Here is a 144,179-nt window from a genome sequence, read left to right as displayed (position 1 = left end):
TTGTTTAATACAGCAGCTTGTGAAGCTTTTTCCAAACTGATTGCCAGCCTAGTTCCGTATTAAATGTTCTATTCCATTTAATTTCAAGTTTTGAACTAGTACATTTATTGAAATTTTTTTTGTAATGTTTTTAAATGAATTTTTTCTTTCCATATCATATAGTTTGTTATTCTGGATTTTTATGTGCTTCAAATTTGTTGGATTACTAGTGGCTTATACTTCTTAGTTCGTTAATCCAATCAGTAGGGATTGATTTCTTTATAAGATTGTATTCGCATATTCAGTTACGTATATCTATTAGTTTATCAAATATTATTTAATTACTATAAAAGGTTTCCGTTTCGATTTTCCCAACATCTTTTATTTTGGCGATATGACGCTTGGTAAATAAAAGGAAGTGCAAAGGTTTCCCTTTCCATTTTATATTGCTGTAACGAAATATATTCTCTTAAAGAATGCTATTTTTTTAACGTTCGGTCATTTCACTATAAAGTTCACACCATGTAGTAACTGCCTTCCCGTAAAAATTTGACATATACTTAATATGAATCCCTTTAGAACTTTACAGGTACATATAAAATATTCAATATCACATATTTTTGTATTTGGCAACCTTGTATTCTATAAATAAATTTTATATGTTTGCTTTTTATGAAACCTTCCAAACTGATCATTTTGATCCCCCTAAGCTTTCATCTAGATTACATAATTTTCTGTCGACAAGGCTCACTATAAAACCCAAACAAAATCCCAGAAAAATGAGTTTATTTCTTTTTCACACTTATTAGATATACCCCTCATCTCAACCTCGTACCCCAAAATAGGTACTAATTGTTTTTTTCTAATCAATACTTTACCTCTGTAAGTTAAATATCCAAACGTGAATTCAGTTTTTTATCTTGCCAATTATGGAATCCCATATTTTACTGTTATCAATGTTATAACCATGGTGCACCCCCATATTTTTCCAATACACCCCCCTCCCCCACTTCAAAAATAACTTAGATATGCCAAATACGCTGCCCAAGGATGCTACATGTTTATCTAGTTTGTTGGCTTAAAAGAGGGACGAAAGATACCAGAGGGACGAAAGATACCAGAGGGACAGTCAAACTCATAGATCGAAAACAAACTGACAACGTCATGGCCAAAAATAAAAAGACAAACAGACAAATAATAGTACAGATGACACAACATAGAAAACTAAAGACTAAGCAACACGAACCCCACCAAAAACTGGGGGTGATCTCAGGTGCTCCGCAAAACCTATAAATAGACTTATTAAGAAAGGATATAGTTACGATACTGTTGTCAGGTCATTAAAGATTGCATATTTTGGCGTTAATATTGATTCACTTATAGGGTCTTTGCATCGGCACTAAACACATTTATTTAAAAACCAGTTGTTGGCATGACACGGGTTATGTTCTTCTCATATATGTTATGATGGTATGATACTAAACCCCTAACGGGAAGGATTGTGCCTGATGTTCATATGATGAAGACATAATCTTTCAATCAGTTTAATTGAAGTCTGGAGCTGGCATGTCAGTTAACTGCTAGTAGTCTGTTGTTATTTATGTATTATTGTCATTTTGTTTATTTTCTTTGGTTACATCTTCTGACATCAGACTCGGACTTCTCTTGAACTGAATTTTAATGTGCGTATTGTTATGCGTTTACTTTTCTACATTGGCTAGAGGTATAGGGGGAGGGTTGAGATCTCATTAACATGTTTAACCCCGCCGCATTTTTGTGCCTGTCCCAAGTCAGGAGCCTCTAGCCTTTGTTAGTCTTGTATTATTTTAAATTTTAGTTTCTTGTGTACAATTTGGAGTTTAGTATGGCGTTCATTATCACTGAACTAGTATATATATTTGTTTAGGGGCCAGCTGAAGGACGCCTCCGGGTGCGGGAATTTCTCGCTGCATTGAAGACCTGTTGGTGACCTTCTGCTGTTGTCTGTTCTATGGTCGGGTTGTTGTCTCTTTGACACATTCCCCATTTCCATTCTCAATTTTATTCAATTAAAAAAACTGTAAAATTTGCTAAAAGCTGACATTTAATTTCTGTTCGGAAAATTTTAAGATAGACCAATACCTACATGTACCGACCATAATATAGATCAACACCTACCGACCATAATATAGATCAACACCTACCAACCATAATATAGATCAACACCTACCGACCATAATATACCGGTAATTTTCATATTACCGACATTTGACTCCGGACTATATAATTTTTCGACAGGTTACTTATTCTGTGGTAGAACATCCTGGTACTCAGTCAACTAAGAGCAACCGAAAGAAAAATTCAAACATATGATAGGTGCAATTTGGGGGGAAAGGTTAATGTTTTCCGATGATTTTATCGTTATAAATAAGAAGATGTGGTATGAGTGCAATGAGACAACTCTCAATCCAAGTTACAGTGTATTATAAAAGTTAACAAGTATAAGCCAAAGTATGGCCTTCAACACGGAGCCTTGGCTACAAATCCGAAAGTTCCTTATCAAATGGCAAAATCAAAAATCTAAAACACATAAAACAATTGGAAAACAACTGTCATATTCCTGATTTGGTACAGGCATTTCCTTATGTAGAAAATGGTGGATTAATTAGATATACGAAGATGTGGTATGAGTGCCAATGAGACAACTCTCCAAGTCACAATTTGTAAAAGTAAACCATTATAGGTCAAAGTACGGCCTTCAACACGGAGCTTTGGCGCACACCGAACAACAAGCTATAAAGGGCCCCAAAATGAAAAGACTAAGTGCAAAACAATTTAAACAGGAAAACCAACGGTCTAATCTATATCAAAAACGAGAAACCTATGAACCACACCAACAAACGACAACCACTGAACAACAGGCTCCTGACTTCGGACAGGTGCATAAAAATGCAGTTGGTTTAAACATTTTAACAGGCGCAAATCTTCACCCTAACCTGAGACAGTAGTGTAACATTACAACATAAAAAGACACACTATAAAATATCAATTGAAATGGCTTAACTCGATCAAAAAGACATTTAAACAAAAACAAGTCAACATACACCGAACGAATAAGTTTGATCTATGACATAATATAAATACAATATAAAAATGTAGGTGCCTATATAACATAGACGTTACAGGTAGTAATAAAAAAGATTTAGGAAGAGTGTCAATAAGACAACTCTTACCTGGGACAAAATGGCGTTTAATAAAACAACGTACACAGGTAAATTTGAATATAATAATTTGTTGTAAGGAGTATGGAATTACAGAAGTGATACTAAATACTTGTGGTACATATTGAAAATAGTGAGACGAAATATGACACAAAATACGTAAACATTAAATAACAGAAATGTATTACAAATTGTGTCAACAGGTCAAATTAACACGAACGTACGATTTGAGAGTACTCGCAGTTACTAAAAGCTAGTTAAAAGCCAAAAACAATTAACAATAAAAAATCATGCATCAAGGACTAAAATCAATTAAAACACATCCCAGGGATTTAGTATTTTAACGCCATGGACAGTCAAAGAAGACAAAACTTGTGCAATGCCAAAATAAAAGTATCGACAGGTACATGTTTTGTAGTAGGATCGTTAGGATTTAGCCTTATGATAAATATGTATCATGTTATTTATAGATAAAGCAATCTCTAAATAGAAAATTAAAATATAAAACAGTTAATTTTCCACCAAAATTGTACCGATGGTAAGCTTGAATTTACTTCTTTAACTTGCTCTTACTTGACCGAGTACCATGATGTCCTACCGCAGAGTAGGTTACCTGTCAAATAAATATAAAATCCTGAGTAAAAAGTCGGTAATATGAAAATAGTGTAATCAGTGTTCTATTTTACCTGTACCAGCTATAATTCTTATCAGGTGGCAACAGAATATGGGCTTTTTACAGAATATATGCTATGAATTATTAATCACTGTTAAGTTTAATAACATTTGTTTATGCAGTTTTAAAGGGAAATATTTTAGACGGACAATGGAACAAAATTATGACAATGACGAACGCCGAGTGTTTGTATAACCCCATAAAGCTCTTAAGAGCCAGGTGAGTTTAAAGAAAAGATCTTTGAATCATGAACAGAAAGATTTGTTTTACATTTTGTCATCAGCATTACAAAAATGGATTTTTGCTAGGCATTTTCCACGATATCAGAATGTCTACTTAGGACTACGGTGACGATATTGACCACTTACCCCTAGTTGTTAACCTATATACATGCCTGGGAAAACAGCCTTAGTAATTATTTTGAATTATTTAAAGTTTCATGAACACTAAATATACACACAAAAAATATCTATGATGTTTTAATTCAGAACAGGAGACAACGTGACTGATGATTAACTGAAATACACAGGAGTAAAATCATGTCAGTAAATTATTTCTGTTCCTTAAAGAAATTTGACATTCTAATTGAAAGAAAGAATTACATCTTAGTTACAAAATTTCTGAATTTTGTCACAAGGGATCAAAACATTGACGATGGCTAGGCAGTTTCAAAATATATGAGAATGGCTACTTAAGTGTTTGGTGACGATTTTTACCCCTAACATTTCAATAAGGTTCTATATAACAGTTCATATTATACCCAAATATGTATGGTTGCTATGTACTTTTATATCAAGTAAGGGTCGTTGCTTAGAACTTTTGACATGACCTTGACCTCTGGCATTTACCCTTGTTACCAAATAAAAGCAATAATCGTTCTGAACATTTTTTTCTATTCAAGGTATGGGTATATTTGTAACCATTTCTGACAAATCTAATAAAAAAAGACTCAAGGTCAAAGGTAAGTGTCATCAATAAGCTTTGTCATTTGGATCAATCAAAGGTTCCTTCAGCAACCACCCTAGCAACCTGAATCCCAAACCTTTATTTATAAATTATTACTAGGGAACAGTGTTAGTTTACATTGATAATTTCACTGTAAATAGGTGTTGATGCAAAATTGTGTAAATAGTTCATGCAAAATGCCTATAACTTGCCTTCTTGAATACAACGAAAACTCCCTTATTTCAATCAGTGTTGCCACCTCTCTTTTTCATTAGAATTATGTTTTATCTTTCATCTAACTAATTAAATATTATATTTAAATGAACAAATGCTACAATATTCATCATAATTGAAATGTCTGCATGATAACTGCCTGAAAATGGTAATTTTCCTACCTCAAAAAATGCAATTTGGAGCCAAAATTCAAGGAGACCCGTAACCATGGCAACGGGGACATAAACAATTTTTTTTGTCAATACATTTCCTATATGTTTGTCTATAGCTACCAACGAACAAAATTTCAAAAAAATCTGAGACTATGCGTGCCGCAACTTGGTTGGTGGCTACAGATAATTGCAATAAAAAAAAAGGATTTATTGGTTAAATATTGTTATTCAAACAGCATCATAAAGAGTGTATATCCTTGTCTATGGTTTCACGGGGAAAAACCGTCGTCGTCTGAATCTTATAGCGTTATATGTCCACTTTTGATAAAAATATAAGTGCAATCTTCTATCTCCCTATAAAACTATAGAACGAGATATCTACACCCTACGAGTTTTTGTAAGAACTACACTGTTCTATCTCCACACTCCCATTGGATTATCCATCTAGTTAGTTCAGAGAAAAATATTTATAAAGTGTTGTATTTCCTATATTTGTCAGGTAGTTTAGAAAATTGTTATTAAAATTATCGTTGGAGTACTATGCTTAAATTAATTGCACCTTCACAAAAACCATGGTCTTTCTCCAATAGAAATATAGGGATAAATTTCTAAAACAACATTGTTTGTAGTGAATTGCTCTATCTCCAGAAAAGGGGATGCTTTATCTATCTAAGTTGCTTGTCTATTAAAAAAAACAATTAATCAAATAGTTACTATTCATGTATGTAAATTCGATTCCTTTATAACTTTTTATGTCTCAGTCAAATATTTATTATATTTCTCTTTTTAACATTAATTTAAGTTTTTACCACTATTACCAAATGGATTAGAGGATAATTGGCAAAAATAATAAAGAATAGAGAAAAATGGACAAACAAAATAAACAATAGAGAATAATGGGCTGTTAAAATATAAAGAATATATTAACTGCAAAAATGAAAGGATTAGGTCAAATTATACTGATTACAGAAAAGAAAAATGTCCAGAATACAGTTATCAAGTAATTACAGAATAGCCATTATTTTAAAAGAAAAATAATAATGAGCGAAAAAATCAAAGAATACAGAAATGAAGGACCCTCCATGTATACCTTCTTATAAGAATCACACGACGACGTTCTTTTATTTCTAGGTAAATTTTTCTATAAGGACATTATGATCACTTATTCCATTTTTTTCAAAAATCTTGATTTGAAATTTGATATCTTTGATAAATCTCTCTGTCTTTTTAAATCAAAATAAAAACTATAGATAAATCATTAAAAAGTAAATTGTTGTTCATAGATTGTAAAAATGAAAATCATTTTCCTTAAATTTTGTGCGTCCGAAGCGCTTTTCTTGATTTTCCTTCATCAGTTAAAAAAATTAAAGCCAATGCTGAATACGTAAGACACTTTATGCCCAAAAAGGGGCATAAAAAGAACAGCAAAATATATCTAATATAACAATTAGAAGATGTGGTATGGTTGCCAATGATCAACGTTCAACCAATATTTAAATAAAATACTCGGAGTAGTAAGTTCATTTGAAAAATATTTTATATCAGACTTGGACCTGAAATGAAATACTGGACGCCATTAGTTCGTAGGAAGACATTTCTTTTATCAGACATACACCTAAAATATTAAATCGGAGCAGCTAGTTAGTTGGAATAATTATTCTTCTATCAAACCTACAGGTTTCGTGGGTCACAGCGAACCACGAATTTAAAAATTCAACGAAGAATAATTCCTTTTTTTTTTTTTTGTTAATCAAACCAAGGAGGTTATATGATCTCCTAAATCAAAACGTAGGAAGACATTTCTTTTATCAGACATAGACCTAAAATAAAATATTAAATCGGAGCAGCTAGGTTTTTGGAAGAATTATTCTTCTATCAAACCTACATTTAGCCCGAAAATGAAATACACGAAGCTATTAGTATAGTCAGAATTTATTTTATCAGACATAGACCTTAAATCATAGACCTTAAATGAAATACTTCGAGTGTTAAGTCGTTGGAAGAAATTTCTCTCTCTCACACTAGGACCTTAAATGAAATACTTGACACAGTGAGTTCGATGGAAGAAATTTCTTAGACCTGAAATGATATACTGAACGTATTGTAGTTATTTCATCGAAGAACTTTCTTCTAACAGACCTACACCTGAAAAGAAATACTGGACGCAATTAGTTCGTTGGAAGAAATTTCTTCTTTCAGACATAGACCTACTATATAATATTTGTGACAGTTAGCTCGTTGGAAGAAATTTATTCTATCAGACATAAACCTAAAAATAAATACTGGATGCAGTTAGTTCGTGACAAGAAATTTCTTCTTTCAAACTAAGATCTTAAATGAATACTTGTGGTAGTAAGTTCGTTACAAGAAATTTCTTTTTTCAGACTTAGACCTAAAATGCATACTTGTGGCAGTTAGTTCGTTGGGAGAAATTTCTTCTTTCAGACTTAGACCTAAAATGAAATAGTTTTGGCAGTTAGTTCATTGGAAAAAATTTCTTCTTTCAGACTTAGACCGAAAATGAAATAGTTGTGGCAGTTAGTTTGTTGGAAGAAATTTCTTCTATCAGACCTAGACCTAAAATGAAATATTTTTAGCAGTTCGTTCGTTGGAAGAAACTTTTCTCTCCGACTTAGACCTAAAATGAAATACTTGAGGAAGTTAGTTTGCTGGAAGAAATTTCTTCTATTAGATCTTCACTAAATATTTTAAGCAGCAGTTAATTCATTATAAGAAATTTATCTTAGCTCACTAACACTTAGATTTGAATGAAATACATGTAGCTACATACAGTTTATAAAAAGAACTGCAGATACATGTAGTCAACATCAAACAATCAATACCCTGTAGATTGCTAGTAACTGAGCCGGTGCTGATGTAACACTGCTACCTTGGCATTTAAAATGATTTAGGGAGTCCCCTACAACTGTTTTTGAGCTTCCATTTTTAAAATCACAGGGCGAGGTGACGTGGATTCGTCTCCTTGGGTGATAACTACTCCTTGACCTTGTTATCCTTCAAATGTAAGTCAGGGATATGACAGTTGTTTTTCACTCTTTCCTGACAAAACTTATTTATCATGTCGGTATTGCTAAAGAACTAAAAATTCTAACCTGTGCACTTTTTTGTGGAAGCACGTGTCATCACGAATGGAAAATTTCATTTTTATATAAAGGTAAATTTTTGAATGACGCGCCATTATTGTTAGCTAATCAAACTAACGGATTCTCGTAAAACATACATGTAATGTAATTATATGGATAATGTTAACCTTTGTTGACTTCATACCCGTGTCCCAATGATTTTCGTCTACCATGTGACTAACACGTAACTAGCACGTGAAGTAATGTACAGTTTAAAATTTGAGTTACGAGTAGAAGTCATGGGTGCACTGCAACTCTTAAATGAAAAAAGATGGCAAATTATTGAGATGAGAAATGTTAGTATGTCACTAAGACAGATTGCTAGGCAGATGGGACATCACCACACAATCATCGGTCGTCGTGTATGAAATCATTAACTCACGAATGCTGTTAAATAAGACAAATGGCTGGGATACCCCGACAAACATCTGCTCGACATGATGCTGATTTAGGAAGACTGATAAGACGAACCCCGTTCTCAAACAGTACTTTGTTGAAAAGTCAGTGGTTGCACTGTCGTGCACGGTCTAGCAAAACGCTGTGAAATCGTCTGAAAGAAGTTGGATAATGATCCAGAAGAGCAATTAGGAGACCTTTGCTTACTAACAGACACAGGGTCACCCTTTTGATATGGTTCCAAGCCCGTCGTCGCTGGAACTAGGTGCCATGAAGAAAATTATACTTATCAGACGATAGCCGCTTTCTGTTGCATGTTACAAATGAACGAGTTCGGGTATGGTAACAACCTATTACTGCATAAGCAGAAAAGAACATACTGGAGAGAGTTACTTTCGATGGAGGGTCTGTAATGGTATGGGGGTGCGTGTCATATGCCTGCAAGCTTAATATCATAACGGAAGTAGACATCCTTAACTATCAAAGGTACCAGCTGTACTGTCTCAATCCCCTGCAGACACAAACAATATTTTTGGATGACAACGAAAGACCTCATTGTGTCCATGCAGGGATTGACTACTTACACCAGGAAGTCATTACTGACTATTTCATAGCCTACCATGAACCCATATATGTAACCCATTGAGCATATCTGGGTCATAATTGGTCGTTTTGTACACGAGAGAGTACCACCAGTTCAGAATCTCGCTTAATTAACACAAGCTTTGCATCAGGAACGCCAAATTCAACGTTTGATCCAAGGAATGGGAAGACGGGTGGCATCAGTGGTTTAGTGCAAACGATGGTTACCCTCGGCATTGAATATCATCATGTTTATCTTAACCGCTGGCACATATTGTCACATGCCAAACAAAACTAATTGTGCTTTTGAACTTTTTTTTAACCTTGCCAATCTTTAGAAACATTGAAAATTAAATTCAATATTTTTTCTCAACCTTTTTATTCTATTAATGCCAGCGGTCTTTTCAGCAACAACATGAACTTTTTTGGCCATAGATAATAATATATGTTAATAAATATTTGTTTGGTAGAAACATCAAGGTGGTGCGATATTTTTTCCACGTGTATACATTAGAAAATTGAAATTAGTGTGTTCGCGGTAGGTCTTTTGACAACTCACTGTCTTGACATTGACAGTACTTATAAATTATGAATTGTTTTTTTTCGATCTGATGATGGAAGGTTTGACATTTGTTTTCTTTTTGATACTCTGTAATAAGTAATATAAAAATATGGAGATGTGGTATGATTGCCAATGAAACAACTATCTACTAAAGTTCAAATGAAGTAGTTGTAAGCAATTATAGGCAGCAGTGTATAATATGATAAACCAAATAAGAGTATTTTTATGTATTCTCAAAAAGAATCTTCTAACTAGTTTGAAATGGATAATGGTATACCATTAACAGCACGTTACAAACGAAATAAATGTGCTACTTCCATTTTACCTCAATGCGTCCTGTCAAATTAGAAAATTGTTCATTGAAATACTTAACAATTAAATGTTTAAGTTTGAAAATGGGTATAAATATAGTTTTGCATACCTAACTCAAGTTTTGTTGATACATTTCCTCATTGATTCTTCTTTCATTCAAAACAAGCGCGCTCAAAAACGAACTTCCCTTAATACGTCACGTGCTATATCTTACGCTGAAATTTTTGAAACACACGAAAAGGTTCAATTGGCACGCATCGTGTTCAAGACCAGAACACTTTTTCAATAGCATCGATTTCATTAGTATTAATGTATTTACATTGGTTAAATAAATATCGAATATAAGTCGTTCTGAAAAAGATATATATCAAATATCGATCATTTCCAATCTTCTAAATGCGCTCCTGTGACCTGTCTCAAGTCTTATTTTTCCCAACTATAATTTGCTTATGTAGATACAGCTAAAATACCTTTCTCGTCAATTTATGATAATAAACATCTTTATTCAGCGTCTGTGTGAGTCTAAAGATATGAAATATTATTTCATTTCCCATTACAGTATTAGAAAAGTCAAGTGTTCAATTTCAGAATACTGTTTTATACATGTGCGTTAAAAGACTGAATACCACGTATTATATTTTTTTAAACGTTGGCATCCAATATTGCGTTTAGAATTGTAAAGTGTCTGGACGCGTCAGGCATCCGCAAAATTTACAGTGATATATTTTATCCTTCTCCAAGTACCAACATTTTTAATTTGGAAGGAGCAGTTTCTGCCCGCGCGTCTGTAAAACAGAAAACAGCTAACAGTTTGAATGGAAACAAGATATTTCAGGATAACAGGCACTTATACTGTGATATTTCACAAATTAAACAAATTTTTAACTTCGTAGAAGCTGTTTATGCCCGCGCTATCATAAAACGGAAAACCGCCAACAGTTTGCATGGAAACAAGGTATTTTAGGATAACGTGCATCTATTATGTGAAAACACGAAAATTATTTAATTCCCGATAAAAAGAGGTCCAATTGAACAAATTAGTAACACAGCCCTTAAAAGTGAATGACCGTATTTCATATGGGGGTGCGTGTTGCATTTTTTGTCACCAATTTAGAATTTAATTAAACCAGCTTCGTTTGTCCGGTGCCAGTTAATTAGACAGATGTGTGTATTTTTGGAACACCCGTTAATTAGACAGATGTGTGTATTTGTGAAACACCTGTGAATCAGTTGCTATTAACAGAAACTCGTTCAATTTTACATTGAGAAAAAGTGTCCGATAGGACAAATTAGATCTATTAATTGTTTTTGTCGGATATTTAACTAACAATTATAATAGTTCAAATAAAAGTGGAGTTTCTTCAAATAAAATGCAGGGTAATCAAGAAAAAATTCTATCCGTAGCAATTGGTAGTTAAACACATATAAACAACATTGTCTTCATCTCAAATAGAATCACCATCAAATGCGATGATGAAGTAAAGCTACTTGGATTGTCCATCGATTGTAAGCTGGACTTTAAGCAACACATATTAACCAACAAAGCATTTCATCATGTCAAACCTAAGTTACTACCCACTAACATGGCACTTTTGTAGCGAATGCTAAAAATAAAAAAAATTAAAAACTACAAGAACGAGTACAGATCCATTTACAATCACTATAACATCACATACGAAAAATTTCTTTGAACAATCTAAACTTCCAACATTTAAAATCAGACACACGAGAACAATGGCATTAGAAACCTACAAAATTGTGACAATAACCAGTCCTGAGTTCTTACAAAAGATACTAAACTTTAAAGATTCATTATATAATTTAAGATATAGGCTAACAGTTGATTTACCACGACCATGAACTACAAGTAATGGCATGAAGAGCTCTAGCTTTAAGGCAGCAAAGTTGTGGAACTCCCTATCTAACAATGCCAGGAGCCTCTCAACTTTAGGACAGATTAAAAATTTTATTTCAACATGGTGTTCTTCATTATAAAAACAGATTTCCCCACCGAATTTCGTGCAATACGATATTTCTTTAGTCTCCGCAGTGGAATTCTAAATATTTGAAACGTTCTGCAAGCCTTGCATTTGTAAATTTTAAAAATTCAACACTCTCTCGAGTGAAGATATATTGTAGCACAATCGATATTGTGGTAGAATCGATTATTAATGATTATGGTGACGATGATTATACATTAATAACTCCTACTTTACCATGATAACGAAGATTATATTGTGATAACGACTACATGTGTATTACAATTAATACGACGATATAGCCACGATTACGACAATGTAGCCACGATAACGACGATTTAATTTTGATTACGACAATTTGACTTTGATAACGACCATATAACCATGATCACAACGATATTACCTTGCTAACCACGATATTATCTCGAAAAAAATAATACTTCCTCGATAAGAACGATATAAATTCAACGATATCGAAACTGTTATGAAATTGTTGTTCACCGTATTAATGACAATGTAACCTCAAAACGACATTATAATACCGTCCAGGTACTATTGTTGTTGTCATATATGCATGTTAATATCATCGTTATATATATATCGTCAAGGTAATATTATCGTTTACATGGTAGAAAAAGAGAGGCGGAAGATACCAAAGTGATATTCAAACTCTAAAGTAGATGACAAACTGACAACGCCATAGAATCGTCACTATCATGAATATATCGACGTTATCATGAATATATCGACGTTATCATAGGGATGTCCTTGTTTACATGGTAAAATATTTGTAATCATGAACAGTTCATAAATAATCATGAAGATTATACCATGTTAACGAGGACATTATCACAATAACATTGATATGTGAATTTATCGGCAATTTGTACATTTTCCCTTTGATCTTACTACCTAATATTTTTAAAATCATGACAGGACTTAAAACTCGAAAATATTAGGCAATGACATCATGTATCAGTGTAGCAACGTCACGTGCTCAATTCCATCCACCGAACAACTATCCAAACGTTTTGTACGCGTAAAAGTAGTTTGTTTTACTTTCTATTTCATTTACTGTAATATCAGAAATTATTGCGATGTTTTTATTATAGCGCAAAATGCGACAGGGTTATAATCGCAATAATTTAACTCGCATTTTGAAATTTTTTGTATGAATTAAACAGGATTTTTCTCAATATCGCAAAAATTAAAATCGCATTTTAGTCTAAAATGACAAAATCGCAATAATAAATGCACGCAATAATTTCTGAATTTACAGTACTTTATAGTCTCAACAAACAAAAAACATACAGCTAAGACAAATTGCCGATCAAAAGAATAATGGCATTTTATTTTTTGATACCGACTTAATCAACTCGAATATCAGCTCGCACTAACGGGCTCGCTTGATATTCTTGAAGATAATGTCAGTATCAAACACAAAAATGCCATTATTCTATATATTACCTCGATAAGGACAATTTCATCCTGAGAAAACATTGTAAAGAGCATAGTATTATATTGAGATTAGATCGTATAAACAACCTGCGATGTTTTGTATTTTTTAATTTACGTTAAAATGTCAACCACGAAGTTTTATTATACACCTTTACTAAGTTAGTCGCATGCAAAGTGGTTGTTGTTGACTTTTGTTGTTTTTTTTCAGATTTTTATTTAGTGATATAAATGTCTATATTTTATTTATAGAACTATCAACATCGCGCCTTCTATATCTTGACGTTTATATGCTAGATTTGGGGTGAGAGAACTTGTCTTTGACGTCAGAATGCTAAATTTATGAGGTGTCTTTTATTGTGTGTAAGACCAACTTAGTGGAAACGTCAACAGCAAAAGTGGAATAAATTACAAATAAGCAATCGGGAAAAGACAGAAGAAAACAACAGCAAAAAATAAAAATTGACAAAACAAAGATAAAAATAGAAAGACAAAGTAATAAAAATAAAAAGACAGACGAAATCATACAAACTGGAAAGGCAGAAAAAAAACGACGAGAAATGTAAAAAAACCAAAAAATCCATGCAAAATTTAAAGACAAACAAATCCATGAAAAATAGAAAATACCGACATGTCTATTAAAATAGAGAGACTATTGTTGCCACATATTGATAAACGTTTGGTTATTATTGAAGACTGTATTGTGTTAAACTCTATATATAGCTACATGTATGTGTGTTAAACTCAATATACAGCTACATACTATTGTGTTAAACTTATTTTTCCCTACAAAAACACTTTAATGCAGCTTTTCTTCAACTTAACAAAGTCGCAGTGCTCACTCCTTCTGGCAAAATCGAAAATTTCACGGCGTAGATAGAGAAATTCGTTCTGTGATATACTCCAATAACCGCTGTCAAGGTCTGATAAAGAACCTAATGTCTTTTGTTCTTTGTTTTTTAAGGGGTTGTTTTCTTTACGGTAAATACCACACATCTTATTTTATTAATACGTGTTTTTTATTTCAATTGCATATAAATCTAGTACATAGTTCATATAGATTCTAACATTCGTTGCCCGACCGATCATATAAGAATGATACAAATTGTCTAATGTTTTCAACAAAGACAAATCATAAATCCTGCAACAGAATAAAAAAAGGACACCTTAAGTCTAAAGACATCAAGGGATCAGCTTTGTCCTTATTTTGGTAAAATGTTTATATCGTTAAAACAATAGTCCAAAGGAACTGGTTTAGTAGACCATGGAAAGCACGTGTTTAAATTCAATTTTGAGCATGCAAGTGATAAAGAATTAATATAATCTGTATTACTTAGAAGCTTAAAAAGTAAAATCACTAAAATACTGAACTCCGAGGAAAATTCAAAAAGGAAAGTCCCTAATCAAATGGCAAAATCAAAATCTCAAAAGCCCAAACGAATGGATAAAGTATATTTATGAACATAATTGAAGAACACGGAGATCAAAACTGAACATCATCTGATTAAAGAACAGAAGAACAAAATTGAACATCATCTGATAAAAAAACACAGGGAACAAAACTGAACATTATCTGATAAAAAACAAAGAACATAGGACATCATCTGATAAAAGAACTCAGAGAACAAAACTGAACATCATCTGAAAATAAATATTTTGTTAAAAGCACAAAAATAACAGATTTAGATAAGTCAGTCCCATGCATAGTGGTTGTTGTTGAATTCGGTTTTGGTCTTTTTTCCCGATTTTCGTTACAATTGAATATCTTTAGAATTTTATTTATAGACTTATCAACATTGCGTCTTGTGTTTTTTTACGTCTATATACTACGGTTTGGGGTGAAAAAAAACTGGTAGTTGACGTCACGATGCTAATTTAATAAGGTGTCTTGCATCGCTTGTAAGATCAACTTAGTGGAAATGTCAACAGAAAAGTGAGCCTATGAGCATTCAAGTGATACAGAACTAAAATCATATGTTTTCCTAAGAAGCTATAAATATATTCATGAAAATGAGTGATGAAAAGGACTTTCCATAACGACATGCGCACGCATGCGTTTTCTTGTTGTGAGACATGTAATTATAAGTATATTCAAATAAGAAAATAACTTCTTGGTTGCCGAAAAGCTGTTGATTAAAAAAAACAGCTTGTGTCTACAAGTGTGACTTATCTCCGTTCTCCCTTCTATTCTAATAACTATAAAGTCAACAAATAAAACAGGTAGGCATATTACTCTTGCATTTATTTCACACCAACGCAATTTTCTAAAAGTCCAACAATCTATTCTAAAATTCACTGTATCATATATTCAAAAAGTGTTGAACAACATTTTTTATGATCATCTGATAAAAGAATACAAATAATATAGAACATCATCTGATAAAAGAACACAAATAACAAAGAACATCATCGGATAATAGAACACAAAGAACATAGAACATCATCTAATGAAAGACGGCACAGACACAAATCAGTCCCATGCATAGTGGTTGTTATTGACATTTGGTTTTGTTTTTTCCAGATTTTCGTAACAATAGAATATGTCTAGATTAGTATTTATAGAACTGTCATCATTGCGCCTTTTGTACTTTGACGTCTATTTACTAGGATTTGGGGTGAGAAAACTAGTCGTTCACGTCACGATGCTAATTTCATAAGGTGTTTTTTATGGTGTTAGATCGACTTAGTGGAAACGTCAATAGAAAAAAGGGCTCAAATATAAACAATAAATCGAGAAAAGACCATAAACAGATACAAATAAACAAAACAATGAAAATAACCTGAAAATATAAAAAGACAAAGCAATGAAAATAGAAGGACTGACAAAATAATAAAAAATGGAAAGACAGAAGAAAAACGACGAGAATGTAAAGAAACAGAAAAATTCATACAAAATTAAAAGACAAACAAAACCATGAAAAAAATAAAGTACTGACATATCTGTTAGAATAGAGAGTCTACTGTATCCACTTATTTATAAACGTTTGTCAATTATTGAAGACTGCGTTGTGTTAATTTCTATATATAGCTGTATACATGCTAGTGTGTTAAACTCTATATATAGCTGTTTAGAAGCTATTGTTTTAAACTCTATATATAGCTTTTATCCTGTAATTTACACCCGTCACTTTACGGTTTAGTTGTTTAAATCCAAACAGCTGTTTCTGATTTTTCAAAGAAATCGACGGAGTATAAACGCGGACCACAATGAGGACCCCAAAACGAGCTGTTACTCAAAACGAAATATTCACATTACCGTTTGGTCAATATGGAAGTGGATTAGCAGGATACTTTATTTGTACTAGCGACAAATAAAGCATAAATGTATACGTATTGGTGCACCTGTTATTTGGACAATAGTTGGCTGATTGCAGGATAAATACAGCTTCATGTTATCTTGTTGACTTAACATGTAATCTTATCGAGTTTCTTATATATGCTTTTTTCTTTTACGAAAAAAAAAATCATTGCAAGTGGTCTTCAACTCAACAATGCCAAAGTGCTCCCTCCTTTGAGTGGAATCGGAAAACTCACGGCGTAGAAAGAGAATACAGTAGATTCTGAAATACCCCTACGCTTTAAAATGACTGTAAAGGTTTTATTAGGAATTTATTTATACTTTTGTCCATGTCTTTTTGAAGGATTATTAGTTAAAACATATTTAATTTCCTAAATTAAAGCAAAATGAAATATTGAACACAGTTAGTTCGTTGATAGATTTTTTTTCTATCAGACATAGACATAAAATAAAATACTTGTGGCGGTTAGTTTAATTTCTTATATGATACTTATAAGAATTGTCATTTCTATCCTTCAATACATGCATGAATATTATCAAACCAGGTTTAACTCAATGTAAATGGCTCAATCATTATCAGTATTTTCCATTATCCACTGCCTGTAGATTACTAGTAATTGAGCCGGTGCTGATAAAACACTGCAATTTAGGCATTTAAAATGATGTGAGTCGCCTGAAACTGTTTTTGAGCTATCATTATTAAAATCACAGGGCGAGGTTACGTGGATCCGTCTCCTTGGGTTATAACTACTCCTTGACCTTGTCATCCATCAAATGTAAGTCAAGAATATGCCTGTTGTTTTTCATTCGTTCTGTTGGTTGATAACGTTTGATTTTTGTTTTTTATGGACATCCCCTTTTTGAATTTACCTTGGAGTTCGTTTTTTGTTTTACTTTTTTCTGAATTTTCATATAAACTGTGTATGAATAAACAATTTATTTATCATGTCGATACTAATAAAGAATTAAAAATTCTAATTTCGTTTTTTGCAATTCCATTTGAATTGTAAGAATTAATACAGTTTTTTTTTTAAATCAGTTCCATATTTCAGAATTTGTTAGAGGTGTATTTTTATTGTTTGATTGTTAAAGAGTGGAACATTTTCAAGTATGAAGCGTACAGTACTTGCAACCTTAGGCGTTACTGTTTTAGCGATCAATCAGCGGTCATCGATCAGTCACCGATCAGTCAAGTTCGCGTCAAACTCACGTCACCAATCCGTCAGACTTATAGTAATAGTATTTGACTGATCGGACGGATCGGACGGATAGGACCGATCGACCTTTCTGACGGATTGAACTCCACTACGTCACATGATAAACTAATACAAATTACGAAATCTTAGTTTCGTTTCATTTAATTAAAATGGCGACATGGAAAATACGAAACATTCAAGTGCAAATGATCAACATCTTTTTTTTATTAATTATTTAGCACAGTTTTAAGAATTTAAAAAAAAGAAATATACATATAAAACAAAATTTAAATATTACTATTAAAGAATGGCCATTTTCGTTTTAATTTAGGTTATTTTTTTTCAAACCCGGACATTTCTAAAACGATGTTGATCGCGATTTTCAGTGATTTTATTATTTTCCGGAAATGCTCTTGAAAAAAAAATAAAATTATCATTTATTGCAAATTTCGATGTATTATTTTTAAATATTTTTAAGTTGTTTATCCTTAGAATCTTAAAATTCTTTAAACAAACTTATCTCGAGGCCATTAAAATAACAAATCACAAATAAAAATAAAAATGCTGGAAATTCTCTTAAAAATAAAAAAATATTGGTAATTTTAAACAACAAGAACAACATTATAGTATATTTTTTCTGATAGTCTTTTAACTTAATAAAAAATAATCAATCCTAAGCTACAAACCACAAAAATCCAATTAAAAATTACTTATCTAAAGGTATTTATTAAAACTGATAGCAACTGCATTGCACTATTTCTGATATAAAAGAAGAAATATTTGTATTTTTATGCAATGCGAATATTAAATTTAGTATCTGATCCCTTAAATTCAACATATTTTATGAAATGCAACAAATCCTGATGTACAAAAAGTACTGAAATCAAATAATAATTCATTATTTCTATCAAAATGAAGATATTATTGCATTCATTTTTAACACCAACAAAAGTTTCAGCCTTATTCTACTTACAATATTAAAATTCTTATAAAATAAAATAATCTTGAAGCCTTTCAAATAACTAGTTACAAATAACATTGCATTATTTTTTAACAAAACAAGAGAAACTGGTTTAATCAATGCGAACAACATTTAAGGATATTTTCTATGGTCTTCTTTTACTTTTATGAAAAACAACCAATACTAAACTATGAAAAGTACAAACATCTAATGACAGCCAATAATTTCCATTCAAATACAAAAATTATTGCATTCTTGTTCAACAAAAACAAAAGTATATGCATATTTATCCTTCATTTATTCACATTTTATTAAAAAATACTTATATAAAGGTATTTATAATGACTGATAGCAATTGACGTTGCATTATTTCTGATATAAAAGAAGAAATATTTGTATTTTTAAGCAATGCTTACATTACATTTAGAATCTTTTCCCTTAAATTCAACATATTTTATGAAATACAACAAATCCTGAACCATAAAAAGTACAAAAAGCCATAGGCGTTCGATAATTTCCATTAAAAATGAGAAATTATTGAATTCTTATTTAAAAAAAACCAAAAGATTATGTATAAGTATCCTGAAATTATTCATATCTTATATAAAAGTACTTATCTGAATGCATTACTTATGACTGATTGCAATTGACGTTGAATTATTTCTGATATAAAAGAAGAAATATTTGCATTTTTAAGAAACACTAACACAAATTTAGTATTTTTTCCCTTAAATTCAGCATATTTTATGAAAAACAACCAATCCTGATGTACAAAAAGAACCAAAATCAAATGACGGTTCATAATTTCTATCAAAATAAAGATATTATTGCATTCTTATCTAACAAAAACAAAAGTTTATGCATATTTATCCTTCAATGATTCACATTTTATACAAAATTACTTATCTAAAGGCATTTATAATGACTGATTGCAATTGGCGTTGCATTTTTTCTGATATGAAAGAAGAAATATTTGCATTTTCAAGCAAAGTGAACAAAAATTTAGTATCTTTTCCTTGAAATTCAGCATATTTTATGAAAATCAACCAATCCTGATGTAAAAAAAGTACCTTAATCAAATGACGGTTCACAATTTCTGTCAAAATAAAGAAATTATTTAATTTTTATTGAACACAAAACAAAAGTTTAAGTAAAATTCTCCTTACATTATCAAAATTCTTGCAAAAAAAATCTTATTGGAGAACTTTGAAATAAACAGTTACAAATAACATTGCATTATTTTTTATCAAAAGAAGAATAATTGGTAATTTTAAACAATGCGAACAACATTTTAGTATATTTTCTCAGATATTAATTTGATTTTATAAAAAACAACCAATCCTGAACCACAAAAAGTACAAAAAACCATAGGCCTTCCAATAATTTCCATTAAAAAAGAGAAATTATTGAATTCTTATCTAACAAAAACAAAAGTTTATGCATATTTATCCTTCAATTATTCATATCTTATATAAAAGTACTTATCTGAATGCATTACTTATGACTGATTGCAATTAACGTAGAATTATTTCCGATATGAAAGAAGAAATATTTGCATATTTAAGCAATGCGAACAAAAATTTAGTATCTTTTCCCTGAAATTCAGCATATTTTATGAAAAACAACCAATCCTGATGTACAAAAAGAACCAAAATCAAATGACGGTTTATAATTTCTATCAAAAAAAAGATATTATTGCATTCTTATCTAACAAAAACAAAAGTTTATGCATATTTATCCTTCAATGATTCACATTTTATACAAAATTACTTATCTTAAGGCATTTATAATGACTGATTGCAATTGACGTTGCATTTTTTCTGATATAAAAGAAGAAATATTTGCATTTTCAAACAAAGTGAACAAAAATTTAGTATCTTTTCCTTGAAATTCAGCATATTTTATGAAAATCAACCAATCCTGATGTAAAAAAAGTACCTAAATCAAATGACGGTTCACAATTTCTGTCAAAATAAAGAAATTATTTAATTTTTATTGAACACAAAACAAAAGTTTAAGTAAAATTCTCCTTACATTATCAAAATTCTTGCAAAAAAAATCTTATTGGAGAACTTTGAAATAAACAGTTACAAATAACATTGCATTATTTTTTATCAAAAGAAGAATAATTGGTAATTTTAAACAATGCGAACAACATTTTAGTATATTTTCTCAGATATTAATTTGATTTTATAAAAAACAACCAATCCTGAACCACAAAAAGTACAAAAAACCATAGGCCTTCCAATAATTTCCATTAAAAAAGAGAAATTATTGAATTCTTATCTAACAAAAACAAAAGTTTATGCATATTTATCCTTCAATTATTCATATCTTATATAAAAGTACTTATCTGAATGCATTACTTATGACTGATTGCAATTAACGTAGAATTATTTCCGATATGAAAGAAGAAATATTTGCATATTTAAGCAATGCGAACAAAAATTTAGTATCTTTTCCCTGAAATTCAGCATATTTTATGAAAAACAACCAATCCTGATGTACAAAAAGAACCAAAATCAAATGACGGTTTATAATTTCTATCAAAAAAAAGATATTATTGCATTCTTATCTAACAAAAACAAAAGTTTATGCATATTTATCCTTCAATGATTCACATTTTATACAAAATTACTTATCTTAAGGCATTTATAATGACTGATTGCAATTGACGTTGCATTTTTTCTGATATAAAAGAAGAAATATTTGCATTTTCAAACAAAGTGAACAAAAATTTAGTATCTTTTCCTTGAAATTCAGCATATTTTATGAAAATCAACCAATCCTGATGTAAAAAAAGTACCTAAATCAAATGACGGTTCACAATTTCTGTCAAAATAAAGAAATTATTTAATTTTTATTGAACACAAAACAAAAGTTTAAGTAAAATTCTCCTTACATTATCAAAATTCTTACAAAAAAAATCTTATTGGAGAACTTTGAAATAAACAGTTACAAATAACATTGCATTATTTTTTATCAAAAGAAAAATAATTGGTAATTTTAAACAATGCGAACAACATTTTAGTATATTTTCTCAGATATTAATTTGATTTTATAAAAAACAACCAATCCTGAACCACAAAAAGTACAAAAAACCATAGGCCTTCCAATAATTTCCATTAAAAAAAAGAAATTATTGAATTCTTATCTAACAAAAACAAAAGTTTATGTATATTTATCCTTAAATTATTCATATCTTATACAAAAGTACTTATCTGAATGCATTAACTATGACTGATTGCAATTAAAGTTGCATTATTTCTGATATAAAAGAAGAAATATTTGCATATTTAAGCAACGCGAACAAAAATTTAGTATCTTTTCCCTGAAATTGAGCATATTTTATGAAAAACAACCAATCCTGATGTACAAAATGTACCAAAATCAAATGACGGTTCATAATTTTTTTCAAAATAAAGAAATTATTTAATTTGTATTAAACACAAAACAAAAGTTTAAGTAAAATTCTCCTTACATTATCAAAATTCTTACAAAAAAAATCTGTTTGGAGAACTTTGAAATAACTAGTTACAAATAAAATTGGATTATTTTTTATCAAAAGAAGAAAAATTGGTAATTTTAAACAATGCAAACAAGATTTTAGTATCTTTTCCCATATATTATTTTGATTTTATAAAAAACAACCAATCCTGAACCATAAAAAGTACAAAAAACCATAGGCGTTCCAATAATTTCCATTAAAAAGGAGAAATTATTGAATTCTTATTTAATACAAACAAAAGTGTATGTATATTTATCCTAAAATTATTCATATCTTATACAAAATTAATTATCTATATGCATTTAGTATGACAGATTGCAATTGACGTGCATTATTTCTGATATAAAAGAAGAAATATTTGCATTTTAAGCAACTCGAACAAAAATTTAGTATCTTTTTCCTGAAATTCAACATATTTTATGAAAAACGACCAATCCTGATGTACAAAATGTACAAAATAATGAAATGATTGCATCTTCAATCAACACTAATTAAAGTTTAAGTATTTTAATACTTATTTTTTTTAAATTCTATCAAAGAAACTTTTAAATAACTAATCAGAAATAACATTGCATTATATGTTATAAGAAGAAGAAATATTGGTAGTCTAGAACAAAAATTAAAACAACACTCTAAATTAATTAATCCAAACAAAGCTGTATGTATCTTTACTGTTCTACTATTTATATTTTCATCATCTAACGACAACCAATAGAGTACTTATTTAAAATGATAACATTTTATCGCTTTTTAGTGGTACATAATTAACGAGTAAAGGTGTCTTCGTAGAGGTCCGCGATTATTGACTGTAAATACTGCGGAGTTCGTTTTACATAAGAATTTTAATTATATACGTATCCGTCCGATCCGTGCATACAATTAATTTACTGATCGATCGCTGACCGTTGTCACGGTAACTCTCACATAGCCTATTTGACGTATCTGACGGATTCAATGGGTCATCGATCACCGATCATTCATCGATCAGTCAAACATCCGTCACCGATCATTCACCGATCAGTCAAGTTTCACGTCAAACAGTAACGCCTAAGGTTGCAAGTACTGTATATGTTTGCTGCAAGTCCTAAAGACCTGTTACAACACAACGTGTACGAATTTTTATCATTGATCTGTTTACGGGAAAATCCACCATTTGAATATCAAAATAATTCCCTGAATTAAATGTGAAGGTATCATAGGTTCTGCTTAAACATTTTTCTAATTCATTTCCACAAGTGTTTGAGAAGATACATATTTTATTGAAAAAAAAAATGCATTTTATGCATTACAAAAATCCAAAAATGGTTAAAAGTCAAAGGACACTCGTGAAATTCTAAAAACTTTCATAATGCTGGATAAGTAGCCATCTCTAAGGTTACAGGACCTGCACATTTTTTTCTTCGTGCACTATAAAAGTAGCAAATGCTTACATTACAATATGAAGCACAAAAAGTAGCACATTTGCTGAAATGATTTTCACTCTGCATTTAGAAGTTAAGAATGCGAAAGCTATCAATACCATATACATTAGAAATTGATATTAGTTTGTTCACGGTAGGTCTTTGATAACTCATGGTCCTGACATTGACATTACTTATATATCATAATTTTTATCTGATAATGGAAGGTTTGCTATTTGTTTTCGTTTCGGTAATAAGTCGTCTTAAAATAAGATGATGTGGTATAATTGCCAATGAGACAACTATCTACCTATGAAGTAGATGTATGCAATTATAGGCTTCCGTGTATATAATTGCACAATAAAATTATGTTTATGTATTCTCACAAAGTGCCTGTTAATTTTTTTAAAATGAATTATGACATACTAGTAACAGCACGTTACAAACGAACTAAATCTACTATCATTTACTTCAATATGTGCTGTCAAATTAGAAAATTGTTCATTGCAATTCGTAAAAATGAAATGTATAAGTTTGTAATTTGTTATAAATTTGATAGTTATGCATTCATAGATCAGGTTTTGCTGATACTTTTCTTCAGTGACGTTTCTTTTAAAATAAGCGCGCTCAAACGAACTTCCCTTAATATGCCACCTGCTATAATTTAAAGCTGAAATTTTTGGATCACATGGCGTTCAGGGAAATAGATCAATGGTGATCGCATCGTGTTCGAGACCAGATCGCTTTGTCAATAGCAACAATTTCATTAGTATTGACGTGTTTACATTAATTAATACATTAATCCAAAGAACGTCAGTCGTTTAGAAAAAAGAAATATCAAATATCGATCATTTCCAATCTTCTAAATACGCTCCTGTGACATGTCTCAGTGTTCATTTTTTCCAACTATAATTTGCTTATATAGATACAACTTAAATACTTCCCTCGTTAATTTATGATAATAAACATCTTGGTAGATCGTCTGTGTTAGTCTAAAGCTATTGAATATTATTTCATTCCCCATTACACATGTTACAGTATTAGAACAGTCAATTGTTCAAATTCAGAATACTGCTTTTAAACATGGGCGTTTAAAGACTGAACACTACGTATTACATTTTTTTAAACGCTGGCATTCAATAAGGACCACCGAACATGTTACGTTTTAAATTGTAACGCGTCCCGTGGCGTCAGCGTCCGCAAAATTTACAGTGATATATACGTTATCCTTCTCTGAGTACCAAAATGTTTACCTTGGTAGGAGCAGTTTCTGCCTGCGCGTCTGTAAGACAGAAAACAGCCAACAGTTTGAATGGAAACAAGATATTTCAGGATAATAGGCACCTATACTGTGATATTTCACAAATAACAGAAATTTTGACCTTGGTAGAAAAGAAGAGGGACAAAAGATACCAGAGGAACAGTCAAACTCACAGATCGAAAACAAACTGACAACGCCATGGCCAAAAATAAAAAGACAACCAGACAAATAATAGTACAGATGACACAACATAGAAAACTAAATACTAATTAACACGAACCCCACCTGAAGCTGTTTCTGCCCGCGCGACCATAAAACGGAAAACATCCAACAGTTTGTAGGGAAACAATGTATTTCAGGATAACGTGCATCTATTATGTGAAAACGCTAAAATTGTTTTGATTCACGATATGAAGGAGTCAAATTGAACAAATTAGTAACACAGCTCTTAAAAGTGAATGACCGAATTTTATATCCATAATTTTAGAATTTAATTAAACAAGCTTCGTTTGGCCGGTGGTAGTTAATTAGCCAGATGTGTGTATTTGTGGAACACCCGTTAATTGGACAGATGTGTGAATTTGTAAAACACCGGTGAATCAGTTGTTATTAACAGAAACACGTTCAATTTTACATTGAGAAAAAGTGACCGACAGGACAAATTAGATTTGTTAATTGTTTTTGTTGGATATTAAACTTACAAGCGTTACAGTTCAAATAAAATTGGAGTTACTTCAAATAAAAAGTAGGCATATCTAGAAAAAAATCAAGCCATAGCAATTGGTAGTTAAACAAATAAATACAACATTGTCTTCACCTCAAATACACCTTATCGCTATTCCCGGCTGACCCGGCCGCTTGAACTTTTGACGTCAACAACAATCACTTTTCCATTGTGGCGTCAGATATTTTGTTTTATGACGTCAAAATTTTACGGGAACCTGTGTGATATCCAGTAATGGCGGACAAATAGCGATAAGGTGTATAGAAGCACCATCAAATGCGATTATGAGGTAAAGCTTCTTGGAATGACCATCGATTTTAAGCTGGACTTTAACCAACACATATCAAACATCTGTAAAAATAAAATATTTCATCATGTCAAACCTAAGTTACTCCCTACTAACATGACACTTTTGTAGAGAACGCAACACATAAAAAATTTGAAAAACTACAAGAACGAGTGCTCATATTCATTTACAATGACTATAACATTACATACGAAAAATTCTTTGAACAATCTAAACTTCTAACATTTAAAATCAGACGCACGAGAACCATGTCATTAGAAACCAACCAAATTGTGAAAAAATCCAGTCCTGAGTTCTTACACAATATGTTAAACTTTAAATATCATTCATATAATTTAAGATATAGACTCACAGTTGATTTACTACGACCAAGAACAACAAGTCATGGCAAAAAAGTTATAGTTTTAAGGCAGCAAAGTTGTGGAACTCCCTATCTAACAATGCACGGAGCCTCTCAACTTTTGGACAAAAATGTTATTTCAACATGTTGTTCTTCAGAGTGCTGCTTCCTTAGATGGTGTAGACAATAACTTTGCTGTCCCACAACTGACGTCTTCTAGCCTACAGTGTTCTGTTAATTGTTTGTTCTTTGTTGAATTTTCCTCTGTATTTTTGTTATTTTACTTTGTATTATTTTATAGTGTTTTTGTCTCTTTGCAAGCTATTTAAAATGTGTTTTAGCTTGCTTGCTTTGATTTATGTTTGTTGCTCAGTTATCATATTATGCATGTGTTTTATTTATCTATATGTGTGCTGATCATTCTGTTCAATATGCTTATACTAGTAATTGTTATTTGTTTTCTAAATATCAAGTTGAATAGGAACTATATAGAGCTCATGTTTACTAAGGCTGAAATGGCAATTATGCAATTTTAAATTTCTGGCGAAAATATATACTGTTCTGTCCGTTTTTAATACGAATTCACGTGGAATAACTGTTTGTTATTGATAAAATAAATCATTCGTCACCACTACATTGACAAAACGATATAAAATTGATAGCGACCGACGACCGACGAAAATAATCTAAATAACACCTATATCACCTTTATTACGACGATTTTGCTAGAATTACGACACTTTGTTTAATTCTTTGTCCATTTATTATTTTCTCGATCGGTTGATTGTTTGTTTTATGATCAACGTGCGATTTGTTTGATCTTCGTTCTTTGTTGCTCAATATTTTATTATGAAGTCATTTAGTCTTGCTTACTTCGGAACTTATGGCCTCATGGAAAAAAGCATCCATGCCTGGTAACGTCACATAAAAAATTGAACATTGAAAAAGACAGATAAGAATCCCAGCATAAAGTCTAAAAATCATTAAAAAAAAAGATTGCCCCACCGCATTTAATGCAATACGATATTTCTGTGGTCACTGTCAACGTATATTTGTTCCGCTTAACAGAAGTTCCACTGGAAACTTTGTTATAAACAATGTCATAATATCTATTCCTGTTGGAACAAATATTCTATACAATTTATTCCTTTAGGAACATATACTGTAATATTTATTTCTGTGGAAATAATATTCCAGAATATTTTTTCCTTTTGGAACTTATATTATGAAGGAACTTCTATTCCGTGACATCGTCACAGTTGAATTCTAAATATTTGAAACCCTCTGCAAGCCTTGAATTTGTAAATTTTAAATATTCAACACTCTCTCGAGTAAAGAAATATCGTAACACACTCGATGTAGTGGTGGAATCGATTATAAATGATTATAGTGACGATGATAATACATTGATAACGACTACTAAACCATGATAACGACGATTATGTCGTGATGACGACTATAGTACAATCAATACGTCGATATAGCCACGATAACGACAATGTAGCCACAATAACGACGATTTAAGTTTGATAACGACAATTTGACTTTGATAACGACCATATAACCATGATCACAACGATATTACCTTGATAACCACGATATTATCTCGAAAAAGACAGTATTTCCTCGATAAGAACGATATAAATTCAACGATATCGAAATTATTATAAAATCGTCGTTCACCGTATCAATGACAATGTAACCTCAAAACGGCATTATAATATCGTAAAGGTAATACTGTTGTTGTCATACATGTATAGTAATACCATCGTTAACATGGTAGAAAAGGAGAGGCAGAAGATACCAAAGTGATATTCAAACTCTAAATTCGATGACAAATGAGGGACGAAAGATACCAGAGGGACAGTCAAACTCACAGATCGAAAAACAAACTGACAACGCCATGGCAAAAAATAAAAAGACAAACAGACAAATAATAGTACAGATGACACAACATAGAAAACAAAAGACTAAGCAACACGAACTCCACCAAAAACTGGGGGTGATCTCAGATGCTCCGGAAGGGTAAGCATATCCTGCTCCACATGTGGCACATGTTATTACAAATCCGGTAAATAGTCCAACTAGGTAGGTGACATTTGGAAAAGGGAAGGGTATTGTAGTTACGACATAAGGAACATATCCTATATCATTTGTGAAATGGTTATTCCAAACTGACAACGCCATGGAATCGTCACTATCATGAACATATCGACGTTGTCATAGGGATGTCCTTGGTACATGGTAAAATATTTGTAATCATGAACATTTCATAAATAATTATGAAGCTTATACCATGTTAACGAGGACATTATCACAATAACATTTATCGGCAATTTGTACATTTTCCCTTTGATCTTACTACCTAATATTTTTAAAATCATGACAGGACTTAAAACTCGAAAATATTAGGCAATGACATCATGTATCAGTGCAGCAACGTCACGTGCTCAATTCCATCCACCGAACAACTATCCAAACGTTTTGTACGCGTAAAAGTAGTTTGTTTTACTTTCTATTTCATTTACTTTATAGTCTCAACAAACAAAAAACATACAGCTAAGACAAATTGCCGATCAAAAGAATAATGGCATTTTATTTTTTGATACCGACTTTATCAACTCGAATATCAGCTCGCCCTAACGGGCTCGCTTGATATTCTTGAAGATAATGTCAGTATCAAACACAAAAATGCCATTATTCTATATATTACCTCGATAAGGACAATTTCATCCTGAGAAAACATTGTAAAGAGCATAGTATTATATTGAGATTAGATCGTATAAACAACCTGCGATGTTTTGTTTTTTTAATTTACGTTAAAATGTCAACCACGAAGTTTTATTATACACTTTAGTCAGTCGCATGCAAAGTGGTTGTTGTTGACTTTTGTTGTTTTTTTTCAGATTTTTATTTAGTGATATAAATGTCTATATTTTATTTATAGAACTATCAACATCGCGCCTTCTATATCTTGACGTTTATATGCTAGATTTGGGGTGAGAGGACTTGTCTTTGACGTCAGAATGCTAAATTTATGAGGTGTCTTTTATTGTGTGTAAGACCAACTTAGTGGAAACGTCAACAGCAAAAGTGGAATAAATTACTAATAAGCAATCGGGAAAAGACAGAACAAAACAACAGCAAAAAATAAAAATTGACAAAACAAAGAAAAAATAGAAAGACAAAGAAATAAAAATAAAAAGACAGACGAAATCATACAAATTGGAAAGGCAGAAAAAAACGACGAGAAATGTAAAAAAAACCAAAAAATCCATGCAAAATTTAAAGACAAACAAATCCATGAAAAATAGAAAATACCGACATATCTATTAAAAAAGAGAGACTATTGTTGCCACATATGGATAAACGTTTGGTTATTATTGAAGACTGTATTGTGTTAAACTCTATACATAGCTACATGTATGTGTGTTTAACTCTATATATAGCTACATGTATGTGTGTTAAACTCAATATACAGCTACATGCTATTGTGTTAAACTCTTTATATAGCTTTATGCTATATTGCTGACTTATGTTGAAATCTCATTGAGTTTCTAATGTATTTTTCAATGCAGCTTTTCTTCAACTTAACAAAGTCTAAGTGTTCACTCCTTCTAGCAAAATCGAAAATTGCACGGAGTAAACAGAGAAAATCGTACTCTCTGATATACTCCAATAACCGCTGTAAAGGTCTGATAAAGAACCTAATGTCTTTTGGTCTTTGTTTTAAGGGGTTGTTGTCTTAACTGTAAATACCACACATCTGATTTGATTAATACGTGTTCATTTTTTCAATCAATTGCATATACATCTAGTACATAGTTCATATAGATTCTACCATGCGTTTCTCGACCGAGCATATAAGAATGATATAAATTGACTAAGAAGCTTAAAATATATATTTATAAACATAAAAGATGAAGATGACTTTTCATAAATGCGCTTTCTTGTTGTGAGACTGGTACTTGTTACAATACAATATCTTTAGAATTTTATTTATAAATTTATCAACAGTGCGCCTTGTGTTCTTTGACGTCTATATACTAGGGTTTAGGGTGAATAAAACTGGTAGTTGACGTCATGATTCTAATTTTATAAGGTGTCTTTTATTGCTTGTAAGATCAACTTAGTGGAAACGTCAACAAATAAGTGAGCCTATGAGTATTCAAGTGATACAGAACTAAAATCATATGTATTCCTCAGAAGCTTTAAAGACATTTATGAAAATGAGTGATGAAAAGGACTTTCCATAACAACATACGCACGCATGTGTTTTCTTGTTGTGAGACATGTAAATATAATCAAAGAAGACAATAACTTCTTGGTTGCCGAAAAGCTGTTGATTAAAAAAACAGTTTGTGTCTACAAGTGTGACAAATCTCCTTTCTCCCTTCTTTTCTAGTAATTATAAAGTCAACAAATGAAACAGGTACACTTATCACTCTTGAATTTATTTCACACCAACGCAATTTTCTAAAAGTCCACCAATCTTTTCTAAAATTCACAGCATCATATATTCAAATAGTGTTGTACAACATTTTTTATGATCATCTGTTAAAGAATACAAAGAACATGAACATCATCTGATAAAAGACCACAAATAACAAAGAACATCATCTGATAATAGAACACAAAGAACATAGAACATCATTTGATAAAAGAACGCACAGACAAAGATCAGTCGCATGCATAGTGGTTGTTATTGACATTTGTTATGTTTTACCAGATTTTCGTCACAATTGAATATGTTTAGATTTATGTTTATAGATTTATCAACATCACGCCTACTGTTCTGTGACGTCTATATGCAAGGATTTGGGGTTAGAGAACTAGTCGTTCACGTCACGATGCTAATTTCATAAGGTGTTTTTTATGGTGTTAGATCGACTCAGTGGAAACTTCAACAGAAAATAGGGCTCATATATAAACAATAGATCGAGAAAAGACCATCAAAAAATAAAAATAGACAAAACAACGAAAATAACCTGAAAAAATAAAAAGACAAAGCAATGAAAATAGTAATACAGACAAAATAATAAAAAAAAATGGAAAGGCAGAAGAAAAACGACGAGAATGTAAAAAGACATAAAAATTCATACAAAATTAAAATACAAACAAAACTATGAAAAAAATAAAATATCCATCTATTAGAATATAGAGTATACTGTAGCTAATTATTTATAAACGTGTGTCGAATATTGAAGACCGTATTGCGTTAAACTCTATATATATAGCTGTATACATGATCGTGTTAAACTCTATATATAGCTCATGCTGTACGCATACTATTTTGTTAAACTCTACATACAATATATGTACATTGTCGGAAAATATAACTTTATTTGTACGAGCTTAAGAAACAGGTCAAAAACGAGGCTCGCCGAGCTTTTCTCCTGTTTCGTAGCGAGTACAAATAAGTTCTATATTTTCCAAAAATGTACATAACTTTGTATTTTTTTTTATCCTGTAATTTACACCCGGCACTTTACGGTTTAGTTGTTTAAATCCAAACAGCTATCTCTTAATTTTCAAGGAAATCGACGGAGTTAAAACGCGGACAGCAATGAGGACCCCAAAACGAGCTGTTACCCAAAAAGAAATATTCACATTACCGTTTGCCAAAGGAGTATGGCCACGAAGTGCCGATATTGGCCCTGTGAGGTGACAAAAAATAAAAGAGAAATAAGGTGGATCCTTTAAACTAAAACATATCTACGTATATCGTTATTTGTTATTATAGTATAAAATCATATTTTTGTGACGTCATTAATGTGACGTAATACCCGGAATCAAACCGGAACGCTCAAAATGTCTAAATTCTTAAAGAATTTCACAATTCCTGGTTAAATTTCGCATTGGCCACAGGCCTCGACCAAAGTAATTTTACTCTTATTTTGATTGTTTGACACTTTGACTCAGTTTGCAACAATATTTAGCGTGGTCGAGGCCTGTGGCCACATCGAAAATTTAACTTTTGTTAACAAGCAAATCCTGATTCAACGCCGCCATTTCCGAGGTACGATAGATTCTGTGACGAAATAACTGTACCAAGAACTTGTACAAATGCTATAAATAGAATTAATTCTATAATTTATTATTTTCTTATTGATAACAAACAAAAAAGAAGAAAATGGAATAACAAGTCTTTGTTTTTAGCGAAGCTTCGTTAAACGCCGATCCGACGAGGATTTTAAACACGGATAGATACGTCCTCATAACTGTTTTTATTAGAAAACAAGACAAATTGGTGGAAATAAAAATTGTGAATTTGCAAATTATTTTAAAGTTCATTTCCACGTTATTTTGTAATAATTAGCCCGGTCTGTGCTATGCAAACAAAAATATGACAGTTTTAAATTAGAGCCGTAGTTTTTTTCCGTAAAATTCTACATCCAACAGATCGATATGGGTGTCAACATAAAAAAAATAATACAAATTTCCTTTTAGATACACGCATTTTGTTTTTTTAAAGACGAAATCGTTGAAATGTAACCTCCGCGGAATGTAATCTCATGTTGACGCTTTGATGAAGTGCTTTCTTTCACGTCCGCATTTTCTATCATGTATGGCATGCCAAGTTAACATTTTAAATAATTACTACGGATGGTGTAAATACATTACAGAACTATGTACCATTACATACATAGAAAATAGTAGGACATAAGAAAAAACCACGTGAGAATTTTGATATCATATTACACAGTGGTTAAATAAGCTTTACAATATTTCTTTAATTAAAATAGAAATTACGACGCCATGAGAGGGCATGGTGTATACTGTCCGTGACATTCAACCAGAACAAATATTTGTTTTCAATGAAAACTGAAATAAAGATGAAACAAAACTATCCGACACAATCATATAGCTTGGGTACAGTAACTTCAAATAAATATCTGATATTCACGCGGGATAGCGTGCATAATTGGTCAGAATGCATACAAGCAGCAATTGTTTATTTTGTCCCTTTTGGTGGTCTCTATTAAATTTGAGTGAGACTATGTTACAAGCGACCAACAAAAATGGCTGCATACTATGAATAAATTATCTATGAGATATCTTTATATTTCTGATTTTTTCGTTTTTTGTGGTGGCCCGAGGTTCGTGTTAAATCTGTAGTTACCTGTTTTTATATTTTTTTATTGCTGTTTTATTTTTTTGTCGCCTCTATATGTTCATGGTGTTGTCATTGTTTTTATGATTCTTTATTGCCCCCCCCCCCCTTTTTGGAGAATTTTCTCTAATGTTCAATGACAACACAATGTCATGCAATTTCTTGTTTCCTGTTTGAAATAGATTCTCTAAATTGCTCTCCGTCATAAATATGCATGAAGTATTTGCCAATGGACGTTCGTCAAACAACTATCAATCATATCTCCTCTACAGTACAATAATGACTTTAAACATAATTAAATAAATGATTAAAGATTTTATGATTTCACTTTTTGGGAAAAAAAAAAAAAGAATATTGAATATCAAAGAAACACACCATTTTACTACATGAGTTGTTTGTCTCATGATGATGGGTGACTGTTTGACGTCCATCGGCAAGTTAGATGCATATTCCGGACGAGAACATGTTAATTTGCGCACATTGCCTCTAAACTCTGGTATCTAGGATATACAAGACATAATCTGAACATCACACATGGGAATCCAGAATTGAGGAGCTTCTTTTGAAGATGTAGCATTTATCCCACATGCCATGGACGAAAGTGACAGTGAGCAGAGTGTAGTTGAAGAAAATAATATTAATTTTATCATTGTTAGGTAGCTGTCACATTGACGTTTATCTCAGTATTCCTCTTGCTCATCTTTTTGAAACCTATTTGTTTATATCGTACTTTTTGCAACTAAGCAAACTTTTGAAAACTCTTAAATCATTTTTACAGGTTAATATAACATATCCATAAGAAATAGTTCACATTTCATTTCACTTTAAAGAAAACAAACATTGTGGAGAGTTGTCTCATTGGCAATCATACCATATCTCCTTTTTATATATAGACGAAAATAATTGATCTTGTATATTAATTATAGTTATAGATAATACATTACTTGAATGAACGCAGCTTACATACACTTATATCGTTACAATCAACGCCAAATTAAAAAAACTGATATTCATGGATTTCTATTAGTTTTAAAATGAATCTATGCACGTCATTCGGTATCTGGTTGAAAGTTGTCTTCTTTGCAATAATATCACATGTTCTTTTTTTCATACGGATTGAGGCATGAATCTGTTTAATTTGACCAAATGATAATAAAAATAATAACAAAGTACACTTGAACTTTTTTCGAGATAAGAATGATAGTTGTATGTGGAATACCGGAACACTTTAACCACGAGCAAGACTAGTTAAGATTACAAGATAAAAGCTAATTAAGAATAAATTGACAATTGTGAAAATCTTAAAAAAGAATTTCAGTTTAAAACTTAAAGGGGCATTAGCTGTCAAATTCATGTTCACCGATTTGACACAAATTCTCATATTCGACTTATAACATATTTAAACGTATATCCAAATTAAAAAAAGTATAAAATTAACAATTTACGATGCATAGACTCGATAGTATGTATCAGCATTTCGTGTGTATTTTAGTCTAGACGTCATCTAATTAACCACCGAGGCGACCTTCTGAAGACTGCCGACGGTCATCTTACCCGATATAAACATAAACAAAGATATAAATAGATAGCAAACACGTGCAATTGGATTTTTCTAGGTCTGTTTGATTTGATATTATAGGTTAAATCAATATGTTAATAATCGTTTTTACCTGTATAAGAATGAGTTTGTGTAGATCGAATCAGTCAACCAAAGGGTTTACCCTTGTTTCACTTCTAATGTTGACATTCTTTTTCTTTTAATACCTGAACACGCCTAGTTCATGCGTAACCAGTCTCTAGCTAAGGGGTTCAATTGAACTTCCCATGAATACGGATTTAATGAGGTCGAATTATCCACTTGCAAGTGAATAATTCATTAGCGATGTTTCTTTGCTTATTTTGACAAAACTGAACCAAACTGGCTGCTAAAAGCGAAATATTATTTCACTATTTCACTTTCATTAATGATTGAAAATCTTTTTTTTTTCTATATCTCGTAGCTAATGCCCCTTTAACGAGAACACGAATCACAAAATAATAAAAGTATTTGTTCTTTTAAAACGTAATTGATAGAAACATGCAAAAGTCTGATAGATTTAATTTAATATAGCTAAATCACTAAATGAAATCGTCCACAATGCACAACTGAGAATGAGTATTCTGTCAATTTTTGAGTTTTTTAAACTAGGCAGTGGCTATTTGCCGCCGCCGGCAAAATAGAAAGTTTGCTATTTTGTCGTCTTTGATTAAAATACATTAATTAAAACAAGCAAAATAGCATATTTCGATAGCAATGACTATTTTGCCGCCGCCGGCAATATAGTGAATTTGTTAGTTTGCCGGTTCTTTGTAAAGAGTGAATTTTATTATTTACTTGTGAACAATACTACGAAAATGTGCATTTTCAACATAAAAGAATCAAATTATTATTCGACATATAGTTGAATTAGATAAATGTCACAATATTTGAGATACATATAATCGTTTAAAAACATTTATGAGTCCAAGTGAAAATATGAATTTGTAAAAGAGTTGGCAAAATAGCATATTTTCAATTTTGGCGGCGCCGGCAAAATAGCCACTGCCTTTAAACTATTACTTTGTCTAGTAAAAAAGTTCTGGGAAATTATAAAAAGGATTCATTGAACCATTTCAAAGAATTATATTTCAATTTTTACAGATGACTACATATTTCATGCGCTTTAGGTACAATTAGAGATAGCAGTACTATGTAATGTGGTCAGTGACGTATGAAGGGCAGTATTATATGAAACTATTGTTCATTCAAGTGTTTAATTCTGAATGTTGCTTTGATAGTAAGCATGTAATCCTCCGCAATGAGAATGATGTTTATGAGTGCACGTGTGGTTCTGGTGTCTGATGACATTTGTACAATTATAATGTGTTCTATGAATATTGAAGTACATGTAATGCTACATGTATGTACTGTCTATACACAATGTTTATCTTTATCTGTGTTTTCATCTTTTACTTCTTTACTAGAAAATAAACTTTTTTGTGTTTAAGTGAATCACGGTTTTCTTTCCATATACAAATAAGATGATGTGGTGTGATCAACTATCCTCATACTTTTTTACGACTGTACTTCGCTCGCTAAGATATTTTACAGCTTTCAATCTAAATTCCTTCTGCCCAATAAAAGGCATTCATTGCTTATGTTTTAAAATCCTTTATGACTTTTAATTTAATCTATGCTATAGAATTATGTGTGTTTACATAGTCTCTGCAATTTCAATTTCGTGAATATCATTACAGAAAACGAGTATTCGGGCCACTTATACAAAATTTAATTGAAGCGCTTATGTGCAGCTTAAACCTTAATATTAGTAAGTTTCTGTTAATAGAGTTAAAAAAAAAGATATATGGACGAGATTCAAGAAATATTTTGTAAAATGATTATAAAGTTACTAGAACGTTAATGAAAACAATTTCAACGTTACGCGCAAATGGCTAAAATACCACTGTACCTAGGTCTTTTCTGACGCCCTGGAAAATTATACAAGCACAGTTACAAGTCTAATGGTTATCGTTTTATGAACTACACTAGTTAGTGATCCTTCTGCAGTAATTTCGTCAATTTCCGAGACAGGGCCGTTTTTAACCCTTCGTGGCCCTACTCCTTTGGTCGCGGAGTAACAGGAAACTTTATTTGTACTAGTGCAAATAAAGCATGAATTTATTTGTGTACCTGTTATTTGTACAATAGTTGGTTGATTGCAAGGTAGGTACATCTACCTGTAATCTTGTTGACTTAACGTGTAATCTTGTCGAGTTTCTGGTATATGTTTTTTCTCCTACAAAAAGAAATTAAGTTCTTGCAGCTTGTCTTCAACAACTCCTAACTTCTTCGAGCAAAATCGAAACGCTCCCCCCGGCGTAGAAATAGAAAACGGTTGACTCTTAAATACCCCACAAGAACGACTGTAAGGTCTTGTAAGGTACATAAATGTACTTTTGGTATTTGTCTTTTGAATGGGTTGTTATCTTGATGGTGAATACCACATATCTTATTTTATTAGTACGAGTAGTTTTACTTAATTAATTGCATAATAATATAGTAACTGGTTTATGTAAATCCTGCTATTCACTTAAATAATGATACAAATTTTCAAAAGTTTTGAACAAAGACAAATCATCAAATCCTGCAACAGAATCAGTATACGGCACCTTCAGTCTACTGACAGCAACGGATCTACTTTATCCTTATTTTACTTAACAATAACAACATTTTCATAAAATTTACGCTCTCTAAACGCTATAAACCCTTGCAACAACTCTTTGAGGGGTCCGTAGGTGACCTGTTGAAAGGCTAAAATTGTGTCCCTATCTAATATAACCTCATTTTCCAGTTGTATTCCGAATTGCCCTTCCAACGATCCGGTCGACCTCTATTTCAAGACCTATCTAATATTTTTATTGTTTATTTGTCCTGAACTAACATGGAATATTGGCCACTGGACATAAGGCAAACAACAATCAATCAATACCTATCATTAAATAAAATGTAAATATCATTAATACAATTTCTGGTTAAGTATATCGTGGAAAGCATGTGTTTAAATTCACATTTAATGGCTGGCCCAATTTTCACTAGATTGAAATCGAGCATAGATTTAACTGTAGAAATAGTTACCGACTTTTTTTAACATTCAAGTGATACAGAATAAGAATAATATGTATTCCTAAGAAGCTTAAAGTATCTCTATAAATATTAAGATGATGAAAATGACTTTTCAGAGCAACATACGCACGCATGCGCTTTTTTTGTTGTGAGACAGGTAAATATACTCAAAGAAGACAATACATACTTGTTTGCCGAAAAGCTGTCGATTATAAAAAAAAACAGCCTGTTTCCACAAGTGTGACAATTCTCTTTTCTCTCTACTATTTATTCTAAAATTTATAAAGTCAACAAATGAAATAGATAGGAACCATTACTCTTGAGTTATTTCACACCATTGCCATTTTCTAAAAGCACATCAATCTTTTCAAAAATTCATAATACCATAGATTCAAATATTCAGTACTTAAATGTTTGAACATCTTTTTTGATGATCATCTGATAAAAGAACACAAAGAACATAGGACATCATCTGATAAAAGAACACAGAGAACAAAACTGAACATCATCTGATAAAAGATGATGATGATGATGATGATGATGATAGATAGATAGCTGCTAAACGTCCAGCGGCAAATTAATATGCATAACCAGGACGAGAACACGTTAATTTAATATGAATATTTACCCTGCTTTGTACTAGACCCACACGGTGACTGTGATAAAAGAACGCAGAGAACAAAACTGAACATCATCTGATAAAAGAACGCAGAGAGCAAAACTGAACATCATCTGATAAAAGAACGCAGAGAACAAAACTGAACATCATCTGATAAAAGAACGCAGAGAACAAAACTGAACATCATCTGATAAAAGAACGCAGAGAACAAAACTGAACATCATCTGATGAGAACAAAACTGAACATCATCTGATAAAAGAACGCAGAGAACAAAACTGAACATCATCTGATAAAAGAACACAGAGAACAAAACTGAACATCATCTGATAAAAAGAACACAAATAACAAAGACATCATCTGACAAACGAATACAAAGAATAAAAACATTTTTTTATAAAAAAATAAGTATTAACAAAATTACCGAACTCTAAGGTAAATTAAAAGAGGGGAAATCCATTATATAAAATACAACAAAGAAAAAGAACATCATCTGCTAAAACAATCATAAAGAATAAAAACACCATTAATTTTTATAAACACATAAAACAAATAACATCATTTGATAAAAAAAAATTATCAACAAAAATACCAAACTCCGAGGTAAATTAAACAACAGGGAATTCCATAATATGAAATACCACAAAGAACAAAGAACATCAACTGATAAACAACAAAATGAATAAAAACATCATATGATAAAAAGAACACATAGAACCGAACCATCATCTGATGAAAGAACATAGACCAAAAACACCATCTACTGATAGAACACAAAGAACAAAGAACATCATCTGATTATAGAACACAAAGAACACCATATGATAATAGAACAATATGAACAAAGAACATCATCTGATAAAAAAAACACACATAGAAACATTCTGATAAAAGAACACAGACAGAAAAATATTCTGATAAAAGCACAAAAATAACAGAGAACATGATCTGAGGTCACCCTTGAAATTTTCTCATTTACTTTAAATAAGTCAGTCGCATGCATAGTGGTTGTTGTTGACATTTGGTGTTTTCTGATTTTCGTTTGAATATGTCTAGATTTTTATTTACAGACTTATCAACATCGCGCCTTCTGTACTTTGACGTCTATATACTAATAATCTTATTTTGGATGCAACACGTCTTCTGATTGACTGAAAGTGTTTTGTCTATCAGCTCATAGACATAATTTTGCCATGTGACCGCGACGTCATCAACGTTTTTATCATTATTTACTCCTTTTTAGAATTAAATTATAAGGAATGGCTGAAATATTTCTTTCTGTCTATTCAAAATAATATAAAAAATGAGGTGCACGCTTTAAAATAACACGCTACGCGATTTATTCAGTGTGCACCACATTTTTTATGTTATTTCTTCATAGACAGAAAAATATTACAGTCATTCCTTAATGATTAGGGGTGAGAAAATTGGTCGTTGACGTCACGATGCTAATTTTAAAAGGTGTCTTTTATTGTGTGTGAAATCATTTTAGTGGAAACGTCAACAAAATAGTGATAAACTCTGTATGTAGCTGATGTTATTGTGTTAAGCTCTATATACAGCTACATGCTATTGTGTTAAGCTCTATATGCAGCTACATGATATTGTGTTAAGCTCTATATGCAGCTACATGATATTGTGTTAAGCTCTATATACAGTTACATGATATTGTGTTAAGCTCTATATACAGCTACATGCTATTGTGTTAAGCTTTATATACAGCTACATGCTATTGTGTTAAGCTTTATATACAGCTACATGCTATTGTGTTAAGCTTTATATACAGCTACATGCTATTGTGTTAAGCTTTATATACAGCTACATGCTATCGTGCTGACTCAACGTGTAATCTTAGATTAGCACACAAATAACAAAGAACATGATCTGAGGTCACTCTTGAAGTTTTCTCATTTACATTCAATAAGTCAGTCGCATGCATAGTGGATGTTGTTGACATTTGGTTTTGTTATTTTTCTTCAGATTTTCAACATACGCACGCACGCATGCGCTTTCCTGTTGTGAGACAGGTAAATATACTTAAAGAAGACAATAAATACTTGTTTGCCGAAAAGCTGCTTTCTACTTTATATTCTAATAATTATGTAGGCAACAAATAAGGTAGAGCCAATTCCTCTTGAATTTATTTCACCCCAATGCAATTTTCTAAATTTCAATCGATCTTTTCTAAAATTCAAAGTATCATAGATTCAAATATTCTGTACTTTAAGTTCTGAACAACATTTTTGAAAATCATTTGATGAAACAACACAAAAAACAAATACCATCATCTGATAAAAGAACACAAAGAACATAAAAATAATCTGATAAAAAAGCACACAGAAAAAACTGAACATCATCTGATAAAAAAGACAAAGAACATAGAATATCATCTGATAAAGGAACACACAGAATATAAAAAACATCGTCCGATGTTAGAACATTAAGAGCATAGAATATCATCTGATGATAGAACGCACAGAACAACTAACATCGTCTGATAATAGAACACAAATAGCAAAGAGCAACATCTGGTAAAGAACACACAGAACGTCATCCGATAAAAGAACACAAAGACCAACAAAAATCATCTAATAATAGAACACAAAGAACAAAATTATATATTGAAAGAACATAGAGGACAAAACAAAACTGAACATAAACAGATAAAGCAAACAAAGATCTTAGGACACCATCTGATGATAGAACACAGAGAACAAATAACATCGTCTGATAATTGAACTAAACGAAGAAAGATTATCGTAAAAAACCACAAAAGCAAACAAATATCATCTGATAAAAGAACACAGAGAACAAAACTGAACATCATCTGATAAAAGATAAGAAAGAATATAGGACATCATCTAATAAAAGAACACAGAGAACAATCATGTCATGATAAAACACAAAAACAAAGAACATAGTCTGATAATTGAACAAAAAAGACGAAGATCACCATTAGATAAAAGAACACAAAGAACCAAATATATTGTCTGATAAAGAACACAGAGAGAAAACATTCTGATAAATGAACACAAATATGAAACAGCATGCTCTGGTGATAAAACTCAAAGAACAAAAATATCATATCATAAAAGAACACAAAGAACACAGACCATTATCTGATTATAGACCACAAAGAACAAACAAAATCATCTGAAAAAGAACACAAATAACTAAGTGCATCATTTGAAAACAAAACAAATAACAATGAACATCATCTGATTAAAACAACAAGTTCAAAAAACACCATCTGATAAACGAACGCAAAGAACAAAAATTTCGCCGGATAAAAGAACACATAGAACAAAAAATATCCTCTGATGAAAAACACAAAGAACAAACACATTATCTTAAATTAAAGAACATAAACATTAAAAACAAAGAACATCATCTGATAAAAGTACAAAGTACATCATCTGACAATAGAGCATTGAGAACAACAAATGTCAAATGATTGTGAAATACAAAACAACAAAGATATGGTCCGTTAAAAAAATACAAAGAGCAAACACATCATCTGAAAAAAGAATGTACATTTTTAGAACAAAGAACATCGTCTTATGATAAAACAAAAAGAAGAAAATAAAACATCCTTTGATAAAAGAACACAAATTTCAAAGAGCATTATCTAATAAAAGAACACAATGAACACAGAACATCATCTGAAAAAAACCATCAGAGAATAACAAATACTATTTTATAATATAACACAATAACAAAAACATCTGAAAAAGGACCATAGAGAACAAAACGAAACATCATCTGCTAAAACATAACATCATTAATTTTGATGATGGAATACAAAGAACAAATAACAGCCTATGATAAAAGAACACAGATAACAAAGAAAATCAATTTTGTTCATCTGATAAAACAACACAAAGAACAAATAACTTTGTCTGATCAAAGAACACATCGGTGAAAATCCATCATCGCAAAAAACTCTGGAACTCATTTCTATAATACGGCGCGAATCAGATGTGGATACTAAAAAAATATAAAGATCCCTTAGATAAAAATAAGAAGATGTGGTATAAGTGCCAATGAGACAACTCTCCATCCAAGTGACAATGTATAAAAAGTTAACAATTATAGTTCAGGGTATGGCCTTCAACACGGAGCATTGGCTCACACCGAAAGCAAGCTATAAATTTACCCTTTACACAAGTATTCCCCATCCCAAACTAACAGACAAATTGAAAGAATTGGTCCTGCTTTGTTTCATAAAAATGACTGGCCAACGAAGATACAAGAATCTTGTCTTAGGGAGGCAAAATCGTAGTTTGTAAAAGTTCACTCTGATTCAACAAAATATTCTCTGAAACTTACATTATCAAGATGCTTGATTGCTTGCTTGACAAAACATTTGTTACGTTTGAAGGGCGTGTTTTTCAACAAACAATCGACATTCCCATGAGAACCAACTGTGTTCTTCTTCTTGCTGACTTGTCCGTTAATTCATATGAGGCCGACTTCATACAGGAGCTTCTAAGGAAAAATGAAAAGATGCTAGCAGTATCCTTTAACTCCATTTTCCGCTATATTGATGATGTCCTCTCAATAAATGATTCAAAATTTGTGACTATGTTGAACGCAGCTATCACATTGATCTTGAAATAAAGGACACAACAGATACAGTTAATTCTGCCTCATATCTTGACTTACATCTAGAAATTGACAATGATGGTCGGTCGAGGACAAAACTTTACGACAAAAGAGATGAAGATCTTCCCATATGTGAATTTTCAATTTCTATGTAGCAAAATTCCAGCTGCACCTGCATATAGAGAATAAACGATGATCTTTCAGTTGAAACGATATTGCATTTTCTATCATGATTTCCTTAATAGAGGGTTGCTGCTCACAAGGAGGCCATTAATTAAACCAAGAAATCAAAGTTGTGAAGTTGAAATCATCTCTTCGAAAATTTAACGGACAACATCACGTGTTTCACAGATGACGACGGATATGTTCTAATTGTCGTACCACATTCCCGTCCTCTTTTTCCTCGAATGTGACCTACCGAATTTGTCTTATGCTGGGTTTGTACTTACATGAGAAACACAATGGGTGCCACATGTGGAGCAGGATAACTTACCCTTCCGGAGCACCTGAGATTATCCCTAGTTTTGTTTAAAGGGGGTTCGTGTTGCTTTTGCTTTAGTTTTCAGTGTTATTCTTTGTGCTTTTTAATTTTGCAATGTCTGTGTTGTTTATACCGGTAACAGTTTTGTCTATTCATTGTCATGCAAAACACGGTTTATTTCAAATTTTTACAGTCGGTCAAGTGTGAGGGTTAGAACATTTACTTGGCGGATGGTTTATCAATTTGGCAATGTCTTACGGTTAGATAAGAGTCAATTACCAATCCGATATTGCGTGATGTCTATAAATAATAAACGTATTTTGTAGGAGTAACATGATGGGCGTCGCATGTGGAGCCTCTCTTTCAATTAACAGGTTTCTGAAATTCTTAGCTGAGTTGAAACATCATTGATACAGTCCTTTGCTGTTCACAAAAATTCTAAACCATTCGAGCCACTAATTTTGTCTCCCTCTAGTCAAAGATTGCTTTTATTTTTTGGGTTTTTTTTCACTGTCTGTTAACTTCGTAATTCATTTAGCTTACCAATTGTTTCGATTCGAGCTCTGCTGGGTTAAAAGTGCGTCTGGTGTAATAAATATTTGATTATCGGCCTGGTATCTTTGACGATTGTTTTTTTATTGTTGACTTACTCCACACGTTTTGGTAGGCATACTGATTAAAAGTTTTAGCAACATGTAGTTTAATTTAAAAACTTAAAATAAAAAATTTCAAAGTTGCAGAATGATGTATCTTTCTTTTTTTTTTTTTTTTTGTTGTTGCACCTTTTGATTTATTTTTCAATAATTTATTTATTGTTAAATTTGGAAGTGAATTTTATTTTTGAAATATGAAATTAAAAGAATTTGTTGCTAAGTATTTTTTACTCGGTATATTTTTGTCATTTGAACTTGTGCACGGATTAAAATATTGCAAGAATTTGGTGTAAGATTTTATTTGTATACTTACTTTTTCAACAAATAGTTTCAATATATAAGTAAGAAGATGTGGTATAATTGCCTATGAGACAACTATACACCAGAGACATGATAAGATAAATGTAAGAAACTATATGTCATCGTACGGCCTTCAAATGAAGAATTATTCAAGGCCCAGAATGACAAAATGTTAGACAATTCAAACGAGAAAACAAAACAACGACCTGATTTATCTACAAAACAATAATTGAAAAACAAATATGAAAGACAGGGACCAAGGACAATCACTGAACCACAGGCTCCTAACCAGCTACAGGCATATATAGATACTAAAGTGGCAGGTTCAATATGTTCAACCCTCCCCAAACAGGTGGGAGAGTTGAACCTTTAATATAAGACATATAAGGATTGCAATCCCCTTTATTTTAAAGTTGATTTACTCTGCGTTGTCATCGTTTTGGGAAAAAATGTATCAACATAATATATAATATTACTAACATTTATTGTTATACCGCGTTTGAAAAAACCACTGATAGATAATCAGATTAATGAGTAACAAATATTATTATTATACCTCAGTATGTTTTTTCTATATAAAAAAGAATGAAATATTTGTGCAATTTCATTCCACAGACTATTTGCCAGTCAATAGTTTCAAAGACTATTACCCCGGTTAATAGTTTTATCAACATATTTCCCGGATTTTTTCATACTAATTTTTCATTGGACAACAATGACGTCATTGATTATTATGCTTTGATTTGAGCGCTTGGCAACGCGTTCAATTCTGAAATATCGTAAACGTTATAATCTGTATGTGTCTGTCGTTGTAATTTCAAATTTACATGTATATTACTTACCAGAAGCAATTAAAATAGAAAAAGAAAAACTACACATTTTAAGATCTAAAACAAAACAAAGGTATAGTATGGGACTGTCGTCGTTTTCATAATCTGTGATTGCTTTGGTATACGGTAATATATGTTAGCTAGCATTTATTATATGCACAGGAATTATTACACAAGGATTTCCGGTCTTGATTACAGTAAATAAGATATTTACAAATACCACACTGGCAAAAGGAACCAAATAGTTCATCTTGTGCATGTTAAAGTGACTATTTGGGTGTTTTTTCAAAGTGGTGTATGTAAACTTTTTAGAAAGATTTTTTGTTCGGTATAATAAAACACTTAATGGCTGGTTATGAGTGTAATAGCAAGTTTGTTGTCCCTTTGATACTAACTATTGCCCTCGGCTTCGCCTCGAGCAATAGTTGGTACCTCAGGGACAACAAACTTGCTATTACCCTCATAACCAGTCAATAGGTGTATATTATTATTATACCTCAGTATGTTTTTTCTATATAAAAAAGAATGAAATATTTGTGCTATTTCATTCCACAGACTATTTGCCAGTCAATAGTTTCAAAGACTATTACCCCGGTTAATAGTTTTATCAACATATTTCCCGGATTTTTTCATACTAATTTTTCATTGGACAACAATGACGTCATTGACTATTATGCTTTGATTTGAGCGCTTGGCAACGCGTTCAATTCTGAAATATCGTAAACGTTATAATCTGTATGTGTCCGTCGTCGTAATTTCAAATTTACATGTATATTACTTACCAGAGGCAATTAAAATAGAAAAAGAAAAACTACATATTTAAGATCTAAAACAAAACAAATGTATGGTATGGGACTGTCTTCGTCTTCATAATGTGTGATTGCTTTGGTATACGGTAATATATTTTAGCTAGCATTTATTATATGCACGGGAATTATTACACAAGGATTCCCGGTCTTGATTACAGTAAATAAGATATTTACAAATACCACACTGGCAAAAGGAACCAAATAGTTCATCTTGTGCATGTTTAAATGACTATTTGGGTGTTTTTTCAAAATGGTGTATGTAAACTTTTTAGAAAATTGTTTTGTTCGGTATAATAAAACAATTAATGACTGGTTATGAGTGTAATAGCAAGTTTGTTGTCCCTTTGATACTAACTATTGCCCTCGGCTTCGCCTCGAGCAAAAGTTGGTACCTCAGGGACAACAAACTTGCTATTACCCTCATAACCAGTCAATAGGTGTATATTATTATTATACCTCAGTATGTTTTTTCTATATAAAAAAGAATGAAATATTTGTGCTATTTCATTCCACAGACTATTTGCCAGTCAATAGTTTCAAAGACTATTACCCCGATTAATAGTTTTATCAACATATTTCCCGGATTTGTTCATACTAATTTTTCATTGGACAACAATGACGTCATTGACTATTATGCTTTGATTTGAGCGCTTGGCAACGCGTTCAATTCTGAAATATCGTAAACGTTATAATCTGTATGTGTCCGTCGTCGTAATTTCAAATTTACATGTATATTACTTACCAGAGGCAATTAAAATAGAAAAAGAAAAACTACATATCTAAGATCTAAAACAAAACAAATGTATGGTATGGGACTGTCTTCGTCTTCATAATGTGTGATTGCTTTGGTATACGGTAATATATTTTAGCTAGCATTTATTATATGCACGGGAATTATTACACAAGGATTCCCGGTCTTGATTACAGTAAATAAGATATTTACAAATACCACACTGGCAAAAGGAACCAAATAGTTCATCTTGTGCATGTTTACATGACTATTTGGGTGTTTTTTCAAAATGGTGTATGTAAACTTTTTAGAAAATTGTTTTGTTCGGTATAATAAAACACTTAATGACTGGTTATGAGTGTAATAGCAAGTTTGTTGTCCCTTTGATACTAACTATTGCCCTCGGCTTCGCCTCGAGCAAAAGTTGGTACCTCAGGGACAACAAACTTGCTATTACCCTCATAACCAGTCAATAGGTGTATAATATTATTGGGCACTCAATCTCAAAGATTAGATTTTAATTTTGCTTTTTTTCAGAGAGGGCGGAGAAAATACAAATGCACGTGTCTGTAATTTGAAATTATATAATGATCTTTCATTAGTATCTTTAAACATGTCAATTCAAAATCATGCAGTTGTTAAGAGTACATTCTACATCTGAATGGTGCAACGTATTTCGATTAAATTTTCATTTAATAGCACGAAAATTGCAACAGATAACAATTGAAAGAATGAAAATGAATATCTTTTTTTAATCTATAATATACGAGGGTCTTGGTGGGGGTCCTTCAATTCTGTACTCTTTATTTTTTCAGCCATATTTCTCTGTTTTCATAAATTTTACACAGTTGTCTCTCGTGGTCAAGTGGTCTAAGTAGTCTTACAACTCTATATCTAGCCAGTCAACACTGAGGTTATGAGTTCGAATCCCGCACGTGGCAGTTGCGCTCGACTCCAATCTTAATTGACTAGGATTGTCAGTTTTCCTTTCGAAGGTTTGTGGTGCCCTCAAGGCACTCCGGGGACTCCGGGAACTCCCTCTTTCTCTATCAATAAAAATTGACCGCCCCGAAATAGAACAATTGTGTTGAGAGTGGTGTTAAACAACAATCAATCAAACAAACACCTATTCTTTATATTTTAGCACCCAATTTTTGATCCATTTTTCACTAATATTAGCCCATTATTCTCTTTTCTGTAAAGCCCATCTATACCATTGTATATTTGAAAGGCAGTTGCTATTTGTCCGGCTAACCAAATTAACGTTCATTTTTGTATCACTTTCTTATCATACTCCGTTTAAATAATACCTCTTCATGTTGGAAATAGACAATAATGACAACAATAAGAGGAACATCTTTTCAAAGGGATTGATTGGTACTGGCCGTTCTATTCAAGTTTTATGCTCAAAATGATTTTTTGGTCTTATGATACCGTATATCCCACATATTCTATTATTCATATTTATTGGGCGATATTTTGGTCCCTTTTTTCATAAAATCTCGGTCTTGAACGATGTTGAGGTCTCCTGTTATCACATGATTATAGAGATCAGAACTATTATACTTCAATGCTTCACAGTCTTATGTTGAAGGAGCATTGTTTTTTATAAACGTTTCTGATATAACTGACGTACTATAATAAAAAAAAATAACAACTTCTATACTTGTTGTTTTATACATGCAAGAAATCATAGGTGGCTTGGAGTTATCAAAATATGAAATATTGGACGTTAGAGTCATTCGAGTCAATACATCTGTTAATATATATTTTTTCTAGAAAAATGCCGTTTATGATCTTTAGGTTTGCCAATCGTGACGAGGGAACAGTCTATAGTGACAAAAAGCTGTAATGAAACGTGTACTCTCATATATTGGACTGAAAAATGATATTTTATCACACTCGTTATAAATAAAATATTGAGGAAGTTTCAGACATGTTCCCTTGTCCTATGATATAGTCATTTATATATAGGGTATACGCTGTGTGTAGTCGATTAATCCAAGTCAGTTCACAAATTACGAAAATTTTCCAATGTTTATGTGATTGTCCTGGTTGTTTCTAGACGGTTTCAAGTGGTTGGAATTTTATTAGTTGTAATTGGTTTTGGTAGCTTCGAGCACTCTTATATCGGTGCTTCGTGTCTTTTTTATGGTAGTTGTTTTTTAGTCCTTCATACCCAGATCTACTGAGTTGAGCCATTTACAACCGACTTTTACAGTTTTTTCTAAGTGTATACTGTGCTTGTTTCACCATTGTCCCCAGGTTACAACACTGAAGCGTTAAGCGCTCGCCAACATTTTAACCCCACCTCATTCTTTATATACCTGTAGTTCAGTGGTTTTCGTTGGTTCATGTCTGTCAAATTCGTTTTCCGTAAAATGTTTTGTTATAAACTAGGCCGTTAGTTGTCTCGATTGAATTTGTTCACATTTTGTCAGTTCTGGGTCTTTTATAACTGACTATACGGTGGTTTTGCTCATTATTGAAGGTCGTTGGGCAGCCTATAAATTGATTACATCCATGTCATTTGAGTTCTACTGGATATCAGTCTCATTTCAATCATACCACATCTCCTTGTATTTTGTAATTAGATACAATCAAGCTTCATTAAAATAATTTTATTTTTAAAGTCACAGTTATATGGCAGTTATAAAAAATAACAAAAATTGGCACTAAATTGTCATCGTGAATGAAAAGAAACGAAAAAGAAAGTATTGTAACAGTATAACCATGTAGACCATCTAAATGTGGAGAATGATAGACTACAGCTACACTCGTCTAAGCTTGGCCGATTCCGTTCCATACGAGAGTGGCGGATTCACTCGTTGATTACCGATTGACTACAGCTCATGTTGATTTTGTCATTTCCATGTCGTAAGTAAGTAAGCAAGTAGTAAGTAAATAAGTGAATTTATTTAGAGTCGGCACATATGTACAATCAAGAATAAACTTGAGCTTAACAAAGCTCGTACAACCGACTTTATACTAGACATCGCAATACAACAAGGTTTCAATAAGACAAGTACACATAAGTATAACAATGTTCGCATATGTAATTTTAAATAAGATAAAACACACATAAGCATCAGATTAAGGATGTTCGCTACTCTGTTTCAAAATAACAAGCTTTTTGAAAGACTATAATAAATTGATAGTATATACATAAAGGAACTTAAAAAGCAGATACAAAGTAAGGGTCCATGTACTTGTTTTCGAGATGTAAGTCATTGAAAATTTGGCGGGAAATGATTCTCTCTAGATTTTTCATACATTTAACATTGGCACCTTTTATCTTTCAAAAACTATGAAAAACAAGGATTTTTTAAGATTTTGAAATATGGCTTTTTAAACATTTTGTAATGATATTATGAAAAGAAAAGTAGGGGTTAGTGGGCAAACTTATTTAATGGCACTACATGGATAAAACCAGAGGATTCCGAATATCTGGCAAAAATTCTGAAACAAGAGAAGCGAACATCCTTTAGTTAAATTAAAAACAAAATAAGGGTCAGAAGCACTTTTAAAATGTCACACAAGCACATACAACACATGCGCTTTGGGAATGGACCCCTGTTATCTAAATATTGTTTCTTTAAATATTCTGTAATATTTCAACGTATTTTCACTTATTTAATGTGTCCTGCTCTTTTCCATACGGCTATTATACAGTAACAGTAGTTAATAAATTATAATAATAGAAAAAGGAGGGTCCATTTCCTAAAGCGTCTGTGAACTTACAATAGGCTGTTGTACAACGTAGATGGTGTAAGGTTCAATTTAATAGTTGTCTTTAAACATACACAATAAAATAATATAAACAAAAATAAACAAAAAGTTGGCTGTTTCGTCGACTTACATCTACTCCAAAATGGAATCCAGAAATTCTCTCGAGTCCCAAGTACGGTATACAGTTGGAATGTTCATCATACTTGCAATGCTATCTCTTCTGGTCCACGAAAAACTCCTTCGACGAGGACTTGCGAGATTTTCACATTCCATATAAAATTCCGGATATTGTCCGTTCAGATCCCGAACGTTAGATTTGGCACCACGTGATTTTAAAAGCTGTATTATACTGGTATCACCACATATACATGCATAATGCATAGCAGTTCTCCTCGATTTGTCGACAGCATTTATTTTTGCCCCGTTATCCAGGAGACAAATCAAAAGCTTCTTCTTTTTATGCCGTTGATCTTCATCCACGATGCTATCACAGACGGCCATTAGCGGTGTTATTCCAGAAGAAAGCTTTGTATTTATTTTAACACCTCCTTCAATAAGAATTGAAGCTAGTTTGAATTTTTTTCTCGCAATGGCGGCGAATAATTTGTCTGTAACGAGCTGGTTACCTGCAGGAGCTTGTTCAGTCATTACTATTTCAGTTGCAATATCCTCTAAATGGATATGCGAAGAACTACGAGGTTGAGAATGAAAATCCAGGATTTCGATTTATATGTTGCTAGTTCTATTTTGTTCTCTTGTAGAAAATCCCTCCTTCTAAGGAACACTTCGCAGTTTGTCTTCTAATTGTATTTTGATTTCTTGCTCTAACAGTCTTTTCTTTTATAGAAGTTTATCAGTATCTTTTATATCCAATCAACAAATGGGAAATTTTCTTACCAATTAAGTCTTAAACAAAGGTGTTTGCTAAACTACCACTTTCGAATAAGGAGTGTTAATAGTTTTCCACAAAAGGTAATGGGCTGTTCTATTTACGTAGGTTTAGTTTTAACGAGATCAATGTCATAATTTGCGTCAAAATTTATTCAAATGGACTTGCAAATAGAATTTATATGGATTTTTTTTATCAAAGATATAATTTAAAGGTTAAATTTCTAATTTTTGTCATAACAAAACTGATAATTATACTACGATCGAGGAACGGTGGGTGAACTTTCGTTTAGAATTTGAAAACATATCTGGTGGATATACAGATGGAGAGTAAAAGAAATTCAGAGGAAATTGTGAAAAATTATAAGATAAATAAAAAAAATCACGTATTAGTGTTATATTTACGTTTGCAGAAACATTATAAAAAAATTATAGATAGTGCTACCCCACATTAGACTAAAATCTACATTTCTACCATTTATATCTTCTTCGGGAGCAGATTTTTCGGGAGCATGTTTGCTTTCAAATAGCTAAGATTTGAGAAATGAAATATAGAAAGTGATATAAAAGATAAATTGATTGTTTCACCCCAACTCTGCCGTCCACGTCAGACTTAACATTAATTCATAACTCCTCAAAAACTGAATATTATATAATGCCTTAGCCGTATTTGAAACAACTTTCAGGTATTTTCGGTTTTTAAAGTTTTAAAGCTCTTTGACTTCGTATTTGAGCACCACTGATGAATCGTGCGTCTTGCATACCTAATTAACCTGGTATCTTTGATCAGTTTTTGATCATTTGACTCAACCCCGGATTTTAGTGATCAGAGGTTGTGTTTTTCATTCTTTGGTTTTTTGTGTAATGTTTTGTTATTGTTGTTTGTTGTATTGGACTTGTGGTTTTCGAATGTCCCCTTGGTATCTTATCTCTCGTTTTGACAGAATTCCAAAATTGAAAGTATTTTTCTGCAGGATATGAAGTTGACATCTGCTGTATCAGTTTTTGATCTACGAGAATTTAAGGGTTTCCTATACCAAGACATGGAATTAGCCATTTCTTCTTATACAAATTTTTTAATCCTCATCTCTTTGAACACGGTCTGACAAATTTAATTAAACCTACAGATTCTTCTAAAGGGCACGATGTTGCTCACCTGATGTTTTAAATTTTAATCTGAGTGACATTTTTGTTTGCCCATATTAAAACATGGACATAGCCAATTATGCTTATATTATATGAGACGGAAGGCGACACACTTGTTCCTTGAATTTATAGAATTACTATAGCATTTCATTAGAACTAGTACTTCTTATACTATTTGAAATATGAAAAGAGAAGAACATTAAGACTGCTCACATAAAATGACGTCTTTACACTAAATCCTTCGGAGGTGTACTGATTGACATTTTTGTCCGGAAAATATCATAGTTTATTTATTATTTGTAATTGGGCTTTGAACAAGTATTTAATAAAGTCGAGCACTCTTAAATCGGTACTCTGTGTCCTTTGTCTTTTGTCTTTTTGTCTTTTTATTTTTTGGGCTTTGTTCCGACTTGATGAGCCAAAACTTTTCCAACTGAATTTTACAGTTCTTATTGTAAGTTGTAACACCACTGTCACAGGTAAGGGGAGGGTTGAGCACTGAAAACATGTTTAAACCTACCACACGTGCCTGCCTGTCAGGAATATGTAAACCAATGATAGTCGTTCGTTGCTGTCTGAAGTATTTGTTTTTGTTGTTCGGAACCTGAAATCCAGTGCTTGTTGTTGGTTCCTATTTGCCATATTTCTTTCTTTCTTTCGGAACCTGTGATTCAATTATTGTTGTCGTAGGTTGCTGTCCGGCATATTAGTTTTTCGATCATTGTTGTAGTATCAACCAGGCCATTGGTTTTCTGATTTGAATTGTTTTTTCATTTTGTCGTACTAGTACTTGGGCCTTACTTACCAGTATGGGTTTTATCTATTTTGAAGGCCGTACGGTTAGCTGTAAATGTTCAAAACCTCGTTCTTCTGTCTTTATGGATAGTTGTCACAATAGCAATCAAACTTCATCTTAAAGAGAACAGGAAACGTTGCTGTTTTCAAAGGAAATTAGGACAAAGCGAAATAATTGATGTAAATTTACTTACAATAAGCTGTAACACAGTCTCTAAGTCAATTTGAAAGCAAGTGTTGTATACATGACGTTGTGGATGGGGGTTTACAGAACAGAGAATAATGGGCAAAAAATATAAAGAATAAGAAAAATGGAGCAAAAAAAATAAAGACTAGAGAATAATGAAGTGCTAAATAATGAGGAATAGAGAATAATGGGCAAAAAATATACAGAATAGAGAAAAATGGCCTAAAAATTAAGGACCCCCCATCCAGACCCTCGTACATCCATTTATTTTCATACAAAATGTCTGCTTTGGTTGTGTATTTATTTTGAACTGCCAGTGGTATTAGTTTTGGTTTTGGTTTTTATGTTGGTATAGATTGTGGATTAGTTGTATCGACCCTCGCATTTTTATCTATGAGGTTCTGGATTGGGGTTGCTTTATTTCTGTATTCTTTAATGTTTTAAGTCATTTTTCTCTTTTATTGCCCATTATTCTCTATTTTTTATATTGTTTACCCAGTATTCTCTATTATTTTTTTGCCTACTTTTCTCTCTTCTTTTTTTTGTGCCTATTCTATTCTGTAAACCCCGTCCACACCCTCATCTTGGGGTCAATACAGCTCACTAGGTCAAATAAAGAACCAGTCAGTGTTATATTTTTTATTTGGACTGCTCCTTAAAAAATAATAAACAAAATTAAAGTGGTAAAAACCGATGACGCAAGACCAATAGAAAAGTAACTCTTCTAATGAAAAAGTCGAGATTATGAATAGTAAAAACAATGCCGTTGACAATACTGAATAAAAGTTTTTTCTAAACAACAATCGTACACTTTAAGAAAATATTTAATTGTTAATTATATAATAGTTATTGAAGAACTGGTCATTATCATGATGTATGGACTGCCCACAGTACAGTGGTATTGACTAAAACTACGGCTCAGTCATTATCGCTGTCGCAGTCAATACCACTGTCCTACGGGTAGTCCATGTATCACGATAATGACCAGTTCTTCAATAACTATTATGTTTATTTCATTGAGGAACCATGTTTTTAAAAATTCTCATAAATTCAAATTGTTCAAAGCAAACTCGAGTTATTGTACAATTTTTATAAGAAAGAGTGAAGACCAGTCATAGTGATAACTATAAATCACTGCCATTCATTTAAGTACAATTTTTCAGTAAATGAATACAAAATAAAGTTTTTCTATAACTTTATAATTCTTGTTGCTGAGTAGTTTGTCTCTATCAGCATCGGAAAGTACGGCATAACGGTCATTTGAGTTGTCTGTAGCAGACGTGCCATCCAGTTAAGCCATGTTCCAAACGTCTGAATCGCGATTGCCTTTTACTAAAGGGACATCACTCTAAACAGAGAAACCACGCCCCACTGGTAATTATCATGTAAAAGTCCGTTAACGACCTGTTTTCTGGTCCGTTTTTTCTTTTAAAGACCGATGGATTTTTTTTCTAAAGAATAAAGAATGTCATGTGGCCCCTTGTTATCCAATAAGAGAAACTAATTCTTAACCGATATGAAATAAAATATGTTATTAGAAATACATATGCAAATGATGATGTTTGTTTTTATTATTTATGGAGATTATAGCCTTAGAAGCTTATGATACTGACATTTGAAAAAAAAATGTTATTCTTTGCTGCATATTTCTTTCAAATGTTTAAAAAAAATAATGTACATACAAAATTTAAAGCTCTTTCAAGTCACCAATTTTAGGATTGTTCCACATAGACCTTTAGCATATTACAATTTCCCAAAAATATACATATTGTTTATATCTAAGTTTTCGAGTACGACAGTCTGCTCTTGTCAAGTGAACTTTCAATATAGAACTATTATCTTTTCGTGAATATAACGACTTAAAAGTTAGGTCTGTGCAGGTTTAAAAATTAAGATACATATCTTTACAAAGTAAGTAATCTGTTAGAAGACTTTTACTAATTTTTTTTTACAATTTTAAGAATAGGTTGACTCGATTTTTTGTACATGTATGTGCGGTCTTCTCGATGTATTTGCATTCAATGTTCACATCGGGCTACGGTTTGTTTGAATTTGATTGTATTTTAGTAACTTAATTTCAAAAGTGTTAATCTTTGGTGCATATCAATCGATTCTTTTGGTATTTGTTTCCGGAACTTCTCGGATCTAGCTGTCAGTGCATACATATACGGATGATTGGCATGTTCCATAAGAGGTATAGAGCCAGTAGAAAAATAAATTGAATTTGGTACTCCATGAAATTATTCGCATAGCAACATTTTTTAACCTATTTTTCACAACAAAAAACAATCTCCTATAGCCTGTTGCAATCGTCGTTTGGTATTTTACGAGAGAAATGTTACGAGAACGTTTTCTTGTGAATTAACAATTAATAAGCAAAAACAAGACAAACATTGAAAACGTTTTCAATGTTTGCAAGGGAGGCAATATTTTGACATTGTGTTATTGACGTCATATGTATTGATATATATTTTAAAACACCAGCAATATAAACAATATAATGTTAAGGATAAAGTTCAACGAAATAAGTGAGAAAGTTCAGGATCACAAATAGAGACACAAAGATGTCATCATTCTCTTCGAATGTTGCAGACGATGATTCACGAATAAAAAAAACCATATATAGGTTTATTTTTGTTTGTTTTTGTATTTGTTTGTCAAAAATAAAATTCAAAAAAGATATTTTGTGTGCTATTTTCTATGCAACCATTGCCTGAAAAGAATAAGAAAATTCAGCAAAATTAAGTGTAAATTTACCAAAGGGAGATAACAAAGCAGAATTATATTTACCAAAGTTGAACATATATCGATGCAAGTTTGTTGTGTTTGGTAAGGTACACGTTTTTTTGCTATTTATAGATAGGTCTGTTTGATTTGGTTATATAAAGTATGCGAGTAGAATTTCATGCACGGGTGGTTTGATAGTAGTTAAAGTCATTCGAGTCATTGCAGTCAAGTGTTCCACAGGCTTTTTTCGAATTCTTACAATTTGGTACATTCAACCTAGTATGGAAAAATCCGAAAGTGAAGAGACTATTCCAAATACCCGTAGAGAACAGCAACAAACAGCCAAAGAAGTTGTTGAATCAATCTTATGCCTTTTCAAGGACTATTTTGATAGCAGAATAGGAAGTCTAAAACGTGAGTTAAAAGAAGAAGCGGCAAGTAAATCTGATAAAGTCTTAAAAAAACTTAAAGCAGAACATTCATATAATTTTAAGTTTTCCGGGAATAAAGTTCAGTTCGAATTTAATTCCGACATTGACCACAAGATATCTAGAATCAAACGAGCCACCGAGTCCAGGGACTATGATAAGATTAAAGACATTTGCTATGATCTCAAAGACAAAATCCATAAGCGTAACAACTGCATCAAGATTGCAGACAAATCCCCTGTCGGGTGGGGTACAGTCAAGGAGTATCTTTCGGATGATATTAAAAAACACATTTTAGGAAATTCCAATAGGCATCTATATGGAATACAAAGATAATCCTTTATTAAAATACTCTTTTGCTTGAAGGTAATTTTTTTTATCACAGTCATGTGTCTCTATTCTAAAGCATTGATCTTTAAAAAAAAAATGGGGATTCTAACTACCGGACCCCCCCCCCCCCCGGTTTACCCAGTGACCGAACCGGGGTTGGGGGTTCCGCGGGTTGGACCAGACTGTTATTGAAAAGATCAATGCATTTGAATGGTTGGACCCCCCTTTTTACTTTTTAGTTGGGAACCCCCGGGATCAGCCCCTGATTGCCCCCAAAAAGGGAGTTCCTCTATATTAAATATTGTATGTTGAGCGCGTCTGGTAGTCGGGTTTTTAATGCAGACACACCTATCCCTTAGTATGTTCGAATATGAATGTTTGTTTATTCTCGAGAAGAGGGGGAGGGGCGTTTTGTTTTTGATAAAATCGTAAGATATAAAATACAGTTATGATTACCTTTATTAAACTGATACAGGTAAGTAATTTGGGTTATAATATTGCCTTTATCTTTAGTCTCTTCTACCAAATCCAACGCTTGCCACAAAATGTCGTCCGTCTTATACCCGTCCATATTGACAACTGTATATCAGGAGCATGATGTATATTTTGTTTGTAATAAGAATACACGAAACAGTCAACCTTGACCTCCTGATCCTTATTAGCACATAGATTTAACGGGAATATGCAAAACAACTTTGACATTTGTAAAATATACTCACTTGTCGAAGTTTGAACGAAGATAACCAAAAAAAAGGTTACTAGTGGGGTTTCAAGTATTATAAAAAATATTTTTATAAATCATTGTTTGATATTGTCAATAAATATGCTATCGGGTTTTTTTGCATTTAATAATCAATGTTAACAAATATAGGGTTTAGAATGGGGTGTAAGTTAGTTATACACCTCGAGATACGGCGTGTTTGGATAAGAAACCCCTCCGGTATTTTACGAGAGAAATATTACGAGAACGTTTTCTTGTGAATTAACAATTAATAGTTTAGCAAAAACAAGACAAACATTGAAAAGATCAAGTTTTCAATTTTTGCAAGGGAGGCAATATTTTGACATTGTGTTATTGACGTCATATGTATTGATATATATTTTGAAACACCAGCAATATAAACAATATAATGTCAAGGATAAAGTTCAAGCAAATAAGTGAGAAAGTTCAGGATCACAAATAGAGACACAAAGATGTCATCATTCTCTTCGAATGTGGCAGAAGATGATTCACGAATAAAAAAAAACCATATATAGGTTTACTTTTGTTTGTTTTTGTATTTGTTTGTCAAAAATAAAATTCCAAATAGAACTGGTGTGTGATATTTTCTATCGCACCATTGCCTGAAAAGAATAAGAAAATTCAGTAAAATTAAGTGTAAATTTACCAAAGGGAGATAACAAAGCAGAATTATATTTATCAAAGTTGTACATATATCGATGCAAGTTTGTTGTGTTTGGTAAGGTACACGTGTTTATGCTTTTTATAGATAGGTATGTTTGATTTGGTTATATAAAGTATGCGAGTAGAATTTCATGCACGGGTGGTTTGATAGTAGTTAAAGTCATTCGAGTCATTGCAGTCAAGTGTTCCAGAGGCTTTTTTCGAATTCTTACAATTTGGTACATTCAACCTAGTCTGGAAAATTCTGAAAGTGAAGAGACTATTCCAAATACCCGTAGAGAAGAGCAACAAACAGCCAAAGAAGTTGCTGAATCAACCTTATGCCTTTTCAAGGACTATTTTGACAGCAGAATAGGAAGTCTTAAACGTGAGTTAAAAGAAGAAGCGGCAAGTAAATCTGATAAAGTCTTAAAAAAACTTAAAGCAGAACATTCATATAATTTTAAGTTTTCCGGGAATAAAGTTCAGTTCGAATTTAATTCCGACATTGACCACGAGATATCTAGAATCAAACGAGCCACCGAGTCCAGGGACTATGATAAGATTAAAGACATTTGCTATGATCTCAAAGACAAAATCCATAAGCGTAACAACTGCATCAAGATTGCAGACAAATCCCCTGTCGGGTGGGGTACAGTCAAGGAGTATCTTTCGGATGATCTGGCATCAGATACCGACGACGAGAGAAGAATCCGGTCAGCAGAAATCGTGTTCTCAAAGCGAAGAAAACCCTTGAACAAGACAGGAACAAACGTAAATTTGGCAACAGTTACGGATCAAAAATGCCTGCGGTTTCCCGCACAGCACCTACTGCCACTGTTACTAGTGCTACTGACCGTAATTTTCGTGCCTACGAGAAAAACAACACTGGACCTAAATCCACAGACATCTGCTTTGCCAGACCATGGGTCACTGGAGACGAAACTGTCCAAAGTTTAACAAGCCAACAACTTCCGGACAAAGATATTAATGATAAGTATTATTTTGATTTTGTTGACAATGATAAAAGTGATTTAAAAGAACAGTTAAATACTTTACAACTGGATTCATATGAATATGAACAATCAATTAGTGTGCAATCTGTTAAAGGTAGACTGAAAAAAACATTTTGATTATTGGAAAAAGATAGAAGCAAATTCTTATGTATTAGACATTATTGAAAACGGCTATGCTATACCTTTTATTACAACACCGGATTCGTTATTTAGTAAAAACAATAAATCTGCTATTGATAATGCAGAATTTGTATCACAAGCTATTGCTGATCTTTTGGTTAATGATTGTATTGAAGAAGTTAAAACCAGACCTCATGTTATAAATCCGTTAAGTTTCGACACAAAAATCGGAGAAAAAGAGATTGATTTCAGACTTAAGGGAAGTTAATAAACATATTTGGAAAATCAAAATAAAATTTGAAGATTGGAGGGTAGCGCTAAAATATTTTGAGAAAAATAGCTTCAATTCTAAATTTGATTTGAGGTCTGGTTATCATCATTTTGATATCGCAAAATCCTGTCAAACTTACTTACTAGGTTTTTCATGGGAAGAAAAATGTTACATTTTTACAGTATTACCATTTGGCTTGTCTTCTAGTCCTTATGTGTTCACAAAATGTCTAAGGCCGCTAGTTAAGTTTTGAGGGAAAAATGGTATCCGTATTGTTTTATATTTAGATGATGGTATGGGTACAAATTCTGATTATGATTCTACCTATTTAGATTCTGTTTTTGTGTCACAGACGTTATCGAATGCTGGTTTTGTAGTTAACATAGAAACATCTATATGGAAACCTTGTCAGGAGCTTGTTTGGTTAGGTTTAATTTGGAATTCGTTGAGTCACAGTATTCAAGTTCCTTCTCAGAGACTAGTTGATCTTATTACGTGTATTAATCGAGTGATGGATTCTTTGCCTTTTGTTAGTGCACGCATTTTAGCCGGGTTCACCGGGAGAATAATTTCTATGTCACCTGTCATAGGTAATGTAACCAGATTAATGACTAGAAATTTGTATATATTGATTGAGTCACGTGTTTCATGGGACTATAGTTTTATCTTGAGGGATCAAGAGGTCATAGGTGAGTTACAGGTTTGGAAACATGAAATTTTTGCTTTAAATTTGAAATGCTTTTCAGAGTATAAGGTTCCATCTATAATTGTGTATTCGGATGCTAGCAGTTTTGCTTGTGGAGCTTATTCTTGTCAATTAGATGATCAGATATTTCATAAAATTTGGACTGGTGAAGAGAAAGAGTTAAGTTCGACATGGAAGGAATTGAAGGCTATAGAATTATGTATAGATACTTTTCAAGGTCAGTTACCAGAGTAAGTCTCAAAGTGGTTTACGAACAGTCAGAATTGTGTGGGTATAGTGGAGTCAGGTAGTGGTAAACCGTAATTACATAAATTGGCGATGTCAGTATTTTCTATTTGTGTAAAGAATTCTATTAATATAGATATTGAATGGATACCCAGAGATAAAAATGTTAAAGCAGATGCTATTAGCAAGATTTTTGATTTTGACGATTGGGGCGTCATTGTTGAGTTTTTTGAATTTATAGATTCTATGTATGGACCTCATTTAGTCGATAGATTTGCCGACAGTAATAACAAGAACATTGAATTATTTAATTGTAGATTTTATACACCAGGTTCATCAGGTGTAGATGCTTTTTCTTTTGACTGGAAGGAGGACAACAATTGGTTGGTCCCCCCTATACATTTAGTATGTAGAGTTATTAAACATTGTATTGTGTGTAAAGCTTCAGGTACTTTTATAGTACCGAAATGGCAGTCTGCGCCATTTTGGCCTTTGTTATATCAGAATAATTTGTTATGTCAACCTTATGTGGCTGAGATGCTTGAATTCAAGGATACTAAAGACATTTATATTCATGGTTCTAATAAGAAATCATTGTTTGGTTCGGATGATTTTAAAGGCACTGTACTTGCTGTACGCATTGTGACTTAATATTGATATAATTGATTGGATTTTGAATAACAATAGAAATGCATTACAAACATTATTTTTTATTTTGTGAAGTTGGTAATGGTTTAGGTATTTTCTTCTCAACATTATTGTCTAGTATAACATTATAGATATGCCGCTTGGCTAGAGTAACACTTAAGATATGCCGCTTGGCTAGAATAACAATATAGATATGCCGATTGGCTAAAAATACAATACAGATTGCCGCTTGGCTAGAATAACAATACAGATTGCCGCTTGGCTAGTATAACAATATAGATATGCCGCTTGGCTAGAATACCATCGAAGGTACGTCGAATGACTAGAATACAAAAATAAAAATACCGCTTGGACAGAAAAACAATATGTATGCTGATTGAAAATCAATAAATACGCCGCTTGGCTACATGACACTGCTTGTTCAAGGTCAATGTAATGTATCAGAATGATACATGTCGCTTGGCTATAATATGCCATTAATTCACAAGATTTACACTTTACACTATAGTAAGCTGGCTTATTTTGGATATAGCTTCTTTATACAGATAAATTATTTTCTTCTTTTTATTATACATATTTCAGATTTATTTCATACGGGAAGGTGGACAAAAATTGATAAAGAAAATTATATTCGTTTAAAGGAGCTTTCGAAAAAATTGCCAGAAGTTGTTTTGAATTCAAAAGCATCAAATACTGTAAAAAAGTATAATTATGGTTTCAAAGCTTGGTGTAGGTGGTGTAAACAATATGATTCAGTTAGCAGCATGCCAGCAAGTGATTATCATGTGAGCTTGTATATAGTTTATTTTATGCAAAACGAGTGTTCAGCTTCAAAGATAGACGAAGTTATATATTCAGTAGGTTTTGCACATAGAATTGCGGGATTTGTTAATCCGCGTTCTTCGAATCTTGTTGTACAAGTAGCCAAAGGAGTCAAAAGCCAGTTATCTCGTCCAAGTAATAAGAAACAACCGATCACAGCCGAAATCTTAAGTAAACTTGTCGAAAAATTCGGAGTGTCCAGTAATCTGTATGATATACGTTTTGTTTCAATGTGTTTGATTGGTTATGCTGGTTTTATGAGGTTTTCTGAAAGAGGAACGAAAGATACCAGAGGGACAGTCAAACTCATAGATCGAAAACAAACTGACAACGCCATGGCCAAAAATAAAAAGACAGACAAATAATAGTACAGATGACACAACATAGAAAACTAAAGACTAAGAAACACGAACCCCACCAAAAACTAGAGGTGATCTCAGGTGCTCCGGAAGGGTAAGCAGATCCTGCTCCACATGTGGCACCCGTCGTGTTGCTTATGTTATTACAAATCCGGTAAACAGTCTAATTCGGTAAGTCACACCCGCGAAAAGGGAAGGGTACTGCAGTTACGACATAAGGAACATATCCGATATCATCTGCGAAACGGTTATTTCATAACGGTCAACCAACTCGTGATGGCGTCCGTAAAATTTACGAAGGGATGATTTCAACTTCACCATTTGGAACTCTTGGCTTAATAGCTTCCCTGTGAGCAGCAATCCTCTATCAAGGAAATCATGATAGGAAACACAACCCCGGGAATATCGTATCAATTGGGAGATATATACTCCGTATGCAGGCGCTGCTGGAATGTTGCTACATAGAAATGGAAAGTTCACAATTGGGAAGCTGAAATCATCTCTTTTGTCGTAAAGTTTTGTTTTCAACCGACCCTCATTGTCAATTTCTAGATGTAAGTCAAGATATGAGGCAGACTTAACTGTATCTGTAGTATCCTTTATCTCTAGTTCTATGGGATAGATTCGTTCAACATAGTCACCAAATTTTGTTTTATTTAGTGAGAGAACATCATCTATATAGCGGAACGTAGAGCTAAAGGATATTGTAATTAGTAAATATTCGTTCCTTTGACGTCCAATTTCATGTCACTCATGTGTCGATTTTTATCGAAAAAAGCAAAACGGACAAATACAGAAAAGGAAGCAATGTTATTATTTCAAAAACAAATAAAAATACACGTCCAGTAAAGATGTTATCTCATTATATATCATTATCTGAAATAGATCTTAATGATGAAAAATTTATTTTTCGACAAATTACATATTACAAAAAATTAAAAATTTATAAATTGCGATGGTCACATATCTTATACTTGAGCAAGGGAACTATTATTGGTCTTCTGCGGCTAATGCCGGGATATCAAATAGAGTGTTTAAAAAACATGGCAGATGGCGATCCGAATCTGCTTAAGATGGATATGTGAAGGAAAACATTAATACTCAATTATCTGTATCTCAGAATTTAGGGATTTAATTATAATAAATTTATCATACATTTGCCCGATCTTTGTTTTTTCGAAAATGCATTTGACTTTTGCAAGTGGCTACTCCCAAGTGAGAGTTTTGTATTATATTGATAAATGTTTTATGTTCGGTTGAGGTTAAGAATTTACGGCCGACACTCGGCTAACCGAGAGATTGGTCGGTTTATCTATATTGAGTATGCGGCTATATCGGCGGTTGGTCTGTTAATTGGGTTGGCTAAAGTCTGTTAATCAGGTGTTATCGAGAAAATACTTGCAAGTTCAGTATATTTCATTGTATAACTTTTTAAATATATTTTTGTCATAAAAATTATTCATGTCTGACAAAACAATTCAATGTACTGAATCCAGTGGTGTAATTATTTTTTTTCTAGCTTCGATAAACAATCAATAAAATGAAAAGGCGGGTTACTCATCAATAAATTTATACACATTTTATACGCACAAAATGTGCACAGAATGACAACTTGGCTGAAATTACTTGCACGCAATATTTTGAACATCGAAAAAAGACAGGCATTATGTTTGTTAACCATATTAATATCATTGTGTGAAAAATCTACACGAAAATCTGTATTTTGGTGATATTAATCAATTTTTATTAAAAACCTGGTCTGTTAATGGGTCGGATGTATAAAACCCGGTCTGTTATTTGGTCTGTTAAGAGTTATGAATGGCAATGAAAATATAATTTGATTGCATTATGGGGAGTTATCGGATCAAATGGGTAGGCTCAAGACGAGTGGCTAAAATATACAGAAACAACACATGAACAATGAAACATAAATTTAGACAATGGAAATTGGAAATTGATAAAAAATGGTTTCGAAAAGTGTAATATTAAAGTAATATTAATTTCATTCAAGAATGGTCGCATATATCATGTGAATTCTGTTTCGTTGTTACGAATGACACCAATTTGTCATCTACATTGGTAACCAGTATATACATCATCTTTATAGTTCGTTCTTATGTTGTACTGTTATACCACCGTCCCAGGTTAGGGGAGGGTTGGGATCCCGCTAACATGTTTAACCCCGCCACATTATGTATGTTTGTGCCTGTCCCAAGTCAGGAGCCTGTAAATCAGTGGTTGTCGTTTGTTTATGTGTTACATATTTGTTTTTCGTTCATTTTTTTTATATATAAATAAGTCCGTTAGTTTTCTCGTTTGAATTGTTTTACATTGTCATTTCGGGGCCTTTCATAGCTGACTATGCGGTATGGGCTTTGCTCATTGTTGAAGGCCGTACGGTGACCTATATATGTTAATTTCTGTGTCATTTTTGTCTCTTGTGGAGAGTTGTCTCATTGGCAATCATACCACATCTGCTTTTTATATCAGAGATAAACGTCGTAATGTAACTAAACATCAGTAAGTAAAATATATTGGGATGCTAAAATTTAAAGAATAGAGAAAGAATAATGAGAAAAATAAATAAAATGTAGAGAAAAGTGACATAACAATTTAAAGAATACAGAAATAAACAACACCCCTAATCCGGACCCTCATGGTATACACGAGAATCTGGATGGAGACGCAGAATATAGAATAATAGATAAGGACAGTAGAGAGTGATGCATTGCTAAAAAAGAGAGAGAAATAACAATTGTATAAGAATACAGGCATGAAACACCCCTTTTTACTATTTAGACCCTCCAAGATGATTGTTAAAACAATTTGGCATTTATTCCACATCTCCTTATTTTTAAATTAATAGTATAGACAACGATATCTATATAGCATCTTCGCTAGCCAAGGGTTACGATCCACTTCCCTCCTCTCCTGGAGAGGAGGGAAGTGGATCGTAACCCTTGGCTGGAGAGGAGGGAAGTGGATCGTAACCCTTGGCTAGCGAAGATGTCTATATAGATGCTTTGCAATTTTTTTACTGTATATCACTTTATATGTTATTTGAGACTGGAGTCCGATAAACATTGGCCTCCTGTCAACCGCTGAATCTGATAGCTCAGTAAATATTGTAAAGTGCAAACAAAACAAAATTTCAGGGGGAGGGGGTGGTTGAAACAGTAACGGATTGCGATGTACTCAAATTGGTGACAAATGCTAGAATTTTACAAGCGCACAACTGCAGTTCTCCTCTGCACTTATGTATATATAGAAAGGAACTAAACGGAATAAAATGAATTAAAACTTAAGATAATCAAATGTAGCTGCATTCGCTTCTTTCCATTTACTTCTTTAGAATGTTTTGTAAACAGCATATGATTAAGTAATAGAACAAAAGAACCAATTGGATGATGCTGACGAGTTAGAGTTTAACGTCCAGTGGCAAATATCATGTCCATATGAGAACGACAACACGTTATATGTACCCGGTGTTGTATAAGACAGACACTTTCAGTCGGATTTTTGAACGTGCTTCTTTGAACAGACACAAAAATCAAGGCTGATTGAAAACATTAATAATAAATTCATGCATATTCCAGCGGCCAATCCATATCACGCTATATTACAGTGACACACCTTTCAATAAATAGCAAAGAAAGTCAAAATAAAAATGGCCTTACTACAAGGATACTGTTGCACCGTATTGTCATTTTTATTTACTCAAGTACATCTCATTCTTAACTTTTTTAATGGGAAATTATAAAGGTAGCAAAACTATTGTCGTGGCTAAATAACTCTTAACTGACACAATTTTAATTGTCCAACCCATTAACAGACTTTATTCCCCTAATAGTCATTAAAACGTGGTATTACTCACGTTATATTACAATTATGAAATATTTACTAATGTCAATTTATTTTTTAGAACCAAAGTACTATTTTGTGTCCTTTAAATGATATCTAAAATTGTTTGTTTCGCCTTTTATTAAACATGTCACACTACGGCGGTTGGTCTGTTAATCGGGTCGGTTATACGTCTGTTAAGAGTAAAACGCACAATTTAAATGTTCAACTCTGTTAAATATACAGATTTTTGGCATATTATAAGAACCAAATAAAATAAAGAAAAGTGTCTGACAAAATGATATCTATCATAGAACATTTTCCACATTTTCCACTCAGACACTCTATACAACGGGTTAATTCTCGCCATCTCATGTATTTAAGCTACATTCTACTACTATTGTCATCAGACACAGAACTTAACCCAGGTCCATCTAAATACCCATGCCAAATCTGTAGTAAAGCTGTCACCTGGAAACAGCAAGCAGTAGCATGTGACAACTGTAACTTGTGGTACCATGCTAAATGTATGGATATGAACACTATTGTTTATAAAGCTCAAGAGTCATCAAACTCATCTTGGACATGCTGTAACTGTGGCATCCCAAACTTCTCTAGTACCCTGTTTGACACAAGCATTGACACTTCGAATATCTCGTCTAGCCTCAGAAACACATCAATCGACAACACAAACATGAGCGCTCCACTGCATACTTCTAGTCCTTCAAAAAGCAAACAAAAGAGCAACTTACCTCTCAATTCCAACATAAAGTTTGCAGCAATAAACTGTCAAAGCATTAATGCTAAAAAACATAGTTTCTGGAACTTCTTATACACTTGTAACCCAGACATCATATCCGCAAATGAAACTTGGCTAAAACCAACCATTCATAATAGCGAAATACTACCTGATGAATCTGACCTTGAAATTTTCCGCAAAGACCGAAAAGATGGCTACGGTGGCGTCATGCTTGCGATCAAATCAAACATTATCAGCAATGCTATTGAAATACCAAACACAGAATGTGAAGTCATTGCTCGTAAGATTGACTGTGACTCCAACAAATCCTTAATAGTCATTTCAGCTTATCGTCCGCCTAACAGTGGCATTGAATATGCCATGTCTCTGTTTTCCATCATCCGAGACATTTGTTTTAAATATAACAACTCGACCATCTGGATCGGAGGTGATCTCAACATACCTGATATCAACTGGTCGTCAAACACCATCACAGGTAACCAGTACCGCAAAGACATCAATGACACCTTCTTGTCTTTAGAGAACGATCTTGGGCTTATACAATCGGTCCAATTGCCAACAAGAGGTCCAAACATTCTGGACTTATTCCTGACCAACAGACCATCGCTCATAAATAGATGTGAGCCAGTACCTGGAATAAGCGACCATGAAATCGTTTTCATAGACTCCAGTATAGCCGTCATGAGACAGAAACCGATCAAAAGAATAATCCAAATGTGGAAGAAAGCAGATATAACCTCCCTCAAAGACGATGCAAAGTTGTTGGCTTCAGAATTTACCAACAAATTCAACGTACAGTCCGACATTAACACCTTGTGGAATAACTTTGAAGATAACTGCCTCACTATAATAGATAAAAATGTACCATCTAAATCTACACCTACAAGGATATCACAACCATGGATAACCAAGGAACTCCGCTCGATGTCTCGACGAAAACAAAAGCTCCACAATAGGGCCAAGAAGTCGGGTAAAACAAAGGATTGGAAAAAGTACAAGAACATCAAAAAACTACACCAGAGAAAATGTAGAGAGACATATAACCAATACATTAACAACATGCTATGCAATGATGATTCCAGCCCAAAATTGTTCTGGAATTATATTAAGAACAAGAAGAATGACCGCTGTGGGGTGGCTCCACTAAAACTTAATGGACTCTGCTTTAGTGACAGTGAAATCAAAGCTAACATCTTGAACTCACAATTTTCTTCGGTCGTCACAACAGAGGACATGTCCAACCTTCCAAACTTAGGACAAAGCTCAACCCCAGACATCAAATCCATCTATGTCAATCCTACCGGGGTCGTCAAACTCCTACAAAAGCTAAACCCACATAAAGCTACTGGCCCAGACAGCATTTCAGCACGCTTCTTGAAAGAGACGGCAAAAGAAATAGCGCCTGCCCTAACTCTGATATTCCAGGCCTTGATTGACCAGGGCAAAATTCCATCTGACTGGAAAACAGCTACAGTCGCTCCAGTATTCAAAAAAGGAGACAGAAGCCAAGCTTCCAACTATAGGCCTATCTCCTTAACTTCCATCTGTTGCAAAATTAACGAGCACATTATCCATGGTAGCATTCTTACTCACTTAGAGCACTATAACATTCTGGCTGAAGAACAACATGGCTTGCGTAAACGAAGATCATGTGAGACACAGCTCGCATTAACTATCCACGACCTTGCTAAAGACCTCGATGCTGGCGAACAAATAGATGGGATACTTCTCGACTTTTCCAAAGCATTCGACAAGGTTCCTCACGAACGTCTTCTCCTAAAACTCAACCACTATGGTGTCCGAGGAAGTATCCTCAAATGGATTGAAGACTTCCTGTCGGATAGAACCTAGAAAGTTGTTCTAGAAGGTAAATCGTCCTCAGTAGACCCTGTCACATCCGGTGTCCCGCAAGGTACTGTCCTAGGGCTTCTTCTTTTTCTCGCCTACATCAATGACATGCCTAGTTGCGCAAAATCACAGACTAGACTCTTCGCAGATGACTGCCTCATGTACCGTAGGATTAGATCTACTGACGACGCATCACTCCTACAAAAAGACCTCGACTGCCTCATCGATTGGGAGCAAAAATGGCAGATGCTGTTTAACCCAGACAAATGCGAAGTAATCTCTGTCACAAAGAAGCGGAACCCAATCCATCATGACTACCTTATCCATGGTCATACCCTTCTACATGTCGACTCAGCAAAATATTTAGGCCTTAACATATCAAAAAATTTATCTTGGAACACCCACACAGATGCCGTCACTAAAAAGGCAAACAACACCCTGGCTTTCCTAAGAAGAAACATCGGACATTGCCCACCAAAAGCCAAAGAACGAGCATTTAACACTTTCTTTCAGACCAACTGTAGAGTACGCCACAAGTGCATGGGACCCCACACAAAACGGAACATCAACAAACTTGAAATGGTACAACGCAGAGGGGCCAGATTTGTTTCTAATGACTACCAACAAACAAGCAGTGTTATTACCATGCTCAACAACCTTGGATGGGAAACCCTACAATCTCGAAGAGCCAAAGTTAAAACCATCTTACTATACAAGATAGTCATTCACCTCGTAGACATCCCAACAGAACCATACCTCATACCAACAGGTGTTTCCACTCGAGGACACAACACCAGATACCTCCAACCACACTGTCGAACCCTAGTATTCCTTCTTCCCGAGTGCCATCAGAATTTGGAACTACCTGCCACAGCCACTAGTCAGTTTGCCAACCCTCGATGGGTTCAAACAGGCACTGGCTACCTCCACCGTCTCCTAAATTGTAATTATTGGTTTTTAACTGTAAATACTCTTTTTTTTAACTGTATATAGAGGAGGGCTGTACTGCTATGGTACGTATGCGTCAGTGTGAATATACTCAAAATGAGTCTTACACTTAACCAGAAGAAGAAGAAGAAGATGTCTCACCTAGTTTCGAGTGATTTTACCAACTTTGAGACAAACCCCCATTTTACTATCCACACTAAGAAACAAAAAGGCAACTAACTCGACTCCATCTTGCGTGCTATAAATAAATAATAAAATTGACCTACCTGGATTCCCCATCGAATTTTATGGAAAACATGCCTTTCTCGCAGTCCGATCGCAGACGTCGTTTCTATTTATCAAATTGGTACTGTTCGTAACACTTTAAGTCCATCTCAAGCATATAATAAAAAGATTTTCACTATTTTCACTAAATTCAAATTTACGTGCCCGGAGGTTTACTGTTAATATTCAGGGGAAGTTACTTTTTCCCGAACTTTTGTTTCTTAGTGTGGATAGTAAAATGGGGGTTTGTCTCAAAGTTGGTAAAATCACTCGAAACTAGGTGAGACATGCGCAGTAGTGATAGATATGTAGTATAAATATAGAAAATTGAATATTTTAATCAACAAAAAAAAATTAAAAAATATTTTTGTATCATATACCCAAGCGCCTGTGGCTATTTATAGATAGGTCTGTTTGATTTGGTTATATAAAGTATGCAAGTAGAATTTCATGCACGGGTGGTTTGATAGTAGTTAAAGTCATCCGAGTCATTGCAGTCAAGTGTTCCAGAGGCTGTTTTCCAAATAAATAATTATAAAAATTATTTATCTATAGGTTGATAGTTCAAGATGGGTCGCAAATATTGATGTGCTAGTCAGAGACAGACATTTCTCACAATTCTCTTTGATATAAAATGAATTACGTGTAATTATTACCTGAATAAAAATGCACTTGACTTTTGCAAGTGGCTACTCGCAAGTGAGAGTTTTGTATTATATTGATAAATGTTTTATGTTCGGTTGAGGTTACGAACTAGAACAAAGCATTTTCAAATGCGGAGTGGCTATTTGTCCGGCTAGCCGGACGAATAATGCTAGGACTATTTGTCCGGCCATGGCAATGCGCATGTCACTTTATGTGCGTGCGGAAGTGCGTGTCATATTATCTTCAGCAGCACCAAGGGGCGTGTGTAATCCGATCACTGATTTTCAATTTTGAGATCATGGCTGAAAACAGCGATATCAATATTTGAGATACATTTTACAGTTTTCAGAATTAGACAAGCAAATACGAAAGTATGAACTTCAAAGAAAGATCTAATTTTATAAAAGGGACTCAAAAATAACTGAAAGCACATGGAGAAGTGGGATATAAAAGGGGGGTACAAAAGGTGTGGATGTGGGATATAGGTTGTAAAAAGTAGGAATATGGAACATAGGGGACAACAAAGGTGGGATCTGGGGGAAAAAGAGGGATTTGGGAAAAGGAATCCTGTGTCACCCCGACCCACTCACGTAGTGCATTCATTTAGAACAAAAAAATCCCACCTGGGATTCCTAATAAGATTTTTACAGTGTAGTTTACTTTTTGGGGAAACATATAGAAAAATCTACCACCTTTAACTCAAAATATGGAGTCAATCACGACCCAAGTTTGTTTTAAAAGTAATTTCTTCCCTCTTCTTACAATGTGAAGCCATAGATAAAGAAATAAATATGGAATATGTATGAAAAAATTTTCAAATTATACGTAACGGTTGTCCACACTGGACTATATATGAAGAAAACAACAATTTCAATTACCAGTAACAAGACTGGGGCCTTACAATTAAAGATTGCAAAACATTGCTTTTTAAATGTCCATATATATAATTTGCGACCCCCTGGTGCCGATGAAGATAATATTACACGCTCACACAAATAGTGACATGCGTATTGTATTGGCCGGACAAATAGTCCCGGTACTATTCGTCCGGCTAGCCGGACAAATAGCAACTGCCTAAAACAACAGGAATTGAACTCGCGATTGAGAGAGTCAATCACGTAGCGGGACTGAATTATTTGGATTGTACTAGATACTGTCGAATATATAGAACCCAATATTATCTGTACTTGTATCTTTGTTTGATATTGAACAAATAGTTTGAACTAATATGATACTATCAGATTATTACATGGCATTTTTCATATCAGATGTATTATCAGACCAAGGTTCAATATCAGCCCAAGAGCCGAGGGCTGATAATACATCTGATATGAAACTTGACATGTTATGATCTTTTCATCATATGCCATACATGTAAGTCATTGATGAATTTGCCATTTTTATTATTTTTTACACATAACATTAGTAATATGAAAGACCTTGCAATTCAAAGTTTACATGAAGTTGTGATTTTTTTAATATTTCCATGACATTTACATTATATCTTTTTACAAAACATTCTATGCTAGGGACCGTCTTAAACTTGCTATGAGGTGAAGGTTTGTTTACTCCATGTTGAAGCCCTCATTGTGACCTTGAGATGAAGAAAGGTAATAAAAGAGCTGTTTCTTTGCTTTTTGTGTGTTTTTTTGCTGTGCAGGTACTGATTTTGTGTCATGGATGAATACCCAATATTCGAAGCTTTTTTTCTTCTACTACATCAGCTTCACAAATAATAAAGATATAGATCCTTACATATATATCAGAAAACTGGTCTGTATTTTGACCAATTGTGTCCCATTTCCCGATTGTGACATTTTAACTGTCAGAGAATTCCCATGGCAGGTGATTAATGTCAATGATTTATAACTAACAGACGTCCTTGTGAATGCATAGCAGGAGACGCTTACCCTGTCGACGCGTCGTTCTCGAGAATATTAAAGATCACGCGATTACCTTGGTTTTTGTTTGTTACCTTGATATTTATATTGGTAAACTGCTCTCGCCTTAATTTATGTACGACGCAATAAACGAAAAACAAATAATATGATATATTTAAATTTAAATTCAGACATTTTTTTTCTGAGACGAAGATCAGTCTGGACTTTCATAAAGATACTAAAAGAAAGTGGATATATTAGTCAAAAAGTGGTATATAGATATAAGAAGATGTGGTATGATTGCCAAGTAGATACTTTTGACGAGGTCAATACGTTATATATGGACCTGTCCAGATTATATTGACCGAGGACGAAGTCCGAGTGTCAATATAATCTAACAGGTCCATATATAACGTATTGGCTGTGTAAAAGTCCTTAATTTATATATTACATATATAAATAATGTATTAGGAAAATGGCGTTCAATGTTCTTTCTGTGTATTTTTAAATTGTATTTTGCAAGAATTTTAACATGTTATTGAAAATATCAATATTAGTTGAACAACTTCAAAGCTTGTTGTGTTAGCTTTCTTGTATTCTTATAAAAAAGAAGATGTGGTATGATTGCCAATGAGACAACTCTCCACAAGAGACCAAATGACACAGAAATTAACAACTATAGGTCACCGTACGGCCTTCAACAATGAGCAAAGCTCATACCGCACAGTCAGCTATAAAAGGCCCGAAAATGACAATTTAAAACAATTCAAACGAGAAAACTAACGGCCTAATTTATGTACAAAAAATGAACGAAAAACAAATATGTAACACATAAACAAACAACAACCACTGAATTACAGGCTCCCGACTTGGGACAATCACATGCATACAGAATGTGGCGGGGTTAAACATGTTAGCGGGATCCCAATCCTCCCCCTAACCTGTGACAGTGGTGTAACAGTACAACATAAGAACGAACTATAAAAATCAGTTGAAAGAGGCTTAACTCATCAGATGGATAAAAATACAGATACTACAAATACAAGTGGACGTGGCCGGGTACTTGTACATCCAAACAACAAAAAGACACTAAGTACAGATCTGAGAGTACTCGCAGTTACTGACAGCTAGTTTAAAGCCACTAACAAATAATTAAAAAAAATCATGCATCTAAGACTAAATCGTATTCTTAGCTTCTGCATTTAACATAACATTCTTGATATCTCCTGATGATAAACTTGCAAATTTTCTTTTCGTCTGTTGCGGCGCTTCCTCCATGGTTGTTATGTGTGACGTCATGACGTCATATATATATCTAAATTTAGCAAGATTTTTTATAATTGACCGTCAATATACATATAAATAGAAACATAGCGTCAATATACTTTTAAAAATATAGAAACAAGGCTTCAGATACAAATGTACACAAAATAACCTTTGAAACACGTGATTGTAATATCATATGAAAACAGGAAAATGCTACACCATATGTAATATATGTAACTATCCACCAGAGTTCAAATGACGAAGATAAAAGCAAATATAGGTCATAGTACTTATATGGTGTTTTTATGGTTTTACGAATTTAGAAAAAAAGTTTACTTAAATAAGTGCATTTTTAACCCCACCACATTCTGTGTGTGCTTGTCACAAGTCAGGGCCATGTAAACAGTGGTTGTTGTTTGTTGATGTACAAAAATAAAAATGTGTATATTTCGTTTTATTGGTTTGTCCAAGGGGCGAGACCGGGTGTGTCGAAAGGGTAAACATATAAGCGTCTCCGGCTATGCATGTATTACCCGCCACGTGAATTCCCACTCAGTCAAAATGTCACAGCCGAATATAGGAAACTGTTAGTTTAATTACTGTATACAGATCACACGACTTTATTGGTATCTAAGACCGCGAAAACATGTCGCTAGTGAGTTGAGACACCAACGCGGAGATCGAGGATTTGATGTTAGAAGGCGCTCCTGGGCATGAGGAATCGGATGACTTTAAATTATTTTGACACCGGAAATTGGCTGTAATTTGAAATTTTGATTACATTGAAATGTTTCCATACATTATTGACGTATTGTTGAATATTCACGATTATTTGGATTGCAAGTAATCTGATTGGTTGGTTTAAAGTTTTAGCGCTGAGTTGCGAGTTTATTTGAATGAGTTAGAAGGATTCGAAATGGAAAGATGTTTATGTCAGTAGACATTGAATATATTGAGAATTGATATTGAATTGTATTGAAATAACACTCTTGACATTTTGACAATTTGTAAGCTGCTCGTATAGAAATTCACTGTATAATTTACCAGTATGAACGTTTGAAATGGTTTGTGCCACAGCATGCAGTAACTACATTGCTCCACAAGTTTGGGTGTTATACGTTACTGATTAATAAATTTCATAAACCCTATCAAAGCGACCTGTGTTTTATATGAAGCCCAAAAGTCAGCTATTACATTTAATCATAACATTCATTTTTCTGGGGGCGATTGGTGCAACCCCGTCTGAATGTGCGCGGGACACCAACACCTTGTATCAGTCAACCAATTCGTAAAATCAGGCCGTTAGTTTTCTCGTTTGTTTGGTTTTTTTTACATTTGTCATGTCGGGGCCTTTTATAGCTTGCTATAAAGGTTTTGGTCAGTGTTTGAGACCATACGGTGGCCTATAGTTGCTAACATGTACGTTATTTGGTTTCTTCTGGATACATGCCATTGGCAATGATACCAATTCTTCTTAATTTTTATATATGGAAATTCTGCATATCTTACCTCTTTTGTCAAAATTACCAACACATACCTTAAATCCCGAACATTTAAGAGGACAAAAACAGATACCCTTCCTCGTCTTCAAATATCATCAATTCTGTGAAAGTTTTTGCCGAAGATACAATCTGATTCTGGCGCGACCGGACAGCGGTGATTCTGGAGCGACCGGACAGAAGTGATTTAAATTGGATATTTTACATTCATCGGTTTATTTACGAACCGTTCTCTACACATGTTGATGACTTTCAGCACTTTGGAACTAGAAACTTTTCAAACTAGTATACGTCATACTGCTATTTGTATTTCTGAGTTAAAACAATGTATCAATGAGCCAAATCCATACCGTATATATAGTCAGGAATGAAAGCCCCGACATGACAAAATGTGAAATAATTCAAACGAAAAAAATCAACGGCCTGACTTATGGCAAAACAATAAACTTTCATGTATGCCATCAACCCCATTGGGGTATACTAGTGCATTATTATTTTCAATATACATTCTATAAATGAACGAAGAACAAATATGAAAGACAGCAACCGACGATAACCACTGAAATACAAGATCCTGACGTGTGACAAGTGCATATAGAATAGATGTAAATGGGGCAGGGTTAATCATGTTTGTGAGCGCTGAACCCTCCCCTAACCTGGGACTGCGGTGTATCAGCACAACATAAGAACAAACATCTGGAAGTGGCTTGATTCAGAAGATCTACCCAAAACACCAAAAAAAACTAACATAAAGACATAAGACACAAAGTACTGACCCAAGAGTATTCGCAGTTACTGAAAGCTAATTGAAAGGCAATAACAACCACTAAATAAATCATGTTCTCCCAGAATATAAAGTACGCCTAGTATAAATGTACAAAGACGTATGAAGATTATGTTCGAGTTTAACTTACCTCCCTTTATTTCAGTAAGAGTTGTCTAGTTTTAATGAAACAAATTATGCCATATGCATGATATGGAAAAAGTATATACAAGAAAAGTTTGGACTAATGGTTAATGACTAACGTGCACCGTATGCGGACGTTCGGAATGACGGACAGACAGGAGTAGAATATATGTCCCTAACTTTTAATGAGGAAGCATACAAATAATTTTTTTAAAAAACACAGAAAATCTAAATTTTGACGCCAGCTTATCAGCAATCTTCATCTTGAACTGCCTTATATTGACTCGAGCATTAGTGTTTCTGTAGTAGCTGTGTAATAGGGCGAGGATGTAAGTAACTATAAGTCACCGCAATGCCTGGAACAATCAGAAAAACCCATACCCGCCCGGTGTAAAGATCTATAAGAGGCCAAACGAATTGTCAACAGACATAACCAACGGTCTGGTGCATGACATGATAAAAATTATACTAGTGAACGGAAATCAAAATTTAATATGGCAGATATATAAAGCAACAATGACATCACAAACTCCGAATGACTCGGGACAGGCACTGGTACAAGCGGAGACAGGACAATTTTGTTCTTACACTTTTATATTTCAATTAAGTTTGTGAATTTTACCTGACGGTCGCTGAAGGCGGAAGCAGGTCGATCTAGTAACCTCGCTCTATTCTGTCCGTCCGTCCGAAAGATAACTTGAAAGGGAAAGATTTTTAAATATTTGGTCTGCAGCTTGATAACATTGAAATTTGGGGACAAGACAATTTTTGTTTACCCTATATATACCCCTTTTTTCTAAAATCCGTTATTTTTTTGTTTTCTATTAATTTCAATTATTTTCGCATTTTTCTGTATTATATGAACATAAATATACTACAAATAACTTGCATTTGCTATTTTACTATGGTTACTGATATAATATATCAATATATCAGTAACCGCTGTGGATAGTAAACTTGGAATTTTGGAAAAAAAGTACAACTCTCATTATGCTGTGAAGGAGTATTTTCGTAATTTTTTTTTTTTTTTTTTTTTTTTTTTTTGATCCAATTGAAGTGAATGATTTTAATATTTGGTCTGGGAATGATCAGTAAATTCAATTTACTGACATCGGATCGTTTTAGGTCACTATAGCACACTGTGTAACTAATGATATGTATGGGTGCTAGTGTAGGATTAAATAGTGTCCCCCATGAAATTATGTCCCATGGACAAAATTTCACGGATATGACCTGTGAAATTTTGTTCAGGACAGAATTTTGTTATAAAATATTGTCCACTTCTGTGTAAAAGTGTCCCTTGAAAAGATATTCTATTTTTACCTTTGTTGGATATTTTTTCATAGTGAAATCATGTCCAAATTGCACAAAAGTCTTGTCTAATACCAAACAATTTAATTTACAATAAAATAATAATAAGACTAAATCGACATTTGTTTTTAAATATACAGTAGGAATCAATGAATTGTTTTGTCAACATGTGTATAAAACATTTCATTGTGTTTAATTTCAAATTGCTTGGCTTTCCTTCTAAATGATCTTCTTTTATTATTATTAAACTCTGGAGGGTATTGACCATCAAACAAAAGGTCATATAGCTGTTTATATTCACCACTTTCCATATTTGTTCACATCTGTGTTGTCTTTATTTACATTTCAAATTTTATGATTTAACTAATTGATTAAAACATTTCAATGATTGCTAAATTATGTCCCTTCTTTAGGGACAGAAAAAAACAGCTATATACACTATGAAAAATTGTCCCTTGTGACATATTTTTATAAAACATCTATGAAATTATGTCCAAGTACTAGAGACAATATTCTGTCCCGTGAACGAAATTTCACAGATGAAATATGAAATAAGACATATGGCAAAATTTGGGGTAATTTGCTAATTTGCATAGCGGCCATTTTGCCTTATCATGACGGCAGCCATTACAATAGGATTATATAAGCCCTTTTAATAAAAATGCCAATATGCAAATACCTATGTCGAATGAACAATTTGTTCGCATATAGGTGAATTGCACATGTTTTTTAGGCTTCTGTCCGTGTACAAATGGACATTGTCTACTCTGAAATCTTTCGGCCTTTTTAGTTTAAAAATCGGAAGCGTAACCATTGTGTAATTGCTATATAAGATCAAATAAAATGACGTAAAATCGTAAAATAGTAAGATTCAAAACAGAAATACACATGCAAGAAGATATTGTTTATGATTTGTTCGCATATAGGGAAACACCTTGTAGGTTGAATTTTAAAGTTAAATAACTTTTAACTTACCTGCTTTATTAAGTTTTCGGCCAAATTCTTTTAAAAACATGATGATTTCAACCTTCCCATTTCGTTAATAGTCAAATTTTAAGCATTTTCCCTTAGAATTACACAGCATTTTTGTAAATATCCGCCAAAGGAAGTTTTTAAAGATACAATAGTTTTAGGTACATGACGGAAAAGGACTGGATTATCCGCAAATCTATAATAAATTATATTTTCAATCTTTAGCTAAGGGAAGTAATTTGATCAAAAGGGACAAAGTCACGTGGTGCAAATGATTTAAATAAAGTACCTTTGATTTTGCCATATGAGTTCAAGAAGACACAATTTCATGGGACACTTTTTTGGCTTACACTAGCGCCGGTGATCTGAGATTACAATTATTCTCTTTGACAAAATGAATCTATAAAATATTCTTCCATATCACTACGAAGCGTATTAAAATATAGTTATCACATTGTTCAGAGGCGGATTTAGAGGGGGCCAGGCCCCCCCCCCCCCTTTTCTGGGAAAAATTTGTTGATTATATCGGGAATCACTGAAGCATGACCGGAGCGGGCCCCCTCTTAGGCATTCAGTGGGCCCCCACTTATGAAAATTTCTGGATCCGCCACTGTTGTTTTTAATTCTTTATTGTATTGGGTTTTATTCTTTTCTTATTTTTGTTTTTCGTTTGTTTGGGTTTTATTGTCTCATGGACGGTCAATAGTCCATTAGCAAACTTCTACTTACAATAACATATATCTATTGTATGCAAGATTTCTCAATGTGAAACTGACCATATACAAATTCATCCATTCAAGGATTTGTATATTGCTGTAAAACCGTCAAAATGTTTACCTGTGGCCTTTAAACATGTGGAGTTGTCTCGCTTTGGTTCCAAACAATAAATGTAAAAATAGCTTTCCTATGTTGGGGAAATTCCATGATGTCAGGAAACGGTTTAGGAATGTGAGAAGAAAGAACAATGAATGTCTTTGTTTACAATTGTGGAAATGTGTGTAAATAAATATAAGTAATGGTAAGTTCGTAACAGCGATACTTGTTTGTTTACAAGTCTCGTATGTTAATTTTTTGGACATTTACCAAATACGCGGTGGGACCACTTGAGGCCGACGCATTGGTCACATCGCATTGGATACATTTCTGATAACAGCATTTTAGATCAGCCTTTATTATCAATTTCGATAACCACTCATCAAATTCTAATTGAAATCGACCGAGGAAGTTGACTGTTGCCCTCCCCCTTTTCTTGTACGAATGTTTACTAAATGGATTTTAATACCGGTAATTGCTTTATTGATTAGAAGAATCTCTCATCTAGTGCATGAATTTGTGAAAAGAACCTAAACTTCAGACTGGCAATAAAACCTTACCGAATTGGAGCCTCTGTTTGGCTGTGTGAATTATAATTGTGGGTTGTATAAATTTGCAACCATGTCCATGATGTCAAGCCAGAATGAGGGTGTAACATCTGATGGTCATGAAGAGAAGGTACCTGCAGGCTCTTTGTGCGTTAAAGAATCCTTAAATAACATCTCTCCAAAATGTTCCAGAGACAGTCCATGTTTCCCTGTTCAACCTTACCATGCAGAACCTACTAATTGTATAAATTGTAAATTTGTTAAATTGCATGAAATATTTGCCACTGGACATTAAGCAAACAACAATCAATCAATCTTATATTGACATACAAGTAAATGAGTGGATATATATGTCCAGAAATGTTACTCAAGTGCTCTAAAACAGCATTATCTTATAATCCTATAATACAGGTACATGTAGTGGAAACAGTTGTTGGTCATGTTGGTGTGTCCATGTACTAATATAAAGATAAGGAGATGTTGTATGGTTGCCAATGAGATAACTTAATCCATCAAAGTTAAAATGAAGTGGATGGCAGCAATTAAAGGGAACCGTACGGCATCAACAATGAGAAAAACCCATAGTGTATAGTTGGCTATAAAAGGCCCCGACATGAAAAATATGAAACAATTCATATTGAGAAAAATGGCGGCCCCTATTTATAAAAAAATATGACAAACATGAATCAATGACAACCACTGAACTACAGGCTCCTGACTTGGGACAGGCACATAAAATTTTTTTCGTTTTCCGTTCTCTGACTTAAGTTTGCCTCAACCAAATGTTATGAAACTTATCCACAATGTTTATTATCACAAAACACAGATCAAGATTGAGTTTTGGTGGCGTTACTTTTACCGTTCTAGAGTTATGCCCCTTTACAAATCTCAAAATTGCTGAAATATTTGTTTCTGTTCTCTAACTTTAGTTTGCCTCAACCAAATGTTATGAAACTTATATGCACAATGCTAATTACAACAAAACACAGACAAAGATTGAATTTTGGTGGCTTCACTTCTACTGTTTTAGAGTTATGCCCCTTTAAAAATGGTAAATTGCTGAATTTTTCGTTTCTGTTCTCTAATTTAGTTACATCAACTAAATGTTATGAAACTTATAAACAATGCTTATTACCACAAAACTCAGATCAAGTTCAAATTTGGGTAGTGTAACTTTTACAGTTCTTAAGTTATGGCCCTTTATAACGTTATATGCAAGCGGGGGCATCATCTGTGTCCTATGGACACATTCCCCATTTATTTTGATTTTGGTTCATTTTTATATGTTTCAGAGTTTAGTGTGACGTTTATTAATTTTGGTTCATTTATATGTTTTGGAGCTTAGTGTGACGTCCATTGTTGCTGAACTAGTATACATTTTTGTTTAGGGGCCAGCTGAAGCCCTCCTCCGGTTGCAGGATTTTTTCGCTGTGTTGAAGACTCTTTGGTGGTTTTGGGCTGTTTTCTGCTCTTTGGTAGGGTTGTTGTCTCTTTGACACATTCCCCTTTTCCATTTCCAATTGTATTAGTCCCCTACATTGTACCTTTGTCTGTCTGTCTGTCTGTGTCTGTTTGTCTGTCTGTCAGAGTTTTCCACACTTTTTTTCTTCATGCTTGAAGATATTGATTTGATATTTGGTGTATTGTTTTATCATGGCAAGTTAAAGATCAAGTTTGAATTTTGTTGCGGTCTGATGATTTTGTGCAGAGTTATGGTCCTTGGACTTAGAAAATTCACTCAAATAATCAGTTTTCCGCACTTTTTTTTCGTCATACGTGAAGATATTGATTTGATGATTGGTACATAGTTTTATCATGACAAGTTACAGATCAAGTTCGAATTTTGTTCCAGTCTGAAGATTTTGTGCAGAGTTATTGTCCTTGGACTTATAAATTTAGCTTAAATGATTAGTCTTCCACACTTTTGTTTGTCTTGCTTGAAGATACTGACATGATATTTGTTATATAGTTTACAGCATAACAAGTTATAGATCAAGTTAGCATTTTGTTCCAGTACAATGAATTTTTAACCGGTAGGGGACTCTGTATTGCCATGCAATACTCTCAGAATGCTTTTTTAAACACTCTTTCCAAAAGACGTATGAATTTAGGCAAAAGTATTATACAATTTGGTAAATATATTTCATTTCGTTTGAAATTGGGTTTTTCCCGTTTGCTATTTGTAATACTTATATATAGATGGGACCTAGAATAACTAGTTCTGATCATGCTGATACTAGTTCTGCAACAGTACTTACTATTTATACAGTTTGATGTTAGGTGCATAAGGCACGAGAAAAGTTTTGGCAGTTTCTACATGTGGGGTTTTATGGTACTATATAAAAGTTTGGCATTTAAAAATATTAGTATCGAAGGTGCTCCCAGTTATGCTAAAAAAAAATATATGTCCGTTTAAGGTTACATACTTTAAAAAAATAAGGTAGGTAGGTTGGTATTTTCATTTTATTTTATTTTTTCATTTTTTGTGACATGATTTTGAGTCATGCGGTTTCGTCTTGTCGTGGTCCGAGTTGATCATGGGCCGAGTTTACCCGTATTTTTAATGATTGGATTATTTCCCTTGGTTATTGGTTGGAAAAAAATGGCGGCAAAGTGTTTATTTCATCACACGAGTCGCGAATTTCCTTAAAACAGCTATCATATTCACGATTGTGAACATTGGGATGTATCAGGCAATTGATTTATATTACTGACAACACTAACTTCACTTTTGACACGAGTTGTTTATTTTTCACTTTACGACGGAAATAAAATGACTTAGGGTCGGCGCTCAAAAGTAGGGTCGGTCAGGTAACCGTAAACAGACATATATTTTTTTTTTGGCCTTACGTCGAATCGAAGTTAGTCACATTAGTACATATACAGTTGCTGCTATGTTTATTACATGTATTTATATGTTGTTTGAATTGAAGAAATCTGTACAATTAAGTAAAATAAAATATTGTATTGCAAGAGAAAATAATTTGTTATTGCGAGCAACTAATCCTATTTCTGTGTTTGTCTTGTTTATATCCAATTGAATTTAGAGTAGAAATACTTTAAATTTGGACGAGCAGATCGAGGGAGAATTAAAGATCAGGAAAAAGTTGGTATAACTGTGGGTCTGAATGTAATTTGTAGATAAAGACAATAATGGATAAAAAATATAAATAATAAACAAAAATGGGATCAAAAATAAAGAAAAGAAAAATAAGCAAAAAAATAGACCATGTAGACCCTCCTAACCAAACATTCAGCTGGACCCCACATCTTGAAAATTAAACAAAAGACTTTTCTAAAATTTGTTCTGGATATCCTTTATTTCACACTTTACCCCAAAAATGAGATATTTTGCAAATATTGTCTTTAACAGCAATATTAATAAATAAATTATCAGTGTGGATTCAGGTGGGAGCGTAGAGGGCAAAATATTACCCATTGATTGGAAAAAATGTTTTGGCATATAGTCATAGAAAAAATCACATCTCTACACTTGCAGATATTTTACCATTTCAGACAATTTAAACAACCCTTTTATACTCAAACACTGGATCTGCTCTTGATTATCGAGGGTTAGGATGGGGTTTGCTGAATAGAGAATAATTGACCAAGTGTACAGAAACATGAATGGGCCAAAAAATAAAGAATATAAAAAATAGGCCAAAATGATAAGGAAAAGAGAAAAATTGGGTGATATAATACTAAGAGAATGATGGACAAAATAAATAAAAAAAAAGAGAAAAATGACCCAAAATATTAAAGAATACAGAAATGAAGGATCCAATCCAGACCCTCCTTGATAAGAGTTTTATATGATATACATTTGCACTTTTTATAGATTTCATATATATTATATGTAAAAGATGATTACAACACCCATGAGATATTAAATTCAAGTTATCTTTTAGTAACATTACCAAGAGCAATTAATTGCAACATTTTCTTGAAGAACTTGAAAATTATCAAATTGTTCCCGTATAATTTCTTTATTATATGCTGCTGCTCTACCATACATAGTGTGAGTGGGAGTGGATCCCCCGGAGAGCCCGAATTATTAAGGTTATCATGAGATATACAGATAGCTGGACCCCATTTTTGTCGAGCCTTCGACTTTAGTCGAAAAAGCGAGACATAGCGATCCTACATTCCGTCGGCGTCGTCGTCGTCGTCGTCGTCGTCGTTGTCGTCGGCGGCGTCCACAAATATTCACTCTGTGGTTAAAGTTTTTGAAATTTTAATAACTTTCTTAAACTATCCTGGATTTCTACCAAACTTGGACAGAAGCTTGTTTATGATCATAAGATAGTATCCAGAAGTAAATTTTGTAAAAATAAAATTCCATTTTTTCCGTATTTTACTTATAATTGGACTTAGTTTTTCTGCCGGGAAATATTACATTCACTCTGTGGTTAAAGTTTTTAGAATTTTAATAACTTTCTTAAACTATCCTGGGTTTGTACCAAACTTGGACAGAAGCTTGTTTATGATCATAAGATAGTATCTAGAAGGAAATTTTGTAAAAAAATAAATCCATTTTTTCCGTATTTCACTTTTAAATGGACTTAGATTTTCTGCCAGGAAACAACACATTCACTCTGTGGTTAAAGTTTTTAAAATTTTAATAACTTTCTTATACTAATTTGGATTTGTACCAAACTTGGACAGAAGCTTGTTTATGATCAAATGCTAGTATCTAGAAGGAAATTTTGTTTTCTTCCAGTTAACATTACATTCAGTCTGCAGTTAAAGTTTTTAAACATTTATTAGATTCATAAACTATCCTGGATTTTTACCAAACTTGGACAGAAGCTTCTTACAATCAAAAGGTATTGTATCAAGAGGAATATTTTTATTGATTTACTTCCTCATTTTTGTTGAGCCTGCGATTAACAGAAAAAGTAGGCGAGACACTGGGTTCCACGGAACCCTTACAAATTTTTTTATCATATTGCTTTTCTGGTCATGCACTTTGAATATATACATTGTGTAACTAAAACAAGGGATTCTCGATTTTTATGCCCCCGCCGTAGCGGAGGGGGCATTAAGTTTTACCCTTGTCCATCTGTCCGTCCGTCCCAAAATTGGTTTCCGTTCTCTAACTTAAGTTTGCCTCAACCAAATGTTATGAAACTTATACGCAATGCTTATTACCACATAATACAGATCAAGTTTGAAATTTGGTAGCGTCACTCTAACCGTTCTGGAGTTATGCCCCTTTATAAATGACAAATTACAAAAGTTTTAGTTTCCGTTCTCTAACTTAAGTTTCCCTCTACCAAATGTTATGAAACTTATACACAATGCTAATTATGACAAAACACAGATCAAGTTTGAATTTTGGTGGTGTCACTTTAACTGTTCTAGAGTTATGCCCCTTTATAAATGGAAAAATTGCGAAATTTTTAGTTTCCGTTCTCTAACTTAAGTTTGCCTCAACCAAATGTTATGAAACTTATACACAATGCCTATTACCACAAAACTCAGATCAAGTACAAATTTGGGTAGCATCACTTTTATTGTTTTTGAGTTATGTCCCTTTATAATATTGTATTCAATGGGGGCATCATCTGTGTCCATGGGGGCACATTCTCCATTTATTAGTCCCCTACCGATGAAGTCGAAGGGGACTTTAGGTTTGCACTCTGTCCGTCTGTCTGTCTGTCTGTCCTTCTGTCAGTCCGGCAAATCAGTTTTCTACACTTTTTTTCTTCATGCTTGAAGATATTGATTTGATATTTGGTATATTGTTTTATCATAACAAGTTACAGATCAAGTTCGAATTTTGTTATGGTCTGATAATTTTGTGCAGAGTTATAGTCTTTGGACTTAAAAAATTCCCTCAAATATTCAGTTTTTGGCATTTTTTTTCGTCATTCTTGAAGATATTGATTTAATAATTGGTACATTGTTTCATCGTGACAAGTTACAGATCAAGTTCGAATTTTGTTCCGGTCTGATGATTTTTTGCAGAGTTATGGTTCTTGGACTTAGAAAATTCACTCAAATAATCAGTTTTCCGCACTTTTTTTGTCATGCTTGAAGATATTGATTTGATAATTGGTATATAGTTTTATCATGACAAGTTACAGACCAAGTTTGAATTTCCTTTTCGGTTTGATGATTTTTTGCAGAGTTATGGTCCTTGGACTTAGAAAATTCACTTAAATTATCACTTTTTTTCGTCATGCTTAAAGATATTGACTTGATATTTGTTGTATAGTTTACACCATGACAAGTTATATATCAAGTTAGCATTTTGTTCCAGTACAATTAATTTTTAACTGGTAGGGGACTATGTATTGCCATCTAATACTCTCAGAATGCTTGTTTTTATACGACCGCAAAAATTAAAAAATTTTTGGTCGTATATTGGTATGACGTTGGCGTCGTCGTCGTCTGGCGTCGTCCGCCGTCGTCCGAAGACACATTGGTTTTCGCACTCTAACTTTAGTTTAAGTGAATGGATCTCCATGAAATTTTACCATAAGGTTCAATACCACGAAAGGAAGGTTGGGATTGATTTTGGGGGTTATGGTACCAACAGTTAAGGAATTAGGGGCCAAAAAGGGGCCAAAAATAAGCATTTTGTAACTTTCAGACAATAACTTGTGTGTAAGTGTATGGATCTCTCTGACATTGTACCACAAGGTTCCATATCTCAAAGGGAAGGCTGTAATTGATTTTGGGGGTAATTGCCTCAAAATTTTAGGAATTAGGGGCCAAAAAAGGGGCAAAAAACAAGCATTTTTCTAGTTTCATGACAATAACTTGTGTGTAAGTGTTTGGATTTTTCTGAAATTGTACTACAAGGTTTCATATCACAAAGGGAAAGCTGGAATTGAGTTCGGGGGTAATTGCCTGAAATGTTTAGGAATTGGGGGCCAAAAAGGGGCCAAAAATAAGCATTTTTCTAGTTTCAAGACAATAACTTGTGTTCAAGTGTATGGATCTCTCTGAAATTGTACTGCAAGGTACCATACCACAAAGGGAAGGCTGGGATTGAGTTTGGGGGTGATGAATCATAAGGGGGTTCAAAAAATTTGGGGGGGGGGATTTTATTTTTTTTCTTTTTTTTTCTTTTTTTCCTTTTTTTTTTCTTTTAAAATTTTCCATTTTAAGTTGGTTATTTCTGATTTCTATTTAAAAGCAAATAATAATGATATGGTAGGAGATACACACCAAACAGGATGTGTAAATTTTTATATAATAAGTATTGTGCAATAGCAAGAAATTTTCAATTGCACAGTATTGCACAATAGCAAGAAATCTTCAATTGCACAGTATTGCGCAATAGCAAGAAATCTTCAATTGCACAGTATTGCGCAATAGCAAGAAATATCCAATAGCACAATATTGCGCAATAGCAAGAAATTGTCAATTGTACAGTATTGCGTAATAGCAAGAAATATTCAATTGCACAGTATTGTGCAAAAGAAGATACTTCTTATAAATTGCTTATTTCTTGATCAATTTCAATGGGGTTTTATTCTTGAATTCTTGGGGTTCTTTAATATGCTGAATATAACCGTGTATTAAGTTTTTGGATTTTGGGCCCCGTTTTTAAATTGGTCCACATTGAGGTCCAAAGGGTCCAAAATTTAACTTTGTTTGATTTCATCAAAAATTGAATTATTGGGGTTCTTTGATATGCCGAATCTAACCGTGTATTTAGATTCTTAATTTTTGGTTCCGTTTTCAAATTGGTCTACATTAAGGTCCAAAGGGTCCAAAATTAAACTTAGTTTGATTTTAACAAAAATTGAATTTTTAGTGTTCTTTGATATGCTGAATCTAAACATGTATTTAGATTTTTGATTATGGGCCCAGTTTTCAAGTTGGTCCAAATCGGGTCCAAAATTAAACTTTGTTTGATTTCAACAAAAATTGAATATATGGGGTTATTTGATATGCTGAATCTAACCATGTATTTAGATTTTTGGGCCCCGTTATCAACTTTGTCCACATTGAGGTCAAAAGGGTCCAAAATTAAACTTTGTTTGATTTCATCAAAAATTGAATTCTTGGGGTTCTTTGATATGCTGAATCTAACCATGTATTTAGATTTTGGATATTGGACCATAATAGGTGAATGTCCAATTTAAAATTTTTAAGTTCTTAGACCACATTCATTCTGTGTCAGAAACCTATGCTGTGTCAAATATTTAATCACAATCCAAATTCAGAGCTGTATCAAGCTTGAATGTTGTGTCCATACTTGCCCCAACTGTTCAGGGTTCGACCTCTGCGGTCGTATCAAGCTGCGCCCTGCGGAGCATTTTATTTTAGTTATGTTCATTGAAAGGACAGACTAGCCAGTGGTGGATCAAAAGGGGGCGGGGTCCAGGGGATGTAACCCCCCTTTTCTTTTGACGATCAATGCTTTTGAATGGGGAAATATGGTTGGAACCCCCCTTTATCCTGGGTTGGAAACCTCCTTTTAAAAATGGCTGGATCTGCTGCTGGACCCCATTTTAGTTTAATTAGTAACTAGTTTTAGTTATATATTAAAAATTTATGGAACACTGAGTTAGTAATCACCAGAAAAGCAATATAATGTTTGTTTTTCTTTTAATTGGTACATAGGTAATATAGCAACGTACGTAGTAAAAGGTACGTTATTATACGGATGTTTTATGAGGGTCTGGATGGGGTTGACAGAATAGAGAATAATGGGCTAATACTGCAGAAAAATTAGCCAGAATAATGCATGGGTGCTAACATATGAACATGATGAAGAATAGAGAGTAATGAGAGCAAAATATAAAGAGTCTAGAGAAAAATGACATAAAAAATTAAAGAATATAGAAATGAAGGACACCCTAATATAACCAGACCCTCTTTTATGGATGGTAAACATTTATAAAACATGCGTAAAACGTACGCATTACTGATTCGACGTGTCAATGAAGATACAAAGGTCACCACAGGTTGTTAACGGGTGGCGCTCCTCCAGCTTTAAATGTTAGCACAGCCCTTGGATTTCCAGCACCATTCTTATTTTCTCTTATAATGAGATACTTTTGTAAACTTTTAAGTTGAAATACTTGAATAAAGTTTTATTTTTTGTTATAAAATTAAAATAATACTTTTTTGTACACACACGTATGATGTATCTAATATTATTGCAAACGGCATTGTTAGGTAACGTCTGAGGTTTAAAATTTATATTATGAATATTTTTCAACGGTTAGAATTATTTTATAAGCTCAACCCTTGAAAATCTTTCTTTCGTGACATTCATGATATCATGGTATCACTTTATCCGATGCCTATTTTAATTCTGACTACATCAATTGAATGTATGTTTTCGCCATCAAGTTTATCATCCTTTAAACGTACACATCTGTAGGTTGTGCAAATGTTCTATAAGTCCGTAAATCGTCCTAGTTTTATTTTTCATTCTTAAACCGTCTGATTTTATGGGTACCTGTAAAGTGCGAATCGAAATAAAAACGGAACGGAACGTAACAGAATTAAACTAAACGAAACGAAATATGACGAAACAAAGCAAAATATTCCATAACGAAATGAAATATGAAGGAAAGAAACGAAACGAACAAAACATTTAATTAAATGTTAAAATAAAAAATAAAACAAGAAGCAGAACTGAAAAAAAAAAAAATATTTATTTCTCAAAAAACGGGGAATTAATTAATTGATGAGAAACCACCCAATTCGTCCACATTTTTCACTGACTTTAACAGCACAGATCTCTTGAACTGTATTTCAAAACCATTATTTTTTATTCGTATTATTTGTATTCAAAAGATGTTGTTTTTCTTTAAACGAATCGAATCAGCTGAATTTAATGAATAACAAATATGACAATAAGCAACTAAAGTAGTTTTGTCACATCGACTTACTTATATGTTAATCGATGATGTGAACTTTGAAAAAAAATATCAAATTACGGTTTTGTCCAAGAAAAAAATGTTTAAAGACCAGTATCCCGATATTTTGAAGGCCCTTTCAGAAGCTATTTAAAGCGTTACAGATAATCATACAGAACAATGCGGATTTTTATGCCCCCGCCGTAGCGGTGGGGGCATTAAGTTTTACCCTTGTCCGTACGTACGTACGTACGTACGTCCCAAAATTGGTTTCCGTTCTCTAACTTGAGTTTGCCTCAACCAAATGTTATGAAACTTATAAACAATGCTTATTACCACAAAACACAGATCAAGTTTGAATTTTGGTGGCGTCACTTTAACCATTCTAGAGTTATGTCCCTTTATAAATGGAAAAATTGCAAAATTTTTATTTTCTTCTAAATATCAAGTAATTTTTAAAATTGGAGTTATCTTCCTTTGACCATGATTATAGTTGAATCAACTACAATCAATGCTTTATACAATGCAATGTTTAATTTTGACTTCCACTGATAAAACACAGATCAAATTGAATATGGGTAGTGTCACTTTAACCATTATTGAGTTATGCCCCTTTATAAATCGAAAGATTGCAAAATTTTTAGTTTCCATTCTGTAACTTAAGTTTGCCCCAACCAAACATTATGAAACCTATACACAATATTCATTACCACATAACTAAGATCAAGTACAAATTTTTTGTTTCCGTTTTCTAACTTTAGTTTGCCTCAACCAAATGTTATGAAACTTATACACAATGCTTATTATTTCATAATACAGATTAAGTACGAAATTTGGTGGCGACACTTTTACCATTCTTGAGTGATGTCCCTTTATAAACATAAAAATTGCTGAATTTTTCGTTTCCATTCTCTAACTTTAGTTTGTCTCAACCAAATGTTATAAAACTTATAGACAACCGTTCTAGAGTTATGCGTGTTTACAAATAGAAAAATTGCTGAATTTTTAGTTTCTGTTCTCTACTTAAGTTAGCCTCAACCAAATGTTATGAGACTTACACACAATGCTTATTACCACAAAACTCAGATCAAGATCAATATCAAATTTGGGTAGCGTCACTTTTACCGTTCTTCAGTTATGTCCCTTTATAACTATATGACATGCAAGCGGGGGCATCATCTGTGTCCACATGTGGACACTATCCACATTTATTTCATAATTAATCAAAAGGCATAACTTCGAATTGATTGATTGTTATAGACTAAAGGAAATTTAGTCCCTTTTCGTTATTGTTTTTGTTATACACTTTCAATCCCAAGTTTTTGCTTGATAAAGCGCCCGGCAATTAGGAGCAACAGTAAAAACTGACCTACTCACAGTAAGCCGAACGGTAAGATAGAGTGACATGTGTTTCCGAACACTCTTACCTTGAAGACTTCCATGTGGAAAAAAATGACAGCAGTGTACATTCATATCACTTAATTTATTTGTGTTTTCTTAATCAGTATGTACATATATGCTACTGAACGTTGAGCAATATTGTACAATACACTTGTATTCAATTATTTTAACATTCTTGCAGTCAGCAGTAAGGTAGTGTTGATATTGAAATATGTTTTTTGTGTTGTCATTGTGTGTGTGTGCGTTGTTATGTCACTCTCGGAGAGGACTTGCGTATGCTAAACCTGTTGCACAATCTACTTTAATCTACTAGTATTTTGGATAAAAAACATTGTTTAAACTAAACTAATTAAAATCTTGGACAAAACCGTATTTTGATATATTTTTTAAAGTTCACATCATCGATTAACATTTTGATAAGTTGATGCGACAAAACTGAATATGGTAGACTTCTTTGGTTGCTTTTTGTCATATTTGTTTTTCGTTAATTGTTTTAGAACAAATAAGCCGTTGGGTTTCTCACTTTATCGTTTATCATGTTGTGTTTGCTCATTTATAATACGGGTTTTGCTCAGAGTTGATTGTCGTACGGTGAGTCACAAAAGTGCAAATATCCCTTAATAAAAAAAAGCGTATATCCAGTATCCTTTAATTCTCTATTATACGCGCTATTAACATTTTTCGAAACCCCTTGTAGAGGTATCTATAAGTCAAATATACACGCATATACTAATAATACCACATTTAGATCTAGAGTAGTTATCAGAGAGCCGATAAGTATTTTCTGCAAATGGTACATTTATTTAGATAAAGTGTGTAAAAATAAGGTCTTATTAATTATTTTCCGAGTTAAATGAAACTTGACTCCCAGTAAATCAAACAAGTTAATCTCTTGATTTAGTTTTAGGTTATTTTAAATGTTGAGTTCGTTTCGATTTGTTTTTTCTTATTTTTCAGAACTTGTGAAGTGAACCGGAAATGGCAATGGAATCTCTTGGACTAATACTTATGATACCGTTTTGTGTATGTTTTATTTTACTTTTTGTTGTATGCTGCTTTGCAGAACAACTTAAACGAATGTGTCGAATGCCAAGTCAGTTGCCTCGCAGTCAAACTGACACTAGAAGGCGTAGAAATCGCCGTAGCAGACGATTATATGACTTATCAGGTCCCCCCGAAGAAGGGAGACGACCCACTGAGGAAGACGTAGAAGCCTTACTTAGAAGTCGAAGACGGACAGAATCCGGTGATTCTACGGACACTCAGTCCTGTCCATGTAATGTGGTCATCATTACAAACGAAAGTGGCATGACATCATACGTTGAATCTCAAAGTTTTCTAAATTTGGCGGGATTATCAGCTTCACAAACATTGCAGCTGTCTGGACCTTTAAGTATCTCGCAGACTGTGATAACAAATGTAGCGCAAAATGCCGGAGAGTCATACGGTTCAGCACGGTCATTGGGTCAATCGAATCTATCATTTACTGTTATTGAACATCATCAGTCTCAAACTGAACAAAATCAAAGTCAAAGTTGACGAAGATACTTAAAGAAGTCTGTGATAGTAGTGAGAATATATTGTGTGTTCAGTTAGACACATGAACATAACGCTTTAAATGGAGTATAACTGTGTGTTTAGAAAGCCATATGAACATAATGTTTTACAGAGAATCTATACTGTTCTTAGTTGAACAAATGAACATAATCTTAAATAAGTTGATTTGAATTTTATTTTTATTTGAATTGAACAAAACGCTTGAAACATTACTTACAAAGGGCATCTTAAACACTAGATGGTCATATGAACATAATGTTTTACTGTACTGTTGAACAATGAACAAAACATACTTTAGTAACTTGAATTAAAATTTGAGTTTATTTGAATTGAACAAAATACTTTAAACGTTATTTGCAATGAACATCTTAAGGGCATACAATACAGATACAGGGGAGGTAATGACGTTGCTAACGTAAAATATTATTTTTCGCGACGTCAAACTGTTCCATATCGAGAAAAGATGCATTTTTCGACTGATTTTTATTATTGAAACTGATATAACTGAAAAACGAGTTCATGGACCCCTCTTTTTATGACTCTTGGCTTGATTATGTATGAAGATTATGTGTGCCAATTTTTATGAACATTTCACCGATGATTTTTTTTAAAATTAGATAAATATACAGCCAAAAATGCCGTGTTTTGACTAAAATCATGAAAATGAGATAAAATGACTTATTTCTAAAGAATTGTTACACAAATTCAAAACATACTTTTGTAGAGAAGATATTCCAGATGTTTTTACAAAAATCCTCTTGCGTTTATCTTTTGAAACAAAAAGTTAGGTATGACTTTTATAAGGACAGACAAATGTCCAAGAAACCGAAATGTCCAGTAAATGTCTAAAATTTCGATCTCATTTATCTCTAAAAATACCACATGAAGGTATATTTTTTATTACATTTTTGAATTGCCTAGGTGAAAAAAGCTTGTATGCAAACTTTCTCCAAAAATTCACTCTGGGATCAAAACTGTATCGTATGCCCTTAAACACTAGTTAGTTGAATTGAATTTTGTGTTTATTTGAATGGGTGAAAATACCTTAAACAATACTTGCGAATGGCATCTTGAGCATTAGTTAGTTGAATTGAATTTTGTGTTTATTTGAATTGGACATAAAACATTAAACAATACTTTCCAAGGGCATCTTGAACACTAGTTAGTTGAATTGAATTTTGTGTTTATTTGAATTGACTAAAATACTTTAAACAATATTTGTCATGGGCATCTTGGACACTGTAAAAAGGTCTTACAGAAGGGTTATCCGTGCAAAACTTCAGATTAGCAAAGCCTAGACTCTAATCCCATGTAAAATTATCGTGTGTTTTTATTTTTGCTGAATTTGATTTTAAGATAAAATCACCAAAAATATCCCATTGCCTAAATTGGTTTTCAATGTATATTAGAATCAGGGAGAAGAAAAGCGCTAAAATAAGACGTTTGAACATATAAATGCAGCAATTTAAGCTCCAAGAAAATAAACAGGTTTACTGAGCATCTTGTTTACACCTTACTACTGTATTTGTACTACCGGAGCCTCAGTGTATGATTAATCGAGGTATTTCACCGATTGTTGCAATGTGTGTGTGACTCCTATCTTAGTAGTTTAGGATTGCCAGATTTTTCACATGTGATTGTAAAAATTTGGAATGAAAGGGTATCAGACACCAAAATCTTCAAATTTAGTGTAAGAGGAAAGAAAAATAAGTCGAACAAAGTTTGATAAAAAAAATTGTTTATGCTTGATGATGTCTTTTCAATACAGATTTGAGATTTTTACTCGAAATTGGGCAAAAGCTATAAAATTATATTTCAAGGACATGTATTAGGAGATATAACATTTCAAACTACATACATGAATCTGTGATGTTAATGTTAAAGTTTTAAAGACTTTTTAAAAATGACAATATTTATAAATATCTGCAAATTTTTTAAAGTTATATTTATAAAATTTTCTTACCTGTATTTATATACACCTTTTATAGAAAAATTTGAACCTACAAATATATCTGCTACACTTGTAATTATTAAGAAGTGCCATATTTGAAACAAGTGCTAAATATTGTATTTTTACATAATTTTTTACTGTAGAATATAATTGAAATCATCATGCATTGTCATTTTAAACATTTTAGCAATTAAATCTTACAATTTGAAAGGATTCAAACAAATGCAGAGGTAGAGAAGTTAAAAGCAGCATCCATTTAACTTTCTTGCTTCATAACAGAAACCCCTGTTTTAGATATATATTTAGTTTCTTAGTCAGTGCCGATACAGTGTGCTAAATGATTTCATTTACACCATAAAAATTGGTGGTGCTCCTAAGAAAGGAGACTTATACAGAGCATAAATATATAATAAGAATATGAGTAAAAGCATTATTATACATTACTTATATTTTGTTCAAAGAGGCATTTGATATTATAAGAATATGAGTTAATTTATAATTGACCTACTATTTTCAAGCAAGTTTTTCAATAATTCATTTTATTTTACAAAGAAAAATTAAAGCAGGCATGACTTATACATATTTTATCATTTATTGTAATTTTGTTTCATCTTTGTACATTGTTGTAAAAGTATCCTTTGTTTTAATTTGTATATTCTTTCCCTCACCAAGAAATATGCTGTCTGAGTGGATTTTTTCGCTAAAATGTCGTATCAATTAGCTAAAATGTCATCCATCGTTGTTAACGTAGTTTTACAAACTTCAATCAACCAATCAATCTATTGATGTTTTATTTGAACAAGCTTAGTAGTTAATTAATATTGCATGGGTATACCGTAATGGCATTGATTGAAAATCTGTGTTATTTTCTGTTAAATCTATTGTGTATTTTTTTCTAGACTGTTGAATTAAGGATATTGTATAAAAATTTCTGTTATGTTAAATACTGTATGTGGACCTCTTGTGTCATTGGGGTGCCATCTCATTGACGTAGATCACATATCTTTTCTTCCAAATTTTGATGTCAATAGATACAAAAATATACTGGTAATTTTAGCAATACTATAACAAATGCCCATATGAAGGCCCATACTTTTAGTATAAAATATTTTCCAGGGTACATTTAGAAACTTTTCAGGGTATCATTAAGTTTTTCAATATTTGAGGGCACTGTTTCATATTATGTGGGTATATGTTTAACCTAGCATTTTTTTCATTGTTATATTTTATTAGTATTATTGCATCACATTTTAAAGTTTATTACCTACACTGGAGCTTATGTGGATTATGTCATTTCCGCCTGTCCTCTCTGGGTGGGTTATTTCTGCCATCTTAAATTCAACCTTACATATTTACAATTCTTATGATAAAGGAAAGGGAATGGCATGCGATGACAGATTTCGTACATTAATTTTGGTCACCCTGTGGCCCCTTCCACCGAGGAAAAGCAAACATATCAAAATCCACCTAAGCTGTAGTGTAATTGAAGATCAATATAATTGTATATTGTATTCATGCTTACAATACTCTTTTTCAAGGTAATATTAGAACAGTTGTTTAGTGAGTTTTAAATGCTCATAGTGGGAAAGCTAAGATAATCATGTCTTTGAAAGTATTTGTACTACTTAAAAGTTTCATAAAATTATATGTCATTCATCTGATTCATTGAGGTTGTGAGTTCGAACCCCGCACGTGAAAGGTGCGTTCAACTCTGATCTCAATTGACTATGATCTCCAGTTTTCCTGCCGAGGGTCGGTGGTTGTCTCAGGGCAATCTGGCTTCCTCCACCAATTAAAACTGACCTCCACGATTTAGCCAATAGTGCTAAAAGTGTCGGAAAACACAAACAATCAATCAACTGATTCTTAAACATTTTTTTCTTTATTTACTTATATCGAGTAAACGAGCTTTTCGTTTGTTGTTCAGTATATAGACGCAAATAAGAAAATCCTACATCATTATCATTATTTATAAGTGCATACTTTTACCCCGAGGGCTCGAGTACGTGGTTTTGTGACATAACAATAAAACAGCTGCATAAAAAAGTTGGATTTATTCCTGATTATAGATAAAAAGAGATAATATCAATCCCAAAATGTTTGTAATGGCAAAGTAGTTTTTTTTTTCAAAGCAAAATTATGATAAAGTAAGTTCACAAAAAACAATCCTTTCAGGAAATTAAGCAATGTGGATTTTGCTCTTGTTTTCTGATTTGCATCTACAATGTGACGTTACTTAATAGCTTTGAAAGTACAATCCATCAGTAGGTGTTTTAGTCTGTAGTAAATCAAGCTGAAATAACCAAGTTTGTGTTTTTATGTATATTTGTGTTATCAAACTTGAATGTTTTAATATTTTTTGTGTAATGAATAAAATATCAACTCTTGCAATGTTTTTATCTTATATCTGTTTCACCAATAGATTGAAGGATGCTGATAGGTCAGATGGCAATTTAAATGCAAACTAATGCTTGCAAATACGCTAATCATACTTTCCCTTACCCCAAATAGTTGACTGGAAAATTACTGGTGTATAGGACTTTTCCCACCCATCAGTTTAACAGGAGCGTCCGTTTGGCTGTGCGGTATGCATTAACATGACTAATACGGTGCCACATCCGATCAGGATGGGGACGTTAAATCCTATGTCTCATAAAGGGGAGGCGCAAAACTTCACACGATAAAGAACCCACAAAACAGCTTATACGAGGGGACAGTATGTGTTGTTAGGCAAGATTTCTGCCCATACCCCACATGCATCACAGCTCACGTGGATTTTGTCATTTCTAATCGTCCACGGTGAAAGATTTTATATTTTTTTTGTCTTTCATTGTAGGAAAAGATCCAACGTTACATACAGAAATTTAGTAGAGCTTTTGAATTCAAAATGTTTGAACAAATCTATGATTAAATTTGGATGGAAGTGGGCATGTGCAAATGAAAAATCTACATGAACTCAGTTTATCCTTTTTTTCATTAAATTCGTGGTTGAATTCTGGTGGAAGTTGGCCTTTGAAAATGAAAAATCTACGAACTTTAATTTATAATTTTTTTCAAGTTGATGTCGTTATTTCCCGCCCTACATCCCAATCTACACACTTTGCAGAACCTACTTATTGAAATTTTTTGATAAAATTCTCGTCCTGAATGTACATGCAGTATTTGCCACTGGACGTTTAGCAAAGATCAATCAATAATTTTACACCATAAAGGTAAACCATAGACGTTGACCCCACAGTATAAACTCAATAGATCAAGTCTCGAATATCTCGGGTCAAGTTAGAACCCAAAATTCCGAAACAGTTTGCTGAATACGGCTAAAAGAGAGGCAGAACATACCAAAGGAGCTTTCAAAACACACAAGTCAAGAGAAACTGTCAACGCAATCGCTAAGTTGCTTATACATGCCTGTTGGTAGAAAACCCGTTGAGATTCGAATAACATGAAAAATTCAACAGTTAGTAAACAGTGAGTTTATAAAACTGACAATATCAATGGTATATTTCATGTCAACACAGAAGTCCTTGCTACTGTGCTGATGATACTCCAGGGAACCCAAGCAATGCCACCGACCCAGTGGTTGAATATCAGAGATTTCCTTTCATAGCTAAAAATGTTTTACATGAAACGAAAGATAACTCCAATGTCAGATCGCAGTAAACTGGGATCCGTGTCCACTTTTTGCTTCCTGTAAGGTCCAACAGTGAGCCAGGATACCAGGTTAAAAATCGGATATGACTAAGTGGCCACTTCGAAAGCCGATCTTCATCTTTTAATTTGAACTCCCAAAAAGTACTGTCCGTTCCACTACTACTAATTTGCTGTCCTAGAATAAATGTTCACAATTGTAACTGATTTCAACCGTTTTCCAAATTATTTTTGATGATGTATATTAAACAATCGGTGTCAATCAGCGGATTTTTAAACAGTCTACAGATATGTTATGAAATCTTAAGTCACAATTTCAATTATATCAAAGAAAGTGATTTCTTCCATCTCTTACTATTATTCCTCATGCTTAATTTGAACAGGTCATTTGAAAGATCGACTGCCTCTTCTAATATCACAGGGCTAAATTTGTAGAAAACTACAGCAATTCAAACAACACTGACCATATACACAGGCAAAATTTGCTCACATGAATTTCAAATGAATCTCGCATGAAAAATTTCACGTGAGATTCATCTCAAAAAAGCCTGATCATTCCATCGTTTCTATGACAGTTCGTATAATCGAAAAAATATACCACAAGACTAACAATCCTCAACTTGCAACGCCTCTCCGTAGGCAAAAAGAGGACTACTGGATTCGACAATTGGGAACTGCAACACCATATGGTTGCAATGACAAAATTGATGGTATAGGTATTCTATCTAGTCCTTCCTGTAGCTCGGTGAAATTCAATGTGATGAATATTTTCAACTCTACTCCTCGACGTAGACGCAGTCATGGTCATCGTCATTATACATCACCTACTTTGCATGATGTCTCTATTAATGACTTGCTGCCATTTATACAAAAGCCATTAGGTATTCATCACATTCGCACGAAACTGTATTCATTACCCCTTTCAAAACTTCATTCTCTGTTCAATTTATATTTGGAAACCACTGTTACAAACCCTCATTCAAACCAATACAAACTTACAGCTATCATTTCGGATATTGCAAGTCACCGACTTTTCAAACCAGTTCGCATTGGAAAAGATGACAAAGAGAAAAGATCTTTTCTTAAACTTTCCTTTGCCAACAAAGGTCTCGATGTCGTCAACTTAGGCAATATCCTTCATCATAAATTAGTTCAGTCGAAAATACCTCCTTATTTTAAAGATCAGTCTGTACCAATAATTTCTTATACCTATACCAAACCAATTGCAACTAAAATTTTCAATTACAAACACGTTTTGCACTCTCAACATTGACGACTTCAAGTCTAAACCTCCTGATTGCACCTGTGCTAGTTCCCAATTCACATATAATCCGGCTGGCCACGTTATTACCGGAGACCTCAACATTGTCAATAACACTTCCCTGCGAAATTTGTTATCCAAAGGTCCGAAATATCGGGAGCCTAAATCCATCAATTGGAAATACAACTTCAAAATACTGATGGATTCGGTCGATGATTATGCCAGGCAATGGGCTAAACGCAAGAAAGAAGACGTAGATACTCTTTCCGAATGGATTAAGGCTGTGAGGTCGTTGATACAAATCCGAATTAAGAAACTAAATGGGCATATCATTACCCACGCTACATCAATTTTTAAAGACCCAAATGTTGCAAAACACTTGACCTACCTCCATGACAAATATGTTGTTGTCCCCGCAGATAAAGCCCCAAACAACATCGTTTTTGTGTGAAAATATCATTACATAAACTGCTTGATAAATGAATTAGGTATTGACAATTCAGTTGGAAACTCAACATATACCCTCACGACACTTACGATAGAGGAAATCCTGGATAATCATAGGTCTGTTCTATGTTCCTTTGGAATTTCAACTAAAGATGAAGAACTGGATCTTCCATCACTGTATTGGATACCTAAACTACATAAGTATCCTTACAAACAACGGTATATTGCTGGGTCTTCCAAGTGCTCCACGAAACCTCTTTCTAAATTATTAACATCTATTTTATCAGCAATCAAAGCCGGGCTCCAAAGTTATTGTGAAACTGCCTATTCTAGAGGTGGCGTCAATCAGATGTGGATACTAAAAAATTCCAAAGATCTTTTAGAGTACATACAATCTAAGACTCTCTCATCTTGCAATAGTATTAAACTTTTCTACACTTTACACAAGTATTCCCCATTCCAAACTAAAAGACAAATTGAAAGAGTTGGTATTACTTTGTTTCATTAAAAAGAATGGCGAACGTAGATACAAGTATCTTGTCTTGGGGAGGGATAAATCCTACTTTGTAAAGAATCACTCTGATTCAAACAAAAAATTCTCTGAAACTGACATTATCAAGATGCTTGATTTCTTGATTGACAATACATTTGTTACGTTTGGAGGACGTGTTTTTCAACAGACTGTCGGAATTCCAATGGGAACCAATTGTGCCCCTCTTCTTGCCGACTTGTTTCTTTATTATTATGAGGCTGACTTCATACAGGAACTTCTTAGGAAGAAAGATAAGAAGTTAGCAATGTCCTTTAACTCTACATTCCGCTATATAGATGATGTTCTCTCACTAAATAATACAAAATTTGGTGACTATGTTGAACGAATCTATCCCATCGAACTAGAGATAAAGGATACTACAGATACAGTTAAGTCTGCCTCATATCTTGACTTACATCTAGAAATTGACAAAGGGTCGGTTGAAAACAAAACTTTACGACAAAAGAGATGATTTCAGCTTCCCAATTGTGAACTTTCCATTTCTATGTAGCAACATTCCAGCAGCGCCTGCATACGGAGTATATATCTCCCAGTTGATACGATATTCCCGGGCTTGTGTTTCCTATCATGATTTCCTTGATAGAGGATTGCTGCTCACAAGGAAGCTATTAAACCAAGAGTTCCAAATGGTGAAGTTGAAATCATCCCTTCGTAAATTTTACGGACGCCATCACGAGTTGGTTGACAGTTATGGAATAACCGTTTCACAGATGATATCGGATATGTTCATTATGTCGTAACTACAATACCCTTCCCTTTTCACGAATGTGACTTACCGAATTAGACTATTTACCGGATTTGTAATAACATAAGCAACACGACGGATGCCACATGTGGAGCAGGATCTGCTTACCCTTCCGGAGCACCTGAGATCACCCCCAATTTTTGGTGGGGTTCGTGTTGCTTAGTCTTTAGTTTTCTATGTTGTGTCATCTGTACTATTATTTGTCTGTTTGGTTTTTTATTTTTGGCCATGGCGTTGTCAGTTTGTATTCGATCTATGAGTTTGACTGTCCCTCTGGTATCTTTCGTCCCTCTTTTATACATGAAACTCACGTGAAAATTTTCATGTGAATTTCACATGAATTGAGATTCACATGAATGTCATGTGAAATTTTTCACGTGAACTTTACAAAAAACAAAATTGGTAGTTTTCATGATTTTGATTTAACTTGAAAACAGATGCTATTTGAATTACTTTATTTACGCGAGTTTCATGAACTGATTTCACGTGAGTTTCACGTATTACCTCGTTTGAGGTGAAATTCATGTGAATTTCATGTGAGATTCAGATGATTTAAAATTCACGTGAAATTGTTTTAGAGTGAAATTTCCCTGTGTAATCGTTAGAATTGATTAACAACATAATTCTCGAGTTTTGTAAATTGGCCTTTCAACAAAAAAGTTGGTATTCCAATAGGTACTAACTGGACATATGCACATCTTCTGTACAAAACAATCTAAAAGGCGAAACAAAAAGGATCTTTTCAAGTTCTTCAATTTTACGTTCAGGTTAATTTGTGATGTACTGTCACTCAATAACCCGCAGTTCATCCAGTGTTTGCTTGCATCTCTTATATCCCAGAAAACTTGACAGTATTTGATACTACAGAAACTAGAAGGTCTGCTTCATATATTTCCCCCCTTAAAATTGATGCAGATTGACGACTTCAAACTATGGTATAAGACGAACGTGACAATTCAATTTCCCCCCTCTGTCAACTTTTCATTTCTGTCAGATTGTATGTCAGTTGATTCGTTACGCTCGTTTATGTTCAGAGTATATGCTTCATAATCAAAAACGTCCTTTAGCAGGGTTAGGGGAAAACGACTGAAATTGACAATGCACATGTGTTACGTTCACCATAACGAACTGGTTGACTAATATGATTTGTCTGTGTATTAACTCGCGAGAGGCATGTTTTCGTGGTTGTACTCCTTCAGACACCAGAAGAGTCGACTGACCTGTAAATTATGTTGTGTACTATTTGTGTCATATATCCTATCGTGAGTCACGATTCGTAACATTTTGACTCGGTCTTGATTCTCATAGCGAGTGATGTGTGGAAAGCTGGACAAGCTTGCAATAAAAGCGCCGTTCCTTTGCTTTTTGTGTGTTTTGCTGTGTCATTGATGCATACCCTATTTCCTTTCTTTTCTAATGTAAACGCTGGAAGTGTCGCTCAATTTGGAGTTCAAGCGATTCGCTGGATTGTCGGATATTGGTTTGTGTATGTTAATTGGATTTAGGGTTTGAACATTGATAAACTACTGTTACCTCTTATTTCGTTACCTTTACCTGGACTGTCAGTGACTGATTTACCGGCACACTTTTAACCCAAGGTATGGTTTTGATAACTTGCAAAGATGCGTAAATATGAGTGTTTGACTTATGAGTTTGAATATCCTTTTGGTACCTTTGACCTTTCTTTTTGACCTTATGGTCCAGGTAAACGGTGACTAATAGTTGATGACAGTCCAAGTTCTACTATTTTGGTGAGCAGTAATTTTATTTTTGGACAAAAACTGAATGCCGCCATGGTTGAAACAAATTTTGAACTAAGGTCGGACACCAATTCCGAACACAGAAAAAGCGACAATGGGAATCCTGACTCTGGGTACAAATATTCATAATCCAGATCTAAAACAATGATAATAGGACTTCTTTGATAAAAAAAAACCACTTTCTGTATATTTATTTTCAAATTTATTTTCTTGGATATTCAATTAACATAATTTTTGTATCCAGATGAATATTCACGTTTTTTGTTTTGTTTCAAGCAAGTATTTGCAACAATACGAGTGGTTGCCTATTTACGTACATGTTACCATAAAGAGGTCGAATAAGGGTAATGGACACTCTTAAAAATCACTGGTATCTTTGTTTCAACAACTTTTCTTGATGAATTCTAAATACCTAAGTAACACAGATTAAAGTAGTTCTGCATTTTGTAATATATGAACGCTTAAAGCAAATTGATAAAGCTTAGCAAAGCATTACTGATTCAAAGATTTTTCTCTACTCCTTTATACTTTTGTACAAAGGTGCATAAACGAAAATCGTACAATTTTCTGGTGTCCGTAGTTGATTTAAGATATCCTTCCAGCGGTTGTCTATTATCGTAGTTTATCAATATCATATGTTCTATCCATATACATAATGGGTTTTCTCACGGTTGTCTATAATTGCTTACTATCACTTCATTTTAACTCTGGTGGATAGTTGTCTCATTGGCAAACATACCACATCTCCTCATTTTATATTAGTATTTTAAACTAACGGTTTACTGTTGTTATGGAAATAAGAACAAAACGTCTATTTTTCTATTGAGGGCAGTTATTTGTGACTTGAAAATGTTCTAATAAATGGTTGTTTAAGCAAAATAAATATCAAATAAACTTTCTCCAACTCCAAGCATTTATAAATACATATCTGATATAAGGTGAAATGTGAAAAGTGAATTGAAAAAATAAACTTTCATTATCGTTGTAAATTTCCGAAAACCCATGCACTGAAGGTTTTCCCAATACTATATATACATTTTTAAAGGTATAACAAATGTGTGTGCTAGGTGCAAATTCATCTAACCATATAAACTATTAACATCAGCACATTATGACAGTGGTTTAATCCAAAGGAATAACTTACACAGAGTCAATATATTCGTCCATGTAAGTGCAACTTTAAAATATTTTAAGATTAAATCGTGAAATTTCTATGGTTGGTATACATAAATCATAATTTCATTATAATCAAGTTTTAGCTTAACCATGTTTTGTTAATATATTTATAATGTGTATATCTGAAAAAGTTAAAATTCAATTAAATTAAATTCATCGACATATTGTTGTAAACTTATGATAAACCGAAATAGCTAGCGTTGCTTTGATGGCTCATTGTACGCCTGTTTTTGTTTGTTTTTAGAACCCTGTATTTTGTTCTTAATTTTGGTAATTAAAATTGTATAACTTTAGATCAGTTAACACACTTGAAAATCTTTAAGATAATAAATGTAAAAGGAACTTCTGAAATTTGTTATATATGAACCTAATCGTTGTATCAAAATAATGTTACGATTCATGAAAAAATATGCACTGATAGGCAGACAGATTAACATTTTATTTGATACCATATATGTCAACTTTACACAACTTTATTATTTCTTAAGTTTTCAATCGAATTAAGTATCTAATATGTGAAACATTAATCATGTTGAGGTAGTTATTTTTTGTTAATTCCTAAAGTTCTATTTATCAGTTGAAATTGGCTTTGAACCAGCTTTTTGTAGCCGGGAGTGTTCTAAGAGTGGTACATTTGGTGTTTTATCTTTTTGTTACTGTTTTATGTATGCATAGTGCCGATCTAGTTAGTCTAGCCTTTCCCGACTGATTTTATTGATATTTATTTTTCTATGTTGTGATGTTACACCAATGTCCCACCTTAGTGGAAGGATTGACGTATTGTCAATTATGCATCATAAATAGATACTAGAACTTAGCCGTAAGTTTACACTGCATTAAATTGTTTTCCTTCATACATTATATCTTTTTTCATAAAGATATAAGTATGATATGTTTTAAATTTTGCCCAATCAATCGGAATTACATAAATAGACTATTTCTTTAAGGAGAAGGTATGATAAATGCCATTAATTGGCCAACGAAGTTGTAAAAATAGTAAACATCATGATCTATACTTTCAAACTTATGTTAATTGTTTTGATAGATGAAGATGTAATATGAATTTGGCTGTTTTCTTTATTTCCATTTGTCCTTTCGGGTAATTTTGCGTCTAGAGTATCATCAACTCAGTATTTGGTGCTGATATGATTTAGAAAATATCCTGATTTAAAATTTCCTTTCATAAATTCCAGAAATGTTAAGAAACTAAGGTCGCAAGTCCTTCAGATAAGGTTGACCTATTAAAGATGAATTTGTCTATTCTGTTTATGTTCTTTTGTCATATATCTGCTAACGTTTCAGCGTATTTACCCAATTCAGGCTTTCAAATGTTTAGATTTGAACATTTTTTGATAAAGGTAGATCCAGAAAAACGCTTTAAACGCACGGAATTTATAAAGTGTTTATTTCAGTAAGTAGAACTACTTCGATACCGAGGGTATTATCAGATTAAAAGTGTTATGGATATATATACAATTTTGCAACGTTCTATCACATATGTAGCAGGAACCTCAAATCAACCTGGGTTATGAAGGCTTTGTATTGCTTTAGGTGTAGATTTTTATTCAAATGATGGAGACGTTTATAGTTGTTTTCGTCTTTTTTGTGTTCTTGTATCTATTTTATAGATTGTAAGTCGTTTTGTGTCTTCTTATCTTTTTTAAACAGTTATGTGTTTGTTGTTTTTCAGTTGTGAATATACAAAAACCATTGTATATTAAAGCAACAATGGAACAAAGATATATTACACTCTGTGTATTGTTTGTTCTTTTGGCTACACCTGTCCAAGGTAATATATTAGGCCACAAACATAGATTAGTTATCCCACTTTCTTTGTCTAAATTGTTAAAAGCAATCCAATCTATATACGAGATAAAATAATAATATGTATTATTATTGTCAATGAGATAAATTTCTACCAGGACCAAATGATGTTGGCTTGGGACAACTTAGACTCTAATTTGTAAAAGTAGTCTCTGATATAAATGGTAAATTTTCAATTCTATCAAACCTCAACTTCAGAATAACCAACGTAAACGTTGAGAGCAGCAACAAAAAAGGCCAAAAAATGAATAAAAGACATTAAATCATCGTAATGAAAAAACAATTCAGCCGTTATGACTTAATTAGACATGTGATACACAGTAACATAAAAAAAACCAACAAGAGGAGCAATACTGTAGATGTAGAAAACAACTAATAATATTAAAATATATCTGTCGCACAGATCCTTTTTAACGCGCGTCTGTCGTATCAAATTATAATTCTGGTACCTTTGATAACTAATTAATCCGGGAAATCGGCGGAATACTATCTCCACAGTCAAATGATCTTTGACTATTGAATTTGTTTTTCTATTTTACTAACTCCTCTCCATGTTGCCCTTGTACGACTGAAATGACGGCGGTAACTTTTCAACCAATGTTGATATTATCGCTTAATTAAAATTCCATGTAAAAGCAAACTCGATCGAACACTTATATAATTTACAGAAAACAGAAACTCATTTAATTATTTGTAATGAGATAATCAATTTACCCCCCCCCCCCCCCCCCCCCCCCCCAACAAAAAACATATGTATTTTCTAACTGCATTATCTTTGCAGCTGAAAGAAAAGAAGGATGGACCTCAGATGATGTTTGGTTTTAAACGAAGACATATGGAGGTGCTGTATTATTTGGAGTAGGTGTGGTAGCTGTAGCACCCATCGTTCTTAACGAAGATGTCTTAAACAATGATGCTATGGCAGATAGAAGGCATGTACGGTTTGCCGTTGCCAATGTTGGAATGGTAGTAGCCGGAAGAGTTGTTGCCTTCCTTAAGTCAGAATTCTGCCGGAATTTTCGTTTGGGTAAAGGCTTCGATAGTCGAATGTTCAGATATTTTTTTGGAGGGTGCTCAGAATTTGACATTGAATGTATAAAGAAAAATAAATGAACCGATGTTTTGATAAACTTTTACTTTTCAAATACTGAAACACCTTTTGAAAATGTCAAATACCTAAAACCAGAATATTGAATTAAATTATATTTGTTGATTTTTTTATACTTCTCCAAAAACTAATAGAAAACAGCTCGATACCTTACAGACGAATTAAGGTTATTAGCAACAAATCATACACCATTGCTCTGATTGTGTTATAAAGAATAAGAAATTGTGGTATATGTGCAAATGAGACAACTAACCGTAAAGACACATAGACAAAGAAGTGATCAATTACATGCTTCATTATGAATTACAACATTGAGCAAAAATTCATAACATATTTTTTGGCGTTCAACTGTCATTTGTGTCACATGTATTAAATACATGGTTAAAGTTTCTTGCATACGAGTCGAAGTTTCTTGCATACGAGTTGAAGCCTCTTATACATTGGCCAGGTAAAGAGATAACGAAAGAGACATTGCCACATGTATATACATCAATTGCTCCTAATCTTATGTGTATTATTGACTGCACTGAAATATACATTGAAAGACCCCGAGATATGGAATAACAAGCACAAACATGGTCAGACTATAAAACAAACAACACGCTTAAGTTTTTAGTGGCAATGGCACCAAATGGCAGCATTTCCTACATTTCAGAAGCATATGGAGGGAGGGCCTCTGATCGTTTTATTTTTATGGACATTGGTGTTTTAAATCTCATAGATCCAACTGATGAGGTAATGGCAGGTAGAGGTTTTCCCATACAATCAGACTTGGTAATGAGACAGGCAAAATTGATTATATCACCACCTGGTCATGGGTCAGAGTAGATGACTAAGGAAAATGTACTGAAAACAAAGGCAGTTGCCAATGTTAGAATCCATGTTGAAAGGGCCATTGGTCGAATCAAATGTTTTCAAATTTTGAAAAACACATTGCCTATTACTTTGGTTCCTTTGGCAAATGAGATTTTTACAATTTGTTCTGCTGTATATAATTTGCAATAACCTTTAGTAAAGTGATACTTAAATGTACCCAAGAACAATAATAATTTGCTATGCTATTTGTTTTCATTAACATTGATTTAAAAAAAAAATTTTAATTGTTTTAATATCTTAACATTTTCTGGCAATTTAGCCATTTTTGCTGTAAAAGTTTATCATTTTAAAGTGAGGACTGTGAATTGCACTTCATTTTGTTGAAAACATACAGATAATCAAATTTCAGAAGATAGGCTTCAAGCATTTAAGAAATTATTATATTTGTTCAGTTTGAATTATTGAAACCAAAGGTGCCACACTTTGATATCTTTTAAAACTTTTTGATTTTGTAAATTCAAAATTCTAAAATGTATTACAATGCAGGAGTTTAAAAGATATGTGATTTTGAATTTCCACCTCCAAGGAAATAAACAAAAAGGGTATACTATGTTTGGTGTTATTTATAGTTTTTCAAGTAAAGGGGGGGGGGGGGGGGGGGGAATACAACCCAAAATCACTATAGCCCTGAAAATATTATCTGATAAAATGTTGTAGGTTATGTTTTTGGTTTCATTTGTTATTTGGGGCAAAAACCAAAAATTAATGAATAAGTATGACAGATCTATACAGACTAATGTTAGCTTATTTTTTTCACTAAAATACTAACAGTTATAAAATAGTAAACAATCACTATAACTGTCTTCAGACCTCACCTCATATAACATTTAATTGGAATTTTTACCTGTTAACCTAAGATACATGTAACAGACAATTTTAATGTTTGGCTAAGAGAAAAACAAATTTTCAAATCAACTCTTCCTTTCTAATTCAAATTTCATGTTATTTACTTTTATGATTACTAAACTATTGCTTGAAAAGGGAAAGTTTTTTAGCAGAACTATTCGACTGTCAGTTGTCTATGTTCTTTTCAATAATAAGTTTATTTCAAAACCTTGACTCAAACATATTGAATTTTAAAAAGATATAATTATGGTCGATTACCATGATTAAGAATATATATGACAACTTTTCTTTGAAAATGAATAATTATTATCAAATAAATATTTTTCAAAAAATGCATAATATGAACAGATGAGGTGAGGTTTAGAGGACAATACACCTGACAACTACATTGTATTATTACAATATTGCTTCAAAATATGTTTTCACTGAAGACATATCAAAATATGTAGGTTGTCTTAAAAATAATGATTAAAATGGTCTTCAACTTTAAATCTTCCTTCCTGCTGTTTTCTTCTTTTTCATATACTCATCTGCAATTTCAAAATAAATTTGGTAATTTTTTTAATGGATTCTAGAAATAATAATACACTTTTGTTTTTGCTGAATATATTCGGTATACATATCATGATATTAAATACATATATATTTGTTTTTACTACATTGCTGATTTGTTTTGTGAGAATTCCAATTTGAGTATTTTTGTCTCTGTTTTAAATACCACTAATAAACTATAAATGTTTTATTTAGTTATGTTTACTATCTGGTGATATTAATTTTTCTTTCAGTCACTATTTTATGATGTGCAAGTCTACATGTATATGAGGAGTAGTACGGGCTTCCTATTTATACGCTGTTGACAGTCCATAGCAATCCCCAACAAAATGTTGTTATGATGTGGGAAGCGAAATATTAAAAATATTTGAGATAATGTTGAAAGGAAATTTTAATACCTTAAACAGGGATAAATACCATACAGTATACATTGTATATTATATATGTTGCTATTCAAAAATCTTCAAGTTTGATATGTTTAACAAGCAGCACGTAATATTAAAGTAAGAGTGTGTACTAAAAGGTGTAAAATATTAAAAACAAGATAATGTGTCCACAATACACTTATGACCCACTCGCAATTTCATTTTCCATGTTCATTGAACCATGAAATTGGGGGTCAGAACCCTTTATTGTGCATATAGAAATTGTTGCAAAAATAAAAATGGGATATTAAGGAGTTTGTAAAAATTTGAATCCCCCTTTTTTGAATGAATAAAGTCCTATGCAACCAAAATGTATAATCTCAAATTTAAAAAAAATGAAAGGTAGCTTACTTCAATAGATATAAACAATTCACCAAAATTTCATGGAAATTGGTGAAAGATTTTTTGAGTTATTGTCTGACGTGTTGACAACAGACGGACAACGATATACCATAATACGTCCCGTCTTAAGAGACGGGCGTATAAAAACTACCTTGTCCAAAATATTTAGCCAATGGGGGACAGAGGAAACAAACAGACGCACAGACTGAAAAACATAATGCCTCTACTATTGTAGGTGGGGCATAACAAATATACCTAATTTATATACTGTTTTCCTTATTAGCCTCACAGTCATCACAGTACCACTTATCCATGTTCACCATACCACCAAAACCAATACATCCCCAATGAAACCATCTCCTTCACTTGTCACATCCTATTCTGTAGTCAGATTCACAGTTGTTGTCCAGTTCATCAATTTCTAAACATGTTTGTTGACATGAGCCACACAGATAAACAGGTTTTGGTTCAACGTTTTTACGTCCCTTGTTGAGTTTTTTCCCTTTAGATTGTGATGGTTTTGTTGGTTTACATGTACTTATTGCCAATGTTGGTTTACATGTACTTATTGCCAATATTGGTTTACATGTACTTATTGCCAATGTTGTCTGAAATACTCTTGATGCCACTTGATGTTTCTGTGTGTGCAACCTTTTTTTATCCTAAGTCAGAAGCTCCACCACAACATATTTAAGAAATTTTCCAAATTTACTACAACCGTATCCCAATAATCTTTCTGAAACAGAATTCTCTCAAAGTGGTGTCCATGTTTGGTAAATACGAAGAAATCACACCATTGTTTATTGCAAATTGCCATTTGCCCTTGTATCTGTGTATAGTAGTTGTGATTTCTTTGTAATGTGATGTTACTTCCTTCTTTGACTAAGTATGTTAGATTTCGATAACATGGTATGGTGTGTGCAATACTTAATGGACATTTAAACTCCTCCAAAACACCAGAACCACAACAAGAACACTCTACCATACCATCTGGACTTCAACCTAAAGAGACCTTTTTGGTGTCAATGTACAGCCCTGTTTCCTCGACTTTTAAATTTTGGTGTATCCTCTGTAATAGTATACTCTTATACTTTCTTCTTGCTACTGGTTCCATGAACCTGCCATACTTTAGTGCTGGGGTATTACTAGTTTTTTTCTTTGTAGCCAAGGATCTCACTGACTAATGATTCTGTGTTTTCAGCATTATTTTTCTTCAATGTTTGTGATTTAGTGAAAATAGAATGCATTCTAGAACATGTTATTCTTCCTTTCCTGACAACTACATTGTATTATTACAATATTGCTTCAAAATATGTTTTCACTGAAGACATATCAAAATATGTAGGTTGTCTTAAAAATAATGATTAAAATGGTCTTAAACTTTAAATCTTCCTTCCTGATGTTTTCTTCTTTTTCATATACTCATCTGCAATTTCAAAATAAATTTGGTAATTTTTTTAATGGATTCTAGAAATAATAATACACTTTTGTTTTTGCTGAATATATTCGGTATACATATCATGATATTAAATACATATATATTTGTTTTTACTACATTGCTGATTTGTTTTGTGAGAATTCCAATTTGAGTATTTTTGTCTCTGTTTTAAATACCACTAATAAACTATAAATGTTTTATTTAGTTATGTTTACTATCTGGTGATATTAATTTTTCTTTCAGTCACTATTTTATGATGTGCAAGTCTACATGTATATGAGGAGTAGTACGGGCTTCCTATTTATACGCTGTTGACAGTCCATAGCAATCCCCAACAAAATGTTGTTATGATGTGGGAAGCGAAATATTAAAAATATTTGAGATAATGTTGAAAGGAAATTTTAATACCTTAAACAGGGATAAATACCATACAGTATACATTGTATATTATATATGTTGCTATTCAAAAATCTTGAAGTTTGATATGTTTAACAAGCAGCACGTAATATTAAAGTAAGAGTGTGTACTAAAAGGTGTAAAATATTAAAAACAAGATAATGTGTCCACAATACACTTATGACCCACTCGCAATTTCATTTTCCATGTTCATTGAACCATGAAATTGGGGGTCAGAACCCTTTATTGTGCATATAGAAATTGTTGCAAAAATAAAAATGGGATATTAAGGAGTTTGTAAAAATTTGAATCCCCCTTTTTTGAATGAATAAAGTCCCATGCAACCAAAATGTATAATCTCAAATTTAAAAAAATTGAAAGGTAGCTTACTTCAATAGATATAAACAATTCACCAAAATTTCATGGAAATTGGTGAAAGATTTTTTGAGTTATTGTCTGACGTGTTGACAACAGACGGACAACGATATACCATAATACGTCCCGTCTTAAGAGACGGGCGTATAAAAACTACCTTGTCCAAAATATTTAGCCAATGGGGGACAGAGGAAACAAACAGACGCACAGACTGAAAAACATAATGCCTCTACTATTGTAGGTGGGGCATAAAAAATATACATAATTTATATACTGTTTTCCTTATTTGCCTCACAGTCATCACAGTACCACTTATCCATGTTCACCATACCACCAAAACCAATACATCCCCAATGAAACCATCTCCTTCACTTGTCACATCCTATTCTGTAGTCAGATTCACAGTTGTTGTCCAGTTCATCAATTTCTAAACATGTTTGTTGACATGAGCCACACAGATAAACAGGTTTTGGTTCAACGTTTTTACGTCCCTTGTTGAGTTTTTTCCCTTTAGATTGTGATGGTTTTGTTGGTTTACATGTACTTATTGCCAATGTTGGTTTACATGTACTTATTGCCAATATTGGTTTACATGTACTTATTGCCAATGTTGTCTGAAATACTCTTGATGCCACTTGATGTTTCTGTGTGTGCAACCTTTTTTTATCCTAAGTCAGAAGCTCCACCACAACATATTTAAGAAATTTTCCAAATTTACTACAACCGTATCCCAATAATCTTTCTGAAACAGAATTCTCTCAAAGTGGTGTCCATGTTTGGTAAATACGAAGAAATCACACCATTGTTTATTGCAAATTGCCATTTGCCCTTGTATCTGTGTATAGTAGTTGTGATTTCTTTGTAATGTGATGTTACTTCCTTCTTTGACTAAGTATGTTAGATTTCGATAACATGGTATGGTGTGTGCAATACTTAATGGACATTTAAACTCCTCCAAAACACCAGAACCACAACAAGAACACTCTACCATACCATCTGGACTTCAACCTAAAGAGACCTTTTTGGTGTCAATGTACAGCCCTGTTTCCTCGACTTTTAAATTTTGGTGTATCCTCTGTAATAGTATACTCTTATACTTTCTTCTTGCTACTGGTTCCATGAACCTGCCATACTTTAGTGCTGGGGTATTACTAGTTTTTTTCTTTGTAGCCAAGGATCTCACTGACTAATGATTCTGTGTTTTCAGCATTATTTTTCTTCAATGTTTGTGATTTAGTGAAAATAGAATGCATTCTAGAACATGTTATTCTTCCTTTCCTGACAACTACATTGTATTATTACAATATTGCTTCAAAATATGTTTTCACTGAAGACATATCAAAATATGTAGGTTGTCTTAAAAATAATGATTAAAATGGTCTTAAACTTTAAATCTTCCTTCCTGATGTTTTCTTCTTTTTCATATACTCATCTGCAATTTCAAAATAAATTTGGTAATTTTTTTAATGGATTCTAGAAATAATAATACACTTTTGTTTTTGCTGAATATATTCGGTATACATATCATGATATTAAATACATATATATTTGTTTTTACTACATTGCTGATTTGTTTTGTGAGAATTCCAATTTGAGTATTTTTGTCTCTGTTTTAAATACCACTAATAAACTATAAATGTTTTATTTAGTTATGTTTACTATCTGGTGATATTAATTTTTCTTTCAGTCACTATTTTATGATGTGCAAGTCTACATGTATATGAGGAGTAGTACGGGCTTCCTATTTATACGCTGTTGACAGTCCATAGCAATCCCCAACAAAATGTTGTTATGATGTGGGAAGCGAAATATTAAAAATATTTGAGATAATGTTGAAAGGAAATTTTAATACCTTAAACAGGGATAAATACCATACAGTATACATTGTATATTATATATGTTGCTATTCAAAAATCTTGAAGTTTGATATGTTTAACAAGCAGCACGTAATATTAAAGTAAGAGTGTGTACTAAAAGGTGTAAAATATTAAAAACAAGATAATGTGTCCACAATACACTTATGACCCACTCGCAATTTCATTTTCCATGTTCATTGAACCATGAAATTGGGGGTCAGAACCCTTTATTGTGCATATAGAAATTGTTGCAAAAATAAAAATGGGATATTAAGGAGTTTGTAAAAATTTGAATCCCCCTTTTTTGAATGAATAAAGTCCCATGCAACCAAAATGTATAATCTCAAATTTAAAAAAATTGAAAGGTAGCTTACTTCAATAGATATAAACAATTCACCAAAATTTCATGGAAATTGGTGAAAGATTTTTTGAGTTATTGTCTGACGTGTTGACAACAGACGGACAACGATATACCATAATACGTCCCGTCTTAAGAGACGGGCGTATAAAAACTACCTTGTCCAAAATATTTAGCCAATGGGGGACAGAGGAAACAAACAGACGCACAGACTGAAAAACATAATGCCTCTACTATTGTAGGTGGGGCATAAAAAATATACATAATTTATATACTGTTTTCCTTATTTGCCTCACAGTCATCACAGTACCACTTATCCATGTTCACCATACCACCAAAACCAATACATCCCCAATGAAACCATCTCCTTCACTTGTCACATCCTATTCTGTAGTCAGATTCACAGTTGTTGTCCAGTTCATCAATTTCTAAACATGTTTGTTGACATGAGCCACACAGATAAACAGGTTTTGGTTCAACGTTTTTACGTCCCTTGTTGAGTTTTTTCCCTTTAGATTGTGATGGTTTTGTTGGTTTACATGTACTTATTGCCAATGTTGGTTTACATGTACTTATTGCCAATATTGGTTTACATGTACTTATTGCCAATGTTGTCTGAAATACTCTTGATGCCACTTGATGTTTCTGTGTGTGCAACCTTTTTTTATCCTAAGTCAGAAGCTCCACCACAACATATTTAAGAAATTTTCCAAATTTACTACAACCGTATCCCAATAATCTTTCTGAAACAGAATTCTCTCAAAGTGGTGTCCATGTTTGGTAAATACGAAGAAATCACACCATTGTTTATTGCAAATTGCCATTTGCCCTTGTATCTGTGTATAGTAGTTGTGATTTCTTTGTAATGTGATGTTACTTCCTTCTTTGACTAAGTATGTTAGATTTCGATAACATGGTATGGTGTGTGCAATACTTAATGGACATTTAAACTCCTCCAAAACACCAGAACCACAACAAGAACACTCTACCATACCATCTGGACTTCAACCTAAAGAGACCTTTTTGGTGTCAATGTACAGCCCTGTTTCCTCGACTTTTAAATTTTGGTGTATCCTCTGTAATAGTATACTCTTATACTTTCTTCTTGCTACTGGTTCCATGAACCTGCCATACTTTAGTGCTGGGGTATTACTAGTTTTTTTCTTTGTAGCCAAGGATCTCACTGACTAATGATTCTGTGTTTTCAGCATTATTTTTCTTCAATGTTTGTGATTTAGTGAAAATAGAATGCATTCTAGAACATGTTATTCTTCCTTTCCTGACAACTACATTGTATTATTACAATATTGCTTCAAAATATGTTTTCACTGAAGACATATCAAAATATGTAGGTTGTCTTAAAAATAATGATTAAAATGGTCTTAAACTTTAAATCTTCCTTCCTGATGTTTTCTTCTTTTTCATATACTCATCTGCAATTTCAAAATAAATTTGGTAATTTTTTTAATGGATTCTAGAAATAATAATACACTTTTGTTTTTGCTGAATATATTCGGTATACATATCATGATATTAAATACATATATATTTGTTTTTACTACATTGCTGATTTGTTTTGTGAGAATTCCAATTTGAGTATTTTTGTCTCTGTTTTAAATACCACTAATAAACTATAAATGTTTTATTTAGTTATGTTTACTATCTGGTGATATTAATTTTTCTTTCAGTCACTATTTTATGATGTGCAAGTCTACATGTATATGAGGAGTAGTACGGGCTTCCTATTTATACGCTGTTGACAGTCCATAGCAATCCCCAACAAAATGTTGTTATGATGTGGGAAGCGAAATATTAAAAATATTTGAGATAATGTTGAAAGGAAATTTTAATACCTTAAACAGGGATAAATACCATACAGTATACATTGTATATTATATATGTTGCTATTCAAAAATCTTGAAGTTTGATATGTTTAACAAGCAGCACGTAATATTAAAGTAAGAGTGTGTACTAAAAGGTGTAAAATATTAAAAACAAGATAATGTGTCCACAATACACTTATGACCCACTCGCAATTTCATTTTCCATGTTCATTGAACCATGAAATTGGGGGTCAGAACCCTTTATTGTGCATATAGAAATTGTTGCAAAAATAAAAATGGGATATTAAGGAGTTTGTAAAAATTTGAATCCCCCTTTTTTGAATGAATAAAGTCCCATGCAACCAAAATGTATAATCTCAAATTTAAAAAAATTGAAAGGTAGCTTACTTCAATAGATATAAACAATTCACCAAAATTTCATGGAAATTGGTGAAAGATTTTTTGAGTTATTGTCTGACGTGTTGACAACAGACGGACAACGATATACCATAATACGTCCCGTCTTAAGAGACGGGCGTATAAAAACTACCTTGTCCAAAATATTTAGCCAATGGGGGACAGAGGAAACAAACAGACGCACAGACTGAAAAACATAATGCCTCTACTATTGTAGGTGGGGCATAAAAAATATACATAATTTATATACTGTTTTCCTTATTTGCCTCACAGTCATCACAGTACCACTTATCCATGTTCACCATACCACCAAAACCAATACATCCCCAATGAAACCATCTCCTTCACTTGTCACATCCTATTCTGTAGTCAGATTCACAGTTGTTGTCCAGTTCATCAATTTCTAAACATGTTTGTTGACATGAGCCACACAGATAAACAGGTTTTGGTTCAACGTTTTTACGTCCCTTGTTGAGTTTTTTCCCTTTAGATTGTGATGGTTTTGTTGGTTTACATGTACTTATTGCCAATGTTGGTTTACATGTACTTATTGCCAATATTGGTTTACATGTACTTATTGCCAATGTTGTCTGAAATACTCTTGATGCCACTTGATGTTTCTGTGTGTGCAACCTTTTTTTATCCTAAGTCAGAAGCTCCACCACAACATATTTAAGAAATTTTCCAAATTTACTACAACCGTATCCCAATAATCTTTCTGAAACAGAATTCTCTCAAAGTGGTGTCCATGTTTGGTAAATACGAAGAAATCACACCATTGTTTATTGCAAATTGCCATTTGCCCTTGTGTATAGTAGTTGTGATTTCTTTGTAATGTGATGTTACTTCCTTCTTTGACTAAGTATGTTAGATTTCGATAACATGGTGTGGTGTGTGCAATACTTAATGGACATTTAAACTCCTCCAAAACACCAGAACCACAACAAGAACACTCTACCATACCATCTGGACTTCAACCTAAAGAGACCTTTTTGGTGTCAATGTACAGCCCTGTTTCCTCGACTTTTAAATTTTGGTGTATCCTCTGTAATAGTATACTCTTATACTTTCTTCTTGCTACTGGTTCCATGAACCTGCCATACTTTAGTGCTGGGGTATTACTAGTTTTTTTCTTTGTAGCCAAGGATCTCACTGACTAATGATTCTGTGTTTTCAGCATTATTTTTCTTCAATGTTTGTGATTTAGTGAAAATAGAATGCATTCTAGAACATGTTATTCTTCCTTTCCTTTGATTAAACCATTCTGTTTTTTCACTTTGACCACGTGTTTCCTTCATAATTTTCTCCCTTTGGGCATCTGTATACTTTTCAAGTTTTTCAAGAACTTCATTATAATCGTGACACTATTCAACAGTCTCTGGTAATGATAAAAGTAAAACCGTCCCCTCAGTAGTAGTGACAGTTTCAGTAGACAGAACATTAAAATCTTCAGATGGTTCATAATTTGGGTTGTTGTGTTGTATGCACTGGAATACTGCAGCATTTTGACATGCTAGTAGTAGGGCATCACTCAACTTCCCTAAAGATGGTTTTGTTCCCTGTGTTGGCTGAAATAGTTGTCGTTTGGTTGGGTGAATTGACTGACTTTGTCCTACAAAATAAAACTGTGAGTAATCTACATGGAACAGTTCATTTCACACAAGAGAAAAATTATGTTAACGTTTCCTGAGTAAAAACAAACGCAGGATTTTGGATAGTATTTCAAACTTTAAGTTTTCAAAGTAAATAAAATGACATTAAAAGAAATTTTATAGGCAAGCAATGTCTGAATTTCCCCAGATGCTTTCTCTACAAGAACCCATGTAGTATGTGGTACATCATTTATACGTTGAGATGCAGTACATTTTGACTTCAAAAAACAATACAGACTATTGTTGTCAATATGATGGTAACACACTTCCTTCAGCCATCCAGACGTGAAATAACTGTAGGCCTTTCCCTACTTATATTCCTTCATTAACCTGTCACTCAGTGATTTGTCTTTGTTTTTCTGAAGGAAGGTTGCTATATCATAGTACATTGTAGGAGGCCACATAGAAACACCCTTGGATTCTGTAATCCATCCACTTGTTAAGTCTATCAAGGGATCTGGAACAATACCTATAAAGAACAAAGGTTTTGTTTAATGATTTTTTTTAAATTTAATTATAACACTGAAAAGCTATTTTTTGCTAGTTTCAAACATAGATCTTTGAGTATAGTTTACATTGGCACTAATATCGATTTTGTCATCAGCAAATTTAAACATAACTAAATTTGTATTCTTTTCAAACGGGATGTATAAAGACACACCCACGTTCATTTTGATCTATAAAGAGGTTAACTCCTAACTATCCTACTGCCTGTCGATACATTTATTTTTGGCATTGCACAAGTCATGTCTTCTTTGACTGTCCATGACGTTTAAATACTAAATCCCCGGGATGTGTTTTAGTTGATTTTAGTCTCTGATGCAATGATTTTTTATTATTAATTGTTTTTGGCTTTTAACTAGCTGTCAGTAACTGCGAGTACTCTTAAATCGTACTTTCTTGTTTATTTGACCTGTTGATACTAATTGTAATGCTTTTTTGATATTTAATGTTTACTTATTCATGGTTATATCTGGTCTATATACCAGCTTTGATAAGTGTTTGGTATTACTATAAATTTTCACTTCTTCGTACTATGAACATCAAATTGTTTATTTTGTAAAAATATTTCCTTTCTTCATTTGAACTGTATACGTATACCTAACAACAAAATTATTTTCATTTACCTGTGTTAAAAGTAATTGCAAATGGCTGATATTTTGGTTCAAGCATATTGTTTTTCTTAAATTGTTTAACATTTCACAGCGGTATGACATGTTACTTTTAATAATTCTTCCCTTGGTTTATTTATTTTGTATCTACATTGTGTTCACTGGTGTTAATATGTCTTTTGATTGCCATTTCAATTGATATTTCATAGTGTGTCTTTCTATGTTGTGATGTTATACTATTGTTTCAGATAAGGGTGAAGGTTTGGTACCATTGAAACGTTTAAACCCGCTGCAATTGTTTGCACCTGTCAGTCAGGAATCTGATGTTCAGTAGTTGTCGTTTGTTGATGTGGTTCATAAGTGTTTCTCGTTTCTCGTTTTTTATATAGATTAGACCGTTGGTTTTCCCGTTTGAATGGTTTTACACAAGTAATTTTTGGGGCCCTTTATAGCTTGCTCTTCGATGTGAGCCCAGGCTCCGTGTTGAAGACCGTTCTTTGACCTACAATGGTTTACTTTTATAAATTTTGACTTGGATGGAGAGTTGTCTCATTGGCACTCATACCACATCTTCTTATATCTATCAACAGGTCATAAATATTCAAGTTATATCAATGAACAGGTGCATAATAGTATTTATTTCTTTCCATTGATCAGTGATGAACCCCACGCTGACAACATTCTGTTCCAATGAATATTATTTCTTCCCCTAAAGTTTTTAACTCTCAATAAGCCCTGTGATTTACCTCATGACCATCTTGAACCAGTTTATTACAAGCAGATATCTACTTGCTTGCCATGTATATGAAGTGTCTCCTTTGCAACTCAACCTGTACATGTTTACTTATGGTCACCATTGTTTTACTTAAAAGAAACTTACAATCAGCTTCCGGTATAGCAGTTAGGCCCTATATATCTTATATTTTTTCACTACAATGTAGAATCACAGTCGCACGAAGCTTTCTAAATTATAGCGAAAAAATGGGGGAATCACATTTCCCCCATTGTTTCGCTATAATTTTGAAAAGCTTCAGGCGACTGTGGTAGAATGTCCAAACATTAATATATACAGGAGAGTCAATCCAGTGTCAATAGCGACACATAATCTATAGAATTATACAGAATGTATGTATGCATGTTTTTAGTTTTGCTGGCTGTGGGCGTGGCACATAATCATGTTCCAGATCCCTTGATAGACTTAAGAAGTGGATAATTACTATAAGAGTACAGTGAGAAATTACCATGAGCAACGGTGTATCAAAAGAGAAAATTATTAGTACAGAGAGACAAGTTGTGCCATTTTTGACCTTAGGATCAGGATCAGGATAATCATGCTAATTGTCTGTGTATTATCATTTTACTAGTAGATTTGAGCTATTGGTATTATGCAAAAATGAAGGGATTTTCATAATTGTAACCTTTTGGTGCTTTCAATTTGTCACAGTACTGATCAGCTTTCAGTTTTCTCTCTTCGGCGGGTGTAGGCACTAGCTTAATCTCCATCAAATGGGCAGAATAAACCAGTGCTACAAGTTCTTCTTTCTTCCCAGATGTTCTTAAACCACGTATTCGAAGATACTGTTACCGGTACCTTGTACCGTCCACCGTTTAAAAGTATCAATCGAGGTGTCATTTTCATACATCTCGATTGAAACCCTCACACCTTCTTCAAAATGTAACCGCCAAAATGCTTTGCTTATCTTCCTTCCGATCCCACTATGCAAAGCGGGAAATCTCCTATGTCTCGGTAGTAATCGAAAAGAGGGACGAAAGATACCAGAGGGACAGTCAAACTCACAGATCGAAAACAAAATAACAACGTCATGGCAAAAAATAAAAAGACAAACAGACAAATAATAGTACAGATGACACAACATAGAAAACTAAAGAATAAGTAACACGAACCCCACCCAAAACTGGGGGTGATATCAGGTGCTCCGGAAGGGTAAGCAGATCCTGCTCCACATGTGGCACCCGTCGTGTTGCTTATGAAACTCCGAACTCGCTTATTGTAACTGTTAAAATTGAGTATGATTATATCGACGCATGACTTTTGTCGTAGGTTCTTTTACCTTCTTTGAATAATTTAAAGACACATTGATCATTATTGTTTTGAAAATTGTTAAATTTCAATAGGAGCTCTGAAATTGTTCATTTCGAAATTGATTGTTGTGAAAAATTATTTGTTGCGTTGCTAATTATGAAGGCAAGCATTCCCTTAAAGCCTGAAGGACAGGAAACAATATATGAGGTACCATATACTTATAATTTATAAGCCAGATGCTCGTATAATATTGTGGCAATGGCACTCTATTTAGAATTGTGTTTTTTTTTTAATATCGAAGCCTAATTTCAAAAGTCTTGGAAATGATGTATGAGCATGTGGGTATATGTCGGAATTTAGTTGTAAGGTCACACTACATTTAATTGTTCTTCATATTTTCTATAAATAAAGGGGCGTTGGCAATTATTTTGTTAATTATCCGCATATGGATTGGAATTAAAAGAAAATTATATCAAATCGGACGCGCTTACTTTTGAATATGTTGAAATGAAAAAAAATCTTTTTCTGGAATCGAGCGATGTTTGAAAATTTTTGATGTAGGCTAGGGTAAATTTCGCAACGGTTTCAATAAGGATAGAGGGAACCTTGTATCATCCCGTTTTTTTGTAGTTCCTTTTTGTAAAGGTTGTGATTTATATTCATTTTATATAGCCATTTTAATTTTGGGAATTGTACTTTTTTATCATTGTGTTTCTCCCTAATAGTTTTTAGATGTTTTTGTCTTATTACCTTTTTTCAAACATGTACTTATTGTTTTTCAGTATTGAGTATATACAAAGACCATTGTATATTAAACCAACAATGGAACAAAAATATATTACAGTCTGTGTATTGTTCGTTCTCTTTGTTACACCTGTTCAAGGTAATATATTCTAGATCAAGGTAGATTAATTTGCTGTCTATTTGTCTTGATTAAAGTTATAAATAAACAATTATTTTAAGCGTAGACACAATTTTATTATAATAAGTAGTATCGGTATACGATCAAGTTATATTAAATTTAAAATTATCAAATTAGTAAACGATCGCTTCAAAAATAAATACAAAAAGCACTAACAAAATTAAAAACCAATTGTTCAGAGAACAATTGAAGGTCTTTCCACCCATAAAGAGCTATTTTGATATAAAAATATTAAAAATCGGTTTAAAATGTCATTTCCAGCGTCAAATGATAGCTTATTGTACGCTGATTCCAAAAATATACGGTTTCTTAACATTTTTTTTAAATAAAGGAGATAATTTGTTATTTCCGGTTTGAAAAATGTTACTTCCGGTATAATTTGAATGTTGACTTCACACTGATTCAAAAAATATATGGTTCTATATACTTTTATATTAAAATAAGTACAAAAAATAGCTACTTCCGGTTTACACAAGGTCACTTCCGGTTGGATTTTTCAAGGTTAAATGGCTTGCAACCTAATGCAAAAAGTCCCATGGCTTCATCATGTATACATATGAAATAAAAGCAAAGGTCAAAATCTAGAACGTCAAATTTACCTATGACCTTGAGCTCAATGTCAAGGTCATAAACCAAGGACCTCAAATCAATAGACCCTAGGTCTTAGTTATATATAGTTAATGAGTTATATCACCATACGCGTATTTTTAAATATAAGAGGGGAGAAAACTCTAATTTTATGTTAGCGCACCCTGTAAACCAAAATGTATGTGTTACGACATGTCGCAACTAACAATTTAGTAATAATATGTTGTCGATATCTTATATGGTTTTTGAAAAGAAGTGAAAATAAGCCAAAATCAAAATTTAGAATATAACCTTGACCTTTGACCTTGACCAAAATATCTTTTTTTTGGGACCAAGGACCTCAAATCAAAAGTCCCTAGGTCTCTATCACTTATGATTTACCAGTTAGAAATTCATATCACTTATATCAAATGCATAAGGGGAAATAACTCTCATATGGAGTCTCCGGAACGCTTCGGTGAAAACCAAATTCAACATCCTAAAGATGTAACGAGCAATTTGGTAAAATAAATTTGTCATAATCTTTTACGGTTGCGAAGGAGTAGTGGCCACAAGAAAAATAGTGTTTGGGGAGATAACTCTTACAACGTAAGGTATTTGGTTACGCGGTTGTCAGTTTTAAAAGCGTATAAACTATACGATATTATATTCCAAATATCTAAGCGACATCTTATGAAACAACAAAACTACGCAAGAAGAAAATTAGGCGGAAGAAAAAAAATAATAATTAAAACCAATTGTTCAGAGAACAATTGAAGGTCTTTCCACCCATAAAGATCTATTTTGATATAAAAATATTAAAATTCGGTTTAAAATGTCATTTCCAGCGTCAAATGATAGCTTGTTGTACGCTGATTCCAAAAATATATGGTTTCTATACATTTTTTTTTTAAATAAGGGAGATAATTTGTTACTTCCGGTTTGAAAAATGTTACTTTCGGTATAATTTGAATGTTTACTTGACACTGATTCTAAAAATATATGGTTCTATATACTTTTATATTAAATAAGTACAAAAAATAGCTACTTCCGGTTTACACAAGGTCACTTCCGGTTGATTTTTCAAGGTCAAATGGCTTGCAACCTAATGCAAAAAGTCCCATGGCTTTATCATGTATACATATGAGGTAAAAGCAAAGGTCAAAATCTAGAACGTCAAATTTACCTATGACCTTGAGCTCAATTTTAAGGTCATAAACCAAGGACCTCAAATCAAAAGACCCTAGGTCTTAGTTATATATGGTTAATGAGTTATATCACCATACGCGTATTTTTAAATACAAGAGGGGAGAAAACTTTAATTTAATGTTAGCGCACCCTTTAACCAAAATGTATGTGTTACGACATGTCGCAACTAACAATTTAGTAATAATATGTTGTCGATATCTTATACGGAGTGAAAATAAGCCAAAATAAAAATTCAGAATATGACCTTGACCTTTGACCTTGACCAAATTTTCTTTTTTTTGGACCAAGGACCTCAAATCAAAAGACCCTAGGTCTCTATCACTTATGGTTTACCAGTTAGAAATGCATATCACTTATATCAAATGCATAAGGGGAAATAACTCTCATATGGAGTCTCCGGAACGCTTCGGTGAAAACCAAACTCAACATCCTGAAGATATAGCGAGCAAGTTGGTAAAATAAATTTGTCATAATCTTTTACGGTTGCGAAGGAGTAGTGGCCACAAGAAAAACAGTGTTTGGGGAGATAACTCTTACAACGTAAAGTATTCGGTTAAGCGGTTGTCAGTTTCAAAAGCGTTTAAACTGTTCGATATCACATACCAAATACCTAAGCGACATCTTATGAAACAACAATACTACGGAAGAAAAAAATTAGGCGGAAGAAAAAAAAAAAATAATAATAATTAAAAACCAATTGTTCAGAGAACAATTGAAGGTCTTTCCACCCATAAAGATCTATTTTGATATAAAAATATTAAAATTCGGTTTAAAATGTCATTTCAAGCGTCAAATGATAGATTATTGTATGCTGATTCCAAAAATATATGGTTTCTATACATTTTTTTTAAATAAGGGAGATAATTTGTTACTTCCGGTTTGAAAAATGTTACTTCCGGTATAATTTGAATGTTTACTTGACACTGATTCCAAAAATATATGGTTCTATATACTTGTATATGAAATAAGTAGAAAAATAGCTACTTCCGGTTTACACAAGGTCACTTCCGGTTCGATTTTTCAAGGTCAAATGGCTCGCAACCTAATGCAAAAAGTCCCATGGCTTTATCTTGTATACATATGAGGTAAAAGCAAAGGTCTAAATCTAGAACGTCAAATTTACCTATGACCTTGAGCTCAATTTCAAGGTCATAAACCAAGGACCTCAAATCAAAAGACCCTAAGTCTTAGTTATATATGGTTAATGAGTTATATCACCATACACGTATTTTTAAATACAAGAGGGGAGAAAACTCTAATTTAATGTTAGCGCACCATTTAAACCAAAATGTATGTGTTACGACATGTTGCAACTAACAATTTAGTAATAATATGTAGTCGATATCTTATACGGTTTTTGAAAAGAAGAGAAAGTAAGCCTAAATCAAAATTTAGAATATGACCTTGACTTTTGACCTTGACCAAATTTTCTTTTTTTAGGACCAAGGACCTCAAATCAAAAGACCCTAGGTCTCTATCACTTATGGTTTACCAGTTAGAAATGCATATCACTTATATCAAATGCATAAGGGGAGATAACTCTCATATGGAGTCTCCGGAAATCTTCGGTGAAAACCACTCAACATCCTAAAGATATAGCGAGCAATTTGGTAAAATAAATTTGTCGTAATCTTTTACGGTTGCGAAGGAGTAGTGGCCACAAGAAAAACAGTGTTTGCGGAGATAACTCTTACAACGTAAAGTATTCGGTTAAGCGGTTGTCAGTTTCAAAAGCGTATAAACTGTTTGATATCACATAACAAATATCTAAGCGACATCTTATGAAACAACAATACTACGCAAGAAAAAAATTAGGCAGAAGAAAAAAAAAAAAAAAATTAAAAACCAATTGTTCAGAGAACAATTGAAGGTCTTTCCACCCATTGATCTATTTTGATATAAAAATATCAAAATTCGGTTTAAAATATCATTTCCAGCGTCAAATGATAGCTTATTGTACGCTGATTCCAAAAATATATGGTTTCTATACATTTTTTTTTTAAATAATGAAGATAATATGTTACTTACGGTTTGACTAAGGTTAATTTCGGTATAATTTGAATGTTTACTTGACACTGATTCCAAAAATATATGGTTCTATATACTTTTATATTAAATAAGTACAAAGAATAGCTACTTCCGGTTTACACAAGGTCACTTCCGGTTGGATTTTTCAAGGTCAAATGGCTTGCAACCTAATGCAAAAAGTCCCATGGCTTTATCATGTATACATATGAGGTAAAAGCAAAGGTCAAAATCTAGAACGTCAAATTTACCTATGACCTTGAGCTCAATTTCAAGGTCATAAACCAAGGACCTCGAATCAAAAGACCCTAGGTCTTAGTTATATATGGTTAATGAGTTATATCACCATACGCGTATTTTTAAATACAAGAGGGGAGAAAACTCTAATTTAATGTTAGCGCACCCTTTAAACCAAAATGTGTGTGTTACGACATGTCGCAACTAACAATTTAGTAATAATATGTTGTCGATATCTTATACGGAGTGAAAATAAGCCAAAATCAAAATTCAGAATATGACCTTGACCTTTGACCTTGACCTAATTTTCTTTTTTTTTGGACCAAGGACCTCAAATCAAAAGACCCTAGGTCTCTATCACTTATGGTTTACCAGTTAGAAATGCATATCACTTATATCAAATGCATAAGGGAAATAACTCTCATATGGAGTCTCCGGAACGCTTCGGTGAAAACCAAACTCAACATCCTGAAGATATAGCGAGCAATTTGGTAAAATAAATTTGTCGTAATCTTTTACGGTTGCGAAGGAGTAGTGGCCACATGAAAAACAGTGTTTGGGGAGATAACTCTTACCACGTAAAGTATTCGGTTAAGCGGTTGTCAGTTTCAAAAGCGTTTAAACTGTTCGATATCACATACCAAATATATAAGCGACATCTTATGAAACAACAATACTACGCAAGAAAAAAATTAGGCGGAAGAAAAAAAAAATAATAATAATAAACAGAACAAAATCAATAGGTCTTTCCATGGAAAAGTGGAAAGACTTAATAATAATAATCAGAACAAAATCAATAGGTCTTTCCACGGAAAAGTGGAAAGACCTAAATATAAATCAATTGTTTTAAAAACAATTGTTAACGGTCTTTCCCCTCCGAAACATGATTGATTGATTGATTAATTGATGGATTGATTGATTGATTGATTGACTGATTGATTGATTGTTTGATTGATTGATTGGTTGATTGATTGATTGATTGATTACACACGTAGGATAGGGTCGCTTGAAACAAGCAAAGACGAAACAAATGAGATCTTGGACCTGTATTAAACACAAGGGACCACAACAAGCATGTAATGGTTGGTTGGTTGGTAGGTAGGTGGTTTGGTTGGTTGGTTAAACACATGGGGCCGATCAACTAGGACAACGCAAAAAGGGAATTGAGAGTCTAGTGCCCGTGTTTAAACACGGAACACGTGAAAAAGGCATTGAGAGCCTAGTGCCCGTGTTTAAACACTCGAGACCTAACTTCTAGGAACACGTGAAAAAGGCATTTAGAGCCTAGTGCTCGTGTTTAAACACTTGAGACCTAGCCTCTAGGAACACGTGAAAAAGGCATTGAGAGCCTAGTGCCCGTGTTTAAACACTTGAGACCTAGCCTCTAGGAACACGTGATAAAGGCATTGAGAGCCTAGTGCCCGTGTTTAAACACTCGAGACCTAGCCTCTAGGAACACGTGGAAAATACATTGAGAGCCTGGTGCCAGTGTTTAAACACTCGAGACCTAGCCTCTAGGAACACGTGAAGAAGGCATTGAGAGCCTAGTGCCCGTGTTTAAACACTTGAGACCTAGCCTCTAGGAACACGTGAAAAAGGCATTTAGAGCCTAGTGCCCGTGTTTAAACACTTGAGACCTAGCCTCTAGGAACACGTGATAAAGGCATTGAGAGCCTAGTGCCCGTGTTTAAACACTCGAGACCTAGCCTCTAGGAACACGTGAAAAAGGCATTTAGAGCCTAGTGCTCGTGTTTAAACACTTGAGACCTAGCCTCTAGGAACACGTGAAAAAGGCATTGAGAGCCTAGTGCCCGTGTTTAAACACTTGAGACCTAGCCTCTAGGAACACGTGATAAAGGCATTGATAGCCTAGTGCCCGTGTTTAAACACTCGAGACCTAGCCTCTAGGAACACGTGAAAAAGGCATTTAGAGCCTAGTGCCCGTGTTTAAACACTTGAGACCTAGCCTCTAGGAACACGTGAAAAAGGCATTGAGAGCCTAGTGCCCGTGTTTAAACACTTGAGACCTAGCCTGTAGGAACACGTGATAAAGGCATTGAGAGCCTAGTGCCCGTGTTTAAACACTCGAGACCTAGCTCTAGGAACACGTGAAAAAGGCATTGAGAGCCTAGTGCCCGTTTTTAAACACTTGAGACCTAGCCTCTAGAAACACGTGAAAAAGGCATTGAGAGCCTAGCGCCCGTGTTCAAACACTTGAGACCTAGGCTCTAGGAGCACACGAAAACGGGTCCGTGCAACATTTTAGTTATATTCAAGTTATGATATTTGTAGGAACATGCAAGGATTTAAACAGGCCTTCAAAAATATCCTTCAAAAATATCCTTGCATCTTCCTTTATAAATGTTCTTTTTTTTATATAGTGCTTCCCGGAATTTGTGTCTTATTTTTTACTTATTGATGTTATTGTGTGTGCATTGTATTCAATTTTGTATTTAATATGGCCCGACCTGACCTGCATGGATCTTTTGTATTTAACCTATGTGATTAATTCTTTCCGTAAAGGGGGAAACCCCTATTTTATTTTAGGTAGCAGGCGTTGCACCGGATGGTTGACATGATTGTGACGTCACTAAGCTGATTGATATACACAGAAAGATAGTTTATTTAATTTAGTTGCAGAGAGAGACGTCGTTCTGACCACACCTATGTATAAAGAATGTGCAAACGGATTTAATTTTCTTTCATTTACAGGTCATTGAAGTCTGATCATGCATGCTTTTTTCGTACACATATTTACGGGAACACAGATTTCATTTTAATGCATGTTTAGACATTTGATTCTAGGATTTTACTACTATTTACGAACCTTGGAGGGAATTCTACGTAATTGATTTTAATTTCTCAATCCAGATTGGAACGTTAAGCGGACTGCACGTGATTTATACTGCTAACGGAAAATATATTTTTTCGATTTTTTTTACAGGTAAACTATTGTCCAATCGCTGACCACTGGTCGACTCATTCATTGCATGCACACAAAAACAATGCTGGTGTTATAGTACTTTAACAAAACGTTTATCGATTAATTTTCAGAAATACATGTACATGATTTGGAGCAGATATTTTATTTTGCAGGAATAGATTTGTATTTTTGTATTTCAGAAACAAATTTATTCATGAAAAAAAGGAGTATTAGCATTTTTATAATATAATAGAAATGGGATTCCTAAAAAAAAAGGGGGGGGGGGGGCTAAATGGGTAGTTGTGGGCATTGGATGATTTACAAAGATAAATTGCATGTACGCATCATGAGAGCTGTGAAGTTTGAAGCTACAATTGATTTTTCCATTTCAGTGGCATGAAAACCCCCAAAATACTACGCGTATTATTTCGACAAATATTCACGACATAAATAATGTCGCGACTCACATTTTGCTCACATTTTTTTTCAATTTTACCCCTAACTTTTTTCTGAGTAAAAGCAGTTTGAAGTGAATGTCAAAATTTAGAACATGACCTTGACCTTTGACCTTGACCTTATTTTCTAAGTTGGGACCCAAGGACATTCAATAAAGCGACTCTAGGTTTATACGGCTTACGGTTTATGAGTTTATATGCATATCACTTATATCAAATGCATAAGGGGAAATAACTCTCATATGGAGACTCCGCAGAACTTTGGTGCAAACCGACTCATCATCTTGAAGATATAGGAAGCACTCTGGTAAAATAAATTTGTCGTAATCTTTTACGGTTGCGAAGGAGTAGTGGACACAAGAAAAACAGTGTTCGGGGAGATAACTCTTACAACGTAAAGTGTACGGTTAACAGGGTCAGTTCCAAAAGCGCAATAACTGTTCGATATCATATGCGAAAAATCTAAGCGACATCTTGCAAAACCACAATACTACGCAAGAACAAAATGTGGCGGAAGAAAAAAATAAAATCTCAGAACAAAACCAATAGGTCTTTCCACGGAAAAGTGGAAAGACCTAATAATAATCAGAACAAAATCAATAGGTCTTTCCACGGAAAAGTGGAAAGACCTAATAAACAACAATCATCTAATCAATGAAAAAAAATGAGATACAGTAACCCAAGGAAACACATACAGAATACAAAAAATAGCTGCTACATATTGAAGATATCTTTCCCGGTTCGTCAATTATTTTGAATTAAAGAGAATAAATATGAAAATATACTAATCGCACGTCTCTTTTTTGATCTGAGGAATAATAAATTAATTTGCGTTGGATTTGTTTTTATATACAGGTGAAACCCTGATGACCCGATTATAACGTAACGTCGTTAAACTTTTCATCATACGAGCAGATTTTTATACGACAATCTTGATTATCATATAAGCATGTATGGAATGATAGATTTCAACAGCTTATAAGGTACAGAGAAGTTCAATAGTATTGATATTATATATCGATCAGGGATTTTTTATATTCGTTTATCAACATATTTCAAATAAATAAAAAAAAACTCTTCAAAGATACCAAGCTTATGATTTTAACGACAGACTCACATTCAATCTACATGAGACTAATCAGTTGTCCTTGAATAAAAAAATTTTAAGGCCTAAAGTGCGTTGAATCGAATATCTTAAGTTTTTAGTTAGTATTTGTTGTATCATAACCCGTGTAGCTATGTTTGATTGGTCGATGTTTAGCACTTTAATTATTCCAGTTAGTCAACGTTACTTTTCGGGTTATTCTTTTATACACAAATAAGAAAATGTAGTTGATTTGTAAGAAAGATACCTAGCATCAGTGCAAATTTTAAATCACGTTCAGAATCACATTCATCGAAAAACTCTACGTTTCTATTTAACTTTCGTTATATCATAACCCGTTTAAACCTGTCGTTACATTCCTCTCAATACGTTATTAAATAACTCTTTACGTAAGTGACTGGCCGATGTATCATGTATATAGCGCTGTGGTTATTCTAGTTAGTTAAAATTACTTTGCGTGTTTCTTTTATAAACATAAGGAGATGAGGTTAAAATACCAATGAGACATGATGACTATTGAAAACAAAGTACTTATTCCTTAATTGTAAATCAAGACGTTTATGATTTTGAAATGAAATCTCTGAATAAATGGTTCATCTTTAAAAAGAAATTTGATCAACTATACCTTTCGAAATGAGTACCATTTAATCTGATGCATTAATATGTAATCATTTAAAAGTAATTTACCTAGCCAAACATTTATGTTTTAAAAACTATATCTCTTTAGGCGATGATGAATCAACAGACAATGAAGAATGGACTTCAGATGATATTTGGTGTATAACAAAGAAATATGGAGGAGCTGCAATATTGGGAGCGGGTACAGTAGCCTTGGCACCCGTTGCACTTGGGGCAGCTGGCTTTACCGGGGCTGGTATAGCGGCAGGATCATTAGCAGCAAAAGCAATGGCAGCCAAAGCTGTTGCCAATGGAGGAGGTGTAGTTGCCGGAGGAGTTGTTGCCACCCTTTAATCTGCTGGAGTGGTTGGGTTAGGCGTTGGTGCAAAAGCTGCCATCGGCGCAATAGTTGGCGGAATATACAGCTATTTTGTTGGAGGGTGCTCAGTAGAAGACATTGATTGTAAATTATGATGTCCACTGTTCTGAATATGTTTTAATTGAATCAATGCTTTGATAAACTCTTACTTTTCAAGTACTGAAGCACTTATTTAAAACGAGAAATACTTAACACCAGAAAATGTAATTAAATATTTCAGAGATTATGCTTTTTGTTGATTTATTGTACTTCTTAAGTTTTTATTAGAATTTATTCCTTTTAGACGATTTAAAGTTTTTCACAATTATCATACATCATCGTCATATCTTAGTGTTTGATGTCCTTTCAAGAATTTAGTGTGAAAATAAGGAGATGCGGTATGATTGTCAATGACATAACTAATCATGAAAACGAAATGACAAAGATATGAATTCGAACAATTTAGGATTTACTAACGAGCTACGACTATAATAATGAGCAAAACCCATACCATATAATAAGCTACAAAAGTCCCCTGTATGACAATATGTAAAAACATGAAAACAACCGGCTTGATTAATTCTACAACAATGAATGAAAAACAAATCCGACGGGGACCAAATATCGACAATCGATCGATTACAGATTCAGTGTTCATGTCTCTGCTAAATGATGCACAGTTGGTCTTGATAGGGCTTGAAAATTGATATAACTAATTGTCTATTGAAAACCACACATTGACTTCTAGATGGGTCATGAGGCGTAATTGATTTCCCATAGCCGGTAATGAGAACGTTTTCTTCTGTAGCTCAGTCCATATCGTAAACTTGGATTTGTATGATGGCTTGTTTCGAAGGTGAGACATTTTCACATATGTGGTTAGATTTTCGGGGTACGAAGTGAGATTCATTTTTCCGTAAATTAGCACACCCCGAAAATCCTTTTGTGATGCGACTCCTCGTGGTAAAAAATCCCTCTTTTTCACACAATAAGTTTTTAGAAAATTTAATACCTTGCATACGTTCAATAACTCCATAGTTTTTACACATTTATTCTATGTTCCTCTCCTTTTTGTTTACGCACAACTTTTTGAGTTCCTCACTTTGAGGTGCATTAGGAATTTTGACCCAGATGTTTTCCATGTTGTTTTCTGTGTATTTTGCGTGTGTGTGGTTTTTTGCCGTTTCAAAATCATATCTCAATGTTTGCATCCATAGTTTAAACATGTTGAATATTATATGTTCTGTCTGCAAGGATATAAGAAGATTTAATATTTTATTTAATGCCGAAATTAGAAAAAGGCTTTTTGGAACGTTGAAATAAGTTGTCTGCATTTCTATTTTCGCGTTTAATGGAAAATTTCAAAAATCCTTACTCTGAAGAAAATTTATAATATCACATATATGACTGCCATTTGTGTCACATGCACAATTATCTAATTATATTTGCTTACAAAGCATCAAATATAGTTATGGAGGGTTAAAAGGTAAAAACAAATATTCCGAACTCAAAACAGAAAGTCCTTAATCAAATGGCAAAATCAAAAGCTCAAACACATCAAATAAATGTATAGCTACTATCATATTTGTGACTTGGTACAGGCGTTTTCTTATATAGAAAATTGCGGATTAAACCTGATTTTATAGTTAACTAAACCTCTCACTTGTAGTCGTATTAAATTTACTTATATTGACAACAATGTGTTAACAAAACAAACAGACATAATAGGTTAAAATGTCCATAATAGGGGTACAGCAGTTTACAATCTTAATCACTATAAAAATAAATACAAATATGTCAACAAGCATATAGACATTGTACATAAGCAAAAACGTAAGACAAGATTACAAAAATTTACCATAGCACAATAACACAATGACGGATTTATCAAATTGATGAATACAATATATATTGTCTTCTGTGTAAATACAAATTTTGAAAATTAGTTGATACCTTAATCACTAGATTGTAATGATGTATTTTACAAGGCTTGAACATACTTTTCGAGATACTTGTTAAATCTGGTGCGCACTGACCTTCAATAATAAAAAAATAAAAATAGCCAAATTCATCTTGGGTCAATCTCACCTGAGGCAATCTTTGATACTTTAGAGGTTTTTTTATCCTTAACTTTAAAGAATTTATTTTGTCAGGTAGTGTGATAAAATGGACGATAAAATTTGATTAAGAAAGTTTTGTTAATAGTTTTGTCACCCAACATTTTGAAAAAGACCCTATGGCGTTATTATTAACCAAGTTGAAGTTATAATCAATCAACCTTATATTAAAACGATTCAAGAGCAATAACTCCTTTAAGATTTCATTGGATTGTTTCAGATCAAATGTGTCACATCTTCACATCAAGGTAAACATTTGGCACTTTTTCTTTAATATATATCTTTTAAAGTGTAAGAGAAGACGATAAAACAAGGACAAGTCAAAATTGAGAATATTAACTTGACCTTTCACCTTGACCTCAAATTTATCTTTGTGAACCAAGGACCTCAAATCAAAATACCTTAGGTCTCTACCACTTACCATTCACGCGATACAATGACATATCACTTAAATCAAATACAGAAAGGGAAATAAGTCTCGTATGGAATCTTCATATCGCTTCGGTCAAAATTGGTCATAATATCCTGAGGAAATACCGAGCAATTTTGTAAAATAAATTTGTTAATTTCTTTTAACGGTTACTAATGACATGCACTAATAATGGAAACAGTGTTTGGGGAGATAACTCTTACACAGAAAAATATTCGGTTAAGCAGGGTTATTTTCAAATGCGCATTAACCGTGTGATATAGATACCAAACATTTAAGCGACATATTGCGAATATGCGAAAAAAAATACACACAAGAAATAAAAGTGGCAGAGGAAGAAGAAAAAAAAATATTCGTAAGGTTTTTCCATATAACATTTCTAAATAACTGAGAAGAAGCTACTTTTGGTTTACTCAGAGTTACAACTGGTGTCCAATCATAGGTTTCTGCACACTGATTTAAAAAATATATGGTTTCTATATACTTTTGACTTAATATGAGAGATAATTTATTTACATCCGGTAAAAATTGTCATTTCCAGACTCATAGGATAGCTTTCTTTGCACTATTCTAAAAATATAAGATTTTGTATACTTTTGTCTTAAATATTGGAAATATCTTTTACTTCCGGTTAAGAAAATGTCATTTTTGGTTTCATAAGATAGCTAACTTTCCACTGATTCCGCAAATATATGGTTTATATATACTTTTCTTTCAACGTTGCTGCATTTAGATTTCATTCGATCAGTTGAGTACTTTAATATATTTACGGGTTTTGAACGTCCTTAAACTACTGTTACCTCTTTTTGTTTCCTTTGCCTGGACTGTCAGTGACCGCTTTTACCCGATGTTAACACCATATATGGTTTAAGGAACTTACACGGACTCTGATGGTGATATAAATGCGTACAGATGAGTGCCAACGTAAGGACGATCAGTATTTGGTAAAGCGACTTACAGTTTGATTATGATAGTCCAAGTTACTAGTATACTTTTTTCGTTAGTAATCATTGTATTTTCGGACAGAAACTACTGCCGCTAAAGCTACAGTGTTTTAACTTAGACTAATTTTGAAAGAACGTCTGTTTTGATGGATATTCAATTGGATATAATTTTCTTTTTCAGATGAATATTCATGTGTTCTTCGTTTAAAGATTTCAATAACCTTAAGTAGATCCATAAGGGTAATGGCACGAGAACACAGTTATTTCGTAATGCATTTCTTTAAGACAAATACGCAAATTAAAAAATTCACACCTGCTCTTTCCAAACAAGATTTTTACAGTGTAGTTTTGGGACAAATGATATCAAATTATATAAAAATCTATCGGCTTCAAGTCAAAATATGAATAATTTTATGTTATGGGGGTCTGTAATTCAGTTTGACAGCTTCAGACATACTAATTTTTTACCTTTTCAAACTGGACCATATCACTACTTTACCTAACAATTCATGTAACAATTTTTTTACATGTAATTTCAACCCCCTACTTTCTTTTTAGCCATAAAATACAAAGCCATAAATTTGGAAGGTGTATACAAAAAACTGGCAAGTTATACATTGTCCACACTAGCTAGGGACTCTATTCGTAGACAACGAAATCGAAGGACGATAACTGTGTCCCCGGACCTAATGGACACTCTTAAAACTCAGTGATATCTTTGTGTCAATCTTTTGTTTTTTCTTAATAAATTCTATACATCTAATGAGTAATGCAAATTAAAGTAATTCTGCGTTTTTGTTACACATGAAAGCCAATTGACGAAGCGAACTATTGCAAAGCCTTACTGAAGCGAAGATTTTTCTCCACTACATTATACTTCCGTGCAAAGTTGCATAAAGCAAAAACATGTGTTCTACCCGCAATTTTCTGGTCCGCGTAGTTGATTTAAGATATCCCTATCTATTTACACAGTAAAGTAGCTACGCCCTTTTTTCCCATTCGTATTACGTTCGTTGGTTCCCATCCGTATTATGTTAGTATTCACCTGTAACACTTCAATCATACAGATTGATAAATTTCGTCTATTTTACAGACTTTAAAATAACAGCAACATTGCTCAGTATAACCACTGTTAGACACATAAATATGATATACAAATAGTATTTGAATTTGTGTAATTCTTTCTCCCTTTAGGCAAAGAGACAGAGAGAGGCATACACTATATTTCAGTTGTGTTCTTTTTTCCCTGCTTGTTTTCATACCTTGTTTGGGTGAATACTGTTTTGTGTTTTGATCATGGTGTGTAATATTTGATCTGAAGGTATATGACTATAGGAAGATGTTGTGCATATCCCCATAAGCTTCATCTGAGCTTGACCTTTGACCTTAATGTCAAAATCAATTGATTTTTTTTTCACTTTTCATCTTTGTAACATAACTGTTTAATTCTTTGACATAGGCTTTTGATAATTTTGATCACTGTTAATGTCAAAAAAATATATATTCTTGTTCGTCAAGGTAAAACATTTTCAGTCCAACTAAAAGTTTATCCTCTTCCGCAGGTAATATACCTTATAAAAAATCAAAACATCATATTTTCTTTTAAACCATTTTTGCACTTTGATGTATCAGTTTCTTAATGTTACAATAAAAGAAAGTATAAGGCAATTATTATACAATTTTTTTTTTTCATGAAAACAAAATATGTTCTTTTACATCCGTTATACGGATTTGAAGAGAAACGTCCGTGTAACGGAAGTTTTAGAACATCTATTATACGGAAGTTCCGTTTTACGGACGTGCTACTATTTTCCCGTAAAACGTCCGTGATACGGATGTTTTACCGACGTATTTTATAATGTCCGTGATACGGACGTAGCTATTTTACATCTGTACATAATGGGGTTCTCTCATTGTTGAAGGCCATACGGCGGCCTATAATTGCTTACTTCTAATTCATTTTTAACTCACTCTAATAGATAAAGGTCTCATTAGCAACCGTATTACATCCCATTTTATGTTAGTATCTTTAGTTTACAGTAAAATGTTGTTATAAAAATAAAAAAATATCTAGTTTTCTATTTAGGGTAGTAACGGGTATTTGGGACTTGAACATTAATGTTTATTTAAGAAATTGTGTATCTAATGCACTTTCTCCGACTCCAAGCATTTATGAATTCCTATTTATAATAAGTATGGTGAAACGGAAAAAACTAAATTGAAAAGACAAACTTTATGTGTATTTGTACTTTCATTATCGTTGTAAATTTTCGAAACCCCATGCGCTGAAGGTTTTTCCAATACTTTATAAAGATAAAAACATAATTAAATATATATGTATGTGCTACGTGCACATTTACCTGATGATATAAATTGTAGACATTGAAACATAATAACAGAGGTTTAAACCGAGGGAATAACTTTCACAGATACAATATATTTCTTCATGTAAGTGCCAACATTAAAATAAGATTAAGATGTAATCGTCAAATTTGTATTGTTGTTATACATAACTTTTAATATTCGATTCTTAAACAACATATGTAACATATATTTTGTTCATTTATTTGAAAAAGTGTGTACTCAATTATATTGAAATCATCGGCATATTGTTGTTGATTTATATTTAACCTATGCAGCTGCTTAGTGAGCTCATATACGTCCGTCTTTATTTTGTATAATTGGATATTTTGTGTTTAACCTGACTGATTAAAATAATTTTGCATCTGAGCTTTAAGTCTGAAAATCTTAATAATTGTTACGATGCATGAAGGTAAACATAACTTGATTAACAGATAACACTATATTTGTCACAAAATACGTCAACGTTAGATGAGTTTTTATTCTGATTTAAGTTTTAACATTTCTGAGTGTGGATCATTAGACGCTTACCCTGTTGATGCAACCGGTTGCGCCTTTGCCCAAACCTTTCGGAGTTTTGGGTCGTCAATGCTCTTTGCCTTTATACAAGATTTGGCCTGCATCTTTTTTCTTTATTCGAATATCACAGATGAGTCTTTTGTAGAAGGAACGCGTGTCTTGCGTACAAAAATTATAAGCCTTGTTTCTTTGATGAGTTTTTTTTTAAAGGTCATGTGATGACCTGGTGTTTTATTTTTTACCTTGATTTTTATGTTCTTTATGTATTTTTGAGATCTGAACGATGGTGAAATATATTATTCTTTCCTTAATCTTTTTGTTTGTAAACTGAATATATCGTAGCATACTTTCAAAAGTATAGTATATGATTTCCTAGAATGATGATGCATATCAAAATTTAACAGTAATGTCACATGGTATTAGATTCTTCTTCTTTATATATTTCTGGTTTTTTTTTCAAATAATTATTTTGTTTATTATTCACACATAGTTCTGAAATACAAATGAATGTACCGAATGTGACTGGAAATGACATGCTTTTCTCAATTACTATTAGTTTGATATTCTATTAGCAAGCAGTTCGCTGATTACTTTATACTTGCTGAATGTATTGTGGCAATTCACAATACAGAGGAATTAATCATGATATGAATACCATTTAACAGCGACCTTCCTTGGTGACACAGGGGCATTACGGGGACCCGGGTTATGAAAGCTTTGTGTTAAAGGCTAAAGGTTTACATATTTTTTAGGCCTATTTTTGTGTTTTCGTCTCTTTTTGTCACTGCGGTGTCTTAAGCTTTCTACCGAATAGTTTTTTTATGTTGTTTTTAGTCTTTTTACTATTTTCTATACACTATCTTTTTATGTTCTATTTCAGTAATGAATATACAAATCCTTTGTATATTAAAGCAACAATGGAACGAAAATATATTATAGTATGTGTCTTGTTTGTTCTTTTTGGTACACCTGTCCAAGGTAATATATAATAGGCAACAGCAAATAAATTTCTTGTCCAACTTTGTTGATTAAAATAGTAAAAACAATGTAATATATAAGTATAAGCTTAAACTATAATTTGTAATAGAAGTCTCGAGCATAAGGTCCAATTCTAATAAAGCTAATCTTTAAAAAAAATTAAGTAAACGTTAACAACAGCAACCAAAAGGTCAAACAAAATAAACAACAATTCGTTGTATGAGTTCTATGATGATGTATCTCCAACTGTTGGGAAATTGAATATAAATTTGAAACTCAATATCATAATTTAAATATTTTACTGCAATATATTGAAGGATATGTAGTAGTAGTATCGTATTATCGTAGTATCGGAAGATAGATCATTGCACTTAGCTAAGTATTTGGTTTTCAAATATACAGCTATCTGCATTTTTGTCAAAAGTGGACATACAACAATAAACGACTCAAATCACGGGAATTATTGAAATAAAAAACGATAATATATTAAGGAGACATGTGATACACAGTTACCAAACAAAACCCACAAAATGTTCAGAATACTTTTCGTTGCAGCTCAATTATAATAAATTCAGAACAAAAATAAAAGTATTGTAATTATATCGATCGCACCTATCCATTTCAATCGTGGAAAAAATAAGTTACTTGGTAGGGTGTTCATTCAATATACAATGGAAAAACTGATGATGTAATTCGGTTTGCTTATACGACAACACTAATTTGTACCTGCATATCTATCATCTATATGCATTCATAGAGCTGGAATTGTAATACATGTGAATTAAGAAAACAACAGATTTTAAGATATATGTATGGTTCGATATTAGGGATATTCTATCATGTAACATGTACATTTTATAAATCTGTTATCAACAGGTCTATAAAAGTGCATAGATTGAAAATAATATACCTTGAATCAATACTAAATGCAAATAACATTTCTTTGCAAATTTAGGATATATTGTTAGCATTGGTCACATCAGAACTCGAATAATCGAATCGACATATGAGGGTTTACAGAATAGAGAATAATGGGTGAAAAAAATAAAGAATAGAGAAAAAAGAACCCCAAAAAATAAAGAAAAGGAAATAATGGGGTGCTAAGATATAAAGAAAAGAGAAAAATAGGCAAAATATAAAAAAAAAGAGAACAATAGCATACAAAATAAAACATACAGAGATAAAGGACCCCATTCAAACCTTCACATATTACGCTAACTACGCTCATAAAATCAGATGTTCTTGTTAGGCAGCTACCATTCATCTTTTGTGTGTTTGTTGTGGAGGTGGCATGTTGTTTTTTTTTCTTCTTTGGACAAACAGTATGTTTCAATTTTTATATAAAAATCTATTTTTTTTCATACAGAAATAAGATTTTTTAGTAACTCAATGTTGAAAATTGTTCCCTGATTTCAATGGAAAAACGCGATTTTGTCAATATAACGGAACATAAACAATTGTCATACAAGTGAGATGTTGAAGCTGTAAAACCAGGTTTCTTCGGAAAATGCCTGTACGTTTGTGGATAAATTCTAACGTTTGATTTTGTCTGTTTTTTATGGACTTCCGCCTTTTTGAATTTACTTTGGCAATCATACCACATCTTCTAATTTTTATATTTGGAGTTAAAAAAAATTCTTAACTTCCTTTTTGAATACTTTCGTCAAGAGCTTAACAATCCAGTAATGTAGTAAAATACACATACCCGAGATGAATGGCCGGCACATTAGTGCTGAACAAGAATAGAATTTATTTTGAGGTTTCTCATAGTATGCATTATAATGCAATAGGACATAAAACATCAGTTTTGATTGGATGGTGTCTCCTGACGGTGGACAGTTGCAATTATTAGGCAGCAACATTTTTGCGCAGTCGCTGTTGACCTTTCTACAATATTTCAAATGTTTTATTTTGAATGTCCTACGACCATTGCATTATAATCACTGTCAACTGCGATTAAACAATTGCAATTTTCTTTATTATTTTCTTTATTTTTTTAACTTGTGATTTTGAATGTTCCTTTGGTATATTTTGCCTCTTTTGCAAATATTCTCTTTATAGCTGCGCTATTAAATGTATGTGCGACCAATTTTCCCAATTGACAGTGGCAACTCTTCAACCAAAGTAAAACTAATTATTATTATAATTATAAATCACCGATCTCAATAAAACATCTCTCAATGTAATTTGAATAGATAACAAAACTCATTAAACTATTTGATGAAAAATAAATGTATTTTAAAAACTTCGAATTCCTTAGGCGGAAAAAAAGAAGGATGGACTTCAGATGATGTTTGGTGTGCAACAAAGAAATATGGAGGTGGTGTATTGTTGGGGGCAGGTACAGTAACTGTAGTACAACATGTACTTTGGGGAATTGGTTTTGGCCCGGCTGGTATAGTAGCTGGGACAATTGCAGCTACAGCTATGGCATTTTCAGCTGCTGCCAATGGTGGAGGCGTAGTGGCCGGAGGAGTTATTGCCACCCTTCAATCTGCAGGAGCTGCTGGGTTAAGCATAGGTTCAAAGGCTATTATCGGCGTCGCATCAGGTGGGATATACAGCTATTTAGTTGGAGACTGCTCGGAAAATGACATTGAATGTAAAGAGAAAGAAAAATGATGTCCAATGTCTTAAATATAATGCTTTCATTGAACCGATGCTTTGATAAATTTATTTTTAAATCTCTCAAACACCTTTTTGTAATTTGAAAAAAAAACTATTGCCAACACTAGAATTAGAATATTATTTGTTGATTTATTGAACTTCAAATATACTATCGTAATACATCATTATACTTACCGATGATTTTATGTTTCTTACGAGTATTCCTATTTTATATTTGTATATAAAAGTCGTATGTAAACAGTGATATACATATATATTCTATTTCTTATGTTAGATATACGTCTTTTATTCTTATTGGAAGATGCTTTAAAGAAAAATCTTTTATATAGCGTGGTATTTATGGTGAGTGGTTAACCATTTCCTCATGACTTTACTTTGGTTGTTTTCGTCTGTTTAACTAATATCTAATAGTTGATTTTTTTTCTGAACCAGATTTTATTATACTTTCTCTTGAGTTCATTTCGTTATTCCACTGATCGAGATTAAAGCATGAGTGGATCTGTTTTAAATTAGGGAGTAAACACACTTAAATCTAGTTGAGCTACTATGTTTTTCCCAAGTTATGAAAAATTAACGGAAGATAGCAAGGAGACATACATGAAGTTGACGTTATACTGACAACTCCGTGGCAAACAAAACAAGATGAAAACATGAACAAGTCTACAAAACAATTCATAAAAACCTTAACACAAGAACTGCAGGTCTTCCAGTATAGTAAACAATTCCTGCTCCACATGAAGCACCTATCATGTTCGAAACTGCCTAAGTCGTATTCTATTGTTTTATATCCTTTATAGAATTCAGTATAAATATAGGTGGATGTAGTATGATTACCAATGAGACAACTATTTATATTATCAAATACAGGAGTGGGACAAGAACAATTTTAGTTCATCGCAAAGCGTTCAACAATGACCAAAACCAATGTCGTTTAGCTAATTATAAAAGTGTCCAAGTGTGATAAAACATACCGAATTTACAAAAGAGAAAATCAACGGTTTGATTTATATCACAAAATATAAGAAACACAAGTACGAATGAAAACAAAAAACGCCAACCACTGGATTATATGTTCAGTGTTTATGTACGAATTCGGTAGTAACTGCTTTAAATTGATGCACACCTTGTCTAAATTTGGAACACATTTAACATATGAAAGATATAACGTTTACTTCCAGGTGTATTTCATGTTTTTTTGTTTTTTTTTTTTTGTTTTTTTTTGTGTTTGTTATTTGTGTGCTATCTCATTAGCATAGACTGCCTGAATCGTATTTGACAAATCTTTGCGGAATTGTCGGTGTTTAATGCTCTTTAACCTGGTTTTTGATTTGGTTTTCAAA

General features: G+C 32.9%; 1 protein-coding gene and 4 long non-coding RNA genes across 9 annotated transcripts; 4 read left to right on the top strand and 1 right to left on the bottom strand.

The window, feature by feature from the left end:
• Positions 1-80,173: 80,173 nt before the first annotated feature.
• Positions 80,174-97,800, top strand: LOC127718530 (uncharacterized). The gene is made up of 2 exons (XR_007989881.1): positions 80,174-80,327; positions 92,859-97,800. It is a non-coding gene; the product is annotated as an uncharacterized LOC127718530 (long non-coding RNA).
• Positions 97,801-104,867: 7,067 nt separating this feature from the next.
• LOC127718529 (uncharacterized) lies at positions 104,868-108,036 on the top strand. The gene is made up of 3 exons (XR_007989880.1): positions 104,868-104,990; positions 106,690-106,788; positions 107,605-108,036. It is a non-coding gene; the product is annotated as an uncharacterized LOC127718529 (long non-coding RNA).
• Positions 108,037-123,195: 15,159 nt separating this feature from the next.
• LOC127718522 (interferon alpha-inducible protein 27-like protein 2B) lies at positions 123,196-133,107 on the top strand. Its single transcript, XM_052224598.1, has 2 exons — positions 123,196-123,326; positions 132,614-133,107. The coding sequence occupies exons 1-2, from the start codon at positions 123,206-123,208 to the stop codon at positions 132,856-132,858; spliced, it is 366 nt and encodes a 121-aa protein (XP_052080558.1). The 5' UTR covers positions 123,196-123,205; the 3' UTR covers positions 132,859-133,107.
• Positions 127,189-129,775, bottom strand: LOC127718525 (uncharacterized). Of its 5 annotated transcripts, none has more exons than XR_007989873.1 (4): positions 129,625-129,775; positions 128,976-129,430; positions 128,716-128,845; positions 127,189-128,650 (listed from the first exon to the last, which is right to left on the bottom strand). It is a non-coding gene; the product is annotated as an uncharacterized LOC127718525 (long non-coding RNA). The 5 variants fall into 5 exon arrangements; XR_007989876.1 differs by lacking the exon at positions 128,716-128,845 and having other exon boundaries at positions 128,911-129,235; positions 129,301-129,430; XR_007989872.1 differs by lacking the exon at positions 128,716-128,845 and having other exon boundaries at positions 128,911-129,430.
• A 5,619-nt stretch (positions 133,108-138,726) lies between the features above and the next one.
• On the top strand, positions 138,727-143,098 carry LOC127718527 (uncharacterized). Its single transcript, XR_007989878.1, has 3 exons — positions 138,727-138,801; positions 140,114-140,211; positions 142,472-143,098. It is a non-coding gene; the product is annotated as an uncharacterized LOC127718527 (long non-coding RNA).
• The last annotated feature ends 1,081 nt before the right edge of the window (positions 143,099-144,179 follow it).

The sequence above is a fragment of the Mytilus californianus genome, unplaced genomic scaffold (assembly GCF_021869535.1).
Source record: "Mytilus californianus isolate M0D057914Y unplaced genomic scaffold, xbMytCali1.0.p SCAF_10, whole genome shotgun sequence".
Lineage (NCBI taxonomy): Eukaryota > Metazoa > Mollusca > Bivalvia > Mytilida > Mytilidae > Mytilus > Mytilus californianus.
This window is presented reverse-complemented; position numbering and strand designations above follow the sequence as displayed.

What these genes read in the sequence shown, in the direction of transcription:
- LOC127718522 (XM_052224598.1), top strand. Translation starts at nt 123,206, where the DNA reads ATGTACTTATTGTTTTTCAGTATTGAGTATATACAAAGACCATTGTAT. An exon ending in CTTTGTTACACCTGTTCAAG is followed by an intron (nt 123,327 to 132,613) that starts GTAATATATTCT and finishes ATATCTCTTTAG; the next exon opens with GCGATGATGAATCAACAGAC.